This window comes from Gambusia affinis, linkage group LG11, assembly GCF_019740435.1.
Source record: "Gambusia affinis linkage group LG11, SWU_Gaff_1.0, whole genome shotgun sequence".
Classification (NCBI taxonomy): domain Eukaryota; kingdom Metazoa; phylum Chordata; class Actinopteri; order Cyprinodontiformes; family Poeciliidae; genus Gambusia; species Gambusia affinis.
In genome coordinates this window covers 26,408,799-26,552,977 of record NC_057878.1, presented here as the reverse complement: position 1 = coordinate 26,552,977, position 144,179 = coordinate 26,408,799, and the positions used below count along the sequence as shown (strand labels likewise).

General features: G+C 38.6%; 1 long non-coding RNA gene across 3 annotated transcripts; it reads left to right on the top strand.

The window, feature by feature from the left end:
- The first annotated feature begins 25,669 nt into the window (after nucleotides 1-25,669).
- Nucleotides 25,670-129,313, top strand: LOC122840236. 3 transcript variants are annotated; one of them, XR_006372190.1, is made up of 5 exons: nucleotides 25,670-25,725; nucleotides 25,876-25,997; nucleotides 34,686-34,752; nucleotides 81,670-81,819; nucleotides 129,240-129,313. It is a non-coding gene; the product is annotated as an uncharacterized LOC122840236 (long non-coding RNA). The 3 variants fall into 3 exon arrangements; XR_006372189.1 differs by lacking the exon at nucleotides 129,240-129,313 and adding an exon at nucleotides 83,218-83,420; XR_006372188.1 differs by lacking the exon at nucleotides 129,240-129,313 and having other exon boundaries at nucleotides 81,670-82,121.
- Nucleotides 129,314-144,179: the final 14,866 nt, after the last annotated feature.

Sequence of the window (144,179 nt, the reverse complement as noted above, 5' to 3'; positions counted from 1 at the left end):
GCAGACAACAGAGAAGGAACAGCCCCTTAAGTCTGACACTGAAGATGTTGAAAAGGTGGAGACTTCTCTGCCTGAAGAAGGAGATCAGGACAATTCATTAAATAAGGATATTTATACAGAAGACCCTGCGATTCCTGTAACACAACTGGTGACTGAAAAGGACGACATCTCCAAACCAGACAGGAAACTGGATCAGAAAGGGGAGAAACAATCAAACCCTAAACCCATCAAGAAGACGCCACTGTTGTGGAAATCTTTTCCCGAGCCTGATGCCACCATAGATCTGTCATTTTTCACTGGAAACACTGACATTAATGATGGACCTCGGCTGGAAAACAAAAGTCTTCAGGCAGCTTCACCCAGCAGGGGAAATAAGACGGTTTGGAAAACGCTGCCCAAGTCAGAACCTCATGTTGATATAACTTTTATTGCTGGGAATATTGAACCGGAAAATGTTCCAATGGCAGCACAAAAAAGTAATGAGGAAGCTTCCTTGAAAACAAGTCAACCAAAGTGTACATGTGCTGCTAAATTTAAGGAAACTGAACTGGAACACATCAAATTTAGGAAATATTTAATGAATCAGCTTGACGAAATGCTTGATACGAATAAAAAACTGAGTGCGAAACTAAAACAGCAGAAAGATCTGCTGAGCAAAGTCCTTTCAGAGAGACAACAAAGCAGGAAAACAACAATTTCTGTTCAAACTCAGACTGATTCAGAGAAAAACCTGAAACCGAAACCAGTCAGTTTTCAATCAGTTTCAACTCAGACAGAGAGAGAGGAACCAGAAACCAGTTCCCAGTTGAAACCAGTCTGTGGAACGGTTTCAACTCAGACAGAGACGGAGGAACTGGAAACCAGTTCCCGGTTGAAACCAGTCCTTCAAACGGTTTCAACTCAGACAGAGACGAAGGAACTGGAAACCAGTTCCCGGTTGAAACCAGTCCTTCAAACGGTTTCAACTCAAACGGAGACGGAGGAACTGGAAACCAGTTCCCAGTTGAAACCAGTCCTTCAAACGGTTTCAACTCAAACGGAGACGGAGGAACCAGAAACCAGTTCCCAGTTGAAACCAGTCCTTCAAACGGTTTCAACTCAAACGGAGACGGAGGAACCAGAAACCAGTTCCCAGTTGAAACCAGTCTGTGAAACGGTTTCAACTCAAACTGAGGTAGATCTGTTGGAATCCGGATGCCAGTTGAAACCAGTTTATCAAATGATTGCGACACAAACTGAGCTCCCTTTACTGATCCAAGAACAGTCGTCTGAATCACAACAGGATGGACATCAGGATGGACATCAGGATGGACATCAGGATGGACAGACTAAGGGATTGAAGAGATCAGCAGGTAAGAAGAGGAGAGAGTCATCAAAGAAAGCTGCCTCTGAATTAGAAACAGTCAACAATGAGAAAGTTTCTGTAAAAAACCAGGAACAAGAAGAAGTTTCAATGCCTGGAATCATCAAGGATCAGAGAGATACCATCATTATTGAGGTTCATAAAAATGAAAAGGTGATTGATAAACTGCAGCAGGCGACTGAAGATAAAATGGTCCCTGAAAAACAACCAATTGGGGATCAGCAGGTTGAGAAAAGACCAAAGATCAAAACAAAATGTAAGAAAAGGAGAAAGACAACATTGAAATCTGAACTGGAAACCAATTCAAACCCAGTAGTGACTGATCCAAACTTGGTCCAAAACACAGAGACACCAAAACCTGATGTAGAATCAGCACCAGAGATCCCACAGACAGCTTTAGAGGAAACAGAGATAAAACCAGTCATAGTGTCAGAAGATGGAACAGATCAGGATCCTGTAGTTCTTACAGAAAAACTAAGAACATCGCCTCCACAGACAGAGGTTACAGTAAATGAAGATCTAATCCAGAGACCTCAGCAATCAGAGACTGAACCATCTGAAGAGTCAGATGAACAGAACAAAGTCTCTGAAGAAGAAGAGAGTCCAAAGACAAAGATTTCACTGTGGAGGCGATTCAAAAAGGCTGTGACTCCATCCTGTCTGCGCCAGTTTAAAGACTGAAGAAAAGGCCAAACAGCGTAGACACTTTATGTCTCCAGATTATCAGGTTTAAAAGAGGGAGGGGCCAGGTGTGGGTTGGGTGATTGGTGGGATTTGTAAAAAGAGCTACAGTTGTTGTTAATTGGACATTTCAATATTAAAAAGCCAGGACTGCACGGTGGGAAACGTCTCCCTGTGTAGCTGTGGGTTCACTCCGGGTGCTCCGGCTTCCCCCACGTTCAACAACATCAGTACTCATGTTCATCCATTGGAAGAGTTTTATTTCTAATTCTAAACAGAAAATAAGAAAACCACATTTAATAATTAATGGGAGATTTGGAAAAAGAAAATGCAAAAAACATGGAACAAAAAGAGACTTTTAGAAGTTTAAACTGATACAAATTGGAAAACAAATTAAAAACTAGTTATCTTTCTGGGCAAGATACAAATATATAGAAATAGATATCTATCTATATCTAAATTTATATCTATCTATCTATATCTATATCTATATATAGATATAGATATAGATATAAATTTAGATATAGATAGATATCTATTTCTATATATTTGTATCTTTATAAAGATATTCATAAAGATATACATCTATATCTGTATATTTATATATAGATATATCTATATATAAATATATCTATATATATCTATATCTATATATCTATATAAATATATAGATATACAGATATATCTATATATTTATATATAGATATATATCTATTCTAAACAGAAAATAAGAAAACCACATTTAATAATTGATCGGAGATTTGGAAAAAGAAATTGTAAAAAACATGGAACAAAAATATATATATATAGATATGAATTTATAGATATATTTATAAATTGATAAATAGACATCTTTATAAAGATGTATATATATATATTTCTAATTGAACTCAATTAGAAGGTGTCTCCAAACCTTTGGTCTGTATTGTATATCAGTCTATTTATATATATGTGTAGCTAGATCAAAACTTGTCAAGAGACAAGAGTTTTTTCAAAATTACCATGTTTCTATTATGCAAATTTGTTTCTGAAATGTCAAATTGTGCAATTATATGGTCAATGGAATCTCAGCTGGTTAAAAGAGAGAGCTGTGCTGGGGAGAAAACCAAGAAACCCAAATGAGAACCTGTTGGAACATCTGATTATTGGGAGAGATCTAGCTTTTCATGAGATCTCATGGGATTCTTTAAAATGTTCCTCAATCTCATCTTCCTTGATGAGAAATTGCTAATGCACCACGTTTTGTACAACCTCAGTTTTTTCTTAGCATTTTCCACGTCCTCTCAACTTTTTCTGAGGTAGGATTACACTCACCCGATTCGCAGATGGGATTTACCCTTATCACCACTTTGTACTTGGTATCTGGCAGTGTAAAGGCCTCCAGCGTGTCCAGGCCCACTGATGGGGAAATCTGCATTCAGACATATTCCTATTGCTGTCTAGCGGACCTCAGTGCTCCATCATGTGCGTTTGGATGTGAGGAGAATGGTTAAATTGTTCCTTGTCTGTGATATTTCCATCGCTTTGGAAACGAGAGAGGTGAAATACAGGAGCTTATGGTTGACTATCAAGGAGGGAGGAGGGGAGGAACACAAGCATTGCATCTTCTTTCACATCTAATCCCTGGAACATGGGGTAAAATTCATAAAGATGCGGACGGGGAGCAGTAACAGGAAATGACATCTGATAAACGGGCTTGGCCGCTGCTTCTATTAGCCATCATTACGGCGGGACAGGACACCATTTTCACTGCGGCTCGGATCCCCTGGGAACGAAGAGGCCCCAGTTATTACAGACGCCGCATGAATAGAAGTGTCATATCTGTCCAGTCGCTGTCTGTAGGGGATTTCTGAATCTCTGGTCATTTACAGAAGAATATCTGAAAAAAATATATAACATACACACAGTTTTTCCCTCCTCTGTCTGTTTCTGTTTTACTTTGACATCAGGGACAGTAATGCTCCATTTCACTGAGGAGTTTTTAAACTTTCAACACACAGCAATAAAAAAATATTGTTTATTTGGAGAAACTTTTCAAAGCAGAACACTTGGTGCTTCTTCTGTTTGCTGTGCACATGGTGGGAGATCTAACAGTAGTTGGTGACAAATACTGAAAATAAACATGGAACTGTGTTTTTTTTCTTCTTCTTCTTCTTTTTTTTTTTTTAGCCTCCACGGCTTTCAAGCAGCTGACCTCCATAATGCTGTGCTTGTGGGTAGAAAAGATGGAAATTGACTCCGGTTTCTCTCACAATGCGACTGCTCACTTCTTTATGGCTTCTGAGGAGCAGAAAGAAGAATTGTCCCACACAGCACAATGGCTGCTGAAAGTGACAGCGGGAGGTTGAAATACCAGCCAGAGATGGATGATAACAAACTCCGTCTCGGTTTATTTCTTCCTTCTTTTTCCTTATTTCGATTCCTCTTCTTTCCATTACAGCTGTTGGAAGACGTGACCCATCCGGACGCCTCCGGTCTGACAGCTTTCTTATTGTCTAACTGGTTAAGTGCAGCAGATTATCATGTGCTGGGAAAACGAAGACAAAGCATCTTGCTAGTTAAAAAACAAAACAATAACTGGAGGCTTTTTTAGCAGTTAGCCAGAATGACGTAAAGTCTTTAATACTCACAACAGGATGTCAAAATAAAACATACGCCGTCACGTCTGTGACTCATAATAATAACTTAAAGTTACTTCACGACATGACCAACCAACCAAATGGCATCTCACATCGGCAGTTCCAACTAGTCTCTCAATAAATTCAGGTTTGTCTTTCCCGACCATGAAGGAGAAACATGACTGCTGCTCTTCCAGGGTTTTGTTTACCTTGTTCCTCCTGTGGCTGTAAAGCGCAGAGACTGATGTTTCTGTCAGTGCAGCAGGAGTGATGGAGGTGAGACAAAAAAAAACAAAAAAAACCACATCCCAACAACAAGTAGGAAGTGACACGCATGTGTGCAGGCGAGCGTGAACACACAACCCGAACGACACTTAACTCCTGGAGAGACTCATCTACTTTCTGTTCCCACACACGCACACACACACACACACACACACACACACGTCTGTCGGAGTGGAGGGACAGCTGGCTTAGCGTGCTCCGTTGTGTGTGACCACGGCTGCCGGAACCACTTCACATTGTGTTTGCAGTGCTTATCTGTGTGAAGGGCCAGGTCACGAAGGGTCACCGCTCTTATTTGCGATGCTGATAGAGTAAGTATTGAAAAAAAAAAAAGTATAGTAGCAGAATGCTGAGTGTTTGCTCCCAAGCTTATGTTGCTTCTGCACTGCCTGCCAGCTCTCAGCTGCTGGCTTTGATCCACATTTTGTTTTGGTCGTTGCAGCTTCAATCAGATGTTAGAAATCTGGGAAACGTGCAATTCTTTCTCATTGCGAGTCAAATTCTCGTATTACCATGTGATTATAGACACACCAAAACAAAGCAGAAAGAAGAAACTAAAAAAACTAATCTCTTTTTCTGTTTGAGAGTTTTCCAAGTGTTTGGCAGAACAGCTTAGCATCAAAATAGATTTTGGCATAATTTGTAGTATTAACAGAACCTGCCTGAAAGTCTAAAAGTTGTTAACTCTTAAACAACCAAGACAAACAGAAGGAAAGAAACATAAGACCATTCACAGTTTCATGGAAAATAATGTAAAACTGGTTATTGTTGGACATTTAAAAGCTTTATTGCCTGCAAACTCAGGTTTTAATGATTCCAGCTGCCTGATTTAAGCCTGAAGTTGTTGTGCAGTGACTTTCATCACACCCCAGTGTAAGAAAACTGCAGCTCCAACTCTTTATAACATGATTTAAAACTCCATAAACCCAAACACATGAAAAATATCATTCATATTTCTGCTGTGCAGGAAGAAAGTATTGCTCAAATTTCTAATTTATGTGTTTCCAAGCTGAGATGGACCTTCTAATAAAAGCTGTTTAAAGGTGAAAATTTTGGAAACTTTACCTTTGAAACATTTTACTGGATTTGGCTCTTTTTAATTTAGACACAATCTGCTGCTCACAATAATATGCAGATTAACCTTCTATGTCTAAAGTTACACACTTCATTAGAGATTCCCTGCTAGTTCACAGTTCTGCCTTAAATCTCCAAACGTCTCTGCATAGATTCAGTGAAGCGTTGTTAAATATCACACTCTGCCCTCCGGATCTGCAGGTCCGTCCCAATTTCAAAGTCACTCCGTCGCAGTGGGTCACAGTGACCCACTCAGGTAACGTTCAAGAAACCAGTGTAAGATGGTTTGAGCTTGTTGTCATGGTGATCAGATCAGAGGATGGAAACAATAAAGAGATGAACATGGTCTGCAAATGCATTTTGACATTCCCAGAGTTTATATTTCTCATTTTTGTGTTTTTTTTAAATTGTTCCTGTGATTAGTTATTTCTTCGTGTTATTTCTTGCTGGTCTGTTAGACTCACCAGATTCAGGCTCCATGAATCATCCTCCTCAGTTTAAATACTCTCTTTACTTTTAGGAAACAATTTGTCATTCCCACAGCAGTTACTTTCCACAGTTTCTTCTCTGGAGGGCCACCTGTTGACATTCTCCTATAAAAACATCCGACTGTGATTCTTCCTTCGTGTTTCTTGTATTTGGATCCTCTAACGCCTGAAAACTTGACATGTTGCTGCATTTATATGATACTCAGTTGGTACATCTGCAACATAAAATGATTTTTTACACCATTAAACATCAACCACTGGTTTAAGCCATTTGTAAAAGGCAGGATGAATCCATGTTTACATGCAGCCGTTACTAGGACTTCCTGGATAAATCAATGTATTTTGACCCGACGTGGCCTTGCGCCCGTCTCTTTCAACGCTTAATGTTTGTTCAGAGTTGTGATCCGTCATACTTTGGTTGTGGTTATTTGAGCTGCTGTTGTTTTTTTAGTTTTTTTTTAATCTCAAACTGATTTGCTGATTCTCCTCTGACATCATTAACTGATTCTGTCCATGCAGCTGCTGCAGAGTTTCTCAGAGTTTTGTTGTTTTGTTTGTATCTTCTTTAATTCATATAAAGCACGTAGAACTCACTGGAAAAATAAATACAATGACCTTACCTTACCATTTTCTGTGAATGCTTTTGAATTGCAGTTTATCTACGGTTGTTGTTTGGTGATGGCAGCGGACCAGGTGAACAAATCCATTCAGTCTTTGTCCACCATGATTCCACATGCTGAGCAAGAGGAACATTTAAGACATTTTATTTCTGGCACAGATGGATGTTTCATAGCGTAGCTTCCTTCACAGTCGAACTGGAGCGTTGCATACATCCAGGTCAATGTCAGCGATGAGGAGGAAAATCAAATCCTTTGTTTAAAACTTTAACTAGGCCACAGCTCCTGCAAGCAAAGACCGAAGATCCAGACTCTCTGTATAAAGCAAAGTGTAGCTTCCTGGTTTTTAACAGGAAATGGTAGAAATGTTATGACAGAAAGTTTCTGCAGTTTCTAACATTTTCTAAGCTGCCCCTGTTTTTCCTTTTTTTCTATTTGTTCCAACCAATTAGCAGGATTAAAATATTTTCACGTCTATGAGACTAGAGGTAAAAATAGAGCCAAAGTACAGAGTCTGGTTCAGCCTGTGGAATATTGTACAATCACTATCAGGCTTAAATTTTCTATTTTTCTTAAATAAGTGTGATTGTTATCTTTGTTCAGTCGTCGTCTGTTTCAGTTTTACTCCCTCAGTTGAGCCTCGTCTTGTCGTCTAGCAGCGGGTTTGATAAGCGGAGCTGATATCCTGGACAAACAGCATTCCTTCCCTCCCTGGAGTTCCTCTGGGCTCTGTCTGCGCCCACTGAGGAACTCACTTCTTTTCAGACTGAATCAGGCAACTCTCACTAATGAAACCACCACATCTGGAGAATCTTTTGTCCTTTAAACTACGACCTTCCCGTTTCCACTTCAGGTATGGTTCTTATGAAACTATCGACTCTTTTCTGAAGATCCAACCAGGTGGGTTTTCCTCTCCACTCTGTGCTTTTATGCTTAAATTTGCTTCAGTCTTTTGCTTCTGCAGACCAGTCAAAAAGAAAATTGGCCCCAAAAAGTCATGCTTATCAAACAGCAGCAGTCTGCAGAGTTCAGTGTAATGTCATCATGTCGTTGTGGGTTTGTGTTTTTGAGGACTTTCTCAGTAGGTTTATATTTCCTTTTAGATTTCCTAGAGCAGTTTGGGGGTTTTTTTAACTCAAAGTGAAAGAAACCAAACATGCTGCCACCGTTTGATTCTTCAGCTGATTAAATTAAAAATATTGTAGTCTGTTAAAAGCTGTGGTACCTTCTCTGGCCAGTTAAAAGTGAAAGTTGGAGCTTTCAGGCTATTTCCCTCAGAAGTACAGGAACATGAATCAAGTTTTGATGTCACACTCCTCACAGACTGACTCTGCACCAACACAATAGGCAGAGTTTGCCTGCTACCTAATATCATTGTTCACTTTCATCATGTGGCTGATAGAAACTCGTTTCAATGCCGAGATCTATATTCTGATCAAAGTTAATCAATGAAGTGTTTCCACCAGCAGAGCCTGATGAATTCCAGGCTGCGTAACTGGAATTGAGCTCCAGTAGTTTATATGTCTCTTTTGCATATTTGTGGTATTAACAGTGAATCTTATGTTGCTCTAACAGGTCAGCTGTGATTTAAATGAGTAAATCTATTGGGATGAAATGCTCCTGAAATGCTCAACATGTTTCCTAGATTAGTTTTTATTTGCATGTGTGAGGGTTAGAAAAATGAAGTGACACAACAAAAACATAAACAATTAAATTAAGAGGAAAAAAAATGAACTAAATGTTCATTTTTTGAATGTATTAATGCAAAAAAAAACATACAACAGTGTATTATGTGCACTGCAGACAGAAAAACATGGAAGAGTGCATTTCTACCAAAAGTTTCAGAAATATTTAAATTAATCTTTAAAAATGTTGAAATTTTAAATCTTGAAAAGTCAAAAATTTGAAGCTATAAAAAGCTATAAAATGTTGAGATTATTGAGAAATGTAAAAAAACCTGAAAATTTAGGTTGTTTTTTTTTTTCATTTTTAAGGTTTATCTCAGAAATTTGACAAAATGTACTCCTTTAAAAAAAAGTACAGATTCTCAAAAGCAGCCCAGTGAGAGAAGAAACATGTCGATCGTTGTGATTTAAAGGAACAGAAGTATAACAGATGTTGCCCTTCTTTAAAATCTAAGCCTGAAATTCATTTCTAATTTCTGTTTCACCCAAATTTCATGAGCGAATGCACAAATGCCTGAAGTTAGCATGAACTTGTACCTGCACCTCTCATCCAAAACGCCTTATTTACCGCCTTTTGTTGATTGATAATTGCTTTGATTAAAGTCACACTTCATGCACTTTCACTTCAGAGATAATTATGTTCATCCTGTCCACTTGAACGGTGAATAAAGAAGAGTTCACTTGAGGCTGTAATGACTGACATCCATTTTACATGCAATAAATGTCACACACTTGCTCCCTAAATCACTCCTCACATTTAAACCCTTCAATTTATTAGCTTCGTCCTGCTCCTCTTCTTCCGTCTCCTTTCCATTTTCCCTCCTCTCCTCTCTTCTCTCCGCCTGTCCATCCATCACTGCAGCTATCGTGTCGCAGTTTCCACTTGTGTAAGCAATAACAGCACCAGCAGTACTTGCAGTTGCCAACCAAACCCCAAAGTCTTTCAATCACCTCGATATGAATCTGCTTGAGAGTCGGCCCCCTGACTGGCTCGGCCCAATCCGTCAGCCGGGCTTCAGATCGGCAGCAGACGCGGCTCCGATAAGATGTTCTCTGTGGTCAAGGCGTGATGAGGAGCAGAGGAACAGCCGTTCGCTTTGGGTTGGACGGCTTTTCAGAGCACTCAGAGGCTTAACGCACTGCTGACGGACGAGAACCATTGGAGGAATATTTGTGGTTCTGACTGCGGATTGTCTTTGCTGCTCTCAGAGCCAAACTGGGAGATTCATTAAATCAGGGCACTGGGTTGTGTAATATTATGTTTCTGTTGATTTGTTAAAGGACTAAAAGCTAAATTGGATGCCTGCCCTTGATCCTCGGCTGTTGTCTTTGTCTCTCCTGCAAACCCCATTGATCATTTCCAGGTTTGCTCTCAACTGCATTCATTCAGCAAGTGTGTACCCTAGAAAGGTCTATATATATAAGTATACAGTATATATATATTCTGTAAATTAGCAATGTCAGCTGAAACCAGGAAACAACTGGAGTGCGCCCAAGGACAGGTAGTCCAGGACGGGGTAATGCTGTGTGAGCTCAGGCCTCCACAGATGGAGGAGGTCAGAGGAACTGGGGCCTGCTGGGAATTGAAACCAGGGGCTTGATTAAACACCAGCCTCCCTGCAATGGAGCCCTGCTGGGGAACATGAAGGAGCCGTGTAGGCTGCAGTTCTGCTGCACACACTGTTTGTTCCACTCATAACTTTTCCAGCGTCTGGGTCAGCAGGAAAGATTAGACCTAAAGATACAAGACCAATATGTTTACTGAAGAAAAACGATGTGGTGCGGAGAACGGATGCAGAGGAAGCTGAGGTCAAAGTTTGCATGAAAGAGGGATAAAATCATTTTAGCTGTAAAGGAGAAAAACAGCTAGAATGAATTAAAATGAATCTGTTGATGCTGCTCATGTTGTCTTTACTGAATTACATCTCTCACCTTTTGTTATGTCACCACCACAAACTTCAGTGAGCATTATTTTATTTTATTTAAATGATTGGAGAACGCATATTTATACATAAATGTCAGGAGGAAGGAACAGTAACTGTTCAGTTGAGAAACTGATGGAGTCTCTGGACGCTTCAGTCAGGTGAGAGAAAGTGCAAACCTTGAGGGGAAAAAGAAAAGTAAGGCTGCACAATATATCAGAAATGTTTCATTATTGCAGTATTAGTTTTAAATATGCATGAAAAATCGCATGAACTGCAATGAGGGTTAGATATTTATCTCAAAATAATCCCTTCAGACGTCGAACACAAGACACTGTTTTAATGAAGCTGGAAGAAAAACTCATCCTGTGGGTTGTTCTGGATCTAAGCAGAAAGTGAATCACATCATATCATAATCATATCAGGATCCTCAGGAATGTTACTGCACAGTCGCTGTTTTCCTAAAAATGTGTGCATCTCAAGTTGAAGTAAAGTTAGAAAACTTGTTTGTTCGCTGTTTTGAAGTTGATGGAGCTGAATGCACAACCTCCTGGGAGAATACCTGTTAGGGTCCGGACAAACTGGAACCAGGGTCAAAGTTCACCTTCCATCATAAAGCCTCAACGGGATGGTTCAGGTTCATCAGCTAAGACGTCCCAGTTAAAGTTCAGAGTGAAATATGTGGTAAGACTTGTTCATGTTCCACCCAGTCTGAACGGACAAACATTTCAGTTGATGTAACTGCAGCTAAGAGACGTTACACCAATTATTTTCCTTCCATTTCTACCTACCTGTAACACAGAGCTGCAGCAACTTTATGAGAATATTTTGAACATCCAGCTCCTCATTTTCCTGCCATGAGGAAGATTCTGTTGACGGGTCAAACCCACCACCCAGATTTCATAAATAAACATCGTCTCTGCTGCAGGTCCTCTGAGATTAGAAATTATTCAGTCGCTCATCAATCTTCCCCTCCTAAAGCGGATAAGGAAGCTGGGTTCCTCTCTCCAACCAATCACCTGGTTTTACTTTCTCTGATTTCTCTTCCTTTACAGCAAACATCTGCCTCTAAGCTCGTTCTGCTCTGACGGCTCAATCCAGTTTATTTAATAATTCAGCGAGTAATCTGCCTGTGGTGAGGTCTGTGGACAAACAGCAGCTAAACGGAGGGAAAGATGCAAACAAATGAGCACCAGGGGAAGGCTAAGAGGCCTTTTTAGCACATTAAGGATGTCCACGTGGCGTGGCACATCGACAGGATGGAGAGACTCACTGATGAAATAAAAAATGACATTTGAAATGAACAAAACAGGTAACAGTTGGTGAATTCTCTGCTGCAGCTTCCCGCCTTGTTCCAGGAAGTTTTCTTTGTAATAAAGGGTCGATGTTCAGTGTGGGAAACGTTCAAAAGTCGATGAAATACTTTAAAGAAGGATAATTAGATGAATGTTGGACATTGTTCAGCTGGGATCCAACACGTCCTGCAGCCGGATCCCTCAACCCACAGAGACTCGGTTCGGTTCGTGTAGCGGAGATGATCAGAAATCCAGAAGACGAGACAACGTGAGAGCACACGCCGCCTAGTTTCCTCCAGTCTCCATGCCGACCCATTCCAAGTTTTCCAGAATAAGTTCCTGCTTGAACTTCAGCGAATAAACCTGAACAGAGTCGTGATAAAAACCCAGTTACATTTCTGGGTATTAACCTGAGCTAGAAAACCCGGTCTCTGGATTTTTTATTTTTTTTTCTTTGGACAAAAGAAACGTCTAAAAGCTGCAGAACGAGGAGGAGTTTGAAACGTGTCCATTTAAATCAGATAATACAAAATAACAGAAACTACAAAGCTTGATTTATTTATTTATTGATTGATTGATTGATTTATTTTTCTGGGCTTTTACAGTCTATCTACAGGTATGGGAATTGTGTTGTATGTTTTTATTTCTATAATTAGTAATAATAATAAATTAATCACAGGTACTTATTCATGGAAATCATTCAAACTCTGCAGCGCTAAACTCTTAGTGTCTAAAAGACAAAATTCACTCTGGACTAAATTTTAGACTTATTTGTATATGAACCTATTTCCATGTACATACTTGTTATTATTTCTTCCCTTATTCCCTTCTTTCCTTCTTTCTTTCTTTCTTCATTTATTTATTTATTTATTTATTTATTTATTTATTTATTTATTTATTTATTTATTTATTTAGTATCTAAGCCATATTTTATCCCACTCATGCATTTATATTTTTAATCAATTTTACAGCGCTTGGTTATATTTTAACAAATAAGCGATTTTTCCATGGGGATCAATAAAGTATAATCTCTTCTATTCTATTCTAAAATATAGTAATCAGACAGGAGTGATGGAAACATTTAGTACTTTATAATGCTGTTTATATAAATATGCGTGTCTAACTTTAAATAGTTTTGGAATAAATGATAAAGAAATGTAATCCATGTTGGGACAGAAAGTCTGACTGGAAAAATGCCCCATATTTAATCACTGGTATTGAACAATTATTTTTTATTTTTTACTTCATATCCATAGAAATTATCTCTGGAGTTTATTGCTCAGTTCTTTATAATCTCCATTCTGAGATTACGGCACACAGATTATATTCTCCTTTTGGTTGAAATCAGGACAAGACACCTAATTTAGTGAATTAATGTTCATCCATTAAGTGGTTGTTTTCAGAGTTCCTCTTCTCACATGCAGATAGAACATTTCATATGAATTATTCTGCCAATTCAAGCTGTAGATCTGGACTTACAGTCCCATATGTTTGACTTAGCCAGTGTTTACAATATCTGTTTGGGTTCCAGAAACCCAAACATTCATGCATCACAAGCTGTTCTGAAAAAAACTCACCAGATTATTGACTTGTATCTGAAGGAGCCGCATCCATCCAGTGTTTTCTGCACTCAGAGATCAGAGGCAGGAGTAAAATGAAACCAGTAGTTGAGACTTGGGAGGGTGAATTCATCCCTCACCTGCTGCCAGGGCTGTTAAAGCAAAGAGAATTAAATATAACACAAAGTAAGAGCTGCTGAGAGACCTCCACCGTCAGCGGGACCAGGTGCACAGAGCAGGGGAGGAAGCAAACATGTGAAAAGGAGTGAGGCAGAGTAAAAAAAAAAAAAAAAAACAAGTATGCTCTGTGCCTTTTGAAGAAAATACACAAAGCACAAACTCTCCCCTCTGCCTTCTCTAATTCTGGTTTGGATCGTCACACAAAGCTTGACTGACACATAACTGACGTCTGAGGCTCAACTCACCGATGTCACCATTATTACCTCCTAGAAGGAGTTTATGGAGCCAGAGCTGCACAGCGTTAAATATAATCACAGCAGACACACGAGTACGATTACAAAGAGCCAGTGCTGCTTCTCCAAACCCTGAGAGCAGCAATTTTCTGTTGCCAACATCTGCCTGCCTCCTCCCTTTTACAAATTGTTTAATCAGGGAATTATTTGTGAGTGTGGGGTTTCTGTGCACCCAAAATGAAAACATATTGGCGTGGGTAATAAGCAGCCAGAAACAGGCGGAGTTCTCCTGTAATGTGTCTGACCACATGGGGATCTGCTTCTGAGGAAAAGAAGGAAATTGTTCGGTGCTGCAGCTTTCAGGCGGGGAGCGCTGAGGGAAAAAATGGGTGGATGGAGGAGAGAGAGCAGAGAAAGAAGGGAGAGTGAAAGGAAAACCTCCAGGATGGAGGCGGTGCTGCTGGATCTCACAGCAGAAGAAAAACTGCAGGTGGAGGAAGGTGTGATTGTTACAGTCTAAATGCATTTTATCATAGTTGTTTTTTTGTTTTTGCATCTATTTCAGTTTGTTTTGTCTGAATCAAACTCATATCCAGCAACAAAAGTGGAATTTGTGACCTTGAACTGCAGCTGTTACTGAAGAGGTTTGTCCTTACAGTTTATTTTTTTAATGGGATGATTGTGTGGTATTGTCAGGTGCAGACGGCCTCACATCAAAACTCATTCTGACAACATTTTCTACCCAAAAAGATTATCTGACTGCACTAAAGTCAAGGAGTCCAGCTCAAATCACTGACTGCCAAGAACAGAGCAGAAATCATTGTCTTCTTCTTCTATAACTGTCTGCCTCCAAACAGATTAACGCTTTCCATAAAAATGGCTTTAAAAACATTTCGACTGTGAATTTTCCAGCTAAAATAAATGGTTTTATCAAGTAAGTTTCAAGGAAACAAATTTAGGAAAATGTTTTCTGCAAATCAAATCAGTTGTACAGTTTTATTTTTCAATTGCGTTCCTTCTTTTCTCCCTCACAGTGTTATGGTTGTTCATGGCGGAAATCAAGAAATATGTAATAAATAAATAAAACAACAACAAACAGCTGAAAGTGCAGCTGTGAGATGAGACACAGTAACAATGTCATGTTCAGAAACTGTGACTTCGGTTCATTGAACAATAACTGTCCAGTTTACCAGGAGTGGATTTATTTGACAAAACAGAAGTTTTCATCAAACAGATGAAATGTTTGACTTTATTTTACCGAACATTTCAGTGGTTGTGCAAGTCTCACTTTTTTCCACATAAGCAGTTTGTGTTTTATTCTGAGGATTTAACTCTTCTACGGTTTACCAAGTCATCAAAAAAACTGGTTTTGTTTGTTCACTAGCAACATAATTTTTTAGCCTCAAAAGTCATTTCAAAGTTACGTTACACAATTGATAGAGGGAAGTTAAAATAATATATCATCAGATTGACTCCGCAGATATTTACTGTGATGTTTTGAACAAATAGAAATTGCTTTAAAAATTTTAATGCTGTAAAGGAAAACATTATTTTTTTGGCTCCAGGGGCCCTTATTTGATAGTTAATTGACAGGAAAGGGGAAGCAAAGGTTGCCAGGCCGGGAATCGAACCTGCAACTGCTACGTCGAGGACTAAGGCCTCCTTATGTGGGTTGTGTTTAACCCCTGCACCACCACAGCACATCCCAAGAAAAACATTATTTTAACTGACATAAATGTTCATGTAATCAATGGCCACATGAATATTGTTTAATTCTACCAAGAATATTTTGTTGTGCAGTGGAAAGCTAATTATTATCTATGTATGTTTCAGTACTTATGGGTAAATAAAAAGGAATCATAATTATATTTTAAGATCAATAAACCAAGCCTATTAAATTTACAATGTGTGTTTACTCCACTTGCTGATCAGATTTCCATACATTTATATATTATTATTGGAACATACTGTAGTAAGTAGATTGATTATGACATGATCTGCAAAACTGAAACATAAAAGGAAAATCTAGCAAGTATTCATGTTTTGTTTTGTTGACCTAGAAGCCTTTAATAATGTTGATGAGTCATTTTCCATTACATATCAGTAGTTCTGATGGAATCAAGCGTCATGTGAAGTAAAGCAGAGCCTTTCTAGTTGAAAATGTCCTGCTTGCTGTGAGATGGTGCAGCGTAGATGCAGCAGCAGAGGGAATAATCCCTGTGATGGAGCACGGCGAATACCGCCTGCCTCCTCTGTAGTTAAACAGCATTCAGCATAACTTATGCAAGTGCCAATCACTCCAAATGAAAAGCACAAATTAAACTCTCATGCTCAAATGCATAATTAGACCTCTGACTTGGCAGTGGAGCGTGAACGATTGAGGGTGGAGAGATGAGTGCCGTGATGGCTTTTTTATTTTATTTTATTTTTTGCCTGTACTGTAGAGGTGGATACAGAAACAGTATTATTCCGCCTCACTGGGTAAAGTCAGAGGGTCGAAATGGATCCACAATAAAAAACATTTATGTTGAGTGATTTTCGCTGATAGGAAAAATTTGTATTTCTTTTTAATCAGGAACAGTTGAAAACTCCTCCCACTTTGGCGGCTAATGAGTTTCCATACTCCACAGACGTTTCGCAACAACTGAAAACTATAAAAGTTCTGCAGAAATTCTCCATTCCAGCGCAAAAATCAAAAGCAGCTTGGCATGTGGAAGGCAGAAATGCAAACCGTTTGAAAAACTCTTGCTAATTCTTTGTCTCTGGCTCTTTCCTTTCATGATCCCAGAGACGACTGGGAGAATAAACACCCGCAGAAAACTTTGAAACCTCTGGTTTCACCGACGTCACGAAGTCTGCAAAAAGCTAATTCAAGTCCAGAAACATAGGCAGATCAATACTGAGGAAAACGAGAACCAAGACTGTCCACTGTATCATCTTAAAGGATTCCTTTAAAAACACAGAAACACAAGAACATCAACCAGGATGGCAGGTGAAGAGGTCACGAGGTCACGAGGTCGTATTCTGAAAACTAATGTTTTTTTATTTTCTGTTTTCCAAGGTCACAAGACATTTCTGCGTGACTCAGAGCTTTCAGCACATAGATGTTTTTAGCTTTCTCATCCAAAGAAACCAAAAGTAGAAAACCGTTCAGTCACTGAAAACCAAAGTCCTTGTAGAAGGAGGAGTTTTTGAACAAACTGGTAAACAGGAATTAAAATGCTCCAACCTTACGAAGCTCAAATGCTTGATTGGCCTCAGACAGGAAGATAACCTTCCTCTTACAGCCATGAGTAATAGTTGTCCTGATGATAATTTCTTCCACCTGAGCCGCAGATATCTGCAGCTCCTCCAGAGTTACTAATGTCTCATCGGGGCACTTCAAGAAATGCCCTCCTTGCTTTGCTGCTGGCATTTTGACTACATGAATCATTCCAAAGATCTTAACAGGGACTCAAAATACAAGCATGTCAATTTTTTTCACATTTTTGTTAGCAACAAAAAGGAAAATAAAAACCAAATCCTTCCACTTCACAACTGCATCCTACTTCATGTTGGGCTCATGACCATTAAAAGACATTGCATTTGTGGTTTGTAATCTTACAAAATTAGCAAAAGTCTCATTTTCTCAGGTATTCATGGTTTTAAAGATGGCCCCCGACAAAATGCTTCCAATTTTTACAATTGCTTTGCAAAAACACAAAATCTCACTGAGTATTTCTGGTCTAATTTCTAGTGCAAATATTTTAGTCCGCTTAAAATAAGACAAAACAGCAAGATATAAGAGCTTGTTTTCAGTCAATAATTAGTTCAAATTGGTGAAAAAGTACCACTGGCAGATTATTTCACTTGTAACGACATTTTTCCCATATTTTTAGTGAAATTATCTGCCAATGGAACAAATACTTTTTCATCAATCTTAAGGAATTACTGACTCCTGTATCTTGCTGATAAATTACTAGTAAGTTAGTTTTCCTGCACTTCAAATCTATTCAGATATTTGCAGTAGAAACTAAACTCTGGTGTGTTGACTGTATGTTGTGTTCATGGTGTTTTTATGATGATGTAAAGCTCTCAGTTTGTGTTGTTTGACCACATTTTGTGATTATGGGCAGAATTTATTGTTAACTATTGTTTCCTTTTGTATATGCAAAGTAGGAGGAATATTATTAGTTATAATCTGTTGAAGATGGGTTTTTTTCCTTTCCATCATTAGTTTTATGATCCCTTGCTGCTTTATTAACTGAAGCCAAATATAGTGGTGAGTTATTTTATCATTGTAGGAACAATATTGGGCATTCTGGTGTCCAGTAATAGCAGCTTTGGATATCATCCCTTCCTAAATTAACGGTCTTTACAAATCACTTTTGGCAAAAAAATGACTTAGGCCATTATTTTAGGAAAGTGACAATGTGAAAAAAAAAATTGAGGGAAATATTAGTTTTTTTCTCATTGTCATCAGTGAAACCCACATTAATTCAAAATGTTGAGTACGATGCTTGCCACTATTGTATTTTTGTTGGCACTACTTTGTGAAGCGGAAGGTTACGTGTTTATAAAAGTAATAAAGGCGGAGCCTCCTTCGTTCTCTGTGTGTTCGGCCAGGGCAGGGCAGTGTGGCTACCAGTTAAATTGACAATGATGTCTCCTGTCTCCTATGTATTTTATAAGTAAGTTAATACTTCTGCGAAGATGTATTCACAAGGTACAGATGATGACGAAGAGTCCAGAGATTCCCGAGGAAATAATAGGAGATCCGCTGCAGAGGAACCAACACAAAAATGTGATTAAAGACTGTGTCTGTTGAGGATGGTTTATGAGCAAAAATAGAACAAAATTGAACGAGGAAGATCTCTATTTATCTTTTCAAAACTTCAAAACAGCTATACATTGGCAGAAATGTCGTGGACCGCACGCTCCTTATGCTTCTGCTGCGTTTCACGGCCCTCTGACAAGCAGCGGTTGAGATATCACTTCAACAATCAACTTGAACAACAAGTAATTGAAAATGCTATCCAGCAAGTCATCTAGCACCCTTCAAAGTAGATATTCTATTCTTCCATTCTTCACCCACAATGTTATCGGCTCTATTTCTGCAGCCGAGTGAAACAGTGTGGATAGCACACGGCTGCCTTGGAAACAGAGGCCCTGGAGAGGATGGAGAGCTGATTAGAGAGAAGCTGCTTGTCTCCAATCAAACCCGCTGCCTTGTCTGTTTACAGTGAGCGCATCCACCGAGCTTTTCTCTCTGACCCGGAGGGAAGATCCGAGGGGTCAATATCTCCATTTGCAACTGGCGCAAAAAATCCAAAACCAAAGAAAATGTCTCACAGCGCAAGTGATGTTACACAGTCTCTGCCCCTGAGACCGAATTATACTTGCAAATATTGTGTAGCTTTGTTTCTTTACTGGCTTTGCAGCAGGAGCTGAATGTGGAATTCACACAATATTTTCTCTATTCTCTTTGACTGGGTTTGCAACCTGAGGCATCCTTGGCTCTCTGGCTGGATGAGTTAATGAAACAGAAAAATGCCTCATGAATGCAACATGACCAAACCTGCACTCAACATACGGAATCCTCAGACTTGTGACCTTTGACACTGCAGTGAGTTGTTGCGTCTTTGTGTAAGAGTACTTATCTATATTTTAGAATATATCAATATCATTAGAACAGTGGAAATGTTCTACGTACTGCTCATCTTTTGTTGCTGTTTGTTCAAATTTAGATGAGTTACATGTCACATAAAACTCCAGTTTCCTATTTGCTGCTTATTTAGTCAAAACATTTTTATTGTCCAAAGTGATTTCACGTTTTGAGTTAGCTTTAATTGATTTAAAATACATGCAAACAATTTCTAAACTGTTCATAAATGCCCAGAGCAGTTAGGTTTCTGAACACATGGGTTTGTGATCCGCAGTCGTCTGAAATCTACTTCAGATTTTCTCTAAAAATGATTCTAACTTCCCCCTTCAATACCGTAAAACAATATAGATTCATTTTTAGTCTTCTTTAAGTTTTTCTCACCCAATATGGAGTCTGAGGGGTTTTTTTGTGCAAAACAATTTTGGGCTCTAGTGACTCTTTGAGAAAGCAGGGCTGAGTGAGGTTTGGACTTAATGGAGCAATATTTCAGATTAATCCTCATTAATGTCAATTATGTGCTGACCTTTCCACTGAAAGGGAAAATCTGAATCAACACAGTAACAACCCGCCTGCAGAGTTGGAGATTTTAGAAGATTAGGATCCATCCTGCAGGGAAGTGAATGCCACAGGTGCTCTCACATATCAACCCCCGGGCTTAGCTTCAGAAACTAAGAACATTTGTAGACACGCTGCACCCCACATGGTCCTGGATTAGACGTGAGCGTCGAGGCTTTTGAACACACGTGAACATGGAGAGGCAGAGGGAAACACAAGCCAAGCACAAGCCACATTTCTGCACAGGCAGACTTGGCTTTATTTTGGCATGCTGCTCTGCGGTGAGCGGTGTGAGGGTTTAGAGGGATTGAACGGTGTTGACTTTGCTGTGAACCTGCAGAGCCTCTACACTCTCACAGCTGCCTCCCTCATCATCTACAGAGGGCCTCCAATCATTGTGGAAAATAAGGGCTGGGGAGGCTAAAAGATATATCGCTACACCCCCTCCTCCTCTCTCCTGTCCTCCCTTCGTCTCTCCCTTTCTGCCTCTCTCTCCACTGGTGCGAGGTTTTTTATTTTTTATTTTTACTGCCTCTCCTTCAAGGTGGTTGTCATAACTCACATTTCTTTGAGTTTATCTAATATTCCAATTATGCAGCTGCATATTCGGCCGCTATTTTTAAGAGCACATCCCAAGGGCATGCCTGCAGCTCAGGCATTTCTTAGTTGAAGAACCACAGTGAGTTGGCTGGCTGTGACAGATCTGTCATATCACAACCTCCCACTGGATTTTAAATACTCAGCTCTCTCAAACAATGGAAAAGCCTAGACATTTTCCACATTAGGTATAATACAACATACAGAAATGTTGGTTGACCATTACTCAACTGAAGCACTGATGCTGATAAGATGCACAATTACCTTGTTTCAGTGCTGGGTTTTCCTAGTATGAATCATGGTGTCTCAGTTCTCAGTAGCTGCATTTTCATAACAAATTTACACAAAACCTTCTTGGTATTCTGCTGCTGTAAAAGAAATAAATGTTTTGCAATTCAATTCTTTCCATGAAATAACAGTTAAAATCAGTTTGTTCATGCAATAAGTCAGTAAAAAAAAAAAAAAAGAGCCGCCGTCATCCTCCTACCATTTCCTGTCGTCTTATTTGTCATTTCCACCAGTAGTAACATCCAGTTGTTGATCACATGACTCATGAGATGCAAAAAAGGTATTTCCATTGTAGTTTTGAGAATTGCACTAATTTCTATACAGCTGACAAACCATCTCATTGTAACGCCAAAAAATCTAATTGAAAAATTTGTTGTTGTTTTTTACAATTGGTGAGTTTAAGTAAATTTATTTTTGTAATTCCAGTTCCAATTTGTACCATTTTAAGGTAAATGGAAATGCAGCTAGTGTCTAGAACCAGGATCCAGACCTCTCAGAATAACTTATCATCCTGACGGATTATTTAGATTTCAAATCTGGACTTATCAATGAAATTTTTATCAATTTTATAAGCGTCAAAGATCAACTAACCCAACTGCACTAATGCTGTGAGACCCGACACCATGTCTGCATTTAATTTCAATGACATAAGAAGAGACAGGACTATAAAATACTGTCACACTATTACCTTACTATGCATTTGTGACTGTAGCATGCAGTTTGATCACCAGATGATCACCAAGGTTTCATATATATTTGGCTATACAGTTTAGAGAATTATTGCAGGGAATTTGTTACGTCAGCAAACCAACCTCAGAGTTTGCTGCCAGTTTTTAGAGGATGCAAACTTTTTCTCTCAAAATGTTTTCTTTTTTTCTTGGAGTGTGCTTTAAACATGTGCTTTAAAACTCTTTATGTTCAATCTTTTTCCTAAACACCCAATTTAAAATCTACAGAGGAATAGAACTTAATTGATTAATGATTAATTAATGATTAAAAACATGAAATTGATCTCTTGTAGGAAAGTTAACTTTCTTGGTAGCTAATCTGTCACAGGGCAATAGAGAAAACCTCCCCATCTTTATCTTAATTTGTTTCTTTAATCATAGTTTTACGAAACAATATAAAGTTACCTGACACAGTTTAGAGCAAAGCTGTTTTTTCTTTATTCTTACCCCATTTTTACTTTCCCATTTCGTCTTTGTCTTTGCAGATCTGTGCAGTTGCTCAAATGTCTTTCTGACAAGAAATAAAAACTTATTACAACAAACTGAGGCTGTAGATAAGGCCAAACAGCCTCTGATTTTATTCCCACTGGGTCAGTTCAGTAATCCAAGCAGTTCTGCTCAAATAACTTATTCATTACCTCGGGGCAGACGGGGATGAGAATTAAGGCTTTATAGGTTTTGTTGAGTTGTGTCCAAATTTTAGCCGTTTCCTTTTAGCAATTTATGCCCTTAAGCTCTTTTGTTCTTTAAAAATAAGATTTTTGGCACAACAGCGGGTTCTGATGCAAAGGTCACGGTAGTAATTCATCTTTAGGAGCAAGGGATCTGCACTGGATGGTTATTCATGATGCAAGAGATGAGGTATGAAGTGATAAGAGCTGAATTCATCCGCAGCTTTAGCTTACTGGAAGGACAAAGTAGCAGCATGGCCCACAGAGCTGGCTTCCCTCCAAAATCTAACCACTAAAGGTACATTTCTCCAAGCTTTGGCGTTGATACATGGCCTTGTTTCCAGTTACTGCCTCTGTAAAAACCAAAGCTTGTGTCCTGCTAAGGAAGACATATCTCCTGCTCATTCTTGGACTCAAAACCCCAGAGAATGGTCAACCGGGGGAAAAAAAATAGGATTTCAGTTCATAATGAAAGCCAGCTCACAATGCCACTCAGTTAAATATCTTTTTCCTAGATTGGTGAAATTCAAACTCTTCCTGGAGAACAGACATCCCATATATATATAAAACCAAGGCAATTTACAGCAGAAAGAGGCGAACTAAAGCAAAGGACTAAAGCAAAGGACTAAAGCAAAGGACGCGGACATTATGTTTGTGTGTGGATCACTCCAGGCCTCTTGGCTCTGCATTTAAAGACTTACTGACCTTTTCTGGGAACCAGTTGTGACAGAAAAACAAGGCAGACTTGTAGATCTGTAATAAATTCACCTGCGGTGGCTATAGAGGAGTGGGAGATCTGCATTGTACCTTTTTTCCATTTACTGTTTCGGACCACATTGCCAATTTCAGGCACAATTTGCTGAGAGGCCAGATGCAGCTGCTCTCAGAATCTGAGCACTGCGGTGTGATATAAACACAAATGGAGCAAGTCTTGAACTATTTAGGCTTCCATACGGACACATTTCATGGGAAATGAGAGTTGGACATTGTGAGACCCATATAAGACTATAGATATGTAGTAAAAATGCAAGTCTTTGTGCTACTATCAACGTCAACTTAATAAATGTAGACCACAGAAAAGCAAAAATCAGAACACGTATTTTGCGTTGTTTTATTTGGCACCTGTACATTTGTTTTGCATAACTTTGTTGGCTCCATTCTTTGCCTTTATGGTCAAGGTCTCTGCTAATGTCATGCTAATGATATGTGTGGGTGGTTTACTTGACATGGTTGGACCTCGCTGTTAGGCCTCAGCGTTAATCTGGTTGGACACATCGGCCCATGAAAGCATTTTGTCATTAAAGCCAAATAAAGTTTTCTTGTAGCCATTTTCCAGTCGGGTCTCAGGACCCGCAGTTGCTGCGTAGCGGACCTATAAATCAGCTGCTGGTTCTCCAAATAGAACCAATTTTGTCAGCAGAACTGCAAGTACAGGACTAGCTATCAAGAAACAAAATCCCTAAATTTTTATCCTACATAAAACTCTTTTTATTTATTTTTTGTTGCTTACAGAAAAGAACAATTAGCAAACTTTGATTGAAAGGAAGAAGGTTATAATTATACTCATCAGTTCATAACTCAATCCATAAGATTGAGCCACGGATGAAAACAGGTCTAAGTGGGGAAAACTAGGACAAATTCTTGGTTTGGCTCTGACTCTCTGACCAATGGGAAATACCAACAAGTTTGTCTTTGGATCTTCTTCCAATGCAACATTCCTAGAAAAAAGTATTTTTGTTTTAGCAACAAACTTTACAGTTAGGTGTGGGATGAATAAATGAGCCAATCCTTGATCGCCATTGTTTAATTTGGTGAAAGATTTGATTCTGTGGTCTGATATTATTCCAGAGTGAATGACATCATGATAAAAGAACATTTTAAGGAAAAATAGATTGTGCCCTGACAGATAACTTCATGTATGTGGGTCAGTATTTTTTTTCTTTTAGCATGATAACGTCAAACCAACACAGAAATGGTACTCTAAGTAACAAGAGCAACTTTTCTACTGCCATGTCCGTCCCCAGACCTAAATCATTTAAATGACTTGTGGTTGATTTTTTATTTTTTTTTTAATCACTTCCTACTCATTTTTAAAAAGTGTTCCAGTATGTTTGGGAGGCACTGTATATTTCCACCAACCTTATGAAATAAATAAATACACATTAATCTTGAATGTGCTTTCATATAGTCCAGCAGCAAGATGCAAGATGTTTTCTTAGACAGCTGTTGTTGAGGTTGTTTAAACTGTAGTTTTTTAATTTCCTACACACACACACACTCACACACACATGTATATATATATATATATATATATATATATATATATATATATATATATATATATATATGTTTTAAGTTGGCTTAAAATCAGTAACAGTATGAAACAAGATGTGCAATATGTTCCCTTAATTTGGAGCACAAACACAAGTTTGCAGAAATCTGTCTCCTTTCAGTGTTTTCTCTCTTCCTGCTGTTGCCAATCAATTGTTTTCAGGTGAGGTGAAGTTTACTTCGACAAAGAGAATGGCTGGCCATGACCTCAGATGCCCTGTGGTTTTCTGATAAAAAAATATCTTAGCTTGAGAATGTTAAAGTCAGAAACACAAAGCCAGATAAAACCATCAACCAAACTGTTGCAAATGCCCGATTATTTCATTGATTTTGTGCTCCTGGAGGCAGCCTGCAGTCAATGTCATCTGGGAATACAGCATGACAACCTGGCAGATGTCAAATCATCCCTGATCTCCCACCTCTTCATTTCCTCTTCTCTTAAAATGTTGATTCCCCAACATGGCCCTTCTGCTGTTTACATGCAGCTTTCCTCCATGCACAACCCCCTATTGAATTGTGCGTACACATGTAGAACATTGGAAGGGACAAATTTCTTAGTCAAAAAGCATTTTAAGGATAAAGTGATTAAGACTTATTCTCCCAGTCAGCCAATCCACACAGCTTCAAGCATATCGAGTATCCATGAATATACAATGAAAAAGACTGCACATGTAGCATAGAAGAAACAAAACCTAATGCTTTCCACCAAAAATGTAAATGTTTTTTATGTATTTTAATTTTAATTTTTTTTTATTTCATTGTCTCTCATTTTTTATCTTGGAATCTTTTTTTTTTTAGACAAAATGTATGTAATAATTTTGGGAAAGTTTGGTCTTGTTTTGTTATTGCGTTCATAGTCCGTGACGTCACTTCCTCCTTCACCAGCCCATTCCTGGACGCCATGGAAGAAGGTGAGTTTCTCACGGAGTTTCTGTCGGTATCGTATTTAAACGTTGCTGTAGATTACGAAATATTTTAATATTGTTTAGGCAGTGTGTTTGTCTGATGTTCATTTCAGTTTTTATATATATTTTGGTAGAATAATTAATGTGTTTGTCTAGTGTTGGACCTACGAGTGAGCTAGCCTAGCCGACCGCTATTCACGTCATTTCTTTGCTGTGGGCAGGTGGACTGATGTCTGCTGAATGTTTTCATCAAACTCAATAACTTCCATTCTATACAGGTATGTTTCTCCCATCTGTTCTTTTTATTGAGCTTTCTTGTTCATTGTTGGAGTTTTATATATTTTATTTTCGCAATACACCTATATATTGTTATGCATTTTGATTATTAATCACAAGTCCGTCGGTGGTTTGTGTTTCTTTTATTTTATTTTTTTTGTTTTATCCTGATTTAAAATATGTAACGTAATTGTTTATATTAGCATTTGGTGCTGTCATATAAGACCAGACAGGTCCTGGATGTTATGGAGGAAGACGGACTGATGTCGGCTGGATATTTTCTGTGCTGCTGAAATGTTATAGTCCATTCTCTGCAGATTAAATATGCCATAACTTTAGCTGACTTGCAACTCTTGAGGCATGTTTAATTCACAACGCAGAGTTTTATTCGTTGTCTGGCTACCCACAGTTTTCTGCAGGACCAGAATTGCGCCAAAATGGTTTACCATAGAGGCCTGTCCAAAACAGGATGGACAGCTATTTAAATTTCTTAATATTAAAATTTTGATTCTGAAAAAGGAAAGGGGACCAAGTGAGACCAATTTCAAGTAAAAGTTTATTTATGTAGCACATTTATAACAGCCTCAGCAGACCAAATTGCTTCACAATATCCCAAGTAGATAAATGATAAAAACAGAAAATAGAATTAAGTAGAAAAAAAAAGAGACCATTATAAAATTGACAGATACGAAACGCTAATAAATAATATAACGAAAAAAACAATACTTAAATTTAGCTGCAGCCATTTTCTTCTCTCCTTTACTGTTTCTCTTTAATTGGTGTGGAAGACCAGGGAAAATAAATGTGTTTTCAATCTGGACTGATTAAAGTTTGATTAATGTCTAAATTATTCACAGACATGGATTATTTTTATTTAAATGTGAGAATTTTTCTGGTGTCTTTTGATGTTTGCTTGAAATCCAAACGTAGGCTTATTTTAACCGGAAATTATACATCTCATTTACTAACGCAATATTTCCACCAGATTATGTTTTCAACATGTAGAATCGTTTATTAAATTTAAGTTGTTTTAGATTGAGTAGCAATAAAAAGGGGACAGCAGCTAGAATCAAACTCAGTCGTTAGTTCTTTACTTCCCTAAATATTCTGACTAAGCTTTTGCACCTGGTGGTGTTTCTTGGTCCAAACCTTGACAAAATATATAGGTCCCTTACTATTCACACAAGGGTATAGCATCATCTCTTGAGGGTTTCTTCCATCTGTTCTCTGAAAAGATTTATACCCTGCCCTATAAAGAACAATCTCACCTCAAAACCATTTTTTTTTGTTTTATTTACCAATAAAATAGAGATACTGCAGCTCTGTTGTTCTCTTTATAAAATACCTAAATCTGGACATGTTTTCAGCCACATGGATATGCAAAAATGCATATTTTTTTCTGTCTGTAGAAGTTCAAACACAAGGCAAGCAATTGACAGGACTTCATTTCACAACTGCCAGGAGAAAAAAAACCTACAAATGCATGTAGGCCAAGATAAAAAAATCCAAGTCCTTTTGAGTGGCAGCCCAGATTCAGTGGCTCAGGTGGGCTCAGCCAAGCGGGGCTCCACATGCATAAATATTGCAGGGTTTAAATCTGAATCCTGTGACCATTTTGATTTTGTGAAAAACTACAAGTAATAGAGTGCGGAAAGGAACTGGTGTGGCTTCCATTTCAAAACACGCAACTGTATGATATGTTATGCATTGCACATGAGATGAGCTCTTGCAAGTTTCATTTTCCTGTAGGCTTGCTTGGGTTGTAGTAGTTTCTGTTACAAACCATCTGGTGGTGGATAAAAATGGAAAATTTGAGTCGAGGGTTTACAGTCACCTCAACCAAAATGTAGCATCTACACCGCTAGTTTTAATCACTTAAATTAATTAGATACGTCATTAACTGCTGTTAATCGGTTATGTGTTTTACCAAATTTACCCCACGGATACATTCTCCCCTTCCTGTCTCCTGTGCTGAACACGTCTACAGTTGTGTCATGGGATAATCAGTGCAGTCTGGAGGTGATCGACAGGTGATGAGAACCTCGATCTAAAAACGGCAGGAAGTCTGTCATAAAAGTTGTCAGCCTGTAAGTGAGAAGCTGGTGCAGATATTCCCATGCAGGAAAGAGAGACTGACTAGTTTTCTTGCCAAGTGTAAGAAAACGACAGAAGACTTCCATATGGAGTTTAAAAGCAGCAGAAAATATTTGAAGTATTGATTCAACATTGGATTTTCCATCATGTTCAATAGAAATATGAAGTTAAAACTAAAGCCATGAAAAACCTTTAGTCTGTACTGTTTTTACACTCCATTATATTTTACAGGCAGGTTTCAGCAAATCAAAGCTGAAACACAAAAACAAAAATCACATTTCTTATCCTAAAGACCTAAAATATGAATACAGCAAAATGCCCAAGACATCAATCAGGTAATTATTTACTTCTTGCCATTTTGGACAAATTGTTCATGTAACAGCAGAGTCACTACCCAGCATGCAACCCACACTTCAATGTTAAAGGAATCAGTCAGGATGGGTGGTCTCTACCGCGTCTTGATGAGGTCTGCAGGGGGCTGTAAAGAACGGTGTGGGCTCTCCATCTTGAAAGAGCATGAGAGCGTCCCAAGTGTTTTCAGTAAGTGAAAAACCTGCATAGTAATGTCATTATGTTTTAATATTGTGGTGGCAGCAGGGGGCCTGGGTTGAACCTGAGTTCACTGGCATTCATCTTCTGGCAATCCGGGTTGGCTGAGAATTTCTCGTTGAAGCTCTGATTTGAAACTTGTGGCTAAAAGCAGTAGCACCAATGTTAGCACTGACGCCTTGCCAAAAGAAACTCCTCAGTTCAATTGCCCGTCTAGTGCGTCCCATGACTCCCATCCGTTCACTGCCACACTCCCAGTTTTAGCCGAAGCACATGTTTTCATCATTTTCACCATTTATTAATGAGCAAGAAGACAGGATCATTCTTTCATGCGGTTTATAACTTAAATTTAAGTTTCATTTTTGGACTCGAGCTGAAACTGATGGTGGAGACCCAGAAACATAAAATTCCCCAGATTGTTAAAGTTTAAGGGAGTATTTTATCATTATTGGTGTGCTGACACAACTTTTTTACTTCTGTTACGATATAAATACTGCAGCTTTTAGTATTTGCCGATACTGATATTGATATCAGCATGAATGTCACTTACTTTAACATGAGTAACGATCTGAATCTGTAATTAGTCGGCAGCTATAGCTATGAGAACAACCAATGTGATTAAAATTCTGTTAGATAGAAATCCTGGGCTGGACTAAATGCTGGAGTGGAGTGTTTCTGCGTTTCTATCTGAGATTTTAGATGCAGGTCGATATAATCCAATACTCAATTTTTGGCTGAAATCAGACCAATTTCCAGTATCAATAGGGATAAAATTGGGAGACAATGCCTGAAAAATACCTCTTTAAAAAGCACATCACTTTCATTTTCTCAACTTCCAGTGATTCAACAATGTTCTGATGGGTTTATAAAGCTCTGGAAAAAGTTAGAAGACCTTTTAAAATGATCAATTTCTCTGATTTTACTTTTCATAGATATACGTTTGAGTAAAACGAACATTGTTCTTTTATGCTATGAACTACTGACATGTCGCCAAAATTCCAAGCAAAAATTTTGTATTAGGAGAAAATGAAAAATAGAACAAGCAATAAAAAACCTTAAGGCAGAGCCACCCTACACCTACCAATAACCTGCTGCAGAAGTAAAGTCCTGAATAGTTCCTGGTGTAATTAGTGCTGCTTTGATGCTGACAGTGTTGTTATAATGGAAGCAGAACAAACACGGATGTTCCAACCATGAAACAAAAGTAATCCCAACACGTCCAACGTCACACAAATGGGAATTTAAAATGTATTTGTTGACATGAAAGTATTTACAGGAACAAAAGCAGCTTAAATTATCAGATGATAGTTTGTAATATGAATTATTTATTTAATGAAAGCAGCCAACATAAAAGACATTTCTCGTTTCCCAGCAGGGTTCTTCACAAGTTATTTTGAACCCTGAAGAACTGGGTAACGTCAGTTCTTCACTGTGTTCCAGCAAAGTTTACCGACAAATCTGCTGAAAGATTACAGAAAAAAAAGTAATGGAGTAAAGTTTCTGTTGGGCTGTCAGATGGAGAGAAGGAGTAGTTTATATATTTAACAAAATATATAAAAGGGCAATCTGGATCTTAAAAATTAAATGGTTTTATCATTAAGTTTTGAGTTTTGCCAAACAGTCACAAAATCCTAATTTTTGAAACATTATTTTTTTTATATTTTTGCTTCACACAGACATCAAGTGTCCTCTTATTTTGTAGTATATCATGTTTAATGTGGATTTCCAACTGTTTCGAAGGCGAATAATGACCAGCAGCTACAACAGAAGTATTTAATAGACAAACCGGATCGCTGCGTTTGAGCGGGAACGACTTAGATTGAGGCACATGAAACTTAAATTTTAATATATGCAATTAGTGGTGTAGTGCACTAAATTGTAAGCAAATATGTTGGTCAAAAACAGCGAAATTCTATTAATTGTTTCAACGTTTTATAACTTCCATAAATAACAGGTTTTTAAAAACCAGAAAACAAGCAATCAGTAGGACAGAGAAAACATGTGCATACATAGCCAAGAACAAAAGAAATGTTTACCACTACTTTCCTGTTTGAAAAGATGGAACAAGTATTCATTTAAACCTACATATTTATCAAAATAATAATGATTTTATTAATTTGTTCATAAATGAATAGCTATAGGAAGATACCGGAGAAGCTTGATGGATGTAGAAATGCAAATGTGCAGACAGTTGGTGGGTCAGAGGAGCATGTTGTGCAATAAGAGACCAACATGAAAGAGATGGATAAAAACAAAGAAATTCTTATATAATCGAGTTTACTTCAGGTTTTGTCCATTGAACAAGTGCAGAGAAAGCCTGTTGGTGTTGAATCTGCTTTGTTGTCGACCTCTTCTGAGAGCTGCTTTTCCTTTGTGCTGCACATCTGCACAATTGAGGCAAGGGACTCTCAAAATACAGAGCGGCGACATGACAGAGATAACTGCTCATTGTCTCTGTTCTCAAACTCTTGCCACAACATGATGACAAATTTGCTAAAGATGTCAGTGTAACCTGAGAAGGAACAGAGGGAATCATATTGCACATTTCTCTTCACACCATGTCTGCTCTGGAGGCTTCAGATGTCTTGAGATGTGTGTTTTATAATTGGATGTTGGGGATAAAAGAGCCACAGTTGAGCATTGGTGGTCATAGGAAAGGTTCCAGTTTTTGATGGTTTACCCCTCGCAGTAATGAAAGGAATAATCGCTGCTCCACTGAAAGTCGTTTAAAGGGAAATTACAGTCAGAAAATCATTTAACTTACCTGACATTTTATGGGCTAATGCTTCTGTGACTACAGTTTTGAAACATTTAACAGAAATCCTGTGTAGAGTATCAGAGTTTTGTTACTCCATGTATGTTTGTGGATTCAGAGAAGGATTAAGATGTCCATTGAGGAATGTTCTTGAGGCATTGCAGGGAGTATGAGGTTCAGAAAATGTAGCTTTGGGCAGTCCATTCCTTGGATGACCAAAGTAAGAGATATGTCTGCATTCTTGGCACAAAGTCCAAGTTCAGGTTGTTCTACAGACCCAGGTCGCTCCCTGCTGTTGATCCTGTGTTTTGTTTTCATGGGCAGACACTCAACCTTACTTTAGAAGACAATCTTTGGGTTTGGGAACAGCAAAGTGGTTCCTTCATGTGCTCCACAGAAAGGTGAACTGCTGGTGAGTCTCTGCCTAATGCAGATCAGCTTTAATATGTTGTTGGTTGGAACAGGAGATGGATTGATGCGTCGGGGCTTTGTGTGCTATAATCCAGGCATTGATTTGATTAAAGGAAATCAGTCATGTCTGATACAACAAAATCTTGGATACAATTGGATGTAATAAGTTTTCTCTGTCTGCCCAAATTAGAGAATTTGGTGCACCGTGAAGCAAACACTTGAGATAGTTTGGGAAACTCACTTTGGAGGTTTCAACGGGAGGAGACATCAGGTTGATTCAGAACATGGATGGATGCTAATTGAAAAACAAAACCATGGAATTGACCAACAGACTTTCACTTTAATCAAATAACTTTTTTTGAATAGCACATTTCAGCAACAAAGCAGTTCAAAGTGCTTTACATCATAAAACACCAAAAATACTTCAGTGGAGTTTGGTGTCTTGATTAAGCACAGGGCGATAGTAGAGAGAAACAACTCTCCTGTGATTGTGTAAGAGTTTGGCACAAGTTGGTATTTATAAAATAATACCAACCAAGAAAAAAAAGATTAATGACATACATTCATAATTCTGCATAAACCAGCACCAGAAAATCCAAACCATCAGCATACGCCTTTTTTTTTGTGTTTGTTTAATGTTTTTTTTCCGTGTGAGTGGTAGAAAGGGATTCAGATTGGCTTGGCTTTTACTTACACAATATTCTGTCAAACATTATTGAAGTCCTGGTCCACATTATTTTTATGACATTGAAGAAGCATATCTAATAATCGTCATGCAAAAATCCACCCAACCCAACAGAAACACAATAGTTTGGGACTTTTTTGGACTGCCAGAGATGTTTCCAGCATGTGTTTCTTTTGCATGTGTGGGGCCGTTGTAATGGCCCTCAAAGTGCAGCCAGATGTGCAGACAAGAGAAAACAAGTGATGTGCACAGCTTGTTATCTTCTGCGGCTGAGCAAGTAAACTTTGGGGAATTTGTTGTTCGTGGTGAGCAAGCTTTGTTACTCACTAATGCATAGCTTTAGGCAAAGGATCATGTGGTTGAGCTAAAATATATATAAATGCATGAGTTACAAATTGGGATCATCAGTGGACTGTAAGAAAAATCATGTCAGTTTTTCATTTTATTTGTCTTTCTTGGGATAAGTAGAGTTTTCTCATTTAGAATATAACTTTATTTTGAGAAAGATGATGATCATTTTGATTATTAGACTGGACAACAGATGGCACCAAGAGGTTTTTAGGTATCATGACGTTACCTAACATGACATATAATAATAATAATATTAAGATAAAAGGTGCTACACTTATCCAAATCTAAGCTTAGATTACTCACTGATATCTTCAACCTCCCATCATTCAGGTTCTTTGATTTGATTAGATGTAAATAAATTCTTTGGTTGACGCATTAACACACATTGCTCATTTTCTAAATCTGCAATCAAGGAAATCAGTCATCTGCAGCTTTGCACCTAATGTTGCTTTGATCTCCACACCATGGAGAAAAGGGTCTCATGTTTTCTCAGGGGAGACGGCTGTATAGGAAACCTGACTTAAACCCAAGCACATTAAGAGACTGTCTGGTTCGTGTTTATTGATCTACCCCGCAGTTTGCAGTTCCCAAGGAAGGAATAAACAATTGATTATTATTTGTGTGCTAAGTGTCACTTCTGATTTGTGGTTATTTATACCAAATTTTGCAAACACATATGATTTCCCAGGAGAGTTTTGGTGGGGAAAGAAGATTAATTTCAGATATTTTTGCTGTTCTAAGAGCAGAACTAAATAAAATAATACGTTTTTGAAAGAGTGTTATTTTTCTGTGGTTATCTTGAAAACCTCTCAGGAATTTAGCTTTTATAATTGCTTTTGGTTAAGAGATCAAGTTTATAACTTAATATGTCTTTGATATTATTTAGAAATTCCTAACTCAAGCAGGATGCAGAAGATAAATGAATGAAAGTCCTTTTGGTGAACCGTAAGAAAATGCTAAAAGTTGTGCCAAAAAGAATTAAATTTATTTGTTCAGATTAAATCAGAACAAATTACCAATACTCCCTGCAGTAAGTGTTAGTTCTGGATCTCGGGGGGTTTCCTCTGAAAACCCCTGAAGTAACAGGTGATAATCGCTGTCCATTGATTATTAACTTCTACTGTGTGAAGTGACTGGAACAACTTCTCACTTTATCTCTTAGGCAGACATTGTTCACTCTAAAGAGCCACTAATATCGATCTGCATGATATTTCAAAATAGAACAATACTCTCGTTTTTGTTCCATCCAATCTATCCATGCATCTCTTGCTCCATTACACCAGGATATTTGAGGCAGAAATCCACTCCAAACCACCAGGGGGCCCTCTGCCTTTTTCTGGTTTAGAACCACACAGTTTGATTGTAGATAAACTTTTGCTGACATTTCTCCTAAAGATCTCTGTCGATTCTAAAGCCGGGACAATTTTATAAAGGTAAGCTGTTCTCCAACATGAACCCCAATTTCTTCAAGCAGTCTTTCATGTACAAAATACATGTTTGGATCATCAGAGGTTGTATTTAAGCCCTGTGTAACTTTTTAATTCCCATAAAAGCATTCATGAATTTTATGCTAGCTCAGCGTAGCTCTCAGTATGTGTCTCTCACCAGATTTGTGATTATTTTAGCACAGTTCTTGTCTTTGATCCATTTTAAAACAGTTAAAGTGCCATCAGGGAATACAGTTTCTCTGAAGAGCTGAAGTTTGGCAGGAACAAACTTAAAATAAGAGCTACTGTTAAGGTGACATTGATAGCATTGGGCTAACCCACGGTTTACCGACAGAGCAGGACTCAGGTGCATCCATTAATCCATTTGTCCATTAACTATTCCCCTTTATCCTTGCAGCATCATGGAAGAGTTGATGCCCATCTCCTGCGCTCATTGACTGAGGTACAGGATGCACCCTTGACAGGTTTGCTGCCTATTAAATTTCTTATTTTTTGAGTTTTTGTTTAACAACAGACACATATAACCTTGTCTATACAATAAGTAACCAACCAAACTCCATGTGAAAAATTAATTGCAGTCCCTTACAACCCTGTTAGCTAAAATCATAAATTATGCATGATAAACCATATTTTTTACACATCTCAATCTGAATTATATCAGTTCTGTACAATCAGAAATTTACTTCAATAGAACCTGCATAGAATATGCTAAGAAACCTCAAAAACACACCATTCCCTTAAGCTCAGGTTCAATAACAGACGAGAGAAAAAGTCACTAATATCTGTCTATCTGGAAAGCTTTGGAAAGCCAAAGTTTCCATTAACCACAAGTGAAGAAGACATGGAACTAGAGTGAATCTTCCCAGCAGTTGCTGGGCGACAAAAATTACACAAATACTTCAATCAGTCACTTTTCCAGGGTAAGAAATGAACCGAAATCAACATCTGAAGTTTCATTTTCCTCCCTGTCAGTGTTTATGATTCTAAAACAAAAAGAACATTTTTAAAAAATATGTTGTGGTTTGCTGATACACAGGGCATATTGTTATGTCTGGTTTAAAGCAAAGACAACATTGCTCCAACTCAAGCCAGTTGTTGGTTTGTACTTTATTCCTCAATTTAGTTTGATGATCTGAAACAGCTTTTTGTGTCAAGCAAGTGTCAAAAGCAAAGCAAAAACAGCAGTGATTTGTTGCATGGCAGATTTTATGAATGCACTATTTAAATTCATGCAGACTAGACAAGACACAGTGCCAGGGTCTGTGTGATGGGGACACACTCAGATTTGTAACACCAGCTCTCTGTTGCATTGCATCAGCCTCCTAATGGTACTTGACATTGTTGAAGTGCTGAGGTTAATGTTAATGAGCATTGGAGTGTGTGTGGAGCTAACACTAAGCCTGTCCTTCATTCCTTGATATGCAGTTTTTCATCCGCCTTCCTGAAAGCTCTATCAATAAAAACCTTCAACGGGCTTGGTAATCCCAGGATATAAGGTCTGGCCCACCTAAAAACTACAATGCTGTCGGTTACAGTTAATATTCAAACTTTATAAGTCATAAATCCTTTGGGTTTTAATCTGCTTCACCTCTATGCGTTGGACTGAAATTGTATAGCCATATGGCTGCGTTTTTATTCTCACAAATTGGTCTACCACTCAGCTAAGCTCCCCATACTGAGCAGCATATATATGACTTCAGCCATTTAGGTTTGGGAGCTTGGCCAAAGCTATATGTCAGAGCAGGGAAAAAAAAAGTGGGAGCAGGGTGAAAATTTGGGTGTATGACTGAAAGCGCTGGCTCCCACCCAGCTCTACCGTCAGGGTTAAAGTACCTGGAGCTAACGGCTTTGGATGTGTGAGCTCGGGTCGTTGTGTGTGTGTGCGTGTTTCCCAGTATCTCGGGGTTAGGTTTCAGTTTTCGTGCTGATGGGAGGAAACGCTGATTTAATTTCAGCCTCCTTAGAGTGCCCCTAGTCCTCTGATTTACAACCCTTGATACTTTAAGATAATACACTGAGGCCAGGCCGCATTAGCTACAAGAGCAGGGAGAGTTAACATTAAGATTCACACTGTACAGCAAAGACAAGGCGGCTATAAACAACTGAAACAGATGGGAAATACTTTAAACTGGAGGTTTAGGGAAGATATTTATACATACCAAAGAGCTGCATGCTGGCTATTCTCCTTTTGTCCACATCTCCTTTTTGACCATGGATTTCTAAGATGAGCTCCTGTGTTTTTATGGCCTATAACCGTTCAGGGCTCTAACAGAAGATGTCATTATATATTCCACGGCACAGTGGCTCCTCTCGTCTGTTCTGTCCCATTGAGCTGCAGGGTGATCTTGAAGGAAGTGGGGGCACGGACAGGACCCCAGAAAATGAGATGCAGAGGTCATTAACTTTTATCCTTCACATAGGTTATGGATTTAAATAGAAAGCTGGAGCCATTTTCAGAATCTGTCCCTTCACAGTGACAGGTAGGGATTTTGGGAGGCAAAGCTAACATTCGAGAGGTGAGCTATAGCTGCCGGTTACTGATTTCCCTGTTGGATTCAGGAGATGGGGAAGTCTTTTATACCATGTCAAAGGGACATTGTACCATAACCTGTTAGCAAAAGATCACAGAAATGGTAAAGAGTCACTTTTAGATGTTGTATGTGTGATCTACAGATAAGCTTGGGGTACCTTTCTGCTCCCAGAAGAAGATTTCAAGTATCTTGTTTACGTGACAAAACAGTCTTCATCTGCAGTTCAGATACAAACTTGAAAAATGTACAGTGGCCCAGCGCTACCTTAGAAATAGGTGGTGAAGCTCTGACAGAGGGGACTTGAAATACTCACACACTCTCTCTCTCTCTCTCCTCCACATCTGCCTCGTTGACTCCTTCTTTTCTGAGACTTTCTGGGAAAATCACTCTAGGAGGTGACCCACTACTCACTAGAGAGACTATGTATCCCTTCTGGCCTGCAAACGGCGTGTAGTTCCCAGAATCTGCTGGATAGTTTGGCTGGAAAGAGGAATGTCTGGGTTTCCATGATGGATCCTGAGCACTGAACCATTTAGTCAAAGGTGGAATACCACACACTGGTTTTCATGAAACACACCGTTACAAAGAGTTTGGTTTTGTAAAATTTAAAATACAAATAACTCCTTGAGGTGATCCACAATAACTTCTGACCAAGAAAGTGAGATTTAGTTTTAAATCTAACATGAATAACTAATAACTAGTAATAACTCACCAACTTAACCTATAGTGACATTTTCAGAAAGTTCAATAAAATTAACCAGTCTTTATGTTCTTATTAGTATGCAGATTATTTTCCTACACAGGACAAATCAAAACCGATATTACATTTATAAAAATTCACTTTATTTTGTTTCCAGAAACATACCTTGAAACAGCTGGACTGTTAGCACTGATAGAAACACCAAACATTTATGGATTCAGGTATAGATGTTAAGCTTCCAGCTGGTTACTCTTTTTAACCCCTTCACTGTCATGATGACCCCAGAATCCTAATGGACCCATTGACTTACTCGTAAGCAGCTCTGACCTGCACCAAAGCGTCGACCAGCTTTGATGCAGGTCAGAGCTGCTTTCTTGCTCTGACCTTTATACGTTTATACAAAAGTCCTCACTGACCTCTTAAGTATTTTTTATTGTTTTGTGCTTTGTGCAAGAATTAAATGATCAAATATTTCAGCTTTTTTTATCCCTCATATATCATAGGCATATGCTGCTTTATTTTTACACCCAATTCACCTGTTACCAATTAAAATTGGATTTATTCATCTTCAGTTCTTGACAGAAAGTTATTCTCAAGTTTAGGATTTAGAAAAACAATGGTTCGACATGCCCAGGACTCAGAATTGGACCCAGCAATGTCCCAGAACATGCCACCAGTGGACAATTAGGAAGTAGAAAGTTCTGGCCAGAGTTAAGTTTGTATCTTTATCCATTTCAGTTATTGTGGGGCTTGGGGAATGGTCTATAAATGGAATAAACTCTTTAAACTTGAGGATTGGGGGAAAAACCCTCCTTAAACCAATGGCAGAAACCAGTTGGCAGAAGGTTTCATTGATGTTTTTACCAAACAAACTAAATTTTACAATTACTTTTGTGAAATGGGCAAAGTTTTTGTTGTTTCATCTAACAAAATCAAGTTATTTCCAAGACATGTAAATAAGACCAGACAACCTTATTTATAAGATGATATCTTCAATGAGAAATTAATATTTAATGTGGCGTCTTCATTTTTTAACATGAATAAAATTGATGTTTCTCACTTTACCTGTCCCTGGTCAACTTTAGGAGTTACTGACGGGCGACTAGACCTTTAAGAGAGAAAAAGATATTGTAATAAAATGTGAATAGGCCCTCAAAGACACAAATGGGAGCCGGCAGATGGGAAGAAGGTGGAAAAAAACAGAAGAAAGCTCATCAGAAGCAGAAGCACACCAGCTGTCAGTCAGTGTCAGTCGGTGTCAGTCGGCTCCCGCGGCGCTGCAGACACCGTGTTGTTGGAGGCAGGAAGGACTGAGGCACCTCGCATGCCTGCAGGGCTCAGAGAGCAGGAGACAATCGCAGCAGGCTTCACCCGTGGGCTTCCTCTTCATCTCCACGCTCATGTGGAATGTTTTGATTTGTGGCAAAAACGTCTGCGAGCCGAAGCCCAGACCTCAGAGTACGTCTGTGTCTCGCTTTTGCATTTTATCCTCCTTGAAGTTTGATTATTATTTATCTAAGCGTCTTTTGTGAGAAAAGCAACAATTAAAACCATTAGAAAAACTTTTCTGTGGAAGTAGAGGAGGTGAAAGGTCACTACCTTAAAGATTTGCACTGAAGGAACGAGGAGTGAAGAGATGGCTGTGTGATCTCTAATCACTTGTTTTAGCTCCGTGTCGGTAGAAGGGCTTGATAACGACATGTTTGCCATATCTTGTTATAAATGGTGTCTTTTTACAATGTGTTTGAACTTTCTGGCTCCCAGCCCCGCCGCTTTCACCCTGGTCAACTCCTACACAGAAATCTACTGTAAGTTTCAAAGCGCTTCAGCTAAAAAACGTAGAGGAGGGAGGGAAGAGCTGTGGGAAAGTGATAGAAAGAAAATGATGCCTTGCAGTCATGATTGGGTTGCGTGTGTTTGTGGGAATCCAGCAGCAGCAGCAGGCGGGGAGCAAGCCTCGGCTCGAGACGGAGCACCGCGAGGCAGAGCAGCAAATTATACCAGTTCAGGGATGAGCCTGAAGCTGTCAGCAGAAATGGAAATAAAAAGGGGCTTTGAGTGGCCCCACAGCAAGTCAGAACGACAGCCATGTAAATAATATTGGCTGAATATGCTGCAATTTGGACCTAATTCACCCCACTGCCCCTCCCTGCTCTCAGAAAGTAGAAAAACTTGAAACAGTTTATCCTCCTGAAGGTTAAAATGAACATTTCAGGGCTGTGCGTTGAAAGAAGCTGTGTTAGCGACAGTAAACGCAGTGAGGCATGAGTCTGAGCAGGCCCTGCTCACTTCCTCCTATACCGGCTGGCTCAAACTCTAAAAATCATTACTGCACCATCTGTCTGTCAGGACTTTGGCATATTTTCACTTCACATTTATGACGCTTTTTTAACTAAAACCAGATGCAGACGGCCCTTAAAGAGCAGACTGATGCACCTCTTGGGGCTAATGGCTCAGAAGTGTGAACGTTGCCTTGGAGGGGCCTAACTCTGCCCCTTTTAATATCCAGCCACTGACGTTAAATGAAAATACCGTGCAGAGCTGGCAACCTTGGCCTCGTAATGAAGGCTGGCGCGGTTGCGTCACGTCCTGAGTGGATGTGTGTGACCGTGTCAGGCTGAGAACTCAGGGAACTCCAGAACGACTTGGCAAGTTTTAGGGAATTAAGTCAGTGGCAAATACTCCGTACAGGAAAAAAATCTGTCAGAGAGAACAACCAATAAAATAAATAACACTGATTTCTGTTAGAGTATGCAATAAAAGTATGTCAAATAGACATAAATAATGAGAAACCTGGAGGAAAATAAGGTGATAAAAGTGACAATGACTCTTTTTAAAATTTATTTAGCAATTTGTGTGTTTTTGGCCAAACTAAACTCTTTGGCCTGACGTCGTTTGAATGAAAAGAGCAGATGTATTTGGATTGATTTGATTGGTTAAAAAAAATTATGTTAGTGACTAAGCGAAGTGCTTATAACATTTTACCAGTTTTCTGTGGTACGGAGTCAGGAAAGGGTCATAATTACTGTACGTTTGAAAAAGCTAGTTGAAACTTAGAAAATAAAAGGTGAAACTGAATGTTTCAACCTTTTTTGATGATAAAAAGATTTAATTGTATTTTCTTTATTACACGTTTATGCTTCCTCCTTTCAGATTGGGCTCAAAATTTGAGTCAGACAAAAATAACCTGAACGTTATTAATTAGAAAACAGACTTCAATCTGAAGATCTGAAGTCTGTTAAACTGAAACAAAAACTATGTAAAATATGAAGTCTAATTACAATTAAATAAACTTAAAGTTTTTTAAATTTCCTTATTAAACAGTGTTTTCAGGTCATAAATCTAAAATTTGATGTTCAGATTCAAGTTTTATTTTTCTGCTTCAACTTGTGTTTTTATTTGCAATAATTATGACCCTTTTTTGGCTCCATACAAAAAACAACATGATTTTTGAACATTTCAACAGATTGGTTGTTGGGTTGTTAAGGACAATTAAGGATTTTATGCAGTGGATTAATTAACTTGAAGATTTTTTTTGTGATGACCTTTAATCAAACAAAGCAGTGTTTCACTTTAGGTGAAATATTAATTATATGTACAGAAATTATTTTTGCTTAAAATGTACCCTGAATGCAGCATTGATTTTATAATGTCATGTTTTATTTGTTGAAAACTAGATCAAGCTCTAAAATGAGAAGATCAGATGACTAAATGAACAGATGAAGAGATTAATTAAATGCTGTCAAACTGAAGGGTTGCTAAAAGTATCTGCTCTAAGAACGTTTTTACATTTTTCACTTTAACAGAAACTATGAAAATCCTGACCTCTCCCTTAAACTGAAGTTTACTCCAGACTGAAAGTATTTCCAGAAGCCAAAACATAAACAATATAATTTAGTGGTGTATTAAACTGTATGTTTTTGAGTTCAAAATAAATCCTACACGTTGCATTGTAAGGTATGATCAGACGAAATGATTGCCTCGTCCATAAACGAGTGTTGGCACAGCAACGCTTTGTGGTCCTGGCGAAACAGAGCAGCAATAATTCCTTCTGGAACATAATAACTTCTTACATATTAAAGGCAACACTGGAAGATTACAGGTTTGAGAGAAACATTCTTGCTCTTAGAGGTTGTTCAATAGACGGCAGAAAATACAGAATGCTAATTTCTGTACAGCAGTTTTTCTGGCATGTTTTGTTCTGTGAAACTCCCACAGAGTGAAATCAATGACTGATTGATTCGTCCAATTGACTCCTGCTTTTAAAACAAAAGTTCTGATTTGTTAAAGCAGAAACACTGAGCCGATGGACGAAGTTCAAGCAATTAGAATATTGGGTTTCAGGACCTTTTCCCCTCTCAAACTGGTGTTTATTTCCAACAAACAGATGCCGTTGGACCATACTGAAACAATTATGTGTAAATTTCTCAAGCTCACAGACAGCCCTGAGTGTATACTGTTTGGAATTACATCTTTAGAGTTTGTTTTTCCCTCTTTTGGATTTTTCACATACAGCTCTTTAATAAATGCCAGAATGTCTGGAAGAACCCGAAGCTCAGGCGACGTCTTCAGGGAACTTCTGCGGATATCCGCGGATCAGCATCTGCCATCTGTTGTTTATTGTTGAAACAAAGGTCTGCTTTATGGCAAACGTTCTTTTACATGTCAACACAAACAAGATGCACGTCTAAAAAAAAAAAAATCAATTCAAAAATACTTGATGAAAACATTGACAAGGAAGTCGCTTAAAAAACTGTTAACACGCCACATCTTCAAAGAACCCAACGTAAAAAATAAAATCTCATAAATATGACTATCAACAGCAATTAATGTATGATAATGAATGTTGCAGTCGACTTTTTTTAACTGGAGAAGAAGACTGTGATCTTCATCCTGATCAGATGCATCAGTTAAAGGACAGGAGATTACCCATAATGCATGTTGCTGATTGTGTGGTCAGATGGTCTACTCTTCTGATCGGATTACAAGGCAAAGTTGCAACAACTTCTACTATTTATTTGCTGTAACTTGATATTTGAGGCAAATATTTGATCCTCTTACAGTAGAATCTTTTTGAAACATAAAAATACAGTAAAGAATCCTGTATTTTTTTTCTATCTTAGATATAAATAATAGTGTCAGCAAGAAATAATTTTTAATTTGGTAATTAAATTTAAAAAAGTAAAATCCTGTGTACCAAATGAAAGCTTAAAAATTCAGTTTCTCGCAAAATTTAGATCGTAAGATTCATCGAGTTTTTTAAATTTAAAGTTAGTTTTTTAGTTTAAAAAATGTATGATTTGACACAATCATGAAGAAGGCTGCTGACTTCAAAGGCGAGTCATTAACCCGAAAGGTCATTGCTGAAGCTGGACGTTCACACATCATCGGAAAGATGAGTGGAAGGAAAAAGTGCACTGGATCAAAATTAAAGCAGGCTTGAGAGGATTTTGATCCAAAGCCCAGTTGAGAATTTGAAAGAATGATTTCCCAGTTTTAATGAAATAACTGAAATAAATCAGCATTAGACTGAATTATCAACATCTTTAAAACGTTAAATTAATGTATTATGTAGAAGTTACTGGTAAGAAATTCACATTGAGATAATAAAGTGCATACCTTGGACCGGTGACAAACTGGAGCGGTATAGATTTTCTTGCGGCTCACCTTCCTTCTCAACAAGCAATTCGCCTGTAACCTTTGACCCAACCAGGATATCAGACACCTTTAAAACTCTGTTGTGAAACACAAAGCTGAGATTAATCACTGCGAGACACGGCACATTCCACTTTCTGTCTTCTTGATCCTGACACAGACAAATTAAGACGTCATATCTCAGTCAGGAACCAGAGATCCAGTGCTCACTTTCCCAAAGCTTTCATGTGCAACGCTGGGCCCCGCGTGGCCCTGCAAGGCCCCCAGGAGCTGATTAATCAATGTTTCCCCAGCCTGCTGCCCTACTTTGTTCTGCAAGTCAGAGAGAGCAATGGAAGAAAAAAAACCCCACAAGGTGCAACTCAAAACCCTTCAGCATTTCTGTCCCGTTGAGCATCGTGGAATATTCTGGGACAAACTGTTGTTTGTGTGTTTTGGTGCGTCAACAGAGGGGAATCAAAACCAGCACGCTCCACTTTTACCCTCCAGTACATCCAGCAAGGGCGGAAATAAAACTCCTTTTGATCAAATATCAACCACATGAGCAGATGTAACAGCAAAGACTAGATGCAAGTCTTGTCCTCTGGTTGATGTTCTGTGTTTTCAACCGTTTGCAGCATGTTCACTTCTTCCATTTGTCTTCAAAGTCCAACCGTCTGCCTACTGCTGCGTTCCAGGAGACACTTTGAAATGGTTCAATTCAAAAGAGAAAGATTGAAATTTGGGCCACCTGACTGCGACCCAACATGGCGCCCTCTGAGAGGCGCCTCGGTGGATCAAATCTGGATCTGCTTTCAGGAAAGAACTTCAGCTTTACTCCCCGGCTATCAAAAGCCTTGGAGTATTTCTAAAGAGATCTGACCTGAAAGCAAATATAAATTTAACATGAAACGAGTCGATCTGATGTGTGTTTGTGAGATTTCCGCCTGTGCTTTTTTTCTGAAAGATTTATATTTCTGTTTATTCATCAAGTTGTGTTATTTGCCTGCCAAAATAAGTGTTTTCTTCTTGTCTTTGCCTCCACTTCCTCTGTGTGTCTCCTGTGGATTTTCGAGTCTCATTTGGAGGCAACCCACAGCCGCTTTAATCCCTCTGGTGTTATGAAGCGATCGCTCTCAGAAGAGATTGTTGTCACAGAGAGAGACGTCGGCCTTCAGCCACAAACCAAAGAAATGTGGAGGAAAGAGGTAGAAAGGAGCAGACCCTTCACCCTTTTATAGCCTGCCATTACTGCTTTTACACTTAGACCGGTCATGATCCATCTTGGGCTGCCGTTAAGCTCTTAGTCAACATCCCACATTCTCTTAAAGTCTTTCAAGCATCCATCGTCTTCTGCTGTTTTTTTTTGTTTTTTTTTCTTCCTCTGGCATCCTTAGGTGAACCTCTTCCACCCATCCTGACCTCAGATCAGTCATGCTTGTTTTTAGCTTTGCACACAAGATTATAGGCAGGAAAAGGATGTAAACAAGCGGCTGCAAGAACGTAAGAGCACGCCCACACTCAGAAAGCTTGTAGGGACTGTGAGATTGATGGCTGATCACATTAGTGAGTAAGCTGACTGTCCGTGCCAGTGTGGTACCTCCGTGTTTGTGTTTATCATATGTTTGTCTGGCCGGCCGTGTGAGCGAGCGCGACTGGAGGATTCCCGCAATGACAGTCCCAATCAATCACAGCAGCCACCAGAGTGCAGAGTTCAAGAGACACTTTGGCAGCGGGATGCACTGGGGGCCCTGCCAAGGCAAAGAGACCGAACTGGAGTAATGATTGCCATTAGGCCCCTTTATGAATATTTATGACAAACATCTGCAGCGTGAACGCGGCTCTGCTAACTCACAGAGCCGCGTCTTGTCGATGCAGATGCTGGAGAATAAAAAGGAGTTGTACATGTGATCTCTAAACGACTCAGGTGAGGTGCTTTCAGGTGCCAGCAGAAAACACAGGTGTACCAGATTCCCCTGAACACCTCAGGATTTTAGAGATTTCAGGAACCAAAGCACACAAACCAACTGGATTAAGATAACCTACTACAGCTGTAATGCTGTTTTGAAATCAAATATGTTAATAATGTTTGAAGATTGAAGTGAAGTAGTAAGTAAACTACAGTGGACCACTAGTGGTGGTTGAGGATTTGTGGATTTACCTATTCACAGATTTTAGAATATACCTCAAATGCATAAAAAAGCTGAAATATGTAGGCATAATGCTGCTTGACTCTCAGTTGACTTGTGTTTACAAAGCATCCAATCCAGAAGCAGCTTTTATTTCACCTGTCGCTGATTTGCTGCAACTCACAGAGAGGAAACAAAGAAAATCCTGGACTTATTAATGTATATTTGATTATTGCACGATTAGAACAGGCAGTTGTGTGTTTTTAGAGGAATGTCGAGTTCAGATATTAACAGGTCGTTGTTTTCCCGAACCTCCACAAATGCTAACTGTCCACTATAATTTTCATTTTCCTTTTTATTGTCACAGTGCAAACATATTGAAGTTCCCTTACCACCATTCAGCAGATTTATTCATCTCATTATTTTTCCATTTCCCTCTTGACTTCTAGTTATGTTTTTGGAGAAAATGCATAGAACAAAGTAGATCAAAACATAAAACAGAGTGGAAATGACTTTGGTAGTTATGCATTGTACGATGTTTACAACATTTACAAACACAGAAAACTTTTCCCAGGGAATCAGGGGATTTTGGTGAATAACCATAAAGTGCAGACGGTGAAAACTCTCCAGCATTTTACTTCTTCAGCACAAAACTGGAATTACCCTGTTGTATCGCTGAGATAAAACTCTGGACATTCAAATTTACATGTGTGGTCAGCAGAGGGTTCGGTCACTACGGACTCAGATATGGTTTTGAAATGACTCATATTTACCCTTACAGTGAATGTTTGTTTAAGTCTTAAATACCTGTCTGTGTTTCTGAATGCCAGTCTGAGAAAGAGAGTGGGCTTCCCCTGCTGACTCGGCATCTCCCGGCTCCATTGTTATTGTATTACTTAGCAACTTCAGCTTTCTTGTGTTACACCATGATGTGCTGCTCCTGTATAACACATTACTTCAATGTATTTTTGCAATCGCTGCTTAGATGTGAAATAAGTGGAAAAACTCAAAGGTTTTAATGTTTGCAGTTTTGCTAAGCGGTTCTTTTTACTTTTATTTAATGAAGAAAACGATTCAAATTGAGGAAAGAGACATAAAGTTTATGACACAGTTACACCCTGAGTAAAAACAGAAGCAAGATGATTGAGATAACAGTGGCTGTTGTTTATAAGGATCAGGTATTTTATTTTATGTTTCCTCTCCATACAAAATACCTGATCATTTTTTAAATATTAATTACCTCTTTATCCAAACAATAATAATGCAAATATTTTACTGCAGCTGCCATCTGAGGATTTTAAGTCCCTGTCTGTCCAGTACATGCAGCTTTGAGTCATATTTTAGCCAAAACAAATAGCTCCAGCATTTTCAACACATTGTTTTAGTGTTTCAGTGCAATCAAAATTACAGATTTTGTGGTGCCAATTTAGAAAGGTCTGTAAGGAATTTGTACAATATTTGATCTGATGTATGATGTTGAATGTGATTTTTTTATTACTCCCTGTGTCAGTTACGGACTATAACTTGATATCAAGTAAGGCTGAGGCAACAGTCACTTAAACTCAATGTTTTGGACCAATTTTGAGAAAATTTGCAGTAAAATCAGAAAAAATGAGGAGCTTTGTTGATTTTGTGTGAATTTTGTGGATTTGTGAAAAACTGAAGGGAATTATTGATGTTGGTTGGAGTCTAGAGGGCCGTGTAAAAAGCTGCAGCGGGCCAGATTTGGCCCCCGGGCCTTGAGTTTGACACCTGTGAGCTACAGACTTTGGTATTTTGTTTTGGCTGATCGTTCTGCTATTCATCCACATTTAATGTTTCATTAAACGTGTCATTTTTTTCCTCAACAACGTTTGGCTGAACTTTGCTCATATTTTCACACTTTTACACACTTTTCCATTTCTAACATTATGAATTTACATCAACATCATAAACTACAAAGTGGGCTCCTGATTTCTGAAAATAACTGTGTGCTGGATTTTTAGTGGTAGCTGCACTGGCACCCCTTAAATCTCATCCAAAATGCTCCGGTAATCGTTCTTCTTGACTATCACTTAGAAGTGTTGACAGCTTTCCAAAATACTTGGAGCTACTTTTCTCCCTAGAAGCCTGAGCAGCTGCAGGAGAACTGGCGATCTTTGATCGTACCGAATGGATTTGATGCGGGACGTTTTTGTCTTAAGTGCACTTTATATGAGATGAAACAAACAGTCACATTTTCTGACTGATCCATGTTCAGCTTAAGTAGAGAGCCTCTTAAAACAGCACTCAGGACGTTTCAAATATTTTATCTAAATTAATTGTGAATGTAACTGGGAACAACAGGTGCTTACACACAACACACATACCATGTTACTGTTGCATTATTTTATTTATCTAGAGTTACAGTTGAACACATATTGCTCATCTTTACCTTATAGATCATCACAGCCACTTCAAATCAAATGGGAAAAAGTTCTCAAAATAAATAAAAATGAATGCTTTGAGTAGAAGATGAAGCTGAAGCCAGCTTTTCTTTAATTTAATTTCAGCTGTTTTATTCTCTCGCATGCCAAAAACCTGGTAAACGTTCATCATGATTAGAACATGATATAATAAATTGCCTGAACCAAAGAGGTTCGGAGAATCCTCTGCAGACCTGAGAGGCGGGCCTGAGTTAAAGCTCAAATCTGCTGCGGGACGAAGTGTACTTTTGCAATATTGAAAGAGCCCCAAACCGAAGGTGGCTTCATAATTTTTAATGAGAAGAAGTTTGGAACCACCGGTTCAGACACACAGGCAAACACATTTGTGTTTTCCAGCACCGCGGTCGCAGCGCTAAACCAGCAGCGTGTGAGAGCCGGCTTTGTAAAAACAGCAATGAACTGGTTTTTCTTTCCATTTCTCTCTCTGTAGATCTCTGATCCTCCCTCTGAGGGACTCTGAGTTTCTGTGGAGGATTACAGCACACACTGATATCAGCAGTTTGATTTAAAAACACTCTTTGAAAGAACAGGTGTTTGTGAAATCTCCTTTCTGATCTGAGATCAGGTTTTATAAACAGGAGTTCCACACATTGTCTTAGTCTGGATTTCTAAACAGCAGCTGGTCATATTAAGAGACTAGACAGTGTTTTTAAACCGGCTCACAAACTGTAATGACAAATTCAACTGAAAACAATGATTATGAAAGCAGCCCTGTGCATTCACCTAGATTCAGAAAAATGATGGAGGTAGTGAGTGAGAACAGACAGAGGAGATCGTCTTCACATTATCCGAGAGAAATCTGGCTGTTAGGGGGAAACGTTCAAAAAAATCCCGATGGTTTTATAAGATTTTAATGGACTTTTTGTGTCCATGAACCAACTTGAAGTGCTTAACGTCTCATCAATCTGTCAGGAAACTACAAGTTTATATGCAAGCTATCGTTTAGATGCACAAATTAATTATGCTAACTCTGGATCCAGTCTTGGTCCAAAAGATTTTTTTTTTATAAAAAAAAAAATCATGTCATGCATACATTAATAGAGATGTTCTGCTATTTAAATAGCATTGGGATTTTTTTTAAACAGTTGTCTTTAAACTCAAATGATTTCTTTTAGCATATTTGCTGTATATTTTTGGATTTTATCTGTTTTATTTTCTTGGAATTTGCTGGAGCTGCGGCCTGATTTCAGAGGTCATGACCTTTACTGCTCTGCTGGCCACACTGTTTTTATTTTCCAGTCTCGTCATGTTTCTGCTCCTGAATGTTGCTGTCTTCTAACATTTGTTTACAGGGACTTTACACCCTCAAGGCATGAAACACAAACCCTTCTTCTGTGTTTCTAAGTTGTGAAACTTGTTTTTGGTGAATTAACATCCACTAAATATTATTCTGTTATCATATTTCTCTGCAGTTACAACTGAAAAAGCAAGATAATCTGATTTGCATCTTAAAGCAACATCCATTCATCTGTTTTCTGTACCATTGCCATTTCAGTGGTGAATGTTGATGAACAGGATAATTAACCATGTTTAAGATTAATTTATAGACAGTTTTTAACCAAAGAGGCTTGTAAACGTAATTATCCGGGGAAAATATTCAAACTCTGTAAAGAAAGCGTTTGACTGAGATTCAAACTCAGGACATTGTTGCTGCAAGGCAGCAGTTCTAACAATCCTGTCACCATAAAACCTAATTAAGCAGCTTTAACATTGTTAACCTCAACTTTATTTTTATGGAGCTTAATGGAGTGTTTAAAAGTAACATGTTAATGTTATCACCTGTCATCTTCCTCCTTTCATTCCCTCAAAATGTATCAACTTGCAACAGTTGTGCAAGTTGATGAATTAATTACTAAGCTGCCTATTTTAATTATTTTTTTAGCTAATAATGTTTAAGATTGATTTTGTCATCTTATATTCAGATTGAAAAGAGACAGAATTTAAATGTGAAAATCTTTCTTGATAATTTGTTTTATACTATTTGTTCAGAAGAATATAAATTGTGTTTTTTGCCGTGAATTTATCTGTGTGGTCAGAAAGCAAAGACAATATCTTTTGTTTTGTCTACAAGGGTTAGTCCTCCGTCTCTGAGATAACTTAAAAACCTTTTTTTTTATTTCTGCACTGACATGACTGAAATGCTGGAAGAACTTCAAAGCCGTGCCACAGATATTCATCACAAATCTTATTACAGAGGCTGGCATTTTCCTGCCACTGGTGAGCTTACTCGCACCGAGCCGAACATGACGGGGGATTTCCCAGGAGGTCGGCGAGGGGTCGCTGGGATATCAGGTTAATGAAAACCAACATGGTGCAGGTTGTCTGGGTCTAAAGGAGGTGATAATGCTGGAGACAGTTGGGAAATTTGTAGTCAGTTTTATTAGTGAAGCAGCCGCAGGGAAGTGTTTTAATTTAATTTAAATCCTAATGTAAAGCATGAGTGGACTGTGCAGGTGTTGCAAGGGGCTTCTCAGAGTGATTAGCATACCAAACATTAATTCCAACCACACTTGCACCATGTACCTACATTCACTCTCTGCATACTTTATAAAGAAAGGGACGCCTGATGATATTAATGGGTAATTTTTATTATCTGTAGGCCATTAAATGTTTAGCCTACATGCAAAACACGTTTTGTTTTGATGCTACATACAGGGGCGCATGCTAAGTTTGTGTAAGTGACAGGATTCCTGCAATAAACATTTATTTATTTGAAAATATTATTAATTAGTAATAAAACTGCACCACTTAATGTAATTAGTATCCTGAAATAACTTATTTCACTAAGAAAAATTTTATTTTTCAGGCACATGGTACCACTTTATAGCTGTTTTTTCATTACGAATGCGTGTAATATTTCACTAATGTTTAAGAGACCACACTGATTAAATAACGCAAGAAACAATTAAAACCACACAGGAATGCATGTGTTCACGTAATATGTCATTGAAAAAACAAGAAGCAAATAGGAAGTGTCATCGTCCTCCTGCCACTTTCTGTTTTCTTCTTCTTTGTTGTTTTTGTCAGTAGTAACATCCAGTTGTTGATCATATGATTCCTGTTTTAAAAAATCTGTTTCCATTATAGTTTTGCAATATAAACTAATTTTAACACAGCCAAGTCCTAGCTTCAAAAAACATTATATTGTTTTTAAATTGGCATGTTTCCATTAAGCAAATTTATTTTCAAAATGTCAAATATATAATCAATGGAAATGCAGCTTATGTTGCACTCAGTTGTTATGAAAATTCTGTAAATATCTAAAAAGTATTAAAATACATTTTACTTTGTGATTTGTCACCTTGAAATTGGCCTCTGTCTCTTTAAGAAGCTCCCGCTCCTCCGTTGTCAGTTTGGTTTATTGATATGCTGTTGCTTCTTCTTTCCCTGCTCTTTGTATTTATTGCTGAATGTGTTATTGCAAATATTTTAGTTTGCATTGACCATCTGTTGGCTCTTCATTCATGGGTGTATTTTATTGTTACGCATATATTTCCCTGGATAATTTCATGGAATGTAACAGTGGAGAACAAACAATGCACATCAGCCTGCACACACCATCCCCGATGTGAAATACAGTGAGGCTGATGAGGCTGGGAAACTTTTACAGCTGCAAGAACATTATTCTATTGGGTGTGTCTTCTGTTGACAAAATGCTGTTTCACTCCTTTTGTTAAGGAGTCTTTTCATGCCTGAATGATTCGTTTGTCAGAGCAAAGTTGTTCATCAAACATATTGAAAATGTTTATATATTGAACTGAGTAAAAGCAGCCAGAGTTCCCCCAGAGAACATGAAGAGCTGCTAATCAAAACCACTTTACTGGAAAGTATTTCACAGCTAAATATACAGAAATGAAGAATGGGTCAGGATACTACACGTCTCTTATCTCAACAACCAGCAGCTGTTCTTCCCATTATGCCGCCCTAAATAAGCTCCTCGTTCAGCTTTGTTAAAGGGGCAGTACTATTTATTTTCCAGGCACATAGCACCATTTTATAGCACAATCAAGTACCTATGTTACCTTCAGTTGTTATGAAAATGCTACATAATATCAAATTTGACTTTGCCTTGAAATTGGGCCTCTGTCTCTTTAAGAAGCTCCAGTTTTTTCTGAAACTTCGTCTTCAGGAAGTCATAACAACATGGCTCCATTATTGACTCCTTAACGTTTTTTGTTTTTTACCAGCGTTGCTCTCAGAAGTAGCTCCTATTCTGAGATCGGCAGATGTGCAGTTTCACCAGGTGTTTGCTAATTGCTTCTCGCTAGTCTGAAGGAGCAGAGTGGAGATCTGCTCTGTGAGGCAGACGCTCTAAAGCAGGGGTCCCCAAAGTTGGTCCTTGAGGGCCGGCATCCTGCACGTTTTAGTTCTCTCCCTGGTAGTACCAACAACCTTTTCAGCACGTTAATGTTCTTCTTAGGCCTTCTAACGAGCCATCATTTGATCCAAGTGCGTTAAATCAGAGAGAGAACTAAGACATGCAGGAGGCCGGCCCTCGAGGACCCACTTTGGGGGAACCCCTGCTCTAAAGCTTAGAGGAGGAGCTGCGTCTCAAAGGTGGAGCTAGATCCACTCAGGCGTTTTGCACAAGTGGATGGTTGCCATGGAGATTAAATTATTTCTCAAAATAGGATCAAGGAAACAAACCAGGTATGATTTAGATGAGAGAATAACATTGCAATATGATGTAAAGCTCAAAAAGTTGATTTAACATAATACTGACCCTTTAAAAAGAAATCAAGAAAACATATATCAAAAACTCATTCTGTTCTTCTATTTCGCACATTGGTTAATTGATTAAACAGAAAAAAATAAAAATAAAATCAGGTTCAGAATATCACTGATGTGTTGTTTCTAATGCCGCCCTGGGTAAGAGCCCGTGTATCTCCACTCTAAACACAGCCTGTTTTGATGAAACACACCCGTGCAACAATGTCGTCTCGGTGGCTCATTGACTCCCAACAGGACTGGGGGTTTTTTCAACCGTCACATTTAGTCAGTTCTGCGTTTCAAGCTCTGCCAGAAGCCTTTCTGTCATCGTCCCTCCTTCCACCTTTTGTCTGGTAGTTTTCGCTAGATGTCACAGGCAGGCTTCCAAGAGATGCTCCCCAAACTCCGTCCCTACCTCTTCCTACTGTTGTTTATGGAGGAAATATCATCCGGACTCTTATTATTCCAGCTGGGCAGGAGATACCTCTGCCATGGAGCTTGGCCCAGAGCAGAGAACGAGATCAGCACCAACATACATCCTCATCCGTGCCAAATGTCTTTTTCATCCTTTCTGTCCGAGCTCAGAGAAAACAAACAAGGGGAAGTCATTTTACTGCATCGCACTACCAGAGGGGAGACTTTAAAAAAGGGTGTTCTCCGCTCTGTAAGCCGTTTCTTCTGTGTCTGGAGGAGGGTGGAGTCATTTCACTGTCAGAAATGAGGTAAGAAGTTTTACGCCGGGGACTCTGGGGGTCAAACCGGGTTGGACTTGTTTTTTGGGCAGAAGCTGGCAGTTCCAGGTTTTTCGCAGAGTTTAAGGGTCTTGACGCAAGGCGGCTTCCTGTTCCGAGCTTTGTGTCGGCGCTCTGCTCCAGCTCAGATTGAACAGTCAGCAGAAGTTTGGTGGAATTTAATATAGCAGCTCCTTCATGATCCAGAAACAATATTTTATCTACGTGCCGGCACCCCCTAATTGGTGGGATTTAGAAAACTAATTTACGGAGAATACTTTGTTTTTTTCTCAGCAGCGACTAAAGCCAAAACACCTCCTTACGTCTGCACTGAAATGATTCACTGTAATGATATAGTGCCCACATAAACCCTGTTTATTAGCTGCAGCTAGGCTTTCTGGGTTTGTCTCATTCTCCATTTATTTCTTGTATTACATTCAAACATCCTCTAAACTCATCAGTTTTTCAAGTGCAGCTTGCCTTCTCTTCAGTTTACACATTTCAGCCAATATTAAACCAAGTTACCCCACATGAAATATAATAAAAACTTTCAGTTCTGTCTAACATTAGATATTAGGTATAGGTTTAGAAAGTAAAAATGTAAACAAACTAGACATGAGAAATGAAACTGAGTTTTAAGGAAACTTAAATGAGAAACTTTGATTACTTTACAGCATGACGACGTAACAAAGTTTGGGGTTCAAATCCCTGCATGTGCAGATGTATGTTCTCTCTTGGTACTCCAGCTTGCTCTCACAGTTAGAGACAACACAATAACATTAGTCACGTGTCTGCTACATAAAAGGTTTGTTTCAGTTTATTTTGGGGGAAATTAGCAGAAAGCAGCAGGGAGAAATCTGTAAAATATATTCTTAATAGGTCGTCAACATGATTTTTTTAGTGGGAGTGGATAACAGGTTATTTTTAAATAATTCAACAAAGGATTTTTATTTTGAGGTATGCAAATAAAAAAAGCTAGAACAAAAACTGCAGAACAAATGTAAACCTCCTTAAAGTTGTTGGGGCAACTTGTCTGGTTCACCACCGTTTTCTCAGATTTGTCTCCAGAAGAGGCAACATGGCCGCCTTAAAGTCAATGTGAAAGTTATCAGATCCACCCTAGTTTGACCTCTTACCCAGATTATTCAATGAGAGACCCTACAGGAGTAAACTGCTCCTTATTGGGTCACTGAGGATGTTTACATAGTTCAACTGAACCAAAATTGCCACATTTGTTACAATTTTAGCAGCTGCGGTTTGGTTTTGCACTGTATAGAGTAAAGTTATACAAACTGCTTGAGCAACCTGTTCCCCTCCTCGCCTGTGGTGGCGCTGCACCAACAATACCTGAAGGAAACAACAGAAACCTCCAAAGTAGACATGAGCACGAAATATAACAAAAATGGAGCGGTGTCAGATTGTAGCAGTTGTAGGATTTCTATTCCATCTTTGGCAAAAGACAACAAACCATTTTCCCTGCTAGCGTTAGACTCAAGCTTTTGTTTAGGTTGTATTTACCCAGGATGCCCTGTGCTATAATCTGTGGTCACATATGCAGCGTTCACTTCAACCAAACCGAGGCGTAGACAAGTATTCAGACCAGATTTCACTTTTTTGGTCCACATCAGCAGGGCCGGATTTAGGAGGATGGGGGCCCCTGGGCTGGAGTCAGGATGGGGGCCCCTGGGCTAGAGTAAAAAAAAAATATATATATATAAATATATATATGTTTTGTTTTGTTTTAGAGGATGAGCAGAAAATGACCAGACAGTAAGTTTTGACAACCTACAACTTTAATAAGCCAGTTGTCACAAACTACAAACAACTCTGAACTCTTTTCTAGAAAGACTAAACCACATGTTGGGGTTGAAACTAGAATATGATGCTTGCATCACAAAATAAAATCACTGAATAGTTATTGTTGCCTGGACTTCAACACAAACTATAAAACAGATTGAGTGCAAGAAAGTGCAATGCTCAAATATACTTTTACAAAGCAAAGCGAGTAAAACAATATTTATACAAATATCCCCAGCATTTACAAGTTCATATAAGTACAAGTGGAATATATCAAAACTCAAACTGTTTCTTTGGTTTTAAAGTTCTTGGTAAATAGTGGAGGAAATAAATGTCAAAAAAGTGCTTCTCTGCCAGTCAGACAGAACATGGATATAAACAATATCTCCTAGAAAAAAGAGATCAGGCATACTGTAGTTTTCAGAAAATATCCTGACCCAGGTAAGTCCAAAGTGCTGCCCTCTGAAGGATTTTTTAAAGTTTAGGCATTTGCTTTCAGTTGCGTGCTTCCAGTCACTGAAACCAGTTTCAAAGTTTGACTGAGTATTAGCATTGCTGAAAATGCGGCATGCAAAACAAAATGCAGCTCCGTGGATGGAGAGTAGAGCAGCCACGGTCTTCGATATACTCACCATTTAACATCTTGCGTTTAAAGTGAGATTTGGAGAAGTGACGCTTTTGATGCTTGTACACCCGTTCTGATGCTTGAAAGCCAACATTCATATTTTGACAGCTCTCCGGTCCTCGCCAGCCCAGTAAGCTCGCACGGACTCGTCAATTTCCCCCAAATGCGCCGGATCGGTACTGTACGGATCCACAGTCGTCTTTCCATCTGCGGAAGAAGATCCCGCTTCACCGACTCTGACTCCACAGACGCCAGTCCAGCCACCGACTCAGTCACGGTTAAAGGTTCTGGCGGATCTTAGTGCCGTGTTAGCATAGCTAAGGGTTTGAGGAGCGGGATAATGAGGTTTCTGCTCCATCTCCGCTAACAGGTTTAAAAAGCCTGTCAGTTTAGGCATTTTGATTGTCGCCTCTTTGGCGCGATGCTCTTTTCTTTTCTTTCCTTCTTTTCTGCGCTCCGCTGTCATATTTTCGGTTGTCCGCCATTGTAAAATAATATTCCCTTGACCCTCCTCCCCAATGCGTAAGATGCGTCAAAAGTGGACCAATAACAAGCAAGCATTCAAGACGGACGTTTGCCAGAACAAATTGGAACATTTTTCATCGGTGCTGTCAAAATCATGCAGTGATTGATTAAATTCTGACACTATCCATTCACAAAATATAAAACATCCTTCGGGGCCCCGAAATGCCGGGCCCCGGCTGCAGCCCCGTAAGCCCCTGCTAAAATCCGCCCAGCATATATATATGTATATATCAGACCATAGACCAACGTCTGACAAGCATTTGGTCTGACGCTTGTCAGACCAAACAAGCTTGTGTGCTTTGTTTGTGCCTTTAGTAAACTGGAAATAAAAGTATTGTAATTTGTAGGTTTTTAGGAGTACATTGGCTCATTAGTCATTAGAAGTGAAAGCTTAAAAAATTGAATGATGAAAATGAAAATAAAGTGGTTATGGTTCTCATGCAACTGAAACTGAAACACCAAACTTTGGTTTCAGAAATAGTTGAAGTCAAATCTGTCTGGTTGTTCTGAATACTGGACTGTAGTTCTTTGGAAATGAAATTCTTGTGATGTGAAAGCAGCAAAGAAAATGTAATGCTGAAAAAATTCCTTCCTCTTCCCACTTAATTTGTTTCACTTTAGAGGCACAACCTTTTTTTATTTATTTATTTATTTATTTATTTATTTATTTATTTATTTATTTATTTATTTATTTATTTATTTATTAATTAATTAATTAATGTTAACGGGCTCCGGCCCGGTTTCAGACAACCGGAAGCAGTTGTCTTGACTGTGCGGAAACCGGAGCCCGGTTTCCGACAGCCGCCTCCCTCCGTCGCGTCCCCCTCCTCCGCCCGCACCACACTCTACGACCTCAGATCAGGCAGACGACCCGCAGAATTTAAGCATATTAATAAGTGGATGAAAAGAAACTAACAAGGATTCTTACTGAAGTCCTTACTCCTGTCAGGGAGCAACACGAGCAAAATCAAGACACATTTTTTACAACAGACAGAGATGCTGCTGCGGAAACAATAATTCCAGAAGAAGAGACTGCTGTCATTGAGGCAGAGAATCGTGACATCAATCGTGAATTTTATAACATCTCTTTTGGCCAATCTGAGGAAACTGATGAGGTAACAGAGAGTACATCATTGGGCTTGTCATTCTCAGAAACTGAGGACGATGTGTTTGACAAATATCGGCAAGACCAACGGATCCCTTCTGAGCCTATTTGTTCGACTTGTTTATTAGAGAGATCAAGTTCTTCAGATGAATTAAGACAAGATGATAGAGTCCAGGAGACCCAACAGGTCAGGCGGCGGACCATGCGTTTTGGAAGTCACTCAGCTGGACGAACCCACCATGATGAGGCTCCAGTGCCTTTAGCTGTTAGGCGTCGCCTTCCAAGTGTTTGCCGTTCTTCAGCGTATTTACTAAAATATTGTAGCGGTTAGAGGGTGCTGTTATGTTGTTATGTGTTTTCCCATGAGGCTTAGCGGCAGAGAAGAGAGCGAACCATGAGCGAAAAGGCTATCTGTCCGAATGAAAAGACCTGTGTGTTCGCCATTATATTTTACTGATAGCTGCCTTCTCCCTTTTGGGAACGTATATATGCCATGCATATTTAATTATGACACCCCACCGGGAGGTAGAGTGGGTGGGACTGCTGTATCGAGACATCTCCAGCAGAATTATGGTTAACGGCAGGGCCGGATTTAGGAGGATGGGGGCCCCTGGGCTGGAGTCAGGATGGGGGCCCCTGGGCTAGAGTAAAAAAAAAATATATATATATAAATATATATATGTTTTGTTTTGTTTTAGAGGATGAGCAGAAAATGACCAGACAGTAAGTTTTGACAACCTACAACTTTAATAAGCCAGTTGTCACAAACTACAAACAACTCTGAACTCTTTTCTAGAAAGACTAAACCACATGTTGGGGTTGAAACTAGAATATGATGCTTGCATCACAAAATAAAATCACTGAATAGTTATTGTTGCCTGGACTTCAACACAAACTATAAAACAGATTGAGTGCAAGAAAGTGCAATGCTCAAATATACTTTTACAAAGCAAAGCGAGTAAAACAATATTTATACAAATATCCCCAGCATTTACAAGTTCATATAAGTACAAGTGGAATATATCAAAACTCAAACTGTTTCTTTGGTTTTAAAGTTCTTGGTAAATAGTGGAGGAAATAAATGTCAAAAAGTGCTTCTCTGCCAGTCAGACAGAACATGGATATAAACAATATCTCCTAGAAAAAGAGATCAGGCATACTGTAGTTTTCAGAAAATATCCTGACCCAGGTAAGTCCAAAGTGCTGCCCTCTGAAGGATTTTTTAAAGTTTAGGCATTTGCTTTCAGTTGCGTGCTTCCAGTCACTGAAACCAGTTTCAAAGTTTGACTGAGTATTAGCATTGCTGAAAATGCGGCATGCAAAACAAAATGCAGCTCCGTGGATGGAGAGTAGAGCAGCCACGGTCTTCGATATACTCACCATTTAACATCTTGCGTTTAAAGTGAGATTTGGAGAAGTGACGCTTTTGATGCTTGTACACCCGTTCTGATGCTTGAAAGCCAACATTCATATTTTGACAGCTCTCCGGTCCTCGCTCAGCCCAGTAAGCTCGCACGGACTCGTCAATTTCCCCCAAATGCGCCGGATCGGTACTGCACGGATCCACAGTCGTCTTTCCATCTGCGGAAGAAGATCCGCTTCCACCGACTCTGACTCCACAGACGCCAGTCCAGCCACCGACTCAGTCACGGTTAAAGGTTCTGGCGGGATCTTAGTGCCGGTGTTAGCATAGCTAAGGGTTTGAGGAGCGGGGATAATGAGGTTTCTGCTCCATCTCCGCTAACAGGTTTAAAAAAGCCTGTCAGTTTAGGCATTTTGATTGTCGCCTCTTTGGCGCGATGCTCTTTTTCTTTTCTCTTCCTTCTTTTCTGCGCTCCGCTGTCATATTTTCGGTTGTCCGCCATTGTAAAATAATATTCCCTTGACGCTCCTCCTCCCCAATGCGTAAGATGCGTCAAAAGTGGACCAATAACAAGCAAGCATTCAAGACGGACGTTTGCCAGAACAAATTGGAACATTTTTCATCGGTGCTGTCAAAATCATGCAGTGATTGATTAAATTCTGACACTATCCATTCACAAAAATATAAAACATCCTTCGGGGCCCCCGAAATGCCGGGGCCCCGGGCTGCAGCCCCGGTAAGCCCCTGCTAAAATCCGGCCCAGCACATCAGAGTTTGATTAGCATTCATACTTCCACAAACAAACCAGACTTTCTAGACAGACAAACTAGAGTTTGATTAAAGCAAACTAAACAGACAAAAAATTAGATAAGTGCTCTATTGATTGGTATATTAGGACAGCATCTACTTACTAGGACCAGGAACGTTTGGCAGGAGCTGAAAATGTGAAATTATGAACAGAAGCAGCTTATAATATTTTTTTCCATAGGAGTGGAAAATACTCTTTTTGTTTTTGTGATCAGTTTTTTGGCTGTTCAGCACCGCCTGCCTGTCCTGTCTACTGGAGGGAGATGAGGTGGTTTGGGCGTCAGGTGAAAATCCCTTCCTAAGGTACTTTGGTCAGGTCCCACTGGGAGGAAGCCGCTGGGCAGACCTGGAACACAGTGGAGAGATTATGTCTTACGCTTGGCCTGGGAATACCTCGGAATCCCACCGGATGAGCTGGAACGGGGAGCTCTGGGAAATCTGCTTAATCTGCTGCCCTTCTGACTGGCCTTCGGATAAAAGATCCACTTTTTGTAAGTTAGAAAACTAAGAATAGAATAACTGATTCAGATTCATAAAGGATGCTTTAACAGCCGTTGAGGAGTTTGGATTTTTTTGTCTTTTTGAGGAAAACACTGTCCTCTCCTGTATTCTGAAAGTATTATTCATTCTTTGCTCTCTCTTTTTGTGAAAACCTTTCCTACCTGTCAGACCTGGCCTTGTGTTTGACACAGTGGTGGAGAAGCTTCCTCCATCTAGATCAGCCACTTAAGCGCACCATTTAATGCTTTGTTAGCCACGTTAAAAAGCTGAGTGCTTCACTGTGCCTTCTGTTAATGTGGCGAGCAAAATGAGGTTGAGCAAAATTACTCAGTGACAGTCAAAATGATTATTTAAATCTAAAAACGTATTTTGCTTCTTTGTTCTGAAGGATCTGGTCATTCTCTGCATGTTTTCTCCTTTCCAGCAGCAGCGTTGACCTGTAGATGGACTGACCTCAGCTCACAGGTTCACACTTTGTGCTTTTCTCCATCTCTCTTTACAAATTGCTGATAATTAGCCCGGGTAGAGAGATTTTCTCTTTTTTTTTGAGAGTGTGTCACTAATTGTGCCACTTTATTATTTTTCTTTTGTGGCGCACCTGAAAAGGACTGTTTGGTGAAAGGCGAGGAGCTGGAACAGCTGCTGCATTTATCCCACTCATTTGTTTTGACTGCCACTGCCGATTCAGACCTGACTATGCTCCTCTGTGTTTGTGCACCTTTGCCCTGCAGCACTCATGGCGGTGGGCGGTAGGAAAATGAAATGGTGCATGGCAGAAAAAAAACCTACTCCGTTTGTTTCTGATAGTAAGAATTATGGAAATTATATTTAAATGGCCATTTGCCTGTCTTTTTATCAGCTGACCTGATCACCTGAAGTCATTGTTTGTTTATCTGCACATGCACTGATTGTAGCCTGTGTAAGTATAGCTATGTGTGTGCGAATTTGCTTGTGTTTGCTGATTTGAATTTGTGTATGCATTCTAATTTGCATATCAGAGATACTTCCTCATTTTACCTCCTTCAGTTTGCATCTCATGGCAACGGCATGGCCTGTTCATATGGGATCTAAAATGTTTCTAAGGTTGACTTAGGGCAACAAACTGAGGTCTGGTGGTGGAGTTGAAGATCTAATCTACATGGGAAGGTGTGTGTGTGTGTGTGTGCGTGTGTGTTTGCTAGTGCCGTATTTTTATTAGTGTAAAAAAACTGCAAAGTTAAACCAAAATTTTTAAATGAAATATCTCTTATTGGCTGTTTTGTGTTAGAAAAAAATTAAAAAAGAACACAGTTCATAACCATGATAACACCAGACATAGTGATGGCAGCATCATCAAAACTTTTTTTCCCAGTTTTTCATGAAGGTGGATAAAATTATAAAGTTTAACGTTTGCACCTGAACCCTCCAGGTGTCCAGTAGAAACTTGACGAGGGATTTAATTTCTCAGCACCTCAGTAAGTTTAAGCATCAAAATCAACCAAAATAGAAACGACCAGGACAAAATTAAAAAGATTGGACTCCACTGGCAAGGTAGGAGGGTGATTACCAGACAGAATAAAGGACATGTCCAGTTTGGACAGAAAATATTCATTATTAAAGTCTTCGGTGAATCATATAGATACATATTTTTCCGATTTATCTTATGTTTTTAGACCTGGGTATTTTGGGTTTTTTTTGTTGATATGATTCTCAGGTGTTCAGTGTTTACATGTGGAGTCCTGTTGATGGGGAGCTGCCAACAGGTGGCGTAATCCCACCTGAAAGTACCGTGTAGAAAAACTGATGAATTCCTCCTGACAAAAGCTTCGACCAAAATGCACTATCATCTCAGAAAAATGCATTTTTATTATGTTTCATTACAGAGTCCCTTGGAGTTTTCTAAAATTTTAATTCAAGGACCAACACACCTTCTAAAAATCAGTCCTCCTCCTTCACAAATGACGGTTGGAATGATTAAATAGATTAAATAGATAGATAAAAAGAAAGACATAGCTCCTTAAAACTGCTTTCCTGATAGAGACACACTGCTTTTAGGAGAAATGTGACCAAACATCATCTGGTGCAGAGTTTTATGAAAGCCTTAAGTTTGCAGCCACTCTTTTTTTTATTTTTATTTTTTATCATTGACTGATTTTGCGTTAATTCCCACAGTATAATTTTCTATGCCTGTACCTGCGGTTTGGTGTGAACTTAAAAATGTCAGCGTGCCTGACTCCCTCAGAGCACCAAACCTGCACGTCGCTCTGACTCTCTGCTGACGGGATCGAGTCCATCTTCAGGGAAGAATCTCTCTAAAGTTGGTTTGCCAAATATTTTTCAAGTCCTGCAGAATGAACTTTCAGCTGAAGGGGACGAGAGGATGAGCTGTTAAAAAGCTACAAAAGCATTCAAGAGGGCTTTTATCAATCTGCCAGCAATATCCCTATTTAGATATATTCATCTGTCAAAAGAGTGTTTAAAACTCAAACAGCATGTTCAAGAACAAAAGGTTAAAATAGACATTTTTTCCCTGAAGACTTTATAAACACATCTGAAAAGGGCTTTGAAAGTGTTCTCTAATCACAGCTGGCAGAGACTGTAGAGATTTTTTATCTTTCAATATCATTATAACCTTGTAGTGGAATCAGTCTGTGAGATGGTCAGTATCAACATTTAGCAATAAAAAGAAACTCATATTTAGGAACCTCTTGTATAGGATGAGGAATCCTTTTAAAACAAAATCACATAGAAGATGGATGAAAAACACTTTTCATTAAAAATCCACTCCTCTGTCCTATTTGAGGAAGTAATTTTCATATTTCATAAAGGATTTGAACAATTTAGCTTTAATAACTTTGCAATGTTAAATTTTAGCATGTTTCCCCAGAGTCCTGAAACGTGAAGAATCTACTTAGTGAGCCACGGTTACCACATTAATTTCAATTTTCCAGAGAAGATCTCCTGTAATTTAGATAATGACACAGTTCCAGAGCCATTTCCATTCTCAGGGGTCAAATATACAATTTAGTCAATATTTTTCTGGCTTATTAAACAAACAAATAAGGAGTTGCTTGGTACGAGTCCAGCTGTAGTAATAGCAGACACACACTGTGGAAACTGAAATTGCTTCTGTCTATTATTAAGCAACACTCTGTTCCTAATGGAGCGTGAAACTTTCACAAGGTCGAAACATGTGAAGCAAAAATTTCAGATTTCTTTGTGTGAGCTATTTATGAGGATGATCGAGTTAGTCGTAGAAAGCAAATCATCAGGTTTAGTTGTCAAAGTTTTGTTGTCTCTGCTGGAAAAAGATTTTGTCTTCTGGATCAACAATTTAAAATAATTCTTCATTTCAATACAGTTTTCATAAGTCAGTAAGAAAAACTTGGAACAGCTTTCTTTGTAGTCAATTGCTAACGTTTGCCGATGCTAATGCAATGCACCAGTTCAACTCTTCCTCCACTGCTATGCTACAATGGTAAAACAGTAAAACAGCACAGAAAATCAACAACATCGTTCACAACTTCTCCTGTTCACTGATTGGCCCAGTCGGAATTCTACTGAAGAAATCCCAGTCAATGGGAGAAAATACTAATGGAAGATGAGAATCAAGCAGGAAGGCCCGGCTAAGAGACGGGGCTACACCTGGGGGTTAGCCTGTTAGCAAATGTCTGTCGGTAGTGATTAGCTAACCTAGCACAACCTCAATAACTCCTCTTGGATAGTGGATCTAAATCTGGTACAATGTGAACAAACTGGAAGTCAAAGATGGGGCTATAAGATGTCCTGATTTCAAAATCTGTCTCTAGATTTTTAGAATGTTTTTAAATTTTGTAAGTTTCCAAACTTGGAAAAGTAAAACATGGAGTTTTCCTTTGAAAAGTTAAAACGCCAAACTGCTGCCTCGTAAAATGTGGGAAACATCTGCCCTTAGCGAAGGTGAGATTCTGCGCCTCACTCAACAAAAGGATGAGAGCAGAAAGCTGGAGACTCTAACAAGTCTGAAATAAATGCAGTAACACCTCAGCTTTGGATCTACAAAGATATTCACTTAGAGGATGACAACCTGAGTAGATTAAGACATGATGGGGGATTTAACTCGCTCCATTTCCTCCGAGGCCTAAAACAACACATCAGGTGTGTTTGACTTTACAATTAAGACTCATCAGGCTGAAGGATGGGCCGGGAGAAACAGGAATCCCCTGGTGGCTGATCAGCACCAAATTGAAATAGACGCGCTGCAGCGCCAGTAGGTTCGGCTCCTGATGGACTTCCCAGAATGAGTGACATGAATCTACAGCTCTCCTTTGATCCTTTGAGCTTCAAACTTTACAACATACAAGTCCATCAGGAGCTCATAATAAATGAACCAATAGATACGCACCAATATTTATCTAAATTATAGTTCCGGTCGCTTGCTTGTTCTTCCTTTCACTTTGTTTTAATTCATTAGTCAGCACACCTGTTTTAATTTTATGATTTCTTCTTGCTGTGTCTTTTCTTCATACTTTCAATGTTCATGTTTTAATAGTGGTTTAGTTTGTGCTCATAAGGTTTTCAGACCTTCTCATGTCAGTGTTTCTGTGGTAAAGATGGAGAAACAAGTCAAACTTGTGCCATAATTTTTTCCATTACATCAGAAGGACACAGTAACCCCCCGTCTATTATTCTTCATTTTATCTGTTTTGTTAAACAGCGATGGCAGCAGCTGTACCTGACGGGGCCAGAAAAACCAAGAAGGTTTTTGTCCTTCAAAGGACATCTTGTTTGTTTCAAAGATTGGTCAATTCAAAGAAACGTGTCAGGAAGGGCCAGGCAATAAATCAATAACAATAAATATCATGACAGACATTTGATCAATATAAATAGATAAAACTAATGATCTAAAAGTCAGTAATTTCATTCCAGAACCACACAGCATTCTGGGACGTTAGCTGCCCAACCTCTCACGGCCAGCTGAGCCAGGTTGGTGGAATCAACTAACTCGCTCGCTCTTTGGTTACCTAGCAACAACATGTTCCATAACTTGTGGTTACCTAGCAACAACACGTTGCGTAACTTCTGCAGCTGCAATTTACTCACAACTGCTTAAAAATAAAATTCAATAGTGTGGGAAGGTCACACCACCAGTTTGGTAACAAAAACTGATCAATAATCATTGATATCGACTGATATTTAATGTTTCTGTTGTGATAAGTTCTTCAGCCATATTGTCCAGCTCTAGTGTCAGGTTCTTCTAACAGTTTTCAAATCCTAAATCTCATCTCTATTGTCTGGACTTGTGTTTTTTTTATTGTCACCCAGAGTAACAGAATTAGAAACTTTAGACACTGATTGGTTTACTAGAGGTTAGCAAGGTTTTTTATTGTTTAGTAACAGCCACAGCCTATAAGATGGAAAGGAAGTAACGTTTGTTTTACAAGTATTGCATTCCCACAGTCGCTATAAACAGGCATCCGCTGATATTTAGGCCATATTTCACTATGCAAAGCTCTTCACCACTGACTGACAGGACAATAAGGCTTTATTTATAATATTTCTACTTTATGTGCAGAAAGCAGAGGGTTGCTGCGCTTTGTGGCGCCACATTTGATGCGTTTAAGACCAGGTGAAACCAGGCTGAGAGATGGATGAAGATATCACAGCACTCTGGGGTGTTGGTATCAATTCATGCCCAGGTATCTCTGTGGTGTTTCCATTACAGTGATGGAGGAAGAGGGTAATATGCAAAGCCTGGGCTCATCTCTGGGAATAGCAGCTTCAATCTATCAGGGCCTCCTTTACCCGGGTCAGAGAGGCAACAATGGAGAAAAAGATAGACATGAAGAGGCAATGGAGGCATTTTCAATCTCATTTTCCATCTCAACAGGTCATTGTTATTGGATGGTCATGGAGCTGATGGTGTTTTTTATGGGTTCATCTTCAAAGAAAAATGACAACCAGATTGATGGTTGTGCTTAGAAACAGAGCAATGTTGAAATAAGGAGAGAGATCATTTTTACCGAGGTGGAACTTTAATGTAAGTTTCAATGTTCAGCCTCATGTTTAGAGTCCTCTGTTTCAAAACTGTTGTGCATACAATGTTGATTATTGGTCATCAAATTATGTTATTATTTAAAAGTGAATGATTAGAAACTGCACCCATTTTTGATGCAGAGAGCAGGACAGTCAACCACTTCACTGCTTACGTATTTCACTTTACAGCAGCAGTGCAGTTGATTTTATGTTTAGTTTATACATGACAATTATTCCTACGAAAAAGGTTTTTGTTTTTGTTTATTCGCAAATCGAAACTTCTGAAAAACACAAAATTTAAGGTGAACTTTAGTTTTCAGCATGTACAGAGACTCAAGACAGATCTATAGGTTCACTGTGTTCATGGTCAAGTGACTTTAAACAGAAATGTTTGACTATTTTTGTGCTCATTGAACCTTTTTTGTGAGTTTCTTAGGTTATTAAACAAAGCGATTCTATGCAGATTAATTCATCCCTAAAGGCCGTGTAGAGATACTTGGAGATTCTGGTGCACAAAGTTAAACCGGGTACATAGAACATGATTTTTAAACACCTACAAAAACACGTTTTATGGTATATCTATCTGGAAAACATTTAATTTTCATCAGCCCACTTAACCTAACATGAGCGTTTTAGCTGGAGTAACCAGCGAGAACCCATACATGGGAAACATGGTGAATTCAAATCTGAAACCACCACATTGAGGCCTTACTAAAGATGTTGGTCATGGTTGCAAAGCCAAACATGCACATTAAAGAGATGTACAGTATCCAGGAGTGCAAAACACGTTAAATCTTAAGTTATTCTTATTTGGTGATTTGCACATTGTCCCTGTTATGTCAGTGAGTCCACTAATTGGCTGACACATGCAATCATTAGAGGACATAAGCAAACACTGAGTCACCTACAGCATAACAAAGGTCATTGCTGGAGTTTGTTGGGCCAGGAGTAGATGAACACAAATCCTCACCAGAAATGAGCCGGCGTCAGAACCCCGTCTGCAGTCGGCTTGATTGTTTCTTTTAATATTTGTGGATTACGTTTGTCTTTCTTTCAGCTCTGGGATTTAAACAAAAAGTAATGCATTTAAAGAAAATTAAATTACCTCTGTAGAAAAAGGCTCCAAGCGCCACTCATTTTACTTTTCCCAATCCAGGTTTTTCTTGGCTGATGCCAAATCCTGCCTGCACTGACTTGATGTTAAGTGACAACAATTGCAGTCGGGTAAATGAGCTGTCAACATTTAAAGATTTCATTTCTGCTGATGAAATTATTAAATCTGTGAATGAGAGCAGCTGTTTTGGAAGATAAGCAATTATAAAATGTCGTTCATGTCAGCAAAGACAACAGTAGAGAGCAAAATGGATGCTAGCCAAATGAATTATACGCATGCTAATTCTGGAATGATGTTATGATCTGTCCTGTTAGACCTTTATTTAGATAACGTGATAAATAAGCGAGAAGAAGTTCAGGTTGGAGCTGTTAACCCAGTTAAAATATATTTAGGTCGCGGATAATAAACATGAATTACTGCATTTTATCTGTGGTGGACGGGTTACCTGCCCAGGTGTCACCATCCAGGTGAGGATAAATTATCCAACCATCCACTCAAAACAACAAAGGTAAATTAGCACTTGAGAATTTGTTTGGAAAATTTATTTAGGGGAAGAAAGTGCGCTAAACATTTTAAAAATTAGCAAAACACAATAAAAATTAACACTGCTATTATCTGATTAGCTAATGTGCTAATCTGCATTAGCATTAGCTATAATCATGCTAAAGCTAATAAGCTAATACTTATTAGCAGACAAGCTAATAAGCATTAGCTTATCTGCGTTACCTTAGCAGATAGGCTAATAAGCATTAGCTTATCGGTGTTAGCTTAGCAGATAAGCTAATGCACTAATAGCGGTGCCCACCACTGCACACTGGGATGAATTTATGCTATTTAGAATACCAAAAAAAAAAAAAAAGATATGACAGGTTTTGTGTTAAAAAGAAATAATGGGACAAAAACTGAAAAAATATTCAGCAATTACATTAATTTACTAGATAAAATTAGCTAAACTCAGCAGCAGTTAAAAGAGACCGGAGCTGACAGCGTGTAATGACAACACAGGAAATGTTGGACATAAAACGTGAACAGCAGTGAGGCTCTTCATCCACCGGACAGAGATCTACTCATGTATACCGAGGAAAATCTTAATCATGCTCTCTTTAAAATGTCTGGATCCTGGGGTGCTATGGTGACGCAGGGGCAAAGCACGAACCACATATTGAGGCCTTAGTCCTCGTGGCGGAGGTCGCAGGTTCGATTCCCGGCCTGCCGATATTTGCTGCATGTCTTTCCCCTCTCTCATTACCCTGTTTCCTGTCAAACTACTTTCAAATAAAGGCCACTAGAGCCAACAAAATCTTTAAAAAAAATGTCTGGATCTTGCTTAGAAGGCAGTAAGTCATAAATAATTGAGAGTTCTCAATGCTTGCAGAAATGAAGACATACAAGATTAAAATTACAAATCAAAACCGAATTGGACCTTCATATTATCCAGTTGTTTTCCACGTGTTCTTCTCGTTCAGCTCCTTGTCTGTTTCCTTGTTGTTCCTGTTATAACTGGATCTGATAAATAGAGTCCCTGTTAGAGCAGAAAGCTGGAGCTTATCTGACATTACTGAGTGTCCCCTTCCCTCCATTCCCATTTCCTCACTGGCTCTCTAATTCTGGGACGGGACTTCCTCTAACAACCTTATCAGTTGGAACCACAACCCTGGAACAGACCCACTGAAAGAGATCTCACAAAAAATAAAGGAAAAATGAAAAGTAGTAATGTTATACCTGCATTATGTTATGCTTATCTTTATCTGTGGAATTTAGGAAATCTTTGTTTTCCCTTTGGATGTAGCACCCTTCCCAAAACCTCGGTTTGGTCTCAGTTTGAGAGAAAGACATTGTTTCGAGGAAACTCAAGGACACACAAGTGCACTAATATTGTGAAAAATCACTTTACTCCTTTTTCTCTCTCTTTTTTTTTTTTTTTTTAAAGAGCAGAGTGTACAGACCGCTGCAGTAAAGCCCCCTGTGAGGCTCTTGTGAAAACTGTAGGTCTCTGAGTGGAACGCTGTTGTTCGGTTGAGATAATAACGTCTGTGATGAAACACTCCAAGCAGCTCGTGTTTATGGACCTGCAGGGGAATATTCAGACCCAGTTTTGGTCCAAGCGAAAAAATGGAACTATAAATTACTTTTTTTTCACAATTCAGTCAGATAAATGCGTACATAAAAAAGGCTGCAGATATTCTCTAAATCTGAATATTGTGGTCAACCTTTGGTACTAAATCTGGGAACTAGGAAAAATTTGAATAAAGCAAATCTTTAAATATATGGTCACTTTGATTGTGACCTGGTATTTGTTGATGTTTGTAATGAAAAAGGTTGATTAGACTTAAATATCAATCTGTAACTGCATCAACAGCAGGTTCATGAGAGGAAAATTGTTCTTTTTAGTTTCTACCATCTGCATAAATGTTCGTGGAGTTTTGCCTGAAGCCTTTTCAATTGTGTGAGTCCACATCGTATCTTAGGCAGAATCTCCATTGCTCTACCGGAGGAAAAAAGTCCCCAAACAGTCGAGAACATCTCCAGTGGAAACTGTCACATCAGGATTGTTTTAAGTCATCAGGATTGTCCGGATGAATCATTTTTGGAAGGTTTCAGAGATTAATGGAGATGTGGCCTTTGGAAACATTTTTAGTTATTTACGTCTTTCTATTCTGAATGCTGTCTTATTGTTTTTGGGGCTTTAATTTGGGTGCAGAATCAATGTGTGTCTTCATTGAGAGCAGATCAGCTCTTACTAAACAACAAATATTAAATTCTTTTGGTGTAGCACTTGATTTTTTTGTCTTTTATGAGATATAAAGTTAAATAGTGCAAACACATTTTAAGGCCAAACAGTCGTGTCAGAATCAGAGACAGAAACCATTGTTTTCCTTTCTTACAATGTGGTTATCCACCAGAATGAATTAAAATATTTTAATTTCTAACCCGGTCACAAGGGTTTATTTCTGGAAATGTTAAGAATTGTTCCGAATTTAAATGGCTCAAATCTCTCCTCTTGTGCAGAAAGTTTTTTGTTTTCCAATTTCTCTAAGTAAAACAAAAGCCACGTAACAGCTTCCAGTCAAAGTATATCTAAGATTGAATTGATTTAATATCAGTAAATCTCAGACTAACAAATTTCTCAAAGCATTGTACAAAACAGAAGGATCCACAAAATATTATTTTAATTCATACATTACAGATAACTTTTAGCCTATAACCCCTGTTATTCATGTTTTTGGATAATATTTCCAATCTAAAAGGATTAGTTTCACAATTAAAAGCTGGTTTTTTTTTTCATCCTCTGTATTCCACAGCAGTTCTTAGCATACTTGCATCATTAGCTTTTTAATTAGCAACCGTGCTAATTCATCAAGGCAACAAATGCTGCTGTCAACATGGGCACTCCACTAAGGATTGAATGTGGTTGCATTAATACTGCTGCTGCTAATAACAGACAATAGCATCTGTTGAATGGTGGTTTACACATTTCGAAACATAATTAGCTCTTCGCAACAACTGACACATAGGAGCAAAATCCAAAACATCTCAGCAGACGGAGGAAATGTCTAAGACGCAGGGGGCTCCACCAGGGACGACCAGCAATTAGCTTGACTGGAGTTTAGTAGGTGAGAGTCTGAACAAAAGTCAGACATGTGGTTTCGGATTGTTAAGCCAGACACAAATGACTTCAGGCTTCTGGATTTGATGGCGGCGGCTCTGTTTTTCTTAGCTGGGTTTGAATAAACAGTGCTGCTCTGGGCCGGGGCCATGTTGATTCCAGAGGGGAGATAAGCAAGGTAAATAAAGCCCAACGCAGAGTGGAAGAGATTTCCTCTCAATGGCGCTCAACTGTTTTACTGTTTAAACGCCTCCAGATGGGTTGAGTTAAGGAAGCAAATGTCGTGTGACAAGCAAAAGGAGAAAGCATTACGGACATGTCCCAGTGTCAGTTTGGTGATTTGCAGAACTTCCCATTTTTTCACATCCATGCTTGTTAATCTAATCTGCATGTTGATGGACAACAATAACACTTCTTATTTTACAATCTTCTGACGGTGAATAATTAAACATCATTGAAAATATAACATAATTGAGTGATGGAAAAAAAACACACTTATGCACACTTTACCCCAACTTCAATGTATTTTTATCCTTATTTTGATTATAACATTTAAACTCAGATACATTATGATCCATAAAAAAATGATTTTTCACCTAAAATTACAGCATTTTGTTGTGGTCAACACAAGGAATGTCAAAGTCCAGTCATGTCCTTTTAGCTGTGTCTCAAATTTAACAAAAATAAATTCATAACTGGGTCATTAGCAGGAGTCAAAAGATTTGTCTGATTACTGAAGAAACGTTTCAAATTGACTTGTTTCTATTAATCAAATCTGTGATTCAGCACACCTGCTGCAGGTGGATATGATGCAAGACATTCTCATTTTCTAGCTTAACAACAGAAGCAAATTAACTTTTAGTTTTTTTTATATATATATATATATATATATATATATATATATATATATATATATATATATATATGCATGTTTAAGTTCCTTTTGGGATCAATAAAGTATTGTTGAATTAAATTGTATTGTGCAGGCTCACTTAAAAAAAAGATCAGATCAATCATTTTTGTTTCTCATTTCAAAAATAAAAACTCAAAATCAACGAAGCTACAAGTAAAGGCTTGAAGTAATTCATGTTATGTGTATTTAAGTTTCACCTTCTGAAATATGTGACAAAAAACGTTGAACTTTGTTATGAGGAAGTAACATAAAAAGTGTCAGGTGGTTTATGTTAGTGTTTTTTCAGCTGTATTAGATGTAGTAATAGGTCAGGAATATGACACAATATGGGGAAGTGTTAGCTTTCCAAATGATTGACTGTTTTTAGTAAACTGCGACTTTCCTAAAAGCCATGACTTATCATTTGGTCATGAGGCTCTGAGTAAAAAACTTGATGAAGTCACTTCTATCCTTTGTTTCCCTGTCGATGCGGAAGAGAATCGCTGCGATAAAAGTCTTGTTTCCCCTTGACAAAAACTTGTTTTTTCTATTAGAGGTACGCTCTAACAGCTTAGAGGGAGCAAAAAATGATGACAAGGAAAAATAGATTAATTAAGGTACCTCAGCGTCGCAGCAGACACTTAATCATAGATTGTGCTTGTCACAGGGATTTAGGATCTGATTGACTTGAACAGATTATGCCTCTCTTCATTTTCTGCCTTTGTGCAATAGAAAATTAATTGTCAGTGACATTTGGTTGTAATCCCCCCCTCTCTCCTTCTTCTTCCCTCCACCTCCTCCACTCTCTACTTCCACCAATTAATTGGCTCTCGTTTATATTCTCCATTCCAAAGATTTTCCTTTAGAGATACACAGGAGGCAGAATCATTTCCTTGACAACATTGAGTGTTTTGATTGAGTGTAGAATCTAAGCATCGCTTGATGCTGATGCGATTCTCCGGCTCATACTTGGAGTGCTGCGTCAGTGCTTTCTCTCGCAGCCTCACACACATAAACACACACACACATTGTCTGAATGACAGCTAAATATTTAGAATGGCCCATTCCAGCTTGGCTCGTCAATCATCTGTAGATGTGATAGCCTAACTCTCTCAAAAGAAGAATAAAACAGAACAAGGGTGACAAAAGTTGAAAGGAAACGAAATGTAGAACAATTTGTCATACTGAGCTTCAGCCAGCGGTCAGAAACATTACAGCACAAACTATTAACACAATAAATGTTGCATGTTGCTATTTGTTCTGTTCTGTCAACTGCATTCATCAAAAAAAGTTGTTGGGCTTTGAAAACAAGCAGATGGAAAAGTGAAAACACTCATGTTGACTGTTAATACCGCCTGTATCTGGAACCTTTCCTGGCGACATCAGCATACAACCTGAGTTTCCTTTTCAAATGTTTTTTCAGCTTTGCAAAAAGTAAAAAATAAAAATAAAAATCAGCTATTTGGGAATTGCAATGTTTCCATTACAAAAGAAATGCATTTACAATCATATGTGAATATATTTATTCACATAATAAGTAATTAAAACCAAGATCTTCATACAACTTCCTGTCATCTTCTTCTTCATCATTTCCGCCAGTAGTAACATCTGGTTGTTGATTACATGACTTGTGTGATTGGATAGAACTGCTTCCATTGCATTTTTGCAAAATATTCTACGATCTAATGTGGCCAAAAACACACCTCATCCCAGCACCAACGCTTTGAATATGATGAACTTTCCAAATTGCACTAATTTTTCAAACCTCAAATTTTGTTTCAATTGAGTGAAAGACCTGGGTTGGGGTCCAAGTCGAGGGACTTTGGCGTTCAATTCCTTCGATGGCCAGACATCCAGTGACCCCTGGGACAAACAGGGCCAATTATGAGGAATTGGCAGTAAATATTGGCTGCTGTCATTTTAGATTAAAACTGAATATTCTTACGATGGAGTTTCACAAAAACTTTTCTATGCATCATATATACAAAAAAAAGGTATTTTCTGAAATTTGTTAAACTTTAGAGCCAGGCGTTGAGCTTCCACGCTCATTTCAACTGCAAATACCCAGCTAACAATCCAGGAAAGGTTCTGCTGAAACAAACTTAATTGACAGAGAAATGGGAAGAGGGTGACAGAGCAAAGGATGAAGTAGAGGAGAAAAATGAATGTAAAATGAAACAAACAAGGAGGAATATGTGAGGGGAATGAGCAGAATAATAAGAGGGAGTTTAGAGCTTTGATGGAGAAAATGCTGTCAGCTGGCATCATGCACAAGGGAGCGGCAGAGAGAAAACGAAGGAAATTGTGGGAGACCGGCTGCTGATAGAATGAAGGAGGAGTGAAGGATGAGATAGCATTGTAGCATGATGAAACAGAGGTCAAACCTGTGTGTGTGTGTGTGTGGGCGTGTGTGTGCGTGTTTACTTCCTGTGTCAAATTAAACTGTGGAGCCAAAGATGGACATTTCATTTCCCAGATATGATTGATGGGAAATGTCTGAGTCCCAGAGAGGTGTGTGATATCCCGACCCGACTCCTTCACACGTAAACACTGAAACAGGCCATGCTGCTGTCACACTCAGCTAAATATACGCATATTATTATATATATATATATATATACACACACTGATAAGCAACTAATGTTTAATTAAAATGTGTTAAAATGCAAATGATCTTCGTTTCAAGCCTCAAGTTCTTCACCTGGAGGAAAGAATGTAGAAATGATCATTTTACAGTTTACTGAATTTGATCGCTGTTAATGTTATTATAACAGATTGGAATTGGATTGCTTGTAATTTGTGTAAGCCGGTGGGAATTTCTGCAGCAGTAATGTAAGCATCGCTCTGGTCTGTTGTGAACTATTTACCCCTTCATGCCTGGCAATTCTTTGAAATGCTCTGACTGTCTCTGGATTCTTGGCTTTTCCTTCTCTGAACGCCAACATCAGACTGGAAAACACAGTGAACCAGTGGATGGATGGACGTTTGTAATTGAATAAAAACTTCAAATCGACTGGGAATTTATTTGGACTTATTTGTTTTTATATGCAATTCTGTGGGGAAATTCTCTGCTATAATTCGAGAGCACAATCTTTCAGTTTGAAAGCAGGAATTTATGTCTTTTGTTCTCAAACCTTTTAACAACTGTGCTTACAAACGCACTTTCATCCTATTGGCTGAGAGGTTGCTAGGCAACAGAACTTTTCTAGTGCCAGAATGGAACCGAATCATATTCATGTCATATTCATATATATATATATATATATATATATATATCATATTCACTTGCGAATAATACTTGCAAGTGAGCAGAGAAGTTTACAAGCGGAGATTTAATCTGAACAGAAACAAGTTTTGAGCGCGAGGAGAAATGTTTGAGAATGCAGTAGATATTTAAACGAGAGCAAAAGTTTTGAGCACAAATATTAAAGGTTTTGAGAAGAAAGGCATGAAGTCCCGCTTTCAAACTGAAAATGTGTGCGCTTGAATTATGGCAGAAAAAGTCTCCCATACGATTCCTCTAGTTCTGTTTTGGTCCCATATAAACAAACTTATATTTCAGGTTGAAATAAGAATGAATATTTGTTTTATCTTTATGTCTTTCAGGAGTACTAAGCTGTTAAAAAAAAAAAAGTGCTGGACCCCTTTTTATTTTATTTTTCTGCACTATATCATCAATCTACAGAAGACAATTAGGGCCAATGAATAAATCTGACTCTTCTTTTTTCCAGTGGCCCTAGTCCTCTTTTGTATCAAGCAAATTGTAGAACTGGATAAAAATAAAATATGCAAATAAAAATATATAATTGGTGACAGGTTGCTAAGTCATAATTGTTATGGTTGTGGTGAAAGTGTAGTTTGTGTTGAATAATTGTAATAAAATCAAACCAAAAACCAATTTAATACAACAATAATAATTACCTGTATTTATAATAACTATTATAATAAATAATTATAATAATTGTTTATTATAATAAATGTATTATATTTATTTTAATAAATAATAATAATAATGCAACTGTTATAGGATAGCAACATGTGACAATTACAGTTAAACTCCTCATTATCATTTACTTTTTTTCTGCATTAGTATCCATTAAATCTCCATAAACTGCAGCAGTCGTAGTGTAGGCAGTTGTTTGAATGGATGTCATTTTTACAGTGATGCTTTCTCCAGCTGCAATAGAGTGAATGAACCTCAGTTCTGAAGGAACAGGAAGGTTTTGCTTCCTCTTGGAAAACTAACAAACTGTATATTTCTCTAAGAGTCTGTCTCTAAATAAGTATTCAGTGTGTCTTTCAGCAGAAGGAGGTAAAGCTAATATTTCAATATTTTGTTTCCTAGCATACAAATTTGTTTGCTTTCTTGCTGATATAGCCAATCAGGCATGTGGCTCCAGGGGAAACGACTGAGCCTGGCTGCCTTCTTGTCTCTGTGGTGAACAAAATGGAAAAGACTGAAACAGAAACGGGTCAGGAGTTGCTCCACGTTCTGCTACGTCCTCCCAGTTACCGTGACCTTGTGCACAGACTCTTTAACTTTTCCTCTAGAAAGATCTCCTGATTCAACGAAGAGGAACGACTTCCAGTTCACCAGTGGAGGCGGGAGCTTTCTGATGTGTCCATTATTAGTCATTAAAAGCTGAATTCCAGGCTGAAGCTTTCTCCAAGCTTCTCTGAGAGCCTCATAATGTTCCTGTTGTGCAACACGTTTACGATCCGTTATAAATTGAGTGTTTTCAGGCCTTCCCCTGAATGCACCGGGCCATGGAGGTGAGGCTAGCCTGGCTCTGTGGGTTTCCGGTGGCTGCGGCAGACACAGACAGCGTGTTGATTTTTATGATGTTAGACTTGGCCAGCTCTGTTCCCCTTTTAAATGCTCCTGCCCTGCAAACAGAAAAGTATTGTTCTGCAGACACAGAGACAGAGAGAGAAACTGGCCAGGCAGAGGAACTGGATGCTGCGGGAAATAAAAAGCAGGATTCAGATACTGCGACTGTGAAGCAGTTGAGACTTTTTGCTTCAGGTTTTACTTCCTTTTTGTACTTTGAAGAGGTGATTCCAGCAGCTAGTAAAAGACAAAATGTTTGCAGTGATTTAAAAGTGAATGTATTCTCCTTAATTGGACAAGGACTATCTATTCTTTATTTTTTTTAAAGTCAGAGAGCATCTTAGGTGATATTTTTTTCAGTGAAGCTGTACAGAGAACCGTAAGAGATTTTTGTTTTTAATTTATGACTCCAAACAGCCTAAATGAAGCATTCATCCAAACAAAGTGTTTAAGCTGGTAGGACAGAAATCCTTTTCCAAGGTTTTCCCAACCGAGAAGTGATTCAATCTGTACATTCAGAGTCTGACTGGAGTTTCCTTCAGAGTGACAGAAAGAGGTTTCCAGAAAGCACCTGATCATGCCAGAGGTTGATCTGATGTGGACGACCCATTCTGGAAAACAGAACTCCTCACCTCATCTCTAGGTCAGTCTGGTTCACAGTCAGTAGTCTAGCGCCAGTATCCTGGCGAACATTTCGCCCCCTCTGCATGCGAACCTACTCTGTGATTGGTCTGAATTTTATGGGTGTGTTTATTTATGCTCAACTTCCCGGTGGATCAGTAGGTAGCACAGGTAGTCAGAACAGCGGCTTTTCAGTCAGAAAGCAGATTTTGTGGAGGTTGTTAGGAAGTATGTATTGAAATATTAAACTCTCGCTGCTCATTTCTGATGCGATTCAACAGGAGAATGTCTCACCGACGCCTGGATAATGTGAAAAATAAAATTTGAATTTCCCTGTCTGTCGGTTATTATTTCCTCCTCCTCCAAATTTGTAAACTTGTAATAGTCATTCTTGTGCAAACGAACATCCTAAAACCACATGACCGCACGTGGACAGTTCAACTTCTGGACCGCTAAGCCGAAGCCTCTCTATCCTACAGTTGAAGCTTCTTGTATTATGGATCTTCTTAAAGTGATGATCCATGTGTTGGGTCCATCTGTGAAGGGTTGGAAGTGGATGAAGCAGAAAAGCAAGAGCTTCGCTTTTCCTTTCAGCTCCTTCTTTACTACATTGGGGTTTCTGCAGACAGGGGACTTATTTAAAAAGAAATGGGGGAAAAAACTCATAGATGGGTGGATGGATGGAAAATGTACAATTATTAAAATATAAAAATTTTATGTTGAAGTAGTTTTGGCTTAAATGTGCTTTTTAACCTCCATTGATCTGGAATGAATCAAGCTACGTCGTCTTTCAACTTCGGTCTCAATCATCTGAGCGACATTTAAATAATTCGCTTGTAAGGTGATGAGCAGTGACATTTTTCTTAAAGCCAGACTCCCGCGACCCTGGAAAGGGGCTGAGCTGGAAACCGAGAGCACAGTTCCTCCTGTCCTAACAACCCCTTTGAGGGGAATGATGAAGAGTGGCCTGCACAAAGCCAGCACTCAGCTTTAATTGGATGGAAGGTGGTTGTACCCCTGTACCATAAATAACTGCACCCAGAAAAGCTGTGGGTATATATATATATATATATATATATATATATATATATATATATATATATATATATATATATATATATATATATATATATGTGTGTGTGTGTGTGTATGGGGTGTGTGTGTGCGTGTTTTAGGGGTTAGTTGGGTGGAGAAAGGTTTAACCATAATGCAGTCTCACAGAGAACTTGAGCACACTGAGAATAAAGGAGGCTGCCAGGAACCCGGTGTAAATATCCTGTGGACTAACTGATTTGTCGATGGTCATAAACACGACATAAAGAGCTAATATACAGGTCAGCACCTGCATGATATATTACTGCAGGAGGCTAAAGGGCTTTATCAAAGCATTTCAATTTCCTTAAAATCCCCCTAAAAACATTGCATTTCTGCAAAGAATACTTTTATTTTCTTTTCTTTAAAGTTTGGACTGGACATTTTTTAAAGTTTGGTAGAGTTGGGTTTATAAGTTTAAATATATATATATATATATACAAAGGCATAACTTTTAATAAAACACAAAGGGAATATAATCTAATCACAATTTTACAATCTAATCAGAGTTTATAGAAATAATTCTAATACCTGATACTGTCTAGCTGCATCTTGCCATTAAACATGTTTATGGTCTTTATGGCCAAAATCTGAGGATTGAGAGATTCACAGAGAGGAATGTATCTGGTTTAGAGGTGGCAGGGCTTTTTTATTAGATCTTTGCAGAAGGTCTGATCCTGTGGGCGTATTGACAGAACATTGCACTAAGACACTGATCTAATAAACAACAACAATAACAAACAACAAATATATTCCAGATTACAAAATACAGCAGTAGGATATAATTGCATGGTTGAAGGAATCTTCAATACAATATCAAATCTACGTGGAGCAGTATTTAAAAAAAAAAAAAAAAAAAAGCCAGTTGAATACAATCAGTCAGATTTCTCACACTTAGTTTCTGTCAATAAATTCAGAGTTGTTGCCATAGCAACTGATAACGCCACATTACCCCCAAAAAGAGCAGAACATTCAGTCCGTTACAGCATCATCTTTTTAGGCTTGATGTTTATTTTACGAATATTAATAAGTGATCGCTGTTGTATTTTAGTTACCGTTGCTATTGGCTAATATAGATTAGCTAATTGAAACATCTTTAATGATGATCTGTCAGAGTGGGTGTCACCTCATTTATTTTTTAATTGAACTCAAACACATCAAATTCCACATCACATCTACATGCTAAGGTTTTCAAAGTCCAGCAAGAATAACTAACCTCCTTTCCTGTCCCTCACTTTTTTTATTGTTGTTAATTAAAACGTTTTCCCGACTTTTTCAGCTTAAACCAATGGTAGTCATCATTGGCAAACAGCTTTTTACCCTCCAGCAGGGAGATGCAGGCAGGATCTTGTAACCATGACATTTTAATTGTGTTTCATATTAAAACTGTGTGACAATTATGCAATTATAATTAAATTGCAATTGCGTAATTATGATTTTTCGACATCAGCCAAATATCACAAAGTTTTGTGCACATTTATAACGGAAGCACAACTTTTGTTGAATTTATGCCATGATGAATGAAAGTGTTCACTTCTAGTAAGGTAATGTGGTGGGGGAATGTATATCAGCCATACATAAACCAGCACCTACAATTATTTCCACTGTGTGGTGGGAGGGCTCTGCCTAAGAGATGAGGTGAGGAGCTTCATCTCCTCGCCTCAAACAGCTCTCACCAGAGTTGCTGCTCCTGTACGTCATGAGAAGTCAGCTGAGGTGGTTTGAACATTTAGCTAATTTGTCTCCTGGATGTCACACACATTCCAGTGGTAGAAGACCTGGGGCAGATCTAGAGCTCCCTGGAGTAATCTGAATACGCCGTGGGATTTCCCAGGAGGAGCTGGGAAGCATGAGGGATGTCTGGGTTTTCCCTCTTGGACATTTTACCTCCATGACCCAATTATGAATAAGTGGGAGGCATTAGATAGATGAGTCTTTGCTGGTATTTATTTTGCACATCTAATTTAATCGTACCCTCTATCTTTCCCCTTATGTTAGACAATTCTCACCTCACAACTGGTGGAATTTAATTGGCTCGAAATTTTGGCACTTGGAAACTGATTAAGGGAGCATTTACATCACTTCTGTTTAGTCCAGGGGTGGGCAATCCTGGTCCTTGAGGGTCAGTCTCCTGCAACTTTTAGATGTATCTCTACTTCAACACACCTGAGTCAAATAATGAGGTCATTAGCAGGACTCTGGAGAACCTGACTGCTTTTAGAGCGGTCTCCGATCCGTTTGCATTCAAACACGCTTTTGAACCGCACCAGAGGTCACTCCAACAGGCAGACCAGAGTTTGTTTTTTATTGGTCCGCATCAGAGTTTGGTTGTTCATTCACACTTCTCCAACCAATCTAGACTTTCTAAACAAATGAGTCTGACTCAAATGGACTAAACCAGAGCTGGGCAATTCTAGTCCTCGAGGGCCGGTGGTCCTGCAACTCTTAGATGTCTCCCTGGTCCAGCACACTTGAATCCAACAGATGGATTACCTCCTAAGCGCAGGAAGTGAACTATACCGCAGGGCATTGTGGGTAAATACAAACAAACGCACTAATCTAGTGCTAGTGGGAGAAATGGCTCGTAGCCTTTTACCAAAAATAAAGGAGAAATCACTAAAATCTGATGCTTCTCCATATTTGTTTTATGTTTTGAGAAAAAGGAAGTTATCCTCAATGTCTTCTTCAAAGGCTTTCATGTTGTTTCCTTCAGTGGTTCTTGGTGCAGCGCCTCCACAGGCCAGTTGAGGAAGTGGAGCATCAAAATTGTGGCGATACTTTAAAATATAAAGTCACTGTCTTTTTTTTTTTTTTTTTTTTTACATATTTTCCATATGTAGAGATCATCAGGTAATTTGATCTGTTCATCCTTCAGGCACAATTATTTTTTTAAAAACTAGCTTTTTCTAACTCCTTTAAAGCTTTGTTTATTATAGATTTTGATTGAACCTGAACTGTCATCTTATAATCCACCTATTGGTCAAAACTAAAAACCTAAAGAGATGCATAATAATCACTTAATTAATTTTTTTATGTTTTTGCCCTTGAAGAAACCACCGTTTGTCCCTTTTTGTAGAAACATGTCAGGATTGAAGGTGTGGGATGTGAAACTATCATTATCAAGCTTCCCCATGCACTCCCATCTCAGCCCTAATTGCCTTTTTCTCCTTGTGGTCATGTGTGTTTTGGACAAGATGTCCATCTATAACTTACAGAAGGAAGGACCCCCGTCCGGCTCGACCATCTGTCACCTGGGCACCTGCAGGGCCCTGAGCCTTGTGCTGAATAAAATTAAGACTTTGCAATAACAAACGTCCAGTTATGTTCCACTCATACAGATTCACTCTTCTTACTGTGATAAATATTCCTGTCACAACTGAAAAGACATATTACTTCAGAGTCAATTTTCTTCTTGTTACCCTTGATTATTGTGGGTTTTTACCTGAATTTGCTGGATATTTAGTATTTTTATTCGGGCAGCTAGCGGGGACACCACTGTCCCGCTGAGACACAAATTAAAATAGCACCCAAGAAGGAAAAACTGACCACATTCCATCACTCCTTTCAAACTCGTCTTTCCTTATGTTTTTTTTCTCCGGACTTGCAGGCGGAGACCCAAGGTCAGTGGAGGTCTGACGGGACGTTGATGAATGGATGTGACGGGTGTCATCCTGGATAAACAGCGCCCGGGCCCACATGCTGCTACATCCTGAAAAATACGTCTGTTCCACCAGCAGCCCAGGGAAATAGTTTGGAGGTTTCACACATCCTTTCGATAGCTCACTCTGTCTTTCTCTCTGCGTGGAGCGTACATCATTCCCCGTGTACGAAAAGAAAATAAAGAAAATAACACATACCCATCTTATAGTCCGAACCACACAAACACACATGCGTTACGCTGACACCGAAGGGTAATATCTGATACATGACACAGAGAGCACACTCCATTTCCCAGTAAAGGTCACTGTTTTTTTGACAAACTGTATCCGCTAACATTCGTGCCTTCCATGCACTGTTACGGCCAAATAAATGCGTCTGTCTCTGCCGGCTAATCTCCGATCCCTCCCCGCCTCGCTCCTTCATGTCTCCGTAGATAAATAGCTTAACATAAAAGGCCTCTTAAAATATGACTTTGCTCCAACTTAAGTGGAGTAAACTGGAAGGATGAAGGAGGGGAATTGGAGGTGATGGTAGATCCTGGGACAGACCCAGACCAGGAAGCGTCAAGGACAAAGTGAAATCTTAACGGGGTACAGAAAGCCGTAAAGATGGAGAGATTGTTCAAACAAGGAGAGGAATGTATAAGAAAAAAGGATTTATTGCATTCATTAAAAAAATTAATAAAATTCTCTTTTACTACAGAAAAAATTTACTGCTTAGCAGTGTAGACTTTTACAGACTATTTCACACCAGCTTATTTTGAGGACTCTGTGTTCAGAACCAGGTCCAAATCAAGGTCAGATTGACTGTTAGTGGTCCGTCTCCCCTAAAAATCTACATGTTAGGAATCTAAACTTGCTTTCATTAACATTAACTATTTCCCTTTCCTCTGTCAAGAAAAGAGAGGAATAGAGATTTGGTTTCTCTATAATAAAATATCCTTTAGCTGCAGGTGTGATAAAACCTGAATCGGCCTCGGTATCATCTGACACATTGAATATTGATAATTGTTTACATTTTTCCTATCATTAATATTCAGCATCTGCTTCATCTGTTGTTCCTGAAGCAAATACCAGTAATGGTATTCAAACACAAATTTACACTTTATTTTAACTGGAGGTTGCAGCTGTTCTGAGCTAACAATCTAAATAATCCTTTTGGCGTTAAATGAGTTGGAGAAATAAAAACATATTTTCTCAGATGGCGCTTTGATCGTGACAAGATTAACTGCTGCAGGAACTTCTAACCTTAGCAGATAGGAAACAACTTGGGAAGATATTTCTACTCCACATCTGGACTTGACAATATTTTATTTATTCTACTTTGCAAGTTTTCCCAATCGATCAGACGGTGAGAACATTTCTTGTGCACAGCCGTCGTCAAAAACGTCAGTTTTCCTCTTATGAAATAATATTTTATTAATTTCCCTGGACTTGCTGTGATGTTGAAAAAATATGTAGAGATCATCAGGTAATTTGATCTGTTCATCCTTCAGCTTCTTCTCAACGAAAGTAACCACCTGATCATGATGATGCCACTCCCGTGCTTCACCATGTTCCTCCTGTTGACCCTAGAAGAGCCATTCTTTACTCCATACCTGCTATGGCAATTTATTATAACTGTATTGTGCTTTTTCAAGTTGATTACAGCTATTGTTGAATGTAAGCTGATGAATTAAATTCTGCTGATTGCATTTAATATATTTAATATTAGTTTATTATGACCAATATTAACTAAATAGCAAGAAGTGACTTGTTATGAGTAATTAGGTTTTTCCATTATTTTTGCATTTTGTAGTGTGCAAAACTACCTCAAAGTCCTGAAATGTTAGTCAAACTAAAGATTCGGTCTCAGTCTTTGTCCCGACTTGACTCCCTTCTCCTGACTGATGCCTTTGAGAAATAATGTTCTTTTGATCCCTTACAATAGCCTTTCTGCAAACAATTTTCCAGCAACAGGATGGAAATGAGTAATTTTGTTAGGAAATTACTACTTTATTTCTGTTTAATCAGATTAATTATGCCAAACTATCCAAAGGCTTTAAATCACAACAAAATTCTGGGAATGTAACAGGGTTGTGCATACGTTTTGAACAGAATGAAATAGTGCCGGAAATATTAAACCGGCATCAGTGATACAAATATACAGATGATTACTGTACTGTAAGCTGCCAGCAGCGGTGGCCAGCTGTCTGCAGAATGAAAAATGAAAGTGTATATTTGGGGATATTTGATCAACCGGAAATAGAAGCTCTCAAAGCCACAGAAATAGTTCTTATCAGGGTCAAATCAAATAGCAGTTATTTTCTAGACAGTGATAAAATATAAAACAGTCCCGCAGTATTAGAGGTTTGGAGTTACCACAGCTCACAGTGGACAAGCAGTCACCAGTTAATACCAGGGATGATTAATGTGCTGTATATTAAATTTTGTTAGCCTCAGAAAGATGTGATTACCAACAAAACCACAGCAGAAAAACACACAATAAGAAGATACCAGATCACCACATGAAAGCTGATCCAATATCAGTGGATTTGTGTGTTGCAAGGCAACAACGGGGCGGCAGGATGCCTCATCCAGAAAGGAATGATCTCGACCTCCATTGATCCCTGTCTCAGTTTGATTGGAAATTATCAAAGCAGAGCTCAAATTTGTGAAACATTCATAAATCCATTGGTATAATACAGTGTTAGGCATTATATCACTGCAGAATGTTTGTTTGCACTTTATTACTGTCTGATATGCCATATCTATCCTATTGCAATATAACTGGAGAAGTATTTTTCTCACAATTTTGCATAAATCTCAGATTATCATCATCATTCTGCTCCTCTAAGAATCTACATACTCTTACTTCCTATATTAATACTTTTCAGATTTGTGTTTTTGTTTATTAGATTTATAAAATCCAATAGGATATACCATTACTTTAGATCAAATATGCAGTTTTTATCTTACTTAACTCGCCAGAGTTCAGCGCTTCATCTTCCTAAATTTCAGATCAGTAGACGTCAGTTTTTCTCTCTGGTGCTAAAGGTTGGAATGACTTTTTGCACTTTGTAAAAGGCAGAGCTTCTGTAAAAGAGTATAAAGGTTATTTTAATCTGTACTTAAAGAATTGTGATTGTCACTTTTTTCATTGTTGCTTCTTTTTAAAAAAATTTTCTGAAACATTGTTATATAAAATCAGCTTTTTTGAGCTGTACCTCAAGTTATAATGTTATTTCCTCTTCAAAAACATACCTGGAGTGTCGCTTTGATTCTTTAATGCATGTGTGAGAAAGCCTTAAATCTCCATGGCAACCATTCAGCTACACAAAACACCTGGGTGGACCTAGCTCCCCCTTTGAGGCATGACTTCTCCTCCTTGCTGCATTTTCCAAATTTCTTAGCTTCTGCCTCCTCTATATCTCCTCCTCTCAGCTCCTTCAGACTAGCCAGCAGCAGTTAGCAACACCTGGTGTAACTACACATCAGCTGAGCTCATTGTACGAGCTACTACTCAGTGAAACGCAGGTAAAAATGATGTTAGAGGGTTAATAGAGGAGAGATGTGATGACGTCCTGAAGGCAGAGCTTCAGAAAGAGCAGGAGGTTTTAAAGAGACAGACGCCAAATTTCAAGGTATTAAATATTAAAGTCACATTTTTTTCTAAGTCATATTTATATATATTTAGCATTTTTATAACATTTCAAGTTAACAGTTACCTGATTGTGCTACAAAATGGCACCATGTGCCTGGAAAACATACGATACTGCCAATTTAACACTTTAATGGTTTTTTTATGTTTCTATTCTCTATAGGATTGTATTTTATTATATTCTTGGATTATATAATTTTTTTCTATACTATTTGGATGGAGGTTTTCATATAACCCCGATGGGCTTTTGCCTCTTCCTGTGTTTATTTATTTTTTCATTTTTGTCTTAGTATCTTTCACCTGCATTTTAATTTTGCAAACTAAGCTAAACGCTCCTCTTTGTGTGGCAGGCAGAACCAGGTGGAAAACAAAAGAGAAGGGTGCATGTGGCGGAGGGAGCTGAGGGGCACGGGGTGCGCCCCTGAGGGAAACGGGGGGGTTCCTATACTGTACACAAGGTCACAGAGAAATATATGAAGTCTTGTCACAATGTGAAGGTTGAGCTATGGTCTCTATTGGTCCAGACAGTGACCGCCAGCGCAGGGCCAAAACATTTCCAGATGTCTGCCAACAGCGTTACTGGAGCTGGGTCTGTGTGCGAGCTCATGATTCTTGGGGGAGGGAGGGTTAACCCTGCAGGACTTTGCAAGGGAGAGAAGTGAAATGGAAATCAAATGACGAACACAGACATTAAAGTCTTTGCAGGGAGCAGGAGAGGGAGCAAGAGAGTTTGGATCGGGGACATAAAACTGTGTGTGTGAGAAAGAGAATGAGTGTGTCTATGTATGTAGATGTTCGTCAAAACTAGAGACACAGACATTAAAGTGCTTTAAATTTCTTCCCTCTGAGTTTCTTGCCCAAAGGGGAATCTTTTAATCCGCTCCCCAACATGCTGGCTTGCCAAGTATCCGACATCAATCACATCTTTTCTTTTTTTTTTGTTCAGTTTGTATCACCATTTTGCACTTTGGTTCATCATTACTGCTGATAAATAGGCAAATGCATTCTCTGGGCAATGATTACACTAGAGATGATCCACCAGGGAGTCTGGATGATGAGATGGATTGAATTGTTACAAAAATGCTTCAGCTAAAAAGGAATTTAAATGTCAAACCACTCCTAGACCAGGATTCTCTGCAGCTCTCGGTCTCAGGTGGGATTAAAAGACGAACAAGATTTCAAACATGATCTGTCATGTTCTGCATTAGCTGTCGGTAACTATTTCCCTGGTTTATATGTGATGAGATCCATTGTTGTAACTCAGCACAGACAGATTGGAGCAGATGAAATTTGGGCAAACTTTGTAGAAAAAACATAATTTTGCAATTGCAGTGTTTCCATTAAATAGGAAACTCATTTAAAATCACAAGTGAATAAGTTTGACATGCTGTGCCATAACCCTCCAAGTACTTCCTGTCATCTTCTTCTTCGTGGCTTTTGCCAGTGGAAACATCCGGTTGTTGATCATGTGAGGGATGTGATGTGGAAAATGTGCTTCCATTGCAGTTTTGCACAAATGTTATGCTTTGTTGTTTTTCTTTTGTTTTATGAGCCTTTATTTGATAGTGGTTAGACAGGAAAGAGAGAGGGTAAAGGCAAAGGTCAAAAGGTCATCAGGCCGGGCCTTGAACCTGTGTCGAAGACGAAGGTCTCCATATGTGGGTTGTAGTTTACCCCTGCACCACCACATCACTCACAGTTTTACAAAATAAACCAAGATGGCCAAAAAAAGTCACCTCATCCAAGCACAAAAACGTATCGAATAATTACTCCTTTTGAAATTTCCGTTAATTCATTCAGTTAATTCATTTTCCAAATGTTAAATTGTGCAGTTATATGGTCAATGGAAGTGCAACTTATGTGACGTTTCTACACTTGCACAACAAATCGCATTACTCTTAAATTAGATTTCCAAACATTTCCAGGACATTGGTGAGAAAGTCACAGCATTTTTATTGAAACATAAAACAACCAGAAGCAGAAAAATGCAGTCAAAGTGAATAATGTCAGCGTTGATCCCATGTTTTCCTTCCCAACCTGATCCTCCACTCAACCCTCTGATCGGGCCTTCAGTACTGAGGATTGTTGGTCCGCCTCAGGACATCTCTGTGTTTCCCGTTCCATCTCATTTACACCTGCTAGACATCCCATCCCCTCTGCATTTCATGTCTACTAAATCAAAATAAGGAAAACAAAACTCCACTACCACGTTCTATATAATACTTTAGCATACACAATGTCGTCTCCAATTAAGCATGACTGCAGTAAAAGTGATGGATGGGGGGAAAAAAATGTTACATAAGATTTCCAACTGTGGAGCATCATACTTGTGTGAACTAGTATGAAACAAAACTAAATCTAGAGCCATTACTTAATCTCTTGTTCCGTGCAGACACTCTGTCTGCACTAATGAAGAGTCATTCACCTCTGCATGATGGTGGTCTGAGCTTACAGCAACTCACAAAATAAATAAATATGAAAACAAGTAAATAGAAGCACAACATTAATTTTCGTATGTTAACATATGTGATGTAATGCAAAAAAAGAGAGTGACAGAAGGTAGAAGTTCATCAAATGGCACCAAATTGACAAATCATCCCTAAATAATTAAGAAATCTCCCGGTGGAAACATGAGTTAATGTCGTCCTTGATAGAACGCCGTCGCAAGAGCAGCTGAAAAAGAGCTGATATCTAATATGACCTTTGAGATTATACCTTACAGCTCAATTTAATTAACTAATCTTAGATGTTGGTGGTTTGTACGTTGTTTCACCTCCGGTACAGCCATCCAACTGCAACGAATCCTAAAACGATAAAATTCCTCTCAGCACAGAGCGGAAGATCATTGACAAACCTTGGCCCAACGCGGTGTCAGAGTGATTTATCTGAGCTGCTCAGCCATAGATGGAAACATCTGCCTCAGCTGTCTGGGTCCAAATCTGATTTTATGCAACCATATGGAACGCCAGCTTTCTGCTGGGATCCCAATTTGCAAAACAGGTTACTAGTTTAGTTGAAAATCCCACTTTGGAGAGGCGAGATTAGAACCTTTGCAGGAAAAACACAACAACCGGTTCACCCCTTCACCTATGCGTGCTAATAGCTCGGCTAAAACGCGCCTCATTTCCTTGCTTCAGTGATCAAATGTTGAAGTTTAATCACTGCAGTTCGCCACGCTGATTAAAGCGTAGAGAGCAGGTTAATCGTTTTTCTTTATCTTTTTCAGTCTGTCACACAAACGCAGAACTCAAACTTTATGACTGAGACTTCAACTATGTTTTCCTTTTATGTTTTCAGGTATATTTTGTGAGTTAAGCCCAGTGCCACACACATCTGTACCCCTCTAATGACACTAATGTTTTTCACGTTTTCTTCTTTTCTCACAGTCAACAAAAAAACTGATGGAGGCTCATAATGGTGCAAGTTCATAATGTTTTTACTCTTCCAAATAACAAACTGTAAATGCTTAAACTTGTTTTGGAAGATAACCCTTGATCTGAACATATACGAAAACACAACCTGCAACTATGTTACAACACATATGTAAAATCTCTACTTAAAATTTATCCTCCTTTATTCATGACCAGTGTAAAAAATATGCAGCTTCAGGATATTTAGCGGTGCCTACATGTGTCCTTTTTTATGATGAAATCAGAATATCTGCACTAATAACAGTAGAAACATAATTTAAAACTAAGGAATCACTAAAGCTGTTTTGCTTTGTTTGGATAGGCCTGAAAACTCATCTTGAATCTGGCAGGGACTGAATTAGTGAACTGCCTGAAAATGTGAGTTACACAGGAAACTACAGAGGAAAACAAAGAAAAGAAGAACGGCCTCTTAAAAGGGGGATTTATGGGTGATTTATGATGATATAAAAATGTTGAAATCCTTTCAGTATCTGAGTAACCCTGAAAACACAGCCTTTATATGCACTGCTTCAAAACGGTCTCACTTATTGCAAGTCTATTTTTGCACTTAATAGAGAAGAGCAGATTTTTAAACCAAATAATGTCTTTACCTGCTTGTCCTTGCGGCGAGGCGGGTGCATGTCTGTAGGCAGAGCAGAACAGAAAGCCGTGCGACAATAAACATGCATGTAGTTTTTTTGTTCAAAATCATTTTTGAGCAAAATCAAGTGAAGAAAATTCAGCAGTTCATGTTGATCAAGCAGAAGAAAAACGAGCGAAAACATGGAGAGAGGAAATGCAACTGCTGTGGCGTTGAACGTCAAAGTAAGAGCATAGATATAAACGGCTAGTTTAGAAGAAATCTGAACAATCGATAACCAAAACTTCAACACAAATCTTGAACTTTATTCAATTGAAAGTTTACAAAACACCCAAGTAAATTGGCACTTTAGAATTTAACTAGAAAAATGTATTTAGCGGAAACTAAGGGCACTAAATGTTTTCACTGTTGGCAAAAGAGCTAAACAAAAAATTAGCTCTGCTACTAGCAGATTAGCAGGTGTGTACCCATCACTCTGATTTAATAGGTTTATAAAATTAAATACGTTTTTATACATCTTCATATCTCAATATGACCATGAAACTGAGCTGTAATACTGTAACTAGATTTAAATCTCTATTGCTTATATCTATTTTAATTATTTCTGTTTCTTTTACACTCTTATTTTCCAATCAAAACTAACTAAATATTGCAATCTATTTCCAGATATAGACCTCAGCTTTGGGAATTTTTCTGCTAGGGGGGTTTTTGGTCTCTTTGTTGGACAAAGGTTTTCTGTACAAAGTTGGCTACATTTTTTATGTGACTCCAGCTTGTCTCTGATCCCGTTGGTATAAGTATCTTTTCATTGCTCTTTCACATTGTATGGAGTCAGTTGAGGTGGTTCGGGCAACTGTTCAGCTCTACTCTGGTACGCCTAACCTTAAGAGGCTTTCTGGGAGGAAACCTCAGGGAGACTCAGAACTCACTGGGAGGACTATATATTTCCTCTGGCCTATATATGACTTCTCAGATCTCTCAGGAGGAGCTGGAAGAGCTGGATGTTGGAGAAAAAGTGGACTGAGGATGGATGGATGGTGTGAAAGTGTAGCAAAGAGGGCTGCTGGTGTAACTCTGGGCAAAATTTCACATATTCCATTTGAAAAACAGCAGCTAATGATCACCAATAGTATATTAGCACATATTTCTGATAGCTTTCAGTGAAACAGAGTTCTTCTTTAAACTTTTATTTTTGACACTTTGACTTCTTGAATTTAGCCGGGCGAAGCCACGACAGTCGCTGCACGGCAGCAGGCAGGGCTGGAGGAGTTATTCTTGGCACGGTTCCTCTGAAGACGTGCCTCAAACAAGTGAAAGTGATTACAGCTAGTTATCCCTTATTAAAAAAGATTAATGCCTTGGCTCCCAACGTGTTGGTGGGATTGTTGCTCTTTGAAGTGTGATTCGTTGGGTCTGCGCTATTGCAAAAATATGAAAGCAAAGATTAAATAAATAACATGCAGTGTTGTTTTTGCAGAGTTGAAGGTGTTGCAATAGATTGGTGAACTGTTTGAAATCTCTCCAATTAGCAAAACATCATTGCTCTAATTTTCTAAGAGGAATGTGAAGCAGCTGAGAAGTTAGAACATGATAAGTTTAAACAAACTTCTCTGAGTGTCTGGTTCAGATATCACCATTGTTTCTCCAGTTAGAAGCTGATCAGATAAGGGTAGGACTCTTCAAACAGGGAGACACAAGATTCTGTTTGTTCAAAGCCTAATCAGTCTGATTCTTTCTTCTCACACTTGATCTTTGCCAAAGGAAATCTTCGTCTGAGGCTAGAACACCTTCAGTAAATAAAACAATAATAAATCCTAATGTTCTGATGACTCAGGGAATCATCAAAAACACATAATAATCTTGGTCCAACAACAACGTTCAAGTCTTGGAAACTTGCTGAAACCATATTTCTGCCTTTCCTTTTTGCCTTCTTTCCCCTTTTTTAACGAGCTCAATTGGATTTCCCTCCCTAATGCTTTGATAGATAACCACTTTATTCATTAGCTCAGATTCATGGGGCTCTGGAAGGAAAGAAGCAATCAAACGCTAATTCTATAAACAAACAAGGAGGCCATAAATCACTCGCTCCCGCACACAGAGTCTCCGGATTGCTTTCTGACCAGGACTGACTGGCCAACACCAACGTGCACCAAGCCAACCAGCTGGAACAACTTCTTTAAACTTTACGTGGTTCCAAATGACATGCAACAGGCTGAGGAGTCAAGAAGACAAATCCAGGCGGCTGATGGCTGCTAATGGGGTGGAAAACCGTTGATAAAATCTCGTCATCAATCAGATTACAGCAGGCTTAAACCTGGAGAACATAAACAAAAACGAGTCTGAGAGGTTGGATACCACCAGAGCTTTTGGTTTGTTTGTTTCCTATATAACTTTCAAACTCCCATATAACGCTACAATCAAACCAGAAAAGATGAAATCTTTTGAAATCAAGGATAAAAGCTGAAGTGGGAACAACGAGGTAGCATGGAAACATCTTCTGGATGTTATACGGGGGATAAATAACAGCATCGGGTCTTGAGTGGACCGAGTGCTAGATTCATGGAGGCTGAGTCACTTCCTGGTGGGTCATCCTTGGTGGTGACCCAGTTTAGGCCGAGTTGCAGCTTTTAAACAGATGGACTCAAACTTATCTCTACAATACTTCAGGCATAACGAGGTGCTGGGGTTCTGACTGTCAAATAGACCCAAACCATCAACCCTCCACCACCATACATGACAGTTTGTTTGCATTGTTGCATTGTTTCCACTGATGTTGATGTGACATTGTATATTAATAAACTGATTTCGACACGACCAAAAAACCCACCTCATCCTCGCACAAAAACGTTTCATCGGAAAATATGAGGTTTTTTTTAAATTTCAGTGTTTCCAGATGGTTAGATGGTTAATGGAAACCCTCCTGATGATGACAAACTCAAGTGCTTTCGACTTTGACCACCTTGCTTCTACTTTCCCTCTTAAATCCTTTGGAAACAGTCAGGGTGTACTTAGTTTTTCATGAACAGCTCTTCTATATTTGAACCCTCTCTGGTTTAATAACTGGAACTGAAGAAGCTGCTGTGATTTTGTTGGCTTTGGGTTCATATTTAAATAATTCAGGAACCTGATAAGGACTGGAGACTTTCTATTCTAGGAGTGAACTTTTATTTCTTAGTGTGACCATTTCATTTTAACAGAAAGGAAGAGAACATTAAAACCAACAGGAACCTGTGAGAACCAGTGACTGCTGAAGGGATCTTTCCCTTGGAGGTAATTTTATTAATAATTTGAGTTAAGATGACCTCAGCCAATAAATAACTGCAGGAACCTCGTTAAATGCTCCTCAGAGTGTCTCAGATAATTTGATCACTTTCAATGAGACATTCTTAACTAATTGATGTTGATTTAATGCCTAACTTTCAGTGGAAACATATTTCACAACATCAATGAGTTCACATAAAGGGGAGTCTTAAATCAGAACTTTAATAAGAAAATGGGGATTTTTATTCACTTGTTGAAGAGACTGTGGAGAAAAATGTTCACAGCTTTTAAAGTTAAAGTATTTAGGAAAGGCCTCAATTCCTGATGAATTATGATTGATTCACAGTTTGTTTTAATGTTATTAAATTTCTTTACAGCGGCTTTTTCTTCCTACATCCAGATACTGATGGTAGGAATCTCTTATTCAGAATTTCATAATTCTACCTTAATAATAATAATCATTATAATTTTTATTATCTGGGATGGTTGTTCTGTTTTGCCTCATTGATATCCGTCATGATGTGTTAAAAAAGTTCTGTCACGCCTCAGGAGCAACAATATCTCCCTGTCTTTCAAATTATTTGAGAGGGAACTTTTTTCTTTTCATATGTAGCAGATTGTGGAAACATTATGTGGTTGACGCTTGAAATAAAACGCCCTGTTTATGGGGAAGAAATGTAATCATCAGATGTGATGGTAAATCCAGCGGAAACGTCTCGTGGATTTTGCTTTAGATTTTGACAGAAGGGAAAGGTTTTTTTTATCCCGTCTCATAAATTTCTGCTTCCACTTCCACTGTGGGGTGAGACCGTATAGGAGTAGGATAGTCACCAGATTGGTAGCACGAACTTTAGCGATACTCTGACGCTGGAATGAATGTTGCATTTGTGAATAAACTGGAGGCTCTTCATGTCGTCGCTCTGCAAAAACACTAAATCTTACCAAGTATTTTTGTCTATTTTCTAGTGTAAATATGTTAGTACGCTTTAAATTAAACAAAACTATCTTTTATAAGTAACCTTACAGCTTTTTTTAGGTGAAGAATTCTTAAAAATTTCTAAAATTTACTTGCAGATTATGACTTATAACAAGACATTTTTCCCAGGTCATAAGTAAAACAGTCTACTATTGGAACTAGAACGTTTTCAGCAACATTAAGGAATTATCCACTTAAAACAAGCTCCTATATATTGCTGAAAAGTTACTTGTAAGTTAGTTTTGTCTAACAAGTGACCCAACATTATTGGGTCATTTTTTGGTGGCTTTGTGCTGCATGCTAAAAGTAAAGCTGTAAAGTTAATGACTGGGTGAGTTACAAAGTTTTAAACTAATTAATTGAGCTTAACGAACTGTTTGATAACTTGGATTAATTGAAATGTATGATTAAATTGAAATTTTTTTTAAGAGTCTTGAGAACATTTGTTAATAATTGGCACTATATTATTGAACAGGACTGAATTTGTTGACATGTTCACTAACTGGTAACCTGGTTGAGCTTTAATACAAGGCAAATATGTGACAGATATTTTACTGTAGCAAACTCTTGAATTATTTCCACCCTATCGAGGTGCACTGCTGTATATTTCACAAACTGTGCCTCATATATTAACTTTTCACATAACATAGTTTTTGATTCACTAAGGTACAACAGCTTGGGAAGTTATTTCCTCTCCCTTGTGTTGATGATGCCCTGAAGCAGGACAGACGTGTTAAAAGCTGCTTATCTGTGTACAGTTTTCTCTCTCCAGCGCGTTTACCCTCCACACTCGGCGCTGGCTATGTAAACACTTCCACATCTGCAATATTTTCAAAGGGAATCCATTACCATTCTAGTACAGCGTGCACCGAGCTGCAGCATACTGAGAAACGCAAACAAATAAAGTGTGACCCCTGGAGAGGTTTGTGTAAATCACAGCAGCCCAAACAAGCTAAAGTGCTGGATTTTTATCAGGCAGAGCGGACCTTCATTCCCACTCCTCTTGTTCCTTTCCTTTTTTATCTTCGTCATCTTATCTCTGGGATCCGTTCTTTGTACTCGCCACGGCTTCACATCCCACACCGCTCCCCACTGGCCCCCGCCTCTGATGCACATAAACCCTGCAAATCATCTGTGGCTGATACAAACTGAAGCCCAGTGGAAGCCACATGTTTATCATCTTTCTTCTATGTTGCTGTACTTATCAGAGCATTCATCTTTCTTCAGGAAAAGAAAAAACCCTGAAAATGTCTTAATGGTTTTTGCAGTGTGATGTGATTATAAACACTGTATCTGGGTATGGATAAATCTCCTCTATTCTTTGGTCACAAGTTTTACATCAAGGAAATGTTAAGCCTTCTAGACCCAAGTTTCAAATCTCCACTTTGATATTTCTGCTTATTTTAAAGGTACCCAGTTCTTTAAATGTCCTGTGAGTAAATATATTTGCCATATCAACTGGAACTTTCAATATCTTTTTTTATTTCTGCAAGTTACCGTCTATTAAAAATTAATTCAGATTAATTTCACTCCCTGTTACAACGGGGGTGAAATTAATAACCAGATATTGGCTGGAAAGTGCAACGTTGGGATTTTTCAGTTAGCGCAAAGTGTGGCGGAGTTACGGTACTGCAGATTTGGCAGGAGCGTCATGGATGCATTTGGTCAGGAAGGGTTAATGTCAGAGGGAAAAACACCTCAGTAATTACATCCCACTTTTTTCAAAGGAAGTACAGGAAAAAGAAATCTATCCAGACAGACCTGATCCTGTGCAAAAACGGAATCACTCCCTCAACCAAAAGTTTCTTGTGCCAACATTCATGACCAGACTGACACAGTTTTGACCCACTTTCCCTTACAGATTTCTCTTTAATTTAGAAGGATTTGAGCATTAATTGGCATTGACTGGTCATGATTTTTGGTGTTTTTGTCCCTGTCAGAAGGCAGCTTGTTGGTGCGTTTGGGTCTTTATCTTCCTGAAAAACTCAAGTGAGTTTCAGCAAACAGAATAAAACATTATTAATGACTTTGTAACACTTCCCAGGATGACATAACTTTGTCTTCTTTACATCAGGGCACAATGGCTTTTAGTTTACTTCATCCTTGATTTGGATTTTCTTTTCTATCTGTTTAACATTATTATGTATTTTCTCAAACATACATGCAATAATCATGGCTCAATCAGGTATGTTTTTAATGAGAGAATAACATAATGTGAAGCTCAAAATAGTCAGTTTTACATAACACTGCCCCTTTAATTAATTAAAAACTGTTTTCATTTAGCGAGGTTTGTCTGATAGTATTTCTTTAATCTGAAACATGTAGGTGTGACAACAAAAGCAGAAACATAAGAAATGTTGTCGGAGGTTAAATATGCTGGTATTGTTGGGTTTTTATTTATTGGGAATTCAAACTACAACAATGTTTGTGTGTAACATGCAGAACCCAGATCACTTCCTGTTTAAATCTGCTGTGAAGAAGCATCATCTCCTGTCGGTGGGTTTCCTCTGAAATGCTGCTGCCATCCCCGGAGAGCGCGGCAGCCGTGTCTGGTTATACTGGGAGAACAGGGAAGCACTTAGCCTTTTGAGTGAGTCTTCTCCATGTTACTGCTGCTCCCTGCGGAGGAAGAGGAGTGACAGTGGACGCCTCCTGGTCGGCCAGCCTGAGTTTCACAGCGAATGTGTTGGATCAGGGGTCGAGGTCGGGAGAGGTCACTCCAGACGGACTGGTTGGAGAGGTCAGAGGTCACTCTTTGATGCAGTGCGAGTGTTGGCCTCAGGCCGTGGTTTGATGGCGCAGTCCAGGTGTGAAGAAGAAGGGCGATGATGGGGCCGGGGAGAGTTACGGCCGGCGCTTGATGTGTTCGCCCGCACGGCGGTATGCGACTGCTTTCTGAGTGCATCAAGGAGCTGGAGTTACAACCCACTGTGCTTTTGATCACTTTGCTCTTTCTTTTAAAAAGAAGATACCTGCTGAGAGCTTTTAGTCACACAAAGAACGGGTTGTTAAAGCATTGGGAGAATATGGGAAATATTGGAAAGGGCGCCACCAGTTCAAGAAATCATCTGAAAAGAAAGTTGTTTGAGAGAATGTTTTACAAACGCCTTGCAAAAGTATTCTGACCAATCTCTTATTACCACAAACTCCAATGTACTTCATTGGTAGTTCATGATAGGCCTTAATTCTGGGCAGACGTTACACTAATGAGAGGAAATGCAGAGGTTTACAGCTCAGGTGATAAAACCCGTTGACAGGAAGGAAGCCGTTGTTGAACAAAAGGCAGAAGTTTGTAACAAGCCAAGTACGAGGAGCAGTGAATGTGTTGAGGGTCTTCAGGTCAGATAAGACCAATGATAAACTGCACGGACTCCATGTAAAACACAAGACGCAGTAAAAAAAACTACCACTGCATATCACCCTGAAGACAAGATCCTCACAGCAAAACAAGGCAACAGTGGCTTCATAGTCTGGGGCTTATCGGAAGGTCAGAGTTCATAGGAAGATTGATGGATCTGGATGCAAAATAATCCTGCAGGAAAATCTGTTGGAGGAACGAAGGAACAAAAGAAACTATTCAATTCAAAAATACTCTATTGATCCGAAGAGGAAATGAAATGTTTTTGTAATTTATCATTTATAGAAAATGGCACAGTTTAATCAAAGTGTTGGTCCAGTCTGATCTAAATCCAGATAATAATTTGCTGCAAAACTTCAGATTTACAGATGTTTTCTGTTCAAACTGATGGAGCTATTTTACAGAAAAGATTTAGAAAAGCCTTTTCTTCAGCTGGGAGAGACCAAAAGTTGTAATCAAATTGATTCAACAGAGTTTTGGCTCCGGTGAGCTGCACTCATGTCCATGTCACAATGTTTATGTCTTCAGTCATTGGAAAATGTGAAATCCATTTATCATTTTTCTAAAACTTTACAACCATACCTCATAAGGCCAAATCCTCACATAGCTGGATATCTAGGAAAATCAAATACATTTTGTTTGCATTTTGTCCGTTTATCCACACAATAAGTCTGTATTATTCTACTAAAAACAATTTATCTATGAAAACAGAAATAAAGTGGAGCTTTAGGAAAACTTTGTATTTGTGTTTATGTGTGTACATGGACAAAATGGTGCTTAACGGTCCCACACATTACAATCTATGACCAATAATAAAGCTACACACTTCCTTTGACATGAGTCCCAAAAGAGGTCGGCTTGTTTTATTAACTTTGTATTCTAATGCGCTATTTAAATGTAGTTCAACCTACATATCTGTCCAAACAAACAAACTTTCTGCGCCATGTTTAATTTTTAGCAGGAAGTTGTGGTTGTTTTGAAGCAATCTCATTAAGAGGTTTAAACTTTGAGCAACACTGCCCCCTATGGGCTTGGCATGCTTTAAACAACGCTCAGTGGCGGTTTGTTTGAATGAAAACTTTTCTGAAATCAATTCTGTGTACGACTAGTTTTTAAAAGAATGTGGCGGAGGTATTTGTCTTTATAAATACCCGGCTAATTTGCTAAGTTGATCTATGATATTAATCCAAATAATCTACAGTGAAGTTGGTGGATTTAAGGTGAAATAATGTAAAAATGTTCAACTGGTATTCGATATTTCCACAATCCCACAGTAGCTTTTAAATTATATAACTGGAGTTATATAAGTACCCATCTGGGAAAATGCAAAATTTTTCATAATGTGACAAAATAAACAGAGTAAAAAGATGGTAATATTCCACAAACCATGTTTGTACAGACCAACGTCGGAGTTTATCCAACCCAACTGTGATTAAACAGACCGTAGCAACTAAATGGAGGAGGATTAGCTGGAAACCAGGGGGATGCGCAGAGTGAGAGAAGTAAGTGAAACTCTGTGTTCATCCCCCCTCCGACCTCAGGTTCTGCGCTGTCAAGCAGCAGGAATCCATGGAGGACGAGGACATAGGCAGTGGAAGAACAAGCAGACTATAAGCTCAGCAGGGAAACGGTGAAAGGAGTGTCCCGAAAGCGATGAGAGACGTATGATTTGTTTGGCATGGCTACAAGAAGACAAATGTTAGTGTGGGTTTTTCTGCAGGGATGGTAAAAATGATTCATCATCCTTCCTGATACATGTGAAGGATAGAGCTACGCCTACTCACTTCCTGCTCAAACTCACAACAAACGCCACTTTTGGGCTGATGCATTTGGTGCCAAAATTAAATTCTGCAGACAAGACAGTTAATATTAGAGTAGCGCCTAAAGGTCATCTGAGTGACATTAAAGGTCATGAGAAGAGTAACGGGAAACAAGACTGCAGGAATCTAGATTATCCTGCTAACACACTGACTTTCATCAGAGCATGGACAAAAATTATTCTTAATTATTCCACTCAGTACAGGCTAATTGCTAGATTTGCTGGAGTGAAAAAATAGAAATGACAAAATGAAACCATGTGTAAGTACAGATTTATTTTGTTTTTACTTTTTTTAAAACTTAATGTTTCCTAACATCAAACAAAGATAACTGGAGTAAATATAAAATGCAGTTTTTAATCTGATTATTAAACACAATGACTTTAAAAAACTGCATTTGAATCAGTTTATGTTGATTTCTGTTATTTAACAATAAGAAAGAAAAACTGGCCTAATTATTATAATTAGTGGGCAATTAAGTTTTCCTGTAGGTTTGTTTAATAGTTGATTTTTCCTTAATAATAACCTTTTATATTTACTCATTTATCTTTGTCTAACAATATTGTTTGATCAGAAACATTTTAAGTGTAGATAATGGGTGGATTCTTCATTCTTAAACTTAAAGATGTTTTCATATCGAGTCAAATGACAAAAAAGAAAAAGAATAATAAATTAACTTTCATTAAAACACCCTTTACCTTTTACAGTATAAACAAATGAGCCAATTTATTGCGATGAGGAATCTACTCATACTTTTGAAAGCAAGAGATTTTAAAATAACTTTTTTTCCCCTGAGAAATAGATACTTTTTGCCCTACTTTAAGTCAATAATATCCATTTTTAATTGCTAATATAAAATGATGCATGCAGTCGGTTTAAGTTAAAATATGCTGCCTTATTCCTTGACCAGGCCTCCGTGATCCTCATAATGCTTGAGTAAAATTTGATAAAGCTTAAATTATGCATTCATATTTGAGATGAATAAATTAATGCATTAAGTGATAAAGCAGGTTTGCATGCATGGCTGGATTAATCTGATTAATATGAATTAATTTCTAGGATTCACCGTATTAACGAGACGAGCCGCTGACATAACCCTGAGAAAACTTTCATTTGAAAAGTCGTGACGACTCGTGTTTCATTTATTTAAAGATATTCAAAGTAATTTCAACCACTGGATACTGTGGACATATTAAGATTTCTGTTAGTTTTCCAGCTGTTTTTTTAAAAAACAAACAAACTCGTTTCTCTGTGGATTTGAATCTTATGAATGGAGCTAATTGTCTCTCGTTTTCTACATTGTATTATTTCAACGATATTAGAGGTCCATTGCTCCGAGCTCACTGGTCTTGACTGAAACACCCGGGTCATTAATCATTTTCCTGAGAACTTTCATGTGTGACAGCAAAGGTGACTGGCTAAGTCAATTAATCTAATGTTAGAGAAATTTACTGCACCCCTGCATACCGACCTTCTGTCGTGTAAAAGTGAGAAATGTGAGCTTGTGTGGCAGAGTTTTGCTGACTGGTTTTTTTTCTTCTCTCTTTCTGCTAACATTAAACCTCAACGACTAATATACCTCATTAAAACGTTGCAATGAGCCCAGCACCCAAAGGAGTTGAGTCAGTTTGGAGGAATTTAGTTTTACACAAAGTCAGAAGTTTTACACGGTGAAATGTCGCCTTACATGGAACACAATAACGTTAAATAGTGCAGAAAACCTTCTGCGTTTAATTTGGAATTTAAATGATGGATGAACAAGGATTCGTACTGCAGTTTTCAGTTTATATTGCAGAGAAATTTGAAAGCGTATCCCCTTTACTCTGGTGCTTTTAAATAAAATACCCTCCAACTACATTTCTTCTGAAGTCAGTTCAGTTCGGTGTTTATCCACCAAAACAGCAGATGGAGTGTATTTTTCATCAGCTTAATAGAAAATGTAAAGTGATTTTCACCACCACGTTTGGAGAGGATCTAACATCTTCCCTCTATCTGGTGAGGACCAAAACGTATTTTTATTCCCCTAGAGATTCAGTAACGCAAGACCAGATGTTGTTGAAGTCAGAAAACTTCCCAGTTGGTCTTTTTCTCAACAAATAAAGAGCAGAACATGAACATGCATCAGGAGTCGGTAGAAAGCGGTGGAAAAAAATTGTAATAAGCTCCGAAGAAGATAAATACGTTGACCTTGGGTGTTTGTGGAGTTTCAAACTCAATTCAAATATACTTTCTTGATCCCAAAAGAAAATTAAATGGTGCTGTAACAATTCAGAGTGTTTTATGGCAGGAATGATCTCTTGCAGTAATCTGTTCACGGCAGTCTCATAAAGAGGATGGCGAGGATTGTCCATCACTTTCTGGATTTTATGAACAATTCTCATTTGCATACACGTCATGTGAAAATGGTAAAGTATAAAAAATATAGCCAAAGGTCAGTCCAACTGCACAGTTTCCAAAACAAAGAGGAATGAACATTACGTTTGAACTACAGTAAGTTTTAACTGAATTTGAATTAAATATGGATTTAATTTTCATATGCACAGTGAAAACCGTCCCAGTGAGGCCATATTATTATATCTACACAGTTTCTTATCTTCCATGTTGGGGGTCCAAACAATCAGTGCCAAGGAACATAAATGGTGCCAATAAGAAGCATACCTGCAGATATTTCAGCTTCCCAAGCTGCATTTTCTTTCCAATATTTTAAATGTGATTTACACAAAGAAATCAGCAAATCATGAACAGGTAGTTTCACTGTTGTTCAACAATCTTTCATTTTATTTTGTGAACATCCAAACTTTGCAATCAATCAGACAATCTGAGTCATTAAAGATAGAAACACGACAGACATAAAGATTTTAGATATTCACAAATTATCTGTGACCACCTGTGCGCCGGTGTTTGCTTTTCTTCTTGAGCTGAAGAGGATAAAGAAAAAATATCGGCATGTTCATAACTATGTTTTCATCTTCTCTTCCCATCAATAGTCGATAATGTAAGGGCTGTATCTTCAGAGAGCTGATTTAGTGATTCTGAACATCTTCTCTTACAAAAGCAGCAGCCTTGCGGCAGGATTTTAACGCTTCATTAGCAGACTCTTTGATCTTGTCTTTTACAATCTTCTCCATAACGTTCCGTCTACTTCTGTACCCCAAGAGTTTGGTAAGAGGTGATGAAGAGGTCTGGCTTCGATTATTATCCCAGAGTCTCTGCAGCATGGAGGGACTCTGCCTGGAAACCCGCTGAGATTCACAGTCTTTCAACACATGAAGGAATACCAAATCTTACCAAGTGGTTTGGATTTGGGTTCTTGTTTAAATATCTCTCTGCTCCTGGAATAAGATAAAATTAACTAAGCAAGATATAGGAGAAGTCAGTAATCTCTTAATGTTATTGGAAAAGATGCTAGTTCCAGAGGCAGATTATTTCACTTATTACTTTGGAAAAAATGTCTTATTATAAGTGAAATAATAATGGACCTGGTACTTTTTCAACAATATTAGGGAGTTATTGACGTAAAACCAGCTCAAACATGCAGAAAAAGATACTTGTAAGATGGTTGTATTTTAAGATAAAGATATTTGCACTAGAACAAGACAAAATATATGGTAGGATTTTCAGTGTAAACGTTAATATCCTTTGTTTTTCAAACAAAACAAGCTAATTTCACATATTCAAATGAGCATATATTTACTGCCAGTAAACTAAATTTATTGTTTTGTTTTTTTTATTGGTTTTTTGTTGTTGTTGGGATTAATGCACCAGATTGCGACAATCTGGTGCCTCGTCTGGGATTTAAACCTTTAGCAAATTTACAGCCTAACTGCGATTGGACCCAGAAAAAGAATCCTACATAAAAGATCATGTTTAATAATAATCTTTAGATGCATTTTTATCTACTCACTTGCACATACAATCACAAAATGTGCAAATTAAAACATTTTCACCAGCACAACTTGCAGAACGAGAGAAACCTTTTCTTAGAGTTTTTTGTGTGAAAAAACAAAGGTTGAAAAGGTTGTAAAAGAAAAGTAGGCTGTTTTATTATTGGAGCTGTAAATTAGTTTTAGATTTTCATAAATATTTCCTTGCTTACTGTGCTGTGTGTGTTGCTGTCACTAACTTCAGGTTTGAGGAATGTGTAGGTCAGGTATTTCCCAGTGACCATTAAGGCTTTAAATCCATAAACCAGTTCATTCTGTTTCTGTTTGTGCAGCACAGAGCTGCACATGTCCTGCACACGTCTTTACTATCAGCTGATGTCTGTACATTCACTACCGTCCACGTTTGCTGTTTTGCTGTAAGGCGAAGAATTCAGTAATTTATGTCTCCTCTTGACTCGCATTTCCTCGACTGTAACTTACCGAGGTTTCGCTTTGACAAACTTACAAGGGGCCGTTAAACTGGACCAGCTTTACAGCAGAGACTCATTTTGTGTGAGACTTTGCACATGCTGCAGGCACCCACTTCCTGAGGAACGTTCAACTGTCTGGTCGGGGTTGTTAAATAATAGTGGAGGGAAAATGATTCTGTTAAAAAGATTAGAGTTTGTGTAACGCAGCATGTCAGCGGTGGGCTACAGTTTGTGTTAGCTGTCTGCAAACAGAGATCTGATCCCAATGCTGTGGTCTGTACCTGCAATGTGAATGCAAACTGGAAGACCAAACTGTTAACTCATAGGTGATGAATGTTTGTAACAAACTGAGTATTTCCTGCTGCTATAAACATGTTTGCATGGTTCTGGGATTTATAGGTTCGGTATTTAAAGTGCCACTAATAGAATGTACTTTGAGGCAGGCTATAAAGTTTGTAGCCTTTAGTCTTAATCTTACAATTTTATAGCTTTTCCGTGATAAATATTGGATGCATAATTGATTTACTTGTTTGAGAGTTATGATCGTATTATAAAAAGTGTATATCTTACATAACAGGGTACAAATAGTGTTGTTAAAATCCAATTTTCATTTTAGTTCATTCTCTCATTCTGTTTGGCTTTCCTTAATATTTTGTTGGCATTGCTATTTATTTCCAACATCATAATTTCAGTCAATGCACTTTAATGTTCTTCTAGAGAAAACCATGCCGGGAACAAACCAGGTGATTCATATCTAACATTTTAGTTGTTTTGTAGAATAAAAACACACTCAGGGTTTCCTGTCCTGATGCTCCACATCACCTCCACAGGTTTACAATAAAATAAACAGCTTTCTTTTACACCCTCTGATCACTTTTACAGTGAAAACTACCACCTGTCTGTTTTTTAACGAGCTTTAACAGAGTTAACGTGTGTATATGTTGTGTTCACCTCCATCTTGTTTGCCGATTTCTGTGACATCACATACAAAGTGTCAATAAACGTCCAGCCAGTTTTTGTTTATTCAAATTTCTGTAACATTCTGAGGCAAAAGCTGCTTATTTTAAACATCATTAGTTGATGTGTGCTGATCAAAAACATTTTTGCGCCGTTATAAAAAGAGCTGACCGTTCAGTGGGAGCTCCAGCCTAACAGCTGTGTGGAGCCCTGATTCTGGTTTATTATGACGTACTGTAAAACTACCTGTACTCTGGCAAAACAGAGTGAAATGCCTCAGTTCCCCAGTATATAAATGCAATATATGGGCTGGCTGATATTTCCCTGTGGACACTTTGGTCAGCTTGACCTCTGTTAAAGCTTCCGCTTCTGTCACTGGCAGCCTGACTGAAATAAATTGGCTTTGGTCTCAGTGGAGGAGTTTGCTGTTGCTGCAAACCTGAGGCCTGATTGGGAGAGCTGCAGACTCAACTGGGAAGGTCTGTGTGTGCATGTTTTTCTGACCTGAGAGAAAGGTCCGTCTATGAATTGCAATGACCTAACGCAGTGTAACTGTGTGTGGAAATGTGTGGGTGTGTGACCGCGTGTATATATGCCTAACCTTAACCTCCATTAGAGGAGAACCCACAGTTGACCGTGACCTCTGTGTCCGCAGAAACATGTGACACTGTATGTGTAGTTGACCTATCAGTGCTCTGTGTTGTAATGTAGAGGAAGCATCAGTGGAGGAGCGCAGTCCGCCCACGCACCAACACGATGCATCATTCTGGGCGTAGAGGGGCTGATAAAAGTTCAACCTACAAGCTGATGATATGCACAAGATGACTAACGATGCATGATGGTCGGCCGAAACGTTTCCAACAAGACAAAGATCCTAACATGGATTCAAACTGGTTTTGGAAAGAATTAATAAAAGTGAATCTGCCTGAATGACCTTCCCAGGCACCCGTCCTGAATCCTGTTGAAAAACAAACGAGAGGGAAAACTTTAGCCAATCTGCTAATATCAGAGTTATTTTTTGAGAACTTTTAACGGACTTAGCTTCCCGTAAATTAGTTTTTTTTATAAATTCTAAAGCACTATTTTAATCATCTGTTTTGTAAGTTTTCAGTTGAATAAAGTTTGTGTTACCATACTATTTTGAGATGTTTATATTCATGCTCTTATTTTGCACAGCAGTTCCTTTTCCTGTCCTCACATTCTCTCTCTCTCTCTTTTAAAGAAACGTCTTTGAGAAAGTGGAAAGTACATCATAAACAAACAAACGAGCTATACGTTTTTTACTTTCTTATGAACAAACAACCAGCGGTGTTAATTAAACAAACATATTAAAAATTCACAGATATAAATAGTTTTTTTGTTGTTACTCCTCATTTTCTCCACCTGCATTGGGATGAATAAAGTTTAGCTGCGTCTGGACGTGAATGTTGACTTTCAGGAATGAACTTAAAATGTAGTAACTGCAAACTGCAACAATCCCACCTTTTGACTTATCTAAGAATATTCTCTCCTGCTAGAAGTTATATTGTATGTACTGCTGTATAGATTCATATTGTTGGAGCTTTATGCTTATTTATGTTTTGGAAAATATATTCCCTTTTGTAGATTAACAAAGTGAGAGATTCTGTCACAGTCAGAAGTGACTTTTAAATCCTGCAGAGCGCTCCGTCTCAGGCTGACTCTTTATAAATATACCTTCGTCTTTAACAGTTTTCATCCAGGCTGTCATGTCATTTGTTGGCGGTATCAAGAAATAAAAATCAAACAAAAGGATTAAAGTAACATTTTTTGTGGTAGAATCGTGCAAACTAGTTTCAAAACCATTAAAAAATTCTGTTCACTTTTTTCCACAAAGCTTAAACATGTCAGGTAGGGCTGTTGTAAAAGAATATTTTAGTAATTTATTACTCGATAGAATATTTTTATGGTTAATGGAGTAATCGGATCTCTCTCTCTCTCGGAGTCGTTTCGTCACGAATGTCAGGTTTTAACCGCTAAATCTCACCTTGATGCACAGTGGCTGTTTGTTTTATTTAAAACAGTGTGTGGACGCTAAAGGATCATGAAAGAAGCTCAGGTTGAATAATCGCAGCACAATTACTGATGAAATGGGAAAAAGCCACATTGATGTTAAAAACAGAACAATACCTGACATGTTTAAATATTTGTGTTGGTGCTAAATTTTACCCAAATAATATGTTTTTGCACAGTAAGACAAATGTACATCTTCAACAACTTTCTGTGGCAGTCACTTTATATTGTTGGTGAGTTCATATGTCGTAGAAGTGATCCTCAGATTCCCAGACAAGAATGGAGCTCATTTTTAATTTATATTAAAGTTCCTGTTCATTTTGTTACAGCAAGAACAAAATGTTTAGAAAAAGGCTACAAGGCATCATGAATTAACTTCACTTTTCCCTTTCAAAGACGTTTTTTCAGCAAAAAGTGCTGAACCTCACAGCTGCTGTTTCTGCAACTTTTACCACGTCTTTTTTTATTTATTTTATCTTTTACAAAATCACAAATTGGGGCCAACATGGCCGCCACCGAACTGCTGTCAGAGTGAATGTGAAAGTACTGACTCATAACCTTTCAATTAAAAGATAAAAATGAAAACTAGGAACTTTACATAAAAATATTTAAATGTTTTAATGTTGCTTTTTCAAGAGGTTAAACGTTTTTGAAGTTTTGACGCTTTATTTAAAATCTACCAAGCCATCAAAAAGAGTTCTCTTAATTTATCCAGACCAAACTTCTCTTGTTTTGGTTCAGTTAGGATTATTTTTATTTATTTTTTCTTAGGTTTGGAATAATGACAGAGTTGTTTTGACTTTCTTCACATTATTGTTTTCCATCTGTGGGGCTCAGGTAGAAACTTTGTGTTGGCCATCCAAAACTTTGTGTGTTTTATCCATTAATGATGATTTTAGACCAAAGTTTTAACTTCCTGGTGTTTGGAGACTTAATATTTCTGAATGTTCTTTCCTCATGATTCCATCTCTGTTTTTATCTGTGAAAAGCACTTAGAGAAACTTTACATCCTTATTATTCTGATGTTATGAAGTGCACCAGTCCCTCCTGCAGCAACATGACTTGTGCTTCTTCCTTTGATATCGTCACAATCAATTTTCTTTTATAAAATCATATAATTGGTCTTAAAAAAGCACAAATTTCTTCTTGAACTTTTTCAAACTCTACTTTATATTATACTGTTTTGTTGTAATAACTTATTTCTTCCCGTGTCGCCTTTCATCCCAGCCTAGAAAACAACTAGATTTCCTGTGATAGTGACCAAAACACAGACGATATCTCTGCAGATAATCTTACCTCCGTTTGGACAGAAAAGGTTTTTTCTTTCTACTGAGTGTATCTGTGTTTATCTGTATGTGTACTCTTTTCATTTGCCCGGATTTAAACCCAGTGGGAAATTATTCACTGTTTCTCCAGGGAGGAAATATTTTTAGCAGAATGTTTGGAAGGCTAGGAAAAGTTTTGTGGTTTAATTTTTATTTTTTGCTCTGAAGCAGCAGGGAGTGCAGATTGAGTCAACCTCCTGTATATATGCATCATGGATGGTAAAGATAGAATTGAAACAACACATTTATTTCCTTTTTTAGAGTCTTCATATGTGAGAATGACAAAGTAGTCCTTTGATTTTCTTCTACGCAAAATATCACAGTAACAGGCATTTTTAACTCAACTCATACCTCCAACACAAAGATTTAATAAAAACAAGATCTTGCATTTGCAAAAGGGGATTTTTTTTTTTCTCCGTTTAACAGAGAATTAATAAACACTCTTTTTTTTAAGGAAACATTTTAATTTTTATTTGAAATTCACATCAGATGTTTAACAAGCCAAGTAACACATATTAGCTCACAATATATGTAATAGAGTGGATTGGTACAGGGAGTAAGTATTGGCCACTTTAAGAAAACTAGGCACATAAAAACAGGAAAACATCTAAAATCAACAATCTTGCTTTCTATTAGCTTCAAATAATATCAGCTGTTATTTTTTTAGTATCTGACGTTGGACGTTTGCACAACAAATGTAAAGTTTGAGAACAGGCACTTCCAGGGGGAGAAACATCTAAGATATTGCTAATACTTTTATAGTGCAAAATTATTTGTACTCTTTGGGAATAAATAATTGTGATGATGCTGTGAGACTGTAAAAATCATAGAAATTCACCTTGTTAGGCCGTTAAAAATGTCTGGAACATGAAAGAACCCAGAATTAAAATCCAAACAAACAACTAGACATTAGCAGTTGAACACTAAAGAAATGTATTTATCTCTGGAAAGCAGTGAATTTTCCAACTAGTGACAAGAAAAGTTTGACATGTATCTCCACAGGATGTGAATAGGAATAAAAGAAAGCTGTGAGTTCAGTACAATTGGTGCAGGCTGAGAGGTTTCTGGACCTTCCCTCTGTTATTCAGCGCTTTAAAGTCAGGATGCTACGCTACCTTTATGCACAGACTGCAGCCTCTGAGCTTCAGACATCCTGAATGCCAACTGTAGACTTCAGTCGTGTGCCTGGAATGTAAATGAGGCGAAAGTGATTCACCTCATGCTTAACCCATCTTACAGCAGCCTGGCTGTGAGAAACAATGGAGAGAAATCACTGAAAGAGGATTGTGTGTCTCTGTGCTTGTGTTTGCTAGCTAGCTAGTCTGACAGGGCTACAATGTTTTTTTTTTGTTTTTTGTTTTTTTAGAGGATATTTTGCCTGGTTTAGCTTCTCCTGCTGTAAAGTTGTGTGTTTGCTGTGTGACACATGGAAATGTTTGGTTTGCTCACGTCCTCATCTTTACCATCCTGGGACAGATGGTGAAGCTCTGCAGTGCATCTGCCGAGTCATCAGATGAAAGACCGTAATGAATAGACTGCAACTAAATGATACCTGAGTCAACCATGAAGTTTTACTGAACGGTTTCATCTTTTTAGCTTTATAAACTACCATATCAGTGATTGTTTTAGCGATGAATGAAAGCTTTATGGATATTTTAGACTTTTCTTTATGAAGCGGTGGCAGATTTCTGCTACAAGTGAAGTTGTTGTTTATGTAAACTCTGGCTATCATTTGAATCGATGAATAAACCTGTAATCCCACCAGGAAAGACCTTTGGTTTGGCTTGTTTGGTCCAGACTTTGTTCTTTTACATTTGTTGTGATTTGCTTTCACATTGTGCTTTTTGCAAGTGAACTATACCTTGTAAGCAAAGCCACATGGGTGATGATTATTGCTCCTGTTGGTCAGAAATGATGGCAGAGCACAGACCCAGAAAAAGAAAACTGAACAGTATCGCTTTATTTGAAGGGATGTGAATAATATTACACTGTCATAAACCTGAAGGACTGTCAGTAAATAATGACACTTTAATGCAAAATCTCATTAAAAGTTAATTGAAAGTGTCAACTTTTCATTATTCAGTAAATAATGACACTTTAATGCAAAGTTGCATTAAAACCTGCAGTGAAAGTTTGTCAAAGGTTTCAGCTTTGCATTAAAAGTGTCATAAAGATTCATAAAGACTCCTTCATGTTCATGACAGGTGTTATTTCAGTCTTATGCTCATCCCTTCAAATAAAGTCTTACCAAAAAAAACTAGACTGGAACTCCTGCGTTCTGCAGTTTTGTTGTGCACACTTGTGCAGTTTTTACGGCTGCAACACCAATGTGAACGTTAAGATCAGCTCATTCAACGCAGATTTCACAATGTGATATTTTAATTTGTGAGCTGCAAGTCGAGGTAGACGCATAGCGTTGGCAACAATAAGGGGCTAATTTGTACCATGATGCCAAGAAACGGTGGCTTGTGAAGACCAAAAGAGGCGTTTTCTGTAGTTGATTCGACTTGAGGCAGGCCTGTATTCACACCAGAAGTCAACGACACCAGAGTTTGTCTAGAATCACACTGAAACCTCCTCAAAATGTGGATCTCGGTACAGTTGTGTGGTTCACTGACACCTTCACAAAAAGTCCAAACCAATCGGGAAAACAAACTGCTCCGTTTAAAGAGGCAGCTAGCTAAGAGCCGTAGCTAGCTAAACCTTCTATGCTAATACTGACCAGAGCTAACATTAGCTCTGATTCTCCCAGCAGCATCCCCATTAAAATAGAGACTGAAATGAACATATAAGCTGATTTTATTCATAATAGTTTAACTAGCTTGTTTGCTATTTTTCTGTGTTTCACCTTGAAATATTTGAAGACCCCTGCTGAGCGCTGGTCTAAAATTATTCTGTTTTTTAACTTTGCAAATTTGTAATGACAGAAATGCAGACATGCAAAATGTCCAGCAGTATGTTCATGGGAAACACTCGTTTATAAAACCGACAGGTACTCCAACACTTAACATCCATATGAGAGGAAAAAGCTCGTCCTCATCCTCATCCTCATCCTCGTTCTTCTCGGTGCTGCAGTAAATTTTTATCATGCAGAGCTTCCTTTTCCTGTGTTGTCATTCCACTGAACCAACCCATAAAGCTTCAAAAGACTGATGCCTTTTCTGTTTTCCTCTGAAGACATGAATGGATTCATCCTGGCAGATGTCACAGCTTGTCTCCACCTGTGACCTCTGATGCCAAGACTATAACAGCATGGGGAGAATATAAAGCAGAATAAACTGATGCAACACATTTAGAGGAATTCCTGCCTTCTTCCTATAAAGATTGTAATGTTTCTCTGTCAAGAAGCAAATTGTGTCTGATGCAGATCTGAATCCTTACTTGCTTTGGTTAAAACTTTTCAAATCGCTAAAACTAGAAAGCAGTTTAGCAATTTAAAAAACAAAATAAATCCCCCGACCTGCTTGGCTTATCAGACATTATTTTGTCAATAGTATTTCAAACTGGATCTATGAACCGAAACATCTGAATTTTCATCTCAAGAAACCCAGAAGTTGCAATGAAGTAAAACTGAAAATGACAGAAACACAATCCAGAGTGAGGAAAAAAAAAAATATTATCGCTCAAGAAACTCAGAGGAGAGCAGCAGCAGGTTGTGTCTGACGGCGTAAACGTGTTTTCTGGAGGAGAAACGAAGCTGCTATGATCAGTCCAAACATCGTCACCATCTGCTTTACTGTGACGAACCGTAAGAACCGCAGAACCGATGAGGAAACACAATCTATACAATCAGAGCATCTTTCTCCATTTCTCCACAGTCGGACATTTTTACTTCTGAACCTGAAGGAGCTGGTTGGGCTACAGCAGCTCTTTTATTGGGTCCGATTGAATAGAACCGCCCTATTTTCTGATGAGCAAAAGATTTTGATTTGTTAAAGATTCTCTGAAGGAATTATGTGCTCTTTCGCTCGGCTGTTGGTTTCTGGGGAATACAGACCTGGCAACTGTCATGTTCCGTGTTTTTCCTGCATGTTTATTTCAAGTTTCCTGTGTGTCTGAGTCTCCGTGTTGTCCTGTCTCCCCTTGATTAGTTCCCAGGTGTGTCTCGTTCCCTGATTACCCTCTGTGTATTTAGTGTCACCTGTGTCTCTGTGTCTTTGTCGGGTCCTACGTCTTCTAACGTCGAGTCACGTCTTGGTTACGTCTTGTCGCCCAGTCCGTCTTTCCGTGAGTGTTCCGGTTGCTACCGGTGACGAGCCCAGGCTTTCGCTCGGCCGTGCTGCCCGGCTTCTAGGATTGTTTTTGGACTGTGTTTTTGCTTTATTTCCTTCATTAAATATCAGTTTTTCACCACACCCTGGGTTCCCGTTTGCTGCCTCACCACCTCACCATCACGCCACATGATAGCAACATCCACAGAATAACTGATTTATCAGATCTTCTGTTTTAATTGACAGTAAATTGATAATACTTTCAGAAAATTGATCAGCAATATGAGCCAAATAAAGAAGCTGGACTTACCTAGTGAGCAATTCGCCAAGCCAGGATGTTACCAATGTTTTTGGTTTGAAAATGTCAAAAAGTGCGACTAAGACGCAATATACCTGAGTAGATATATAGTTAATATGTGCTGGAACATATGCGTCAAACTCGAGGCCCGCGGGCCGAATCCAGTCCACTGTACCGTTTTATGAGGCCCTCTAGACCCCAAATTACACAAAATCAACAGATCTGCAAATTTTTTTTTCCGATTTTTACTCCAAATTTCTCTAAAAATTGTCAGAAAACATTGGATTACTTACATGATGTGGAGTTACAGTCCGTGATCGATACAGCAATTAATAAAAAGTCACATTTAACATCGTTCATAGCAGAAATAGTGATACTGGTTTTGAATTAGGACCACAAAATCTTTGATTTTGATTGCAAAGAAAACAAAACACACAAACGATTCTGAAATCCTGGACGGACTGATCGGTGAAACAAACAATTATGTATTGATGCTTTACCAGTTTAATGGGTTTTACCAATAGATTCTGACACAACCGGCCCTTTAAGGACATTCAGATTTTTGATTTGGCCCAAAATGAAAATGAGTTTGACTCCCTGCTGCTAGAAGTATAAAATCAATTCAGGTTTTAACCAGAATCCTGATTTTATTTTTTTTTTAAATCATATTTAGACCAAGATGAGACACGTTATTAGTCGTGTCAGCAGGAGGTACTTCTGCCTTTCAGTTCTGTGATTAACCTTTCTTTGTGTCTCAGAGACACAAAAGTGGAAAGTCAACTTCAACCAACCAGCCTCCCCCACCCATACTTGGTGTGTTGTTAAATAAATCACACAATGACAGAACGACGGCACGTTGGGCCCAGGTTGACAGTGATTTATGAAGAAGGCTGTGGTGTTTACCTCCCCTGTCAGTGGTCAGAGTGTTGTTGCTAATTGGTTTGAAAAAGCTGCAGATTGGAGACGTACCCCACACTCTGCCTGTTCCTCCCGTTAAACATTTGTCTCTTCTCATAAAACCTGAGCTTTATGAGTCCGTTACTGGAAAAAGAGAATCCTCGATCCAGTCAAAACTTTCATAAACAGTCAAAACAAACATTGTGTAACCAAATAGCTCCAACATAAGTGCTGTGACCTTGTAGGCAGACAGCTTTTGTCTGAACACAGCTGCACTCTTCTCATCAATTTAGATGCAACTCTTCAGGCTTGAAAATCTAAATGTCACTTTTCCTGCTGTGAAAATGCCCCAGTTATGCATTTATTTATTTATATTGCACACATGTTGCCACTTTGCATCCTATTCAGTCATGCTGGCCGCCCACCGCAGCCCAGCATCGTGCGTAAGGCGAAATAAAACCGTATTCCAGCTTGTTCGCTCTCCTCTGTGGCGTCCACAGCCAACAGGATTCTACTCTTCGTATTGTTTGTGACATCAGGTGATGAATTTCTCCCCTGCATGCCACAAAATCAGTTTGCCAAGGTCAGACCTGAGCTGTGCTCTCATAATTACTACTGAGGGTAATTAGTTTCCACTGCTGAAGGTCTGCGGTGCCCCTGTGCACACCTTTAGCCCGTCACCTGGGTCCCGCCAGGACAAATGAATGGCTGCGCATGCTGGGTCGACTGGGCCCCTGCGATCCATAATCGGGTCCCTGTTGAGCGGTGCATCGTTTATGTGTCTGGGTTTGCATCACTAAGAACAAGGAATATTACCGTGGAAGTTAATGATCCCTCTCTGTTTCAGAGACAGAATCACGGCGTCAACATGGGAGAAAATCATTAGCCTTCGCACAGTTAATGAAAGTCGCCGATTAAGTCAGCCGGTCTTTAGAGCTGGATATTATGCAACCCAAAGATTCAGAGCATAATTAGTGAACTTCTCTCATCAGTTTTTTTTTGTGCGTTTTCAGCATCTGATGGTTCTGGGCGTCTCCTTCGTCAGCTTTTGGAGGGAGAAACTTTTCCACCAGCTGCCTCCAGTTCCCTGCTGCTGCTTTTAGCCACACTACAGAGCAGAAGCATCAGCTTTCAGCAGGTCTGAGCATCACAGGAGATTTTGTTCGCACTCCACACTTTGTCACGCTGACTCTGAAATCGTTACAGCCATGCAGCCTTTCCCTTTCCCCTGAGTTTGGTCCATACAGCCACAGCAGCAGGCCGTAATGCACCTGTCACTCGCTCTTCCTCCGCAGAGACTCCCAATGTGTTGACCTCAGCTTTGTTTTAGCCGCCGCCTCCCACCGCAGCCTGGTCCCCACCTCCCATCAGCGCCACATTGTGCCTCGGAGCTTGGATTCAGCCCATTTCCATCACCTGTATCCCATCTGCCCTGTTTTCACCTCATCACAGCAGAAACAAGGCTCTGCAGGAATCGCGCATGCCAAAAACGCGCCATCTTTTCCGCCTCTAATGTCTGCCGCCATCTGCGACTTCTGCCATCAGCTCTATTGTCGCCCCATAAGAAGCTGGTTGCAGGTGATAATGTCCGGTCTTCCGCCCACATCAAACACCTCTCCTCTCCGTCTAGCTCACGGTTAATTCACTTAACGACGGTAACGGTTTGTAAATACCAGTGATTAAGCTGAAGAGGCCCCTTGTGTAAACAGACTGCTGAGGCGTTGGAGGAGGTTGTGAGGTATTGACCGCCCTTCCTGCTCAACCTTATAGCCGTTTGACGTGGCTAAGAGTCAGACATCGAGATTGTGTCACGGTCTGACTGCAGATCAATGGGGAAGCACTCCGAACATGGTTCCTGTAGCGGTCACCACCAAATCCCTGTCAACACAATAAGGTCAGGTCTGGTTCTCTACATGATTGTCCATCATCACTTGGAAGAGCCATTCAAAGCTTTTCCTGTGAAGCTTTTTCTGCATTCCCATTACGAATTTCCACAAAACTTTGTCAATATTCTGCTAATGTTGAAAAAACACAATTTCACAATTGCGGTGTTTTCATTAAAAAAGAAATAAAATTAAAATCACACGTGAATAAATTTGTTCATGCGATAGTTCCTTATAAAACATCCTGCAGGTACTTCCTGTCGTTTTCTTCAATGTTGTTTGCAACATCCGGTTGTTGATCATGTGACCAATTTCCACCTCATCCTTTTTATTGACGAGTTTTTTTCTAAAACCGCCTTGTTTTCATATGGTTAATGGAAACACAGCCATTAACCAGATAATGGCTGCGTTTCCATGTTTCATCTATGGTCATGACCCAAAAGAACGAGATTGCGGATACAAGCAGCCGAAATGGATTTTCTCCGTAGGGTGGCTGGGCTCTCCCTTAGTGATAGGGTCAGACTCAGAGTAGAGCCACTGCTCCTTCACATCGAGAGGAGCCAGTTGAGGCTCGGGCATCTGGTCAGGAGGCGTTCAGGTCCCAACGGGAGGAGGCCCCAGAGAGACCCAGGACAGGCTGGGGGGACGATGTCTCTCGGCTGGCCTGGGAACGCCTTGGGATTCCTCCAGAGGAGCTGGAAGAAGAGACTGGAGAGGGAAGTCTGGGCCTCCCTTCTGAAACTGCTACCCCCACGACCCGACCCCGTCTTGGGGTGATAATGATGGATGGATGGAAGGATGAAGGAACGAATCGAAGGAACACATCCAGTGAGGCACCATGTGCACAACCTGCTGCTAAGCCGACTTCTCACCCTAAAGGTCAGTAACTGCTGCTCTGTGAGTCTCGGTTCAAGCCGTTTCTGGAGATTTCCTCTAACAGAGATCATTAAAGATGCCAATAGTGTCCTAATCAACATAAAGTCATTCCACTATATGCATACAGCTGAGTATTGACGCAGTAGGGGAATTTTTGCCGGTGGAAATATCCGGGACATAAGATCAATGGGCCGATTCAAGAGCCACTCCTGCACTAGAGCTTGCCTCCCTTTAATTATCTCCAATGCACATAGCCCTAACGAGGGGAAGGACTCCTAATTGAGAGCATGGAGGAGGGGCTGATGAACCTTAGGGAAACCTGAAGGCAGCACATCTTGGCTGGCCAAGGCCAAATCCTCCTGTCTGTACTGGCAGCCAGTCACCCATCAGTACAGAGCCAATGCACAACCAGGGAGTGTCAGTGAGGCTGAGAGGGAGACGCAGGCCAGGATTTTATCAGACAGGTTTTCCTCTGGTTCCATCATAATGCACCATATGCTTCATTTTAATGAGGAAGCTTCTTCATCTTCTCCTTTCTTGTATATTTTAGTAAAAGACTGCATAAAAGTTTAAATCTAATCTAAGTAAAAAACTGTGAATTGTTGCGAAATGCAAACAGATTTTTCTAAAAAAATGGTCTTGACCAAATGTGTTGCTGTTGGTTTGGGGGCCAAAACTTTTCAACGACACTCAGTTACGTTTTGGCATCAAATATGCTAATTTGGATAATTAACACTGTCAGAAATTACAGCAAAATACTAATCAGATAATTTATAATTCAAAGTCAAATTGTGATGTTCAACGATTCTAACAAAATAATTAAAGGTATTTTTAACCTTGCTGCAGTTTTTAATATTAAAGCTGAAGCTGTTCAAATCATCTAGAGGAAACAAAACAGGAACCAACTGAATGAATATTGAAATAAACTCATATTTTACAGTTTAATTACATTTTTCTGTTTGTTCATACAGTGCAGAGTCTCAGGTTGTTCAGATATTGTTACAGAACATCCCCATGTGAACCAGAAGACTTTTCAAAAACTCATATCAAACATAAACATCTCATTCAGACAAAGCATCTATATTTGTACATCCATGCATCTTCTGTTTATTACAGATTAGGTGTCAAAGTATAACAAATATAAATTAACTCCAATTAAAAGTGGAATTTGTAAAAAAAAAAAAATTATCTGGAGGCTTTTTTAAACAAACACCAGGGACATCTTCACTGGTTAATGTCATTTCTTTTTTCAAATTAAAATAGTGAAACTGCTAAACAGCTGAAGTCCTAAAGAAGCATTAAGCTCGGACGTTACACGGCTGCGATTAGGTCTCTGGAGAGGAACAACGAAATAATAACCCGGATAAATCTGCTGCAGAAAATGTTCTGTACACGTTGACCTTTGAAGTGAAAATGTCACGTCTGAATCCATTTTTCTCACCATCTGACTCATGAACGACACAGAGCTTTATCTTTAACGTTTTACAGAACCCTCCACTTTGTTTTTAACTCAAAACTGACACGCTCCAGTAGAAAATGAAGCAAACGGGGAACCAGTTGGCAATCTGTCGCCGACTTCCCGTCACTTCGGTTCTCTCAGATGCAACAACAGTTTAATGAAAGCAGAACAGTCGATGCTTAATTAACACCTACTTGCTGTTCTTAGCATGAATTTTCACATATTCCTCCCCTCAGAATAAAAATCTAATTGAATGAATAAAAAGCACGCTGTGACCAATTAAGCCAACTGGTTCATACTGGAAGAGTTTTCATCTCCTGACTGGAAGCTCCAATCAATAAACATTCATGGCAAAAACCCTGGAGGGATAAATTCTGCTGTTTGAGTGAAATGTGTCATTTAATTGTTATTTCTTTTATTAGATCAGGGAGATTTCTGAGGAAAATATGTTCTCTCTGTGAACAGGATGTTTTGACAGAAACTGTCAGAGACAAAGGAAAGATCTGTCACAATACAGAAGGAAATGTTTTTTCCACATTTTGAATGAGCAAAACAGCAATAAAATAAAGTTTGGTTGGAGTTAGAACATGGCTTCCGAAACGAACAAATATAAAAACAAAAGATCTATTCGGAAATTCAACAAAAATTGATCTTTTTCTTTTGACATATTTACACAGTCGGCTGCACGTCTTCGTGGTTCAACATTTACAAATTCACCGATTTGTGGATTTTTCTGTGCGACACAATTTCAAATTATTCACAGAAAATTCTCCCATTCCTGGATTTTTTTTTTTTTTTATTGTTTTGTTTTGTAGAGCGAATCTGAAATATTCAAACTGAACAGTTTGCAACTTGACAGACTGCTGGCGATCGTTTGCCAAGCAGCCAATCAAGACGTGCCATTCATTTTCGTTGCCACTGATTGGCTGTACCCCAAAGGTTATTAGGTTGTAATGTCGTGTCAAAACTATTTCCACTGTACTTATTAATAATTTAAAACACTTTGCAACAGCTTATTTACAGTCTTGAATTACCGGTCAAATGACTAGCAGATTTTTTTCTGATAAACACGCCAGTGAGCAACAGACTGTTTAAAATTTAAAGCTAAGTGTAAAAGTTTCTTTGATTTAAACTTCTACGTCTTGCTGAGGTGTAGACCAGATGTAACCCTATGGAAGTAAATATGTGCCATCAGAATTTGAATAAAAAATACCTCTGAAATTTGAATGTTGTATATTAGTGCTTACTTTTTCAGTATTAAAATAAATTCAGAATATATTTTTAACCTAAAAAAAAATTTAATGTCATTATTTTTGCAGTAAAAAAAAATTCGGTGTAATTTTTTTTACATGGTTGCAATTTTCAGTTATTAAAAAAATTCACATTCCTATTTCAAAGTGATCACATTTTCAATATACATATTTTTCACAGTTTAAATTTTCAGTGTTAAAAAATTCAGCATATAAAAAATTCAACTTTTCAAAATTCAAATGCAATATTTTCGTTGTCCTCCAATTCAACTTGCTCAAATTCGCCGTCTCAAATTCAGCGTCTAAAAATTCGCTGTCTCAAATTCAGCGTCTAAAAATTCGCTGTAAAAATGGCCAAGGTTACTTCAGGTCACAGACATTAGCAATGGATGTCCGATTCCAACATCCACCTAATCACGTGACACAACCGTCATATTGAAGAAATACCAGCATCACCCAGGCTGGCGACCATGGAAGCTGACATAAACCCAGCTGAGTTTAATGCTTTCATATTTCTATAGTATATTTTATTTTGTGCATGAAGTTTGATACATTATCTTAAAGCCTGATTTAAAACACGGGTTGGGCCGTTGTTAATCTTACACCGTGTAGTGCCGGCATATTACTTGCTACCTCCTAGCACCCCAGCCCCTCCCCGCTGTCCCGTCCAATTTCCCCAGTTTTATTTCAAAAAGAAATACCACTTGGGTCAAGTCTAGAATCTTTAAAGAGAACTGATGGGTGGCGACATTCTGGGTTGTTTGTATGTTGTCTTAGGTGAGACTGAGACAGGCAGTCTTAGTAAAGTCGTAATTTTTCAGGAGATGCTACCGCTAATATGGCTGCCTTGTGTGCTTCAAAGAGGGCTGTGAACACTTTCCGACATTAATTATAACCACAACCCCATTCTGATCAGCTACCGTATTGTTCAGGTGACTTCATTACAACATCATCCAAAATACTGCTTCTCTTATCTGACAATTGTTGATATACAATATTAATTTACATTCTTTTTACTTTGCCTAAAACCTCGTTCTGTTACCTAGCAACACTATAAACAACCGCCTTTGTTTTTTCAGTTGATTTTAACTAATTTTCAAGAAAATATATGCTTGTAAGTATATCTGTTAACTTATTTTAGATTAAATATCATAATTTAATTTAGATTACTGTGACTTCTCAATGCTGACCTACTGATGTCAAAATACTTTTTATTTTACTGACAATTTTTAAATGTTTTTTTTCCTTTTTCTCTTTTCAAGGAACTTTTGCTGAATCATATTTTTGATAGACTCCGTGATCGTTTGGAGCAGGAAGAAGCAGTTTTATATCTGGGAAGAGTGTGCACAATCAAAGGTTTGTACAAATGACAAGTTTCAATATGTGATGCTTTTGAATGTCTATAGTAACATTAGCTTTGTGTGGTCTTCAATATGATGAGATTTGAAGGGCAGTTTTTAATTGTTTATTACTCCATAATTGAAGGACTGAGCGACTGTGGAGAGATCTGTGGACGGCTGTAACGTGCATCTATTATGACGTGCTACACTACCTTAAAGAAGAGGGATACCTGGACATTTCAAATGAAGCACTCCTCTTCTGTTGCCATTAAGTCTTCCTGCCATGTCTGCAGGATGATCTGGATACTTTCTGCAGTGGCTGGGACAATCACCCACTTCGAACTGAAGCAACATGACTCCTAACCTGCTCTGGGTTCTTGGTCGTACACATCATCCAATTCCTGAACCCCACGGTGCCTTGACAGGTTATAAAGATTATAACGGAGGCTCAGATGTATTTGCTGAACATTTTATGTTCAGATTTTTATTGAATAACAATAGCTGAATAACGGCAAACGGCTGTTTGTAACCAAGCAACCAAAATCACCAGAAGGCAATCATGTTTTAACAAGATAACTATCACATTTTAATAAGATACATATGATGTTATAACGTGATAGCGCTCAATTTTTTTTCCTGTGACAGCAATACGCTTCCGTGCCAGTTTAAAAATTCACCATTTATGAAATGTAAAGCAAAATGCTGATCATGTTACCACAGAGGTGAATTTTAGTGCTTTTATGGTAGACATGTCAGAGAACAAAAATGTTCTAAATTTGTAATTTGTTTGTTTTTTTTCTTTACTCAAAAGGAACCCATTAGGTGCATTTGTACATTGTTGTAGTGCTTTACATTACTTGAATTATAAGAATCAGAAAAGGTTTTATCTTATGTTGTTTATTTTCTAATACCTAAAGCATATATGAACTCATCTAAGTACATTCAATAAAATTTTGCATAAAAAAACAATTTCAGTTTCATATTTAAAACTGCCTGTACAAACAGTACTGACTCAGAGAAATGAAATATCTACTCTGAACATTGTGTTATTCTAGTTCCTCTAGTTTTGAATTTGACAAAACTAGAGAAATTAGAGTAACAGCAATGTTGTCGCTCTAATGAGGAATACATATGATCACATTTAAACATATGTATCGAACTTGTGATCTGACAAAAATCAGAAAATTGAATTGATTCTACATTTCAACAAAACTGTTTTGTTTTAACAAACTGATTCACAAAGAACTGCTACAGCTTAAATGTAGATTGTTTTTTATTTATTTATTTTTTTTTAACAGGTCGATCACTCAAAGCCAGACTGCGTAGAGGAAATGCATGCTACAAAATCCTCACTGAAAGAGTTGTAATTCCAGTAGTGACAAGGAATTCTTAGTGTTTTGTAGTTTCCACGAACAATCTCCACAGACAGACTTGCTGGCAGATTTTCCCATCCAGTCCAGAATTTCATCATGTCTCCTCTTCCTCCACTCCGTGGTCTTTCAGTTAGTAAATTAAGTAAGTGGTTGCAGATTCAACAATAGCATCCTGACTACCCTGTAGTCACAAAATATATAAAAGACAAAGTAGCAGTTGAAAAAGGATTAGTTAAAAAGAAATTTACACTTCATGAGAATGATCACTTTTACTCAGGAAAGCTCTGTGCTGTAGGGTTCCCACCTTTCAGAAATTAAAATAAGGATCTAGCAGATGGAAAGTGTAAGATTAACAACGGCCCAACCCGTGTTTTAAATCAGGCTTTAAGATAATGTATCAAACTTCATGCACAAAATAAAATATACTATAGAAATATGAAAGCATTAAACTCACCGTTGGGTTTGCGTTCGCCTCCATGGTCGCCAGCCTGGGTGATGCTGGTATTTCTTCAATATGACGGTTGTGTCACGTGATTAGGTGGATGTTGGAATCGGACATCCATTGCTAATGTCTGTGACCTGAAGTAACCTTGGCCATTTTTACAGCGAATTTTTAGACGCTGAATTTGAGACGAGCAATGAATTGGAGGACAACGAAAATATTGCATTTGAATTTTGAAAAGTTGAATTTTTTATATACTGAATTTTTTAACACTGAAAATTTAAACTGTGAAAAATATGTATATTGAAAATTTTATCACTTTGAAATAGGAATGTGAATTTTTTTAATAACTGAAAATTGCAACCATGTAAAAAAAATTACACCGAATTTTTCTTTACTGCAAAAATAATGACATTGAATTTTTTTTAGGTTAAAAATATATTCTGAATTTATTTTAATACTGAAAAAGTAAGCACTAATATACAACATTCAAATTTCAGAGGTATTTTTTATTCAAATTCTGATGGCACATATTTACTTCCATAACCCCCATAAACTATGCTGATCTGTCTGCATGTTTAATGTGTTATTTTGTAGTTCTTAGAATGTCCTGTAGGGGGCATTAGGCCCACATTTCCCCTGTGTCAGTACGAGAAGAAGAGTAAGAGCGAGGAAGAGAAAAGAAATGGCAGACTAAGCACGTTTCAGCAGGAATAGAGAAGCTACTATGCAAAAGAGCGGTTGTGATATGAAAGAAGTCTGTTTATCTTGAACTGGATGATGTATAGTCTGTTCTTAGATTTCTCCGGTGAGTCTGTTGTTTTATTTTCAGCTGCTTACTTACGCTAAATGGCTACTTAGCTGGAGCTAACGTTGCTCAGTTTTTTTCCGAACTGAAAGAACTAAAAAAAGAACTCGGACTGAAGCCTGGGACAACGCAGAGGGACTGATGCTACTGGAGCTGGATATTTTGCTTGGAAACCAGATAAGAGAATTGAACAAGAGAAAAGGGGGGCCCCCAATCCTTTATTTTTTTGGTTATTCCACAAACTACTTGTTCATGAACATTTTCAAACTGGACAATTTATGTGCACATTGACTGAACTGACTGACTGAACGTTATATTGAAGGACTAATTGAAATATGTAATATCTTTGTTGAAATGAGCTTTAAAGCTACAGTGTAGAAAAACCTACCCTAATTTTTTGAAATATTTGAGTTATTTTTAAGGGTGGACAATTTAAGTTTTATACCTTAATTTTATTAAGGTAATTATTCTTTTGTGGAGAAAGAAAATAAACCTGAGTTGTTAAAACGTGAATGCTTATCATCCTCCTGTATGACCCTAGAACAAAAGTAACTTTCCTACTGAATTTATTGTTAATTAAATTAAGTAGTGGTTACACAAATAAAAGTGTTTTTACTCATTTTGACAAGGAATCATGTTTCTGTAAATGTTTTAACTGAGGAATTTTTAAATTAATTTATTTAGCTGTTTCTGTTTTTGCAGTGAATGTTTGGTAACTTCTGTGAGCCGCTCCCAGGATGTTTTTACAAAACATTGTAAAAGAGATTTTTAATCTCAATGGGACTTTAATGGTGAACTAAAGGTTAAATAAAAATAATGGAACAATTTCAAGTAGTGAAATTTTTTACTTGCAAGTCTTTAATTGTACTTAAATATTGCTTCACAATAAAACTTTCACAAAAATTTAGCTTTGTTGCCATAAATTAGTTTATTACGAAATAAGTTTTCAACATTATTTCTCATATCTTCTTCTATTTGCCGTCTCAGTGCATTTAATCTTCTTGTTCTTTGTTTACATCCTAACTCTTCCAGTCATTCGTTTCGGTTCGTCCATCTCCTAATTAGCAGTTCTGTGGCCTAATTGTGAAACTCCGACCTTCAGCCAAGCGATCATTTTTTTCAATTAAAGAGTGGTGTTAATGTAGTTTTCATGGTTTACACTAAACCCTGAATGTTCAGTCATATTTCTCCTATTTTATGGACCAAACTTCACGCAGGGATTTTGGTGTAATTGAGACACGACTAAAATTAAAGTTGGAGGGTATGGAAGCACTCCAGCTGATGGAAAACCCATAAAGCGTAAGACATGGAGGCAGCAGATGATCTCTGGGCCTTGGCATCCTGATTAAGTTTATGTTTGGCCCGCTCTTATTGTGCCTTTTTTCTGTCTCAGCAATATTCAAGACATATTCCCCTTTGAAGCCCTTATCTCCTCGGACATCAAAGGTTTCCACTAAACAGAGTGAGCCTCCGCCTACTTCCACTCTCCACTTAAAGGAGTCTTTTGTTGTGAGTGTGTGTGTGTCTCTGCTCTGCACACACACAAACACACACACACACATGCCCACACACTTATGGCATCTGTGTTTCTGTTTCAGAAAAATCAGACTTTTACTTTCAGATGTCAGAGTCCTGAGGGGATTCTTTGAACATTTCCCGTCGGTTGCAAACCTCTGATTTTCGGCATCAGAAGATGTGTGAGAATTGTTTACAGCGAATCAAATGTTCTAAAGTTGTTCCTGGTCATCCGCTGAAATCCAGCTAATGAAGAAGCGCCTTCATTAGCTGGATTGTCTAATAGATGCGTAAAGTAACGCCAGTCAAAGAGACACTGGACAAAGAATCGCTGCGTTTACATCTCTGCCATCACATCTGATAACTGAAGCTCACTATGGCTAGTTACCGGTTGGGAAAGCACCTGGCTTTTAATCCGCAGTTTGATGAAAACACTAGGTGTGTTTCCGTTAACCGTAAAATCGTGGAAATTAGAAATACAAAAATAAATCCGCTGAATGGAAACGCACCGTCTTCGAAGAAACGCACATTTTTCAACAGAAAGTTATCGGTTTAGGATGAGGCGCTTTGGTTTTTCAGCTGTATCGAAATTAGTGCATTTGGCAAAACTGCAAAGGAAAGACTTTTTTTTGCATCACAAAAACTGTTACTACTGGTGGAAACGACAGAGAAGACAACAGGAAGTGGCAGGATGATGGTTTGTTTTCCTTTTTCTCCTACAATGTGCAGCTGAACTCTCAGCATCAAACAGTTCAGAAAAAATGGTTGAGTCCAAAGCCCTGAGCCAACTACAATTTCCCCAAACGCTGCATACGTAGCCGCTTCCGAGCATTAAAGGTTTGTTGCTCCAACGCCTGAATGAAATGGCGACGTCTCTTCTGATTGGCTGATAGACGGAGAGCGCTGAATTATGAATATATCTCATGTAAATGTTACATTTTATCGCTGCCGTTATTTTTAATGACGTATTGTGTGAACAAGCTTATTCACGTGTGATTTTAATTTCTTTTCTTGTTTTAATGGAAACACCACAGTTGCGTAATCGCGTTTTTCTCCAAGATTTGAACACATTCAAAGTGGAAACGCAGCGATTGTCAGAAGATGAAGCTCCTCTGATTGCTTGGTCTTCTCATGCATGAGTGGGTTTTCTCCAGATGCTCCAGTTTCCTCCCACAGTCACATAAAAATATGTGTGTTCACTAATTAAAGCAGTCGAATTTGTCACATGAGTTCCAGCTAAATTGATCTCATGTGAATACATGAAAATAGGATGACAGATGGAAGACAGTTTTGCATATGATGACACTTATTCTGTTGTGTGAGTTATGGTGGTAGAAGAAAACTGAACATCTGGGGTTAAAATAAAGATACAAGCCAGAGAGATGCATTTTCTAATGTGAAAAATAAATTTCAAAATAAACTGAGAAGGTGTTTCCTTCACCTGTATATCTACTATTTGCTTATTTTCTTGGGTCATTGTGACATTTTATAACACCAAAAATGCTACATATATGAAACAAAGCTTAAAAAAATGTAACTTTGCAATTTGACACCTTGAAATTGGGCATCTGTCCCTTTAAGAAGCTCCTGCTCCTTCATTTACAACCATTTTTAGGACTGTTGTACTGAGACGTAGTTTGTATAATGAGCGCAGCAGACGTGCAGTTCCACCATGTGTTTGCTAATTGCTGCTGCCGCTAGTCTGGAGGAGCTGAGTGGAGGAGCTGAGTGGAGGAGGAGCTCTGTGAGGCAGAAGGCGGGTCTTTGTGAGAGCTTGAAACAAGTAAAGCAACACTCCAGGTGTGTTTTTGTTGAGAGAATAACATTAGAACATGATTTAAAAGTTAATTTTACATAATACTCCCCTTTAAGCTGTTTAAGATTTACTTCAATTACAAACAGAGAGAAAATGATGTCATCAGAAGTAACTCAGAAGAGTAGATGATCATTTAGAAATGAACTTATTTCTTTAATTAATTCTATACAAAAAGCAAATATCCTGTTAAATAGATACATTTAATGGGATAATACATTTCCTGCAGGATCACAGCAAGTATAAACTTGTTACAAAACACCAATAAAAAGGATTTAAAATAGAAATGTCACCTGCTGAAGCATATGCTCATATACTGTACAGTATAATACCTTTTCCTGCTGTAGATTGAGATCGGCTTCGTCAGAGTGAAGAATAAAGCTCTACATTTTTCTGCTAAATGTTTGAATGCTAGATGACATGTCTGCCTGAATCACCCCTGAATGTTTAAACTCCACAACTGGATTCCAGTCCAGATAAAATCCAACATTTACTTTCAGCTAAAAGAAAAACAAAATGTTAAAACAGTTATTTTTCTTCTAAGCCAGTGGTTCTCAAAGATTTTCTTCTTGGTCCCCCTTATGGATTACAATAAAATCCCCCCCCAAAAAAGCAAGAAAAAATAATTAACTGGACCACACATCGTTCAACCAGACATAAACCTATAATCATATTTTGTTTTCAAACTCCACTGAAGTTTATTTCACACTTCAGGTTGCAACAAAACAAACTACAAACCATCTTTACACTTTTATATAACTTTTTTTTTTCATCCATACCACTTCCTGCGCCGCCCCTGCAATGGCACGGTGGCCCCCCTAGGGGGCGCGCCCCACACTTTGGGAACCACTGCTCTAAGCTCAGGTGGGTTGCCTGTTTTTGTTTTTTCTTCTACTAAGCTTTTCAGCTGGGTTACACCTTTCTGTGAATATTTGTATTTGCTCTACAATAAATGACCACAACTTACTGTAGGAAGGCATTTCTAATATATATTAAAAAAATCTAAATTATTGGAAGCAAATGTTTGAAACATATCTCACTTTGCAGAGTGAATCACTTTTTGGCAATAAATCCTGAACATTTTAATACTCTATTTATTTTTTACACACTGTGTCTTCCATACAGAAAAGATTGAGTCATAGTGAAACAGTTCAAACTTCTGCAGTGGTTTTCTAAACACAGTAAGTCATGTATTCCTTGGTTGATATTTGTTATGTTTTTATGCAATAAGAAAGAAAAGCCCCGTCTGCGGTGACCCGTTTGGTCGTGTTGTTAATCTGCTCGTTCTCCCACATGCAGCCGCAGAGCAGCTGCTGCATGAGCAAACAGCTGAGCGATGGAAGGAGGAAGTGGCCCTGCGAATATTCATGCTAATTCCCATAAACAGAAATGAGTCAGGCGGTTTATTTTGCAACATGAGGCCTGATGTGTGGGTCAGAACCTCAGGCGGTCCGGTCCGGTCCGGTGACTGCGGTGACGTTAGCATGACCTTTGATAAGAATCCACATGTTTGGTTTCTAAATGAGTTTTCAGATCATTCAGTGAGCTGCACTGTAAATTGTAACAATGGATTTAACTGAAAAAACAAACAAGTAGATATAACTGTTGGAAGTTGGAGCTTCATTACATATTTTTACATTTTCATACATAAAAATGCAGCGTGAGTGAGTCAGGTGTTCATTTTCATGCTTATTTTACAGAAAAATGTTAGTAAATTATCACTGCTTTCTATATTTTGTCAAAGTTTGAGCAGAAAAACAAAACTGTTTCTTTTTATATAAAGTAGTTTCAAGTTAAAGTGTCTTGACAAATGTTTGTGGTTTATTTACATAAGTAAATTAAAGAAAACTCAGTTGTGTCTTCTTTTTACATTCAGCATGCATAACTTAACATTATTTAAGCAGTTAATTTAATGAAAGTAATAAATGTTGAGGCATTTATTTTTAAGTAAGGAGAACTAAGTTGTTTTTTTATGGCATCAGTTATTGTTTTTATTTTTTTTTTAAAAACCCTAACAGTTACTTCTCATATTTTAAATTTTGTATTTTTGTTGATTTCTGGTGTTTTACAAAAAATAAAACCTTGGAACGAACAGATTTAAATCCTCCTCAGAGTTTAAAATACGTTGAAGGATCTGTGAGGTAAATAAAATGTTTTCTGCTTGTCGCACTAATGGCCTCCCATACTGTCGTACGCATGCAGCAGATTTCCTCCTCCTATACATGCCCACCCTGTGGTGTTAACATTAGCGTCTCACTTCCTGTCTGCGCCGGCAGAGCAGCGCTGAGTCGCTCTCCAATTAGCCTTTAGAAAGCAGCCGGAGCCGGAGGAAGCCCAACACCTCCTTCCATTAAATTCACAAGCAAAACCAGCGTTCTCCTGATTAAAGGGGAGTAATAATGAAGCAATCAACACCCTGTTTGGATGAAAGACTTTATTAAAAGTTTAATAAAATCCTCTGATCACAAACTGCATTAAAAGGATTTTATTTCTTTTTATAATTATGCGTACCAGTGCCAAAGTGCTTCATTTTTAGTGAACTGCTTCTGGTAGTGCTGGAAAAAAACAAAACATAAAAACGTGACAGATTAAAAAAAATAGCTAAAAATAGAGCTTAGTTTACCAAACTAAATTACATTTTTACACCTTTCATATGTTTTAAGGGATTCAATTGACATTATTTTAATGTTTTACCAGTAAAGAGAAGTTCATTCTTTGATACTTTGAACCCTGTCCAAATTCAGGGTCTGCATCCTTCAAATGTCGACGACCAGAGGAGCGTAACTCATGTTGCCTAGCAACCGTGACAGCGTGAAGTTTTTTTAGTCATGTACTATTCCTGATTTCTGTATTATTATTCACCTTTTATAGTTTATCCTGTGATATAGTGAAAAGAAATCTAAAATATTCAAAGGTTTAAAACACATTTCTACAGTGAATATAAGCAAATTATTCATTTTCAAATTGAATACTCTCCAGCTCTCAGCCATTACAGTTAAATAAAACTAGTATGTTTGAAAGCTTCACTTGAACCAATCGAACCGATTTGAACAGGAATAAATTTAATACTTTAGTAAATAAAACATTTTACAGCTAGATATTACCTGTCTGAATAACATCAGTGTTTCACTTCGACTCATTGGGGAAAGCTAGCGGACACAGCTCACATGTTCACATGTCCTTTAAAGCTTCACATGTTTTAAAAGCTTCACATGTCCTTTAAAGCTTCACATGTGCTTTAAAGCTTCACATGTCCTTGAAAGCTTCACATATCCTTGAAAGCTTCACATATCCTTGAAAGCAGAACTTTAGGCTGACCCATGGATCCAGACCAGCCTGAAACAAATCATGTAAAGAACGTATTTGCATATTTCTGTCAGAATAACTTCATATCGTACAAAGAAGCGTGCAGCTTTGACGTGTTTTTCGCAATAAAAACAAAATCTTTCCACAGATCTTTATCTAGTTTTTACTGCAAATATCTCAGTTTGTTTGCTCTAGAAACTAGACCAAAATATGTGGTCAGGTTTTCTGTTTTTGCAGTGCAGCTTTGGTTTCTTCACATTTTCCCCAATAGCTGTAACCATCTGATAGCTGCTGGGTTTTTTTTTCTATTTCTACAGAAAACTGCGGGCAGGGAGGAGTTAAACTGAGCAAACTCCAACATTTTTGTGGCAAGAACTAAAAGTTACGAAATTCATGTAACATTGGAAAACATATAAGTGAGTCAGAAGCCACTTCCTGGACGGTAAATCTCCAGAAACCTCCCGACAGAAGTTGTAATCCTGTTTAAACCCTTACAGAGGAATCAGGCCCCGTCGTGGGAAACAGGCGCCCGAATCTCTTCTTGCACCTGAAGGCATCGCCGAGACAGTCTGGCAGATTTTTTTTAGATGATTAACTTTAAAACTGGTGACATGTTGATAAAAAATGGAAAAAATGTTGATGAAATAAAATGTTAACGTATTAATCTAAAAAAACCTTCCACTCCTCTTAGTTTCTCAGCGTATTTGTGAGCTTCATAAATGCATAAAGCATTTTTTCCATGTGTTTTTATTTATTTTTGATGACTGAGTGGAGCGAATTTGATGGATTCTTACCGAAGAAAATTGAAGTCTTTCTGCTGTAACTGGTGATTGAGTTTCTTGCTGTGTTTTTTTTTTTTTTTTTTTGTCCCTTGCTGTGGTGGCTTTTCACATTTAAAAACACTTACACATACATACACACCTTGATATTCCTCGCTGCTCCCAATCTAATTTCTGCAGATGTAGTGACCCATGAAATGATGCCAAGTCAATCTCTTTTCCCCAGCAGTATGTAAAAGCTGCAGATTGCCTCTTTCAGCCTCAGATATTAACCCGTGGGCCCGCTCCTAATGCGGCCGCGCCGCGGCTACAATACCCCCGACCCAGCTGAAAACAGGCCGCTTCCACCGCCGCTCAACTGTGGGCTTTGAAGTTGCAGAAGTTTGCTGCCAGGTGTGCGTGTGTGTGTGTGTGTGTGTGTGTGTGTGTTGCACCTTGGAAAGAAACAGGTGGCTGAGTGAGGGAATGAGTGTGTCACAATGGGTTTGCTTCAAAGATAAATACTGATAATCCACTGCAGAGCTTTGACTCCAACAACTACCTGAGAAACTTTGTTAATGTTATCTTCTTCTGTGGGGGAAAAAGAGAAAAGTTTTTATTAGTGAACCGACCAGGCGACTGTCTCTCCGTCTCTGAGGGACGACAGGATGGAGAGATCCGGCTGGTTTAAACACAGCTTTCAGAAATCTGCAGATGTTTTTTTCAGAACAATGTCAAGAAGTCATTTGCAAGGGAAGGTTGGTGATACGAAATGTCAGAATAATTCATCTTAGACCTTAAACAAGGCTTGCAATTATCCACAGAAATATGCAAACACATTAGAGGTCAGGCTGCACATTAACCAGCTGGTGCTAACTTGACTCTCAGAGCTTTACTTTGACTGTGAAGTTGGAAAAGGTAATTATGGTTCATTATCAGTATTTTGCTACACATCCTTGCCCTTTGGTGGAGTACTATTATAAAACCAAACAGTCATCACTCTTTATTAAAATGGAAACATGAAGAGGACGTCGTCACCTCCTGGATACAAACAGAAATGTTTCTTCCTGCGTTTTTATGACGTCATTCAGTCTAAATGGCCTTTTGACAAACGGACTCATTTCAGTGTGTGAGTGTCGCTCTGCTAACAGTCATGAAGTGAATTCATGAATATGCTGCATTTTCTGCAAGCTGCAGCGGACGCTTATACAGCACATTTAAATGCTCAGCAGTGGTGATTATGTCCAACTCATTTCTGCATTTGCATAGCGATGGACTTTACTGCGACTTTCAAATGAATGCAAACCAAAACGTAGAATGTCAGACAGTCTGGAGAATTGTTATGATGTTCCTGGACTGCAGGAAGTTTGGAATAACCCGTTTCAGTGAGAAAATGTGATCTTAGGTGACGTTCAGACAGCAGGGATTGAGGCTCAATTCTGGGTTTTTTTTTTCGTCTTTCTTTTGGAAGTCTTCTGTATGAAACGTTTATGTCCCCAAAGTGACATGCATACGCGGAAGATGACGTTTATGGATCGATTTTAAAGCAGACAGTATAGTCACAAAAGCATAAAATGAAGGAAGCTGACGAAACAAAAGCACAACTAACAGCAGCAGCATTGAGTGGAGCAACGACTGCACCGTCTGTAGAGAATCTGTCTGGATGTGGAGTCGAACCGAGAGGATTGCGATGAGCTGCAGCAAACAACTTCTTTCATAATTACAATTTTCACCCATTTTTTACATCCAGATTTACTGCATCTGGTTTCTGCTGCTGCAGAATTATGACCCACATCTGTAGCTGCATTTCTGTTGATAAAACATTTTTGACATTTTGAATTTAAATTTGCTTAATTGGAACATACCAATTTTGAAAAGGACTTGTTTTTTGAATAGAAGTTTAACAGCTAGGATAAGGTGCTTTTTTTGATGTTTTTGCTTATTTTGTAAAACTGCAATGGAAACTTTTTTTTGAGTCATGAGTCACATGATCAACAACCATTTGATGCCACTTGTGAAACCATAAGGAAGACAGGAAGTAGTTAGATTGTCATGTTTTTTAATGACTTCTCACATGAACAAACTTGTTTGTGTGTGATTTTAATTTCAGTTTCTTACTTAATGGAAACACTACATTTGTCAAATTGTGTTTTTGTTTTTTTTTATTGTTGACAAAGTTTTGCTCAGGTTTATGGAAACGCAGCAGCTTTTAAAACTGATCAAAAGCAGCCTGGCGGTTCAGACGGAAACGTTTCCCTCCATGATCTGACATCTAAGATCGGGACAAGGAGATTTAGTTAAACTTTTTACAAGAATAGAAATATTCTGTTAAGTTTTTATATTTTAACTTGTAGAATTTATATTTTTACAGTTAGTTGCACATTGTTAAAATGATTGAAAAAAAAAAAAGTTCTGCAGAATATTTAGTTTAGTAAAAACTGACTTCTGCTCGACTACATTGTCTTCTTTGCATGTTTTGTTGAAGCACAGTTTAATTGGCCCCACTGTCTTGATGAATGCATGCAATTAAAGTAAGAAATGCCCTTTATATGAAAAGATAAATGGGGTTAATTTTATGTTCCTGGTATCTTCAGCAGCTCTCTGCTCATTGTCTCACGTCAGATCAAAGCAATCCATCGGACTCTGCAACCTGTAATCGGCACATTCGCCCGTGATTGCGAGTGGGAGCGCAGTTCCTTTCAGATTCACAATCACCGTGCCTCAGGAATAATCAGGCCAGGCTTTTAATCAGCAGTCATTGTGCTGCTCTCTATTGTCCGTGCCGTTCCGACCGGGGAGGTAAACGACCTCCAAACAGGTGAGGAAACCTGTTATTTGGTGTCACGGAGGAAAAACTCAAGTCAGGGTGAAGCACCATCACCGGGACTCATGTGATCACTGATTGTGAATGTTGCACCCGTGACTTCAACCTGTGGAAGAGACTGTCGGTAGGATTGAAATGTGACTCATGATGCTCATAAAGGAGGCCGTTTGGATCTCCAGGTCGGTTTTTAGCGTTAAATGGGTCGATTTCCTCCTTCAAGTTGGGAAGGAGTTGCTACCTTAAACCCGGAGGAGGGCGGAGTTCCCAAAAATTATACTCAGTGTTTGTAGGCAGGAAGAAAGAAACACTGACTTACTTATAAACTCTGTCGGTATCTTCAGCAACTGTCCAGACACCTCTAAATATTTTCTATCAACTTGTTTTCTGTGTTGTTGAAGATTTTTGTGATTTGAAATTTGCACAGAAACATAAAGATAGAATCCTAAACAACCTTTTTATACATGTTTATTAGCAAAGAAAAAAAAAAAGAAGTTGACTTGGGGGTTAGTTACACTTTAATGTCTTGGTTTATGTTCTCTGGAGCCTCAAGCCCTATTTGTGGATATTTGTTTTTTAGGAACATGACTCCAAATTATACAATATCTTAATTCTTGAAAGAAAATGCGGCTTGGTGAGCTGAAACGCCTCGGGCCGCTGCGGCTGGTGATTGCAAAGCATCCAGTCCAGGATCTGTGTTTATTTTCCTTGGTCCTGATTGGCTGAACTCCCAAAAGTAGAAATAAGGAAGCCAGTAGAAACGTTTCCACTCTGTGTATTATTAGTTATGTTTTGCTGTTTGAATTATAAAAATCTGCATTTATAGTTACAGTTTTTAGATGCCGTTTCAAATATTTGCAAGCCTTGTAAATACAGAGGCTTCACTATGACCTCCTACTGTGAGCTTGAAGCAGCAGGATGGATGGATTTTAGTCACAAAGTAAAAAAACCCCAGAAACTTCTGGGACTCTATATAAACAGGTTCCAGTCATTTTCCTCCATGTTTTCAATCTGTTCTAAATTTCCCGGCCTGCGGGCCTGACGTCCATCCCAGTTGTAATTTAACAGAAGAGACAAATCAGCTGCTGAAAGTATCTTACTGGAAACAAACCCAGTAGAGTCCAGAATGATCTCGTTATGCTTTAGTGCCTCTCTCCAATCTTTGCTTTTAATCATAATTTAAAGCCCATGATGCATATTTCCTCATTTACTTTACTCATCCTTTATCCTAAAAGCATCCAGGGAGTCACTTAGCGCATGTACCTTCGTCTATTCAACGATATTTGTTTCTCCAGTCCATTTGGCGGCCTCCTGCTCTGACGAAGCCCAGACGGGCGAGCGCTGAGAGCCAGCAGGACGCTGCGCTCTCGCTCTGCCTGCAGACACTCTGTCAGCCTGTGTTTGGTCTCCAAGGGCCCACAGTTCAGGGCTGCGACGCCAAAGCCTGTCTTTAAAGTAAAGGCAGTGGTTAGCAGGCAGAATGCTTGGTGCGCCTGCTTTGTGTTGCGTCGCGGCGATAACGCGCTCTGACGCTCTAACACAATCCAGCTGCCACCCCTGCATGGGCACACGCTGCCACTCTGCCGTCTTTCCTCTCTTTCTTCAGCCCGCTGTGTTTATGCTTGGCCGTATTTTAAAAATATTGGTGCTGCAGGATTTGCTGTTTATAGCGGGCCCAGCTTCAAAGGTACGTCTGGCATGTTTTACTGGACACGACAAAGATTTAGGGGGCGCGTGGGGACGGACGGCGGCCCAATCAGGTGCCCTGATGCACTGCAGCCGAGAGCGCTGAAACTCCAAAACAAATCGTGATCCTCGGGGGTTTTGTTGCAGACAGCTCTGCTCAACTGTGACCTTGTTTGGGCGATGTTATGATCCGGAGAGGAAGAGGATCTCTGTTCAGGAAGTGAATTGGCAGGCTGAACAGAGGCTGTGGCAGAACGCCGTTTCCTTTTGTGTCGTCTCGGTTTGGGTCCGTTCTGTCTGCAGAGAGAAAGCAGAACTCCGTATCAAAGGTCTCAGGTTTTCTTTAGATCAAGAACACTTTCATACACACTCAGGTGTTGGTCAGATTCATCCTCATGTACCGTGTGCTTTCCATTTAAAACTGTTGTTTAGAATATTTGCATACATGTTTGTTGTTGTGGGTTCTTAGTTTTGTTTTTTCTCAGGGTTTGTTTCTTTCTGGGATGTAGATTTGTGTTCGCTCTTTCTTTTTATACCTCTTTCACCACATTTTTTCCTTTGTTTTCTTCTTTTTTGTCCCTGTGTACAACAGCCAGTTCAGGCGATTATTGAAGAAAAAAACATTTCAGCCATCAAACCACAAAGTTTTGAGATTAATCTCAGAAATTTTCTGCAGAAAAACAGGAGATTTCTGGGCTCCAAATGCATCATGGGGAAAGATGTAACTCTGGGTTTGTTGGACCTCATCAACGACACGTTAAAAAAAACAAACTCAGATTTTCCCTCCTTTCTTCCTTTTTCCACCTCTTCTTTTCTTCACTCACAAAGATTCACGCAGTCTGTCGTAAATGCCTTTATCTTCTACATCTGCGAGGTGTAAAAGGAACGTAATGGTGTGTGTCAGAGCTATGTAACATCTCATTAAACACACAGTAAGTAATTGTGATCCTAGATCCCTTATAAACCCCCTCCTGACATCACTTGGCTCTGAGTGGGCGTAGAGGTGGCCGCCATTACCGAGGTTCATCCCCGGCATCCAGCAGTGACGTGCACCCGCCTTGACACCTTCCTGGCCTCAAACCACTTCCATATGTCCCATCCAAGCACTGGATCTACTCCCCTCTTTGAGATGCTGGAGACTTACATCCTGCAGAGTGTCAGGGGGAATCGGATCGGGACGGAGGGGGCATCGCAGCGACGGTCGGACCTGCAGCTTCTCAGGATAATTGGATATTTTAAAAATACTGCCTCTCCAAGGATGAATCACACATTTGGAGCAGTAGATGTCTGCCCGTGATTCAGCACACACACACACACACACGGGCGCATGAGTTTGAATCCGCTCGCCCACCGCCTGCCTTCACGGAGCGCGGCCGTTTGGGCTCAGAATCAAACTTCAAGGCGAGCCTTTGAGGGTTAAGTGCTTTCAGACCACCAGATTTGGTTTCATTACAGCTGATGTATATTTTTTAAAGGAGGCTAACCTGGACGCGCTGGAATGTGTTCATAAAAAATAGAAGACGTCTAAATTATGGTGTAATTAACTCCAGCACCAGTGGGTTCGTTTATTTGTGGGGGAAAGGGATGAATTTGAGTCTCTAAAAACAGCAACACAAGAAAAGTCACAATTTAGCCTTTAAACAAAACTCATTTCATGAGATCTAGTACATGCAAAATATGAGATAACTTGCTCAGGTTTTCAGCCAACCCCAAAGATAACCAGTAAAACAAATAAATGTCTGAAACATCCTTTAACAATAAACTGTTTGAACCAATCAGAAGCCCCTCCAACCCTTCAGGTGAAACTTGTAACTAATAGAGTGAACATCACTACAACAGTTTGAATTTCTCCTGTAAAAAGAAGGAAATGCTGCAAATTAAGTGAATTCACCTACAGGGTTTCAATCTTGGACTGAAAATCCTTTAAGCTAAACTTTATGGAAAAATCTGGAGGATTTTCTTTGGTGTTCTTGAGGTACGTAGTTTTAATTTGGACTTCTTACTTGTGTTTTACTCCCGTGGAACCAGAGTTTCTTTATAATTTAAACCAAACTTTGAGCCCGATTTGAGATGAGATGAAAATCTGACCAGTCCAGAGAAGAAGTAACATTTAGGAAGTTTGATACTCCAGTAGACTCCATTCGATTGGGGACCAAAGCTGCAACCTTTGTCACAGTTTCAGCTGGTGTGGTTCTCTTTCACACTGCACTGTGTCAAATGATCCAGACTTTCAAAAACAAGTTCCCTTCCTCACCTGTGGGGGCGCTGCACCAAGATCCACCGGAGGTAACGACACAAAAACCTCAGAAAAAGACAAGAGCGCAAAAAAGAAAAAGACAGAAGGAACAAACAAAACACAATAAAACATTTTTTGGACGTAATGACAAAATATTGAGAAATTCATCAAAACAGGAAGTTGAACGCGTGTAGTTCTCAGTGGTAAATAAAAAAATCCTGGTCAGTTTGTAGATACTATAAACCAGGGGGGTGCATGCACCTTTATCAATATGTGTAGTTTTGAAGAACACGCAGTTCTGCAATTATCATGTTTACAAATGCATCATCTCAATGGCAACAAGGAGGGGTACTGTTAATAAACCATTATCATGTCCTTGTTTACCATTCGCTGTCCAACTCCTCCCAAACAGCCTCCACCCGTCCTGCGTTGCATGTTGCCAGTTATTATCCGAGTCAACCAACTGTTTGTTTTCTAGCTCAATTACTTAGTGTGAGCAAACGCAAAGCAAACGAGGTTAACGTGATTCTCGGCCAGCGATGTGGTGACTCAGTACAATGTGCTGGCAGGAGCAACTCCTGAGAGTGTTTGATGGCAGCTGAGAAATTGTTTCAGAGGCATTTTGGATGGAGGAATAATTGCTTCCAGAGCTCCACGCGGAGTAATTGCACGCTCTCCACCCAAACGTCTTCACCTCCCTCTAAGAATCTGCTGCCCACCAACATTTACAGGGTTTGTAGTCCTGAGAAAAACGTTTTGGGGTTTTTCTCTCCTGATGAGAACGGTGTGGGGAGCCATCAGCTGTTTGGGTTGAGGGGTTGATTGCGTCTGCAGAGTGTATATTTGGTTTTCTGCAGTATATACTCCACTCTGTTTGGTACTGTAAGTGGGTCCACCTGCGCTGAGCCGGTTCTGCAGCGATCCTCACCATTAGGATTAATGATGGAACAAGGAAACCACTCTGGGTGATTGTAAGGAAATTGCCCTCAGCTGCACATTCAAACAGCAGGAAGAGAATCCGACTGGGCCGAGTCGAGATTCCAGTCGTCCACTTCGGACCGTGTCCAAACGACACCGTGGAAATGGACCTGCGGTCGGTGACACACTGGGCTTCCTGCGGTGCCACAAGGAGACGTTGATGATCTCAAACTGGAACTCCGGGCGACACAGAAGAGGATTAGGGCCTGATTTTTATCTGATTTTAACCTCAGAATTCTAACATTTTCTCAGAATTTTGACTTTTTATCTCAGAATTCTGATTTTGAAATCCAAATTCCAACTTTTTTCCTCAGAATTCAAATTTCAATCTCAGAATTCTGACTTTATTCTGACTTATCACTTTAATCTCAGAATTTCTACTTTTTTTTTTTCTTCAAAAATTCAGATTTTAATTTCAGAAGTCCAACTTTTTTCTCAATTTTCAGATTTTTTTTCTCAGAATTCTGATTTTAATCTCCAAATTCTGGCATTATTCCAAAAATTCGAACTATAATTTCAGAATTCCGACTTTGTATTCATAGAATTTTAACCTAGAATTCCAACTTATTTCTTAAAAATTCAGATTTTAATCTCAGAATACTGGCATTATTCTCTACCTTTTGACTTTAATCTCAGGATTCTTAGCTGTATGTCAGTTGTGTTGTTAGAATATGAAAATAATTATTTAACTGTTTCTTCCTTGTTTCTACTGAAAACGTGTCCCAAATTTATTCGGTGGATTTGACCTTTAAGACTAGATTTGCCCGATGGTTCAGGAACAATTGAAACATTTCTGATTTTCTGAGATTACATCCAGAAATCAGATTTTTTATTTTTCCCCAGTGGCTATAATCCTCTTCATGCAGAGTAATGGAAACCTGACAACATTTCTTTTGTCCTCCAGTTAAAATTAAACAACATAATTATGTGTTGTGTAGCTTCATATTCAGCGATTGCTATGACAGTAAGTGTAATATACTCACAAAACAAAACGGCACCAGATCATGACTGGCTGCATCCCAGAAAGCTTCAGATCCAAATGAATTCTCAATGTCGTCTCATTGAGGAGAAAAAAAATGAAACCTTGAATTAGTTCCTGCTGCGATGACCAAACGGTAAGACGGGCCGTCGCTGGACGGCGAGGAGCGACAGGAAGGAACGAGGCAGCAGGTTTAAAATGTGAAGAAGAGAGCCAGATGGAAAAATGAGAAAAGAGGAAAATGCGGCGTTTTGACGGCTCGTCTCAGCGGGCGCACAGCTGCTTTTCCAGCTGCTGGATGAATTAGCCAGAAAGGTCTGAAAATCATTAGCACATTTTAAGTATAGGCAATAATTGTGAAGTGGTTTCAGCTCACATGCAGATTTTACATCCAGGCTGCTGAAACTGGTGCAGTAAATAATGATTGTCCTCTAGTTTCCATTAATATGGAATTTGCTGGTGTTTTTTTTTAGTAAATGTAGCTCTTATTTTAAATCTAATATCCAAATTTAAGTAAAAGTTGAACTGTAATAAACATGAATGATGATTCTGTTTGTTGACTTTATGTCTCGGTTGATTTTCAATTTACTCTCAATGATTCCTTTTTTTCTGGACTAGAATAAATAAAATATCCATTTATGCATCAATACTCCACAATTCAGGACCAAACGTCTGCAGCAAAGGATCGATCAATCGATTGATCGATCGATCGATCGGAATCGGAATTTCTTTTATGTGCAAGAAAAAAGTTTTTTAAATAGCAACTCTGGAAGGCAAGTCAAATAAATACATAAAATAATAATGAAGAAGTTTATAAATAACTAATAAATCAAATTTATTTGTATGGCATATTTCAGCTCCAAGGAGTTCAAAGTGCTAAAAAGTCATAAATATACAGTCTGAAATAAAAATTCAGAATTAAAATTAAAATTGGTTTTAATTTTAATTTTAAAATTCAAAATTCAGAAACCAAATTTTACAGTTTGACCAGACAAAATCATCAATAAATATCAAATATGTTGATCAATGTTTCCTTTTTTAGTCCACATTTAAAGGAGTGCAGTGTTTCTGTTTGGTTCTGGTTCTGATCCAGAACCAGACTCAGGTCTGAAGGAAGGTTGCTATGACAACAGCAGCAGATCTTTAAGCCGTACAGTGATGTTTTTTTTAAGCTAACAGCAGTAATTTGAAGTCTATTCTCTCAGTGGAAGGACTGTAGAACCGGAGCGATGTCCTCGGTCTTCCTGGTTTTAGTCAGAACACCAGCAGCAGCACAAACAAAAACACTTCATCCTCTTAGCTCACTGTGACGTTACGCATTCAAAGTCGGAGTCTTTATTCTGCTAAATGATCCAGATGAGGGACGACTGAGCAGAAAAACCTTTGGGCCATATCTAAAAAGATTTTAGATTTGTCACAAATCAGGGTTAAGACACGTCAAATGAAACTAAAGCAAGACCTCAAATCTATCACATCTAACTACAACGGTTACATTTTAATTCTTCTTTGTTGCTTTATTTTGGATTGATGTTTCTGTCAGACCTGTGAAGACATTGCTGCAGTAATCAATGAGACTTTGAGTTTCTCTAGATCTTGCTGGGACTTTAGTCCTTTAATCCTGGAGATGTTTTTAGATGACAGAAGCCCGACTTTGTAACTGTCTTTATGTGTCTCTGAACGTTCAGGCCTGAGTCCATCACAGATTTCAGGCCTGATCTCTGTTTTCCAGCTGTAATATCCCACACTGTGCTTTGAGTCTATTGTTGCTCTTTAGATCCAAAGATAATAACTTCAGTTTTGTTAATCGGCGGACGGACAGACGGACGGATATTCTAGTTGTTTTGAGGAACTTTTTCCAGGTCTCATTCACAGACAAAGAAAGTGTTTCTTTTTGTTTGTGTGTATTTTGTGCGACCCCGGTTAGAATATGGCCACTGATTTTATTCATAAATGATGTTCAAGCTGTAACTGTAAATAATCTCTCATGCATCTGGTGGTTCCATGTTTTTGGAGCACCTGGCCCCTAAAATATCTTTACACGCCTCTGCAGTCAGTATTCATTCTGATGTTTTTTCATTGGCAGCACTTGGTTAAGGTTTGAAAGCAACATTCACTTCATAAATATGACTTATAGCTGCTAACTAGCACACAGACCCGGCCTCTGTTTGGGGCTTTCTATTAAAAAGTTCAAATAAAAACATTTCTGAGATGCTAAATATAAAAGACAAGGCTAACTCTCCCTCAGACAAATAAAAAAAACTATTATACTTTTGAAACAAACTAATTTCAAGCATTTACAGCTAAATAATCCTTATTTGATGCTAAATCTGAACTAAATTCTAGAAAATATTAAAATAGATGTTATTTAGGAGGTAATTCATTCCAGAGCATTTCATATTTACAAGAGAAGGTATTAAAATATGTTTTAAAAAGTGGAATATAAACTGTCAAGAAATCTGATATGTGTGTATGAGATCTGTCCAGGCTCATTGCAGAAAAACAGAGCATAAAAAGGCCTGAAGAGATTGTTGCAGCTTTGTAGGTTGATTAATGCTGTTTATCAAATGTGTATTCCCTATATTTACTTGATATGTAGTCCCTCTATTGATAAAGAGAAAGGAAAAGTTATAATGATGAACTAAAATCAAATAATCTATGGTTGTTAAAATGTAATGAATTGAGGTTTTACACAGGAGGAGAAATAACCCTTTGCAGCGACAGGAAGTGGTTAGAAGTCAGAGCGTGTGCGGATTCTCAGCGAGTTCTAAATATTCATTAAGAAACGGCAGATTTATAAAAATAGTTCAGACTATTACTTAGCATGAGTTTAATTATAAATTTTATGATAAATTCTAGTTATCATAACATTATGAATGATTGATAAATGTAGAGGAGGAGAACGGCTGAGTTGTGTGTGCACGGAGCTGCTGACATCCTGTCAGTTGCAACAGGGAGCAGCAACAGGAAGTCAGCGAAGGTGCTTGCTGCCGCTGATTCTCCAGTTTTTAAATAGAAACGAAATGTCATTTGTCAAGGAAAAGTCTAAGTCAAGAAGATGCTGGAGATTTTAGTTAACAATAAACAAAGTTATCTTTAAAATGAATCCCTTAAGTAGAAATACATACTCAACAGTAAACTTAAAGGTTGAAAGGTGAAATGTTAGTTGCTTGTAGTAAACATTTACTCTTATATTAAAACTGTAACTTGGATGTCAAGTAATTAGAATCATGGATTATTCTTAGTTTCTTTTTAGAAGACTTGTAGTAAGCTCACCTTAAGATACAACTGATGAATTATGGATATTAAACATTATAAGTAGATGATGAATTGGAGAGGTAGAATAAGTTATAAATGTGATTTGTACTCTGAACTTGAAATGGTGGAAGGATGCAGCTGCCTGTGAAAGATCAGAGGAAGGGCGTGAGGTGTGAATGGAGCAGATCTCGGGTTGCAGGTGTCACAAGTGCATTAGTTCAACCGCCCACGTGGAAAAAGAGACACGTGGAGAGTTGGGGCCTGGATGGGACCATGGGTTGCGTGCGCAGAGGTTCCTTGTCTTGGTACACTCCCATGGAGAGAGAGAAAAGAAAGGTATAAAGCCACGAGTCTGAAGAAACACAAGGTTCTTCGTCTCCGGAGCTGAGGCTCAACACAAGAGCGGCAAGAAGACCAGCAGAGGATTACGCCGATGGAACCAAGGAAAGCGAGACTCACCTCACTCTGGATTAACAAGGCGAAGATCCACCGACCCACGGCCTTGGTTCCTCATTGGATTTCCCTACTCTGCAATCGACCCAACGATCTCAAAATACATCGCACAGACTTGGGGAATTGAACAAAAGTCACAGGATCGATCAAGAGCTGTTCAGTTGGATATAACAGACAGTTCACATTATTTCCATTCCGAGGAAGGATTTACTTTTTTAAAGATAAAGATTCCGATCAAGAGCTGTTCAGTTGGATATAACAGACAGTTCATTTTGTTTCATTTCCAAAAAAGGATTAATTTTTCACGGTCACAAGTGGAAGGATTCTAACCAAGGACTTCTGTTGCCGAGATCCAATTCCATCTGGGTAGGAGTATGAGTTTGCCGCACCCCAAAGCCTTATTTGATAGAAAGATGACAGTGTAGGGAGATTATTAGGAAATAGTTAAATTGATCTAAATTTTATTGATTTTCTTTGTATGTTAATCTCAAGTGAATTCTGTATGCCTGTCATTTACCCTGCTAAAGCTTGCTTAATAAACGCATATAATATAAAATTCTAATCAGGTTGTGGACCTTGAAATTAATTGAGTCATTTGAATCAAAGTTCTTCTATTTATAGTAAAACCAGTATACACGATTCTAGTAATGTGGTGGCTTCAGACTTTCCTTTGGTGAGTTTAAGATGATGGCCTTGGGACTTGATTTTAATCCTAGTCACTAAAGATTATCCAGCCGTTAACAAGTACTCGTTACATTTTAGAAAGAATACTGCCGTTAACAGAAGTGGTTATTGAAACTATGCAGTTGTGAGGGCTACTCGGCTGACCGTTTCCTAACTTAAGAAGGCCATAACTTCTGGACGAAGGTAGTGAGAGCTGGACGAATTTCTTTCGCCACCAGTTTAAACAGATTATCTCAAAGATCTGGTTCAGGGTAAGACCCTGGTCTTAAGAGATTTTCCGGACCTGTTAGACAGAGAACTGGTCAGTAGTCAGCCCCGAGGAGTTGAGAGGAGAGGGCGAGGCTGGCTATTGCGTAGTAACAAACAAAACAATACTGATAGTTTATTGGTCAGGATTCCTGAAATTAATCTACTAGTTCTGAGAAAACATCCTGTTCATTCTGAGATCTCATATTAATAATCTATAAATTCACAAAAGTTTCACAATCCAACTCACCTCATGTCGTAACACGGTCCGTGAAATTTAATTTTGGTGAAACTATTCAAATTTATTTGGGAGTTTTATGGAAGCGACTTGTGATTTCTTGTTTCACCCTGCAAAGTTGTCAAGTTTTCCACATTTCTTTACATAAAATGCAGCATCACAAACTTTCTCTGCAGTCAAATTTTCTAACGGTTGCTGCTACACACTACTTTCAGACAGACTGAAACAAAAAATCTGGCTTCTGTAGTGACTATTTTGACAAAGTGTTTGATCTGTAAAGCGTTGAAACACCAAGAAAAGCAAAAAGCAAAAGCATGTTTGAAGGGCTTGGAGCTTCGATTTCACTGCGATGATGATGATGATGATGATGATGATGATGATGATGATGATGATGATGATGATGATGATGATGATGATGATGATGATGATGATGATGAGAGTTAAAGATTCTGCAGAATTGATGTGATTGTGGGGCAGAAGGTTAATGTGTTGACTTTCTGACGTCGTCGTGTTTAAACAGTCAGGATTTCGTTGGGTCTTTGAATGCATCTTTATTTCATTCGTGTGTGTCGCAGTGCAGCGGGACGGGAGCTCAGTGGATTTGTTGTTTCACTCTTTAATGAAGACTAAAAACAGCATCAGGGATTCACTCATGAAGTCGTCGCTGGCTCAGCTCTGCTGTGGAGTTTAAAAAGTGACTACAGGAAGTGAAAGGAGCCGCCGTCCTCTGAGTGTTAATTACATTAATGTGAGTCCTGAACAGCTGATGCTTCAGCTTTACATTGTATTCTGCCTGACTCATTAAAACCGACTGACTTCAGGAAACTAAAGCCTCCCTGTCTGATCCAGATAAACTGGAAGCCTAACAACAAAACGATGCTACGCTAAATTTGCTGCAACTCTGCTACTTATTGGATTCATCT